Here is a 141,813-nt window from a genome sequence, read left to right as displayed (position 1 = left end):
TGAGATTTTAGGCACCTTGACGACCAAGCAGGAGAAGAGGAAAAATAAACCAATATGCTGGAAAGGGTTGTTCAGTATAGCTTCTGTCACTTCACACAGCACTTCGGTCATCAGCAGTTGGACTGCCAGCCTCTCAACTGAATAAATTACTGTTTTGCATAATTTGTAATTTTATTTAATTTAAGTCCTTTACTTTTTGTTACTAGGTTACCATAATTAATTTTCTTGCTAACAGATTTTAGAGAAATGTGTAAAAAATCCATTTCATGTCTATGTTTTACTTTTCAAAGAGTTTTGTGAACATTAGTTAACTCATGCATGCAGCTTTTTAACTCGGTGATTCTGCAGTTACTGTAGAAGCCACTGCAATTCTGCCCAGAATTATATATTACTTATAACTTCTGCTGTTTGGGGGGTTTGCTTTTAGTTCGTTTTTTGGGTTTGGTGGTGAGTTTTTTTTGTTATAAAAACATAAGAAGTTAGTCTCTACTCCTTGAACAGTTGTATTTCAGACCCTAAAATTATTCAAATAGGCAAAACCCAGGCTCTTAATTTTCCTAATTTTCTCAGATATAAGGAGGGGTCAGTCAGGTCTCTGTGTGGTTTACTTGTGCCATGTTTGTTCCCTGTCTTTTCCCCTTCATGTATAAACTTCTGTTTGCTAAGAAGAAAATAAACCACAAAGTACAGTCAAATTTTCCCTTAGTCCCAAATTCTCAGAGGAGATCTGCAGAGGACAGAGCCCCAGTATAAAACCAGAGCTCTTTTGAGGATCAGGTCATTGGTTTATGAAACAGAAAATGTTTTGATTAAGACTTTTCATACAAAACATAGTACATTGCGTAAATGAGCATCTCTGCAATGCTCTCTTGAGAAAATCTGTCTCTCCCATTTCAAGTCCTGCACCAACAATTAAAATGGTTTAATGGCTTCAACCACTCCCAGCAGACTTTGAACGTCTCTGAGGAGCCTCCCTGACAAGCAGCACAAGTTGCCTAGTTATTACAACACCTTCAGTGAAGGTTTGCTCCAATTCCCATGAAGACAAAGGAAAATGACCAGAAAGATTCAAAAGGCTGCTCTGCTGATTTAGGTGAGCAGGAGTTGCCTGTACTGTTGGTGTGATTCTCCATGTCAGAGCCAGGTTTATTGAAATGAAAGCATGAAGGAGGAAGAACAGCAGGACAGTATAGAGTTCTTCCTCTAGGAACAGGTCCTTGTAGGATGGCTGCTTGGAGGAGACAGGTGAGCTCAGGTCAGCAGCATCTGGGGAATGGGCTGCAGAGCATCTGAGCAATACTGGACCAGTAGAGGACAAGCAAGCCCCTGAGCACCTGGAACTGAACAGCACTAAGCTAATTAAAACCAAACTGAAGGACCCATTAAACCTAGCTTTGATCCCTGGAAAGACCCTGGCACAAATAAGGTTTTTAAGTTCTTGGAAGGTAATTAGATGTTCAAAAATCCCTACCAGCATGGCTATACCAAACTCACTTTTTTCTTTGATGGGATGACTGACTTGAAGGATAGGACAGAAACAGCTGATTAATGACAGAGGGTGTGGAAGAGCATATACCTACAAAGCTTGTGGGTGGAGTCAGAAAGCCTGCAAGGACTTGAGTGGGTAGGATCAAAATTCAAAACAGTCTGCACAGGTCAGAAGGACATTCCAAAACTGATGAGATGAATTTTGGTAGAGACCTAGGGAGGAGAAATCAACATCATCCATTCAAACTGAGAATACCTGAGCCACAGATGGGGCAGGAAAGGCTCAAAAATATAAATAAGAGTCAGTAGGGTGGCCCATTGAGTAGGAACAAAAGTCTGTTTCTAGCTTATCTCATGAATCCCAACACCATGATTAGGAAGATAGCTATGCATTGACACAGTTGCAGTCAAGAGCATGGTGCTTAGAGTCACCATGCCAAAGTATTGGTGAATTGCTGCCAGATGTTATACACATTGCAAAAGCCAAAGAGATCTTCCAAAACAAACCCCACAGCCCTGAAGTGCTTACTGTTTTAAGGCTAGATCCCAGTCCTTGCTTATGCCAAGTAATATATGCTCTAATAATTGGAAACACAGGAACTATGAAGTTCTGTTGGGCAGGAATGAAGCTTGCATAGTCTGGGGGGAAGAATTTGCTGCCTAAATAAGGGCTTAAAGTACATAAGATGTTGGAGTATTCTTTTTACTGTGTGTAAAGTTTTGTCTGAGGTCACATCCAGAGCTCCAAACCTTGTTCCAACCAAATAACATATGTTTTGGAGAGACTTTTCCAAAGTTTGAAGAGACATGAGGAAAAATAGCTGTTGCCACATTTCAAAAGCTTTGGCATTATGTCAGAGCATGAGTTCCCCACACTCTGCAGGCCGTTCATTCCTGCTCACCTGGTGTGTTCTCACCACCATGAGTCACCACAAAAACAACACAGCACATATTGGTTGGCTGTCATTTCTCTGCAAACCCTGTTCTGGGTATTGTGGAACGTCTGTTTTCCCTGTGATGGATTCTTAGACTTTGCTGTGGTTCAGGAATGGCTCCAGCACCTCCTGCTTCAAGGGTAATCTCGCTAGCTATCCTGAAATCTGGTTGTGATCCTTCTCCCAAGTGTTCTGAAGCATGCAGTTGATTAATTCTGATTTCACACCACATATAACCATGTCACACACACACATTCTTGCCAGCCAGTAAACAAGCCACATTCTTCCTGTGTTAGTCATGGAGTATGTCTCCTTTAACCTATGCAGCTACGGGACATGGGGTGCTCCTCCTGTGACTCAGGGGATGTTCTTGTCACCTGGCACTGCAAGGGGCTGAGCATCTCTATCCTGATACCTACCAAGTGACATCAGGGAATGCTGGCAACCCACCTGCATGACTCCTAATACAGGACAGAAGGAAGACGGGACGCTCAGTGGAGTCAAACTTGGAGACATCCATGACTCACTTAAGCTGACTAAGGCCCATCCCAGAAGTGCCTGTTGCTGACTCTGACTGTTTCTTACTGTGCATGCACACATGCAAACTGTGGCAATCAAACATCTTTGGGAAGACAACTGCTGCTTCTTCAGTTTATGTACCATATTGCCATCCCAAACTGGATGAGAACTCACTCCACACTTAGGATTAACACTTAGGGCTGACTCCATGGTGTTGTTCCATGGGCTAGTGTCTTGGGCTTCAGAGTGCCAGGTACCTACTTTGGATATGCCAATTCCCTTGGTCTGCCTGACATCCAGCATTGCCTTGGCAAAGTCGTGAAGCTGCCTGCACACAGTTCACCTCTTAGACCATTAGATTTGCCAGGTATGACTTACCTGTCATACAAGCAGTTGTTGTTACATACACTGTCACCTCCACACTGCACACAGGTGGGGAGACTAATTTTCACCAAACCAAGTCATTCACTCCTACTATTTATTTTTTCCCCTGCAGCTTTTTATATGGCATTTCACTGCTTGCCATTGTTACTTCTACTAGCGTGGGACAGTATGGTTTTAGAAAAGCAGGTTAAAAGAGAACCAGCAGTGGTCTCCATGTATTTTAGAGAACTTCAACACAGTAATTATCCATCATACCAATCAGGTTGCAGGTTTCTAATGGCTGCTGGTGATGCTCTGTGAGGTCTTTGGATCTGAGCCTGCTGTTTGCACAGCGTGCATGAGGATCTGCCATCTGCACTGCCCTTGTGGAGTCCAGCCCTCTCTAGTGTGATTATGACTAGCTGGAGAGTGGGGGATTGCCCGCCATGTGAAGGGGTATCAGCACGTGGCCTTCACAGGGGCTGTTGAGACAGGCAGCCATGCAAACTGAGAGCTGGCAAGGACACTAAACTGCATTCACATCGATCGATCCTGACACCATCTGGGTCTGAAAGAGCTGATTCTTCCAAAGACAAACACTCGAGGCTTCTTGCCACCTTTGCAATAGGTTGAAAGGAAATGGGGAAGGAGTTTTGCTCTGACTGTATTCTCTTGTTCTCGATACTTTTAGATAAGGTGACACAAACTTGCAGATTCCCTTTGGATTTAAGCTAGTCATTGTTTGAGGCACAATGATAACTCTGTATCACAAGAACAAGTCATGAAAGAAACATTGTTAGAGAAGAAATCCTTCGGATCAGGAAGGCACTGTGTTTGTCCTTCATTAAGCTCTGAATTTCATTTGGTGTTGCTGGGTGGAGGCTGTGGCAGGGACAATGTTGGGGGCACTGCCCAGGAAAAACATTCCACCAACTCACTGCAGGACCATAAGTCAAAATGGATACCAGAGACAAATTCTCTGCAATGTTTGCAAGTTCCTCAGCAGTGGTGGGGACATTCTCCCCCTTGGATTTCAGGAAGGGTTAGAGAGTCCCAGGAGATCAGACCAGGCATGGTGCATGAAAACAAAAAGGCAAGACAAGAATTGGTGTTAGTATAAACAAAAAAAACCCAAAACAAACAACCAAAACCAAAATAACAACCAGAAAAAACACAAAAAGCAAACCCCCCCCCCCAAAAAAAAACCACAAAAAGAAAGAACAACAAAAAAACCCAAACCAAAAAAAAAAGCCAAACCCACACGAACAGAAGATGATAAAAAACATCTGGTTATATAAAGGCCAAGACAGGTTTCTTTCACATGATTCAAGAATTTCACAGTGCTTCCTCTAACTCGTATTTTTAAATCAAAATTCTCAAAAACATTGCATCAAGTCATTTCAGATTCCAGAGCTGGAACATGCCATGAAAAGTCAACTATAATCTTGATTTTGAATGTTAAATTAAGCTTAAAAAAAAAGAACAGGAAATTGGAATATCCCAACAAAAATTCCTTGATTAATATAGTTGCTCTTGCTAAAAGTTTTGGACATCTGTGATATCAAACAATTGCTCTAAGCTCATTGTTAAAAAAATACAGAAACAAACCCCAAAATTCTAAGGAATTTTTTTTTCAAAACAGCATGAAAAACCTGTAATATTTGACTGATTTATGTTGTTAAAGGAACCAGCTGTAAGGGGCTTCACTCATTATAGTGTGTCACTTTGTATAGTCAGATATTTAATGCTCACATATTTTAATCTCTGGACAAAGCACAGAGGCTGCTCACAGATAAGAGATCCAACACTCTCCAAAATGTCTTCCCAGTTGCCTGTGTCTTCATCTTTCATCTCCTTGACTCCTATGATGTCACCACAAGAGACTTATACTCACGTCCATTTAATATCGAGTAGCAAATTGTCCAGGAGAAACCATTTGCTTTGCTTCCCACATTCTGTGCCACCAACTCACCTTTCTCTTGTCACCCACTCCTGGCCTTTGGAGCTGTTTATGACCTGGAGCTAGAAGTGGCAGAGGAGCAGCAGCAAAGCCTGAGCTGCATGAGGTAGCGTGGGATGGCACAAGGGTTTCTCTGGGCACCCCAGCATGCTCCTGCTTTTATCTCCTCTTCACAGCTCTGCTCATAAGGCTGTGCCAGCTCACTGCTGTAGCATTTTTGCTCTCCCAGGCAAACAAGAGACTCCTGCCTATGCCTCTGAAGCATTAAAGCTGTGTTCAAATTCAGTGCTGGGATTGCTGAGATGGAGGAGAGTCCCTTATGCCTGCATGCAAGAGGAGAAAATCAATTACTGCTAACCATGGCCTGGCTATTAAGAGTAATAGAACTAATTTAAATCACATTAAACTCTTGAAAGGTATTATATTTCAGCAGAAAATCTTGAGTGATCTTTCCCCTGCAAATATGCCCATGACAGTGGTGCAGCCCAAGGGCAAGGGTCCAGAGAACATGAGGAATCGCCGTCCTTGGAGATATTTGAAATGCAGCTCTATGTGGTCCCAAGTAACTTTGACCCGCAGGTCAGACTAGATGATCTCCCTTTCAACCTAAATTATTCTGCAGCTTTGTAGAAAATTGTGGTCTTGGACTTGTTGCCATGATAAATAGGAGCTGGGGAAGAATTTGGGAAGCTGCAGAGAGCACAGTTATTGAGAGAGAGAAAAGATATAGAATAGAGAATAGGGAATAGAGGAGGATTGTATGGCATTGATAATTTCACATCCAATCTTTGCAGATCCGTGGGGATAACTGTCCCATTTTAAACTACAAAGTAGCTTACAGCTGTATGGTTTGGGGGATTTTTTTAGTTAAAGAAGATATGTTATCTAAGCTGGATAAAAAAAAAAAAAAGAAACAAGCGAAAAATCCTCACCCATCTGCTCTCAAATAATTAAGATTTGTTTCTGATTCTGCAGGAATGGATACAGTGGTTTGTTAATACTGTAAGAATAAAATCCACAAGTTCTGAATCAAAGTTCTGTTGAAAAGGTCCAGCAGAGAGACTCCCTAGTCAAGGGAGTCAAGGCACCTTCTCTGGGAAAGGAGAGACAAGTCAGCTTGCAATCAGCAACATCACAGAGGTCTTATTCTGCTGTCACTCTGCATGTTATATGGGGTTAATTTTAAGAGAGAAAAAAAAACCTGCAGGGCTTCCTTAGCCAAATAGGGAGAAGTTCGATTGCTTCAGAACAATGGAAGCAAAGAGAACTCAAGGGAATTATTCATCTTGCAAATGGAATTTGATTTTCTAATGCAAAGAGCAGGCTTTAATTACAGCAAATTGAAACAATAGAACATTTCCTTACTAAAAAGTTGGAGGGCTTTTTGCTGCTATGATTACTGTGTGAAGGGGATGTTTGTGCTTAGAAGCCCTAGCAATAATAGGAAGGTTTAACTTCAGCCAACTACTTTGTAAAAGTTACCATAATTGACAACCAGAATGTTTTCCCGTAACTTCTCTTAAGGCCCAAACACAAATACCATGATGTGTGATGTACTACATTGGAACAGAAAGGGACAGGTATCTCTGAATCAGGAAAGAAACACTTTCTTCACTGGAGAGCATGGCCCAGAAGAGAACACCACAAAAGGATCTCCATCTGCCACGGCAAATGGGGTTTTCCATCCCTCAGAAGAAAGATATCAAACACTTAAGTCACATTATAGTTCTGCCCAGTACTGCATGAAGCAGTCCTTGTTAACTCATGGTCATTGTATTTGTTAGCATCTGAAAAAAATAATTCTGATTATTTTTTCATATTTATTATCACTAGTTGTATTATTAGGATAGCCCAGGGCTCAGTGCATATGATATGATATGATATGATATGATATGATATGATATGATATGATATGATATGATATATTATATGATATGATATAACACTCTGGTCAGGTGTTCAGGTTTAAAATGTTTATTTTAAAGTTTATTCTATAGCCACACTCCAGGCATGTGCTGAGGCCACATGTACTGGTCCCTGGCATCACTTTTGGAAACAGAGGTTCCAAAACTTGAGGAAACTGAAAGAAAAGAATAAACTCCCACAGTGCTGTGAGACTTTCTGAGTATGACAAAAATGCATGCTGTGTTTCTTAGAGGCTGCAGTCACATTAGAGCTTAATTACATTAACATTTAATGCTTTAAAATGTCAGGAAAGGACTAGGGGGAGGAAAAATATATCAGAACTCAGATGAGATATACACAAGTTTAAATGATGGATTTGGATTTCCAATGAGGAACTGTTACCATTATTTTTGCCTTATGCCAAACAGCAAACAAAAACTTAGTGTGTTTAATCTTAAGATGCCCCCACCTCCAGTTTGCTAAGCTAGTTGAAGCTAATCAAATTGAGCTATCACTTCAAAATAATTTTGTTCCCTGAAATGTTGTTTCATAATGAAAACTGTGATGGGGATGAAACAGATCATGCTCTTCTGAGGTCTCAGGGCTATCAGCCACGCTCCATTTAACCTTAGCAGTCATCTGAGCAGGAACTTCAATCTTTTTGCGGGGAGTAGTTGCGCTCAGAGCTGACTTGGCAACTGATGCTGTGCCTGCATAACCAGGAGTGAGTCTAGAGAGCAGCAGCTCATGCTCAGCACCTTGTTTCTTGAGCCACATAGCTCAGAACCTTGTGCCTTTGGGAGACTGGTGGCCTGTCAGACTGAGGGGAGACTAAACATACAGTCAGTGCATCCAGCTGAAAGAATACAGAAGCTCTACACAGGGACAGTCCCTGGTAATGGAAGAAGTTCTGTGCTGACATTCTTTTAGTCATGAGATTTCTCCTATCAGCAGCTGTACAGAAGACTGTTCCTGGTTATCTACTTCATAAAAGCCGGATGGAGAATTTTTCAAGCTCTTATTGAGGAATAATTTGGGATTTTTTGTTTGCTGTTGTTGTTTCAGTTTTTAAATTATCATCCCCTCAAATATTAATGAGAATTCCTACAAAGTATAAGTTGTGCAGTCCTAGAAAGTCCAGTAAAAGCCTGTGCTTCTGTGTTATTTGCTGAATGATACTCCAGAGGGATCACATTGCCAAGAACTTGGGGTTTCATAGCAAAGTGAAATTACACATTAGAAGAGAATGCTCATAAAATATGTTCATTTTTAATGGAGACATTAAAAAAACACTCAGAGCTTTGTCTCCTCACTTTTGTGCCCAGACTACTGCTACTGTAATGATCCCAAGGCTGGGAACCTTGAAGAAAAGAGATGCCTCAGTGTCTCTCTGTTCATGAGATTTCAGGATTTTGATCTCTTCATTTAAGAAATTATTTTACAGTAATGGATAATAATAATAGAAGTAAAGTGCCAGAAAGATTTGAGCATAGATGTTTTTTGAGTGGGGCTAAGAACATGAATCTACTCACCATACATAAAACCCTAAGAAGGTTCTCTCTCAGACTGTGGCAAGCAGGGCAGTGGCCAGAGGACTGGGGCAAATGAAGCAAAAAGATCATGAATCTCTGAATACAGCCAGAGACATGTGTAGAGCATCACACAGAGCATTACATCTCTCCTCTCTTCTAACAACAAGGTTCAGACATAATATGTGTGTATCCTGTATGTCCAGGATAGGACATGCAGGGAGAAACCCTTTGGAAAACTACCAATGAAGCTATTTTCCCGGAGGTTTCAGATGATCCCAATTCACATTAAGAAACTACTCAGAGGCTCTGCATGATCCAAAAGGAGCAGGTCTGAAAAATGAAAAACTAACCATGTGGGATTGGAAATCATTTGCTAAGGCCTTTTCCCCAATCTTTCTAATCTAAGTGCTTCAGGAACATTACAGTAATCTTTCCTCATGGCACCTTTTGTTACAATGGAAGTGCCATTAAGCTCTTTTTACAGCTGAAAAACTAGGGAATAAAATAAAATGCCTGAAGTCTCAGAGCTTGATCTGTCCCAGGCTTTCCTCTTGCCCCTGGAACATATGCAACATACAGACAATCCCGTGAAGTCAAGATGGGCAGGATAAAAAATTGGAACAGCAATTTGTTTTGAGAAACACCATTAAGGCACTGCATTTATCCTGCATGAGTCAAAGCAAATATTTTCTTCCTTCAGTACTCTCTCCTGCCAGCTCACCATAGAAAGGTATTTCTGTCTGCACGTGAAAATTAAATGTCACTATACTGTAAATGGCTTGTGGCATGGACATACATTGCATTTGAGTCCTTGCTCATGATGATTTCTGGACTGTGAAATCTTGGCCTCTTAGATTAATCTGACTCTTAGATTAATATATTAACAGGATAAAATTATATACCATAAGGCTTCTTAGATAAAAAGCTTAGCTATACAAGGGCTTCTTATTATCCCTTTTATACTTTGCTATGTCAGAATGATTTGTAGCATCTAACTTCAGCTAAACCCCCTATTCAATACTTAATGCTCAACAGAATGGATAACATTTATTTTATTTTGGAGTTTAACTTTAGATGAGGTGACATGCAACAGAATGGAGTAGACACTGCAAAACAGTCTCCTGCAGTGTGACAAATTACAGAGTACAAAGGAGTAATGCAGAGGCAATTAAAAATGGAATATACCCTGGAAGCTGGCATGCTGCAACCCATGATTAAGTAGCCAAGCTGAGTCTTCAGCAATGTTTGTGCTCACATCTAACCATTTTGCAGAGTGTGAGGGGAAGAAGTCCAAACAAGGAGAACTTTGGTCTGGTTCTGTGGCAGTGGCTATTTTTCTGTACAACAAAAAGGGTCACCCTATACAACACCCTTCCCTTCCTGTGCCATTATTCATGAAGTCATTCTAAATCATGCAGTATAGCTGAGTAAGTTGGAAGATCTTGCCTGTGGTGAAACCTCCCTCTCCATGCAATGAAGTTTCCAGGCAGCTGCTCGTCTTGCAGTGTGTGCATAACCCCACTGGCTTTACTGGCCTAATGGTCCTGTGTGCATGCTTGTGTTTCTCTGTCTGGAAGAGGGCCCCTTCACATGTCCCATTTGCCTGGCTTCTGAGAGGCTGCTTGACCTCAGCAGCACAATCTACAAGCTTACAGGAGCTGGGATTGTCAGCAGGGTCCTTTAAGCCAAGCAATGCATTCAGCAGTTGGCCCTGGCCTCTGGAAATGATGCTCTGTGCTGGAGCTACAAAAGGCAGCGGGTGCAGGGGGACAGGTGGATCGAAATATATAAATGAAAACTTTTAAATAGCTGTGATAATAGAGCAGGAAAAATGTTGCACCTCCTCCTGGCTTAGACTGCAGGGTGGAAAAGACATTTGGCAACATCCATTTCAAAAACATGCAAAGACAAAGAGTTGAGATGGGCCTAACTCCGTGTTTCATATCTGTTACCAAGGCGTTGTATAGTCTTAATTGTTACAGCAGCTAAGTTATCACACCAAGGCACTGAAATTAGTCACACAACAGAACACTGTAATTCACACTGTCAAAGCTATTTTTATTCACTTGGAGCTGTTTTTACAGACTGGCATAATTGGACAACAGGTATGACAAGCCTTTACTGTGATCTTATCTTCACTGAGCCAGAGATTTTGTTGTAGGAGAGGTTGAAACCCAAGGCTCTGACAAACAACCCAGCATAAAAGAAGTCTATCTCACCCAAGGAAATCAGGGGTCCACATTTTTCTTTCTCTGAAGCTAACACAAATCCCACCAGAGCTACCTTATTGTAAGACAAGAACTGCAGTGATGTTTCATACTGGACATTTCCAGAAAACCAGTTATAAACAAAAGACATGAGTAAAACGGAAGAAGAAAGAGGAGAGAAAAAAAAAAAAAAAAAAAAGAAGATAAAAAATAATACAATGTATTTTTTATCTAAATATTCACCTTTCTGCAAGCTCTTGACCCAGGCAGGTGGCTTTTGTTTCCACATGCACCTTCAAAGTCCAGCTGCAGACCTGACCATACACAGCCACAGATCTTCAGAGCACATGTCATGTCAGCACAATAGGATTTTTTCATTCCTTTACCTTACCACATGTATGAGGTTCTCCAGGGAAGCAGTGGATGCCCCAATCCTGGCCCTGTTCAAGGCCAGGTTGGATGGGATTTTGAGCAACCTGGTCTAGTGAAAGATGTCCCTGCCCTTAGCAGGGGATTGGAATTAGATGATCTTTTAGGTTGCTTCCAACACAAACCATTCTATGATTCTATGTTAGCCCACACAGCTCATCTTTACTGAGCCAAGCAATACCCCAAAAGAGCAAGAATTTGTCTGTGCTTCGTCACTGTTAGTATGGTTAAATAGTAACTTTTTCATGGTGCTTCCCAGCTTGCAGACAGACTGACTTCTTGTATTGGCTTCATCATGGAAATTGCTAAGATTTAGACTCTTTTTTTCATTCAATGAGGAATTCTAGCAGAGAAATTAAGTGAGAGTTCTGCAGCCACACAAGGCTACAAGCACTGCTTGTACACAATAGACTGTGCCTCAGCAAAGCAGCACCTACATGGCCATAAAGTAACCAAAATGAAATAAAATATTTACTTCCTCCTGATCTCACCCTGGTCTGAAAAAGCAGAAAAGGAAGCCTTTGCAAACCATTCCCAGCTTTGTTCTGAGAGGCTCTGCTCCAAAGCAGCTGGCAGCTGAGGCTTAAAACCCACATTGATTAGAGCTGACCTGTACTGAGTTAGAAAACCTGTCACTTAGAAAGGCAGCAAGTAGCTGCATCCCATGTCATTAGGAGATGTTTTCCCCATAGAGCACTAATGAGCTGGCACAGCTTTGGCTTTCAGTGGGGGCTCCTCATCTTCCTGAGACTGCCTGTCAAACTTCCCCAGGCACAGAGGCTACTTCTTTGTCATCCTTCCTGCGGTGTTTAGCCCTGGCTAGGAATAACACAGGCTGCTATAACATGAATAAGGAAAAAAAAAATCCCACTGTGCTGCTGACACTGGGAGAGCTCACTGCCTTGTGGCGAACAAAGCGATAATAATTCTACCAGTCCTGATGGAGATCACCGAAATGTCAAGGCTGATAGCTGCCCTTTCCCTTCTGACATGATCATTAGCCCCTGGAAAGGAAATAAATTACTGAGCCACTTAACACCTCATTAGGAGTTAAAACTATATATTCGGCATCTCCAAGTCAAGTTTTAAAGCAGCCTGGGTGTTTAACAGCCAGCTGTGAAGTAAGCTCTGACAGTATACAGCACTGTTTTCTTAAGGGAAGCTTTTCCTTTGAATGTCTCCAAATCCCAGGCAAATAATTTTTTCCATTCTCCCTGCTTAGCTGTACTGGTTTGGGATGTATAGTCTGTCTGTATTTATAAATAAACCACTTTGTTTACCAATTATTTTAAGTATTTTCAGGAGCGGGAAGGAAGAAAACTAGGAATATTGCAATTGCCTGTCTGCCCTCATTAACCCAGTAATTATTGCACTGTAATTCAATTATTTCTTGTATTCAGTTCCAGATAAGAAGACTGCAAAGGCAATAATAGCTTAAGAAGTTTCCTCTTCTTCTTGCTTTGTTCTCTGTTCTTCCCTGCCTCTGCATCATTCCGCCCTCCTTGTTATGATATACAGGGGACTTGCTGCTGTGCATTGAATCAGAGCTAAAAATAATTATCTTCCTTTCTTTCTTGTACCTTTAGATTGTTTTTAAACCCAGACAGTTGGCATTTGCATGGTGCATACACTCTAAAATCTAAATCAGTTTTATCTCATTTTGTCCAAGTTAATAAAACTGGCAAACATGTTGTGACCTGTTACTGGAAACTACGATGCTTTGATACCCAAATCTGTGATGACTCAAGACTGTGTCAAAGCAATGCTTTGAACTATAAACCAGCTTTGGAAGCTCTTTGCTGTAGCAATGGAAGTAGGGGGCACAAATGCAGGTCCCACGTATAGAACGCTTCCTATTAGAAGTATGAATGGTGCAAAGTAGTCATGTAAGGCTGGAGTTTCTAGATGGGAACAGGTTATTTTTTGCGCCTTCTGTCTGGGGTAAAAAATAACTGTCAATCTGGGCTGCTCTGTGGAGATGCAGTGTTTTAGGCTGAAAATCACCTGTCATCTTCATGGGTTTGTTGTGACCTGAGGTGCAACCACAGTGGCACCTCTGAGGGCGAGGGCGCAGAGCTCTTCCTCCCTGTGGTTTCACTGCAGTGTCTCATCTTCCCTCTCCTGTAACCCCAAGGCTTTGGCTTGGTTATGAAAACACAGTTGTCATCCACCACAGGGTGTTTTCCTGTCACCCACAGCATTCCCTGGCTCAAGAGGGTGTCATTTGTTCTCCATTCAACTTCACATGCACATTGGGTCATACCCAAAGACTGTCACCCAGTTCATTTGCTAAGAGGGGTCCTTTTTTTGCTGACAGATCCAAGGACAGATCTGAGTTGAAGAGAAGTGACTCTATCTTGTTACTAGAAAGGGGGGTGGGATGCAGTGTTTAAATGCAGCTCCTCCTTTTTAAAAAAGCAAGCCTCAGGCTTAACTTGGTTGATGTAATTTCCTCAGTCAGTGTACGTTGGACCAAACTGGTTTAGAATTGTATCTTGAGCCCAGCTGTAAAGCAAAAATGATGAATCCTTCCACTGCTTGACCTAGAACTGCATTTCAGAGCTTAAGAGCTTTCCTTACTTGGGGAAGAATGGTATATTCCTCCTCCTGACACACGCACTCCCACGTAGCTCATCAGAGCGACTGTGGAGCTGCTGCACCAGAATCCTGCTTTCTAAACCAAATGGCAGCCACCATCCTTCCTCTGCTTGGTGTTCAGGTCTCTGTCACTTAGATTTGGCAAGTTTCAGTGACATCTGTGTGTGCCTGATCCCACCACAGCAGCCAGGTGCTGAGATTGGACCTGTGAAGGGACATGCACCAGAGCAGATGGAGCATCATGCTCCACAGATCAGCTCCAAAATGGGGAAAATAGCTCTAGTTTCACCCAGAGGAGCTGCATGTTATGTCTATGCATTTATCTTTTTCATAAGCATGCCCCTTTTCAGGGAAGCCAGGATGTTTTGGGATCCGCATTAGAAGGGGGAAACTTCCTACCTGATCCCAGTGATGTCTCTTGGACAGGAACAACTTGCATTTGGATGGTCCATCAGGGCCTTTTGATCAGCCAAATGTCTACTGCCTTACCTCTCGTGAACACTCCAGATCCAAATGGGTGGAGGAAGAAAGAAAAAATGAAGAAAAAGATTTTTAAAATTGCCAAAAATAAGCCTGGGAGAACTCTCCAGCTCCCAAGAGTGATTAAGAACTGGTTTATAGCAACTGTTCTCAAAGCCAAATCTTCCATTAGCCTCCCCCTCCCCAGAGGCGTTTCTGGGGGATTATTTTTGAGTCCCAGCACAGTTATGAATGGATAACCCATGTCCTTGCAAGCAGTGCTACCTGCCCCAACAAGAGGGTATGGAGGAAGCATAACCCAGAAGAGGAAAAGGGGGTGGCAGATTCTGCTGAGCTTGGCTTAAGTCAGGCTTAAGTCACCAGAGTCACCAGAAGGGATGACCAAGAGCAGATGGAAATACCTTCTCCAGAAAGTTTTTGGAAACTACCAGGGTCCTCTGAGACAGCCTCAGGCCTAACTCTGTGTCTGAATCCAACATCAAGCTCTGTTTCAGCCAGTGCACATCTTCAATGTGGAGTTTTCCTCAGTGTCATGTTTTTCTTAAGGGACGCGCGGGACCATGTTAGCATGCTAATAAATGTCCTTGAACATCGCGTTTCTAGAAGGTTTTAACACCCACCATCAGGAACAGGAATGGCTTATCTTGCAAAGGAACAAGAGGGACAGACACCTCTCTGCCCTTGGGATGGGAAGGAGTCCATTCAGTTCCTTGCCTTCAATCCTGCCTTGGCAACAGAGAAGGAAATTATTCTTCATGTTCTGAAACAGCAAACGTTGACTTACTTTGCAGATTTTCCTTCATGCTTGGCAGCAAGCACCAAGGCACGGCATGAAGAAGAGAAACTAGCTCCGGTGGCAGCAGCCTTTTCCTTTGAAGTGGTGAGAGCTGCTTTTCTCAGACAGTCACTGCTGACTTTCTAAAGGACCTTGGCATGCAGCGGTGTGACAACCATTAAGACCCAGCTGACTGGTTTGCTACAGCGATGTCATTTCCAGATTTACTGCAAGGAAATCAGAGAAGTCCAACACCACATTCTTCCCAGAGAGAGGATGGCCAAACAGGACTCCTGCTGATTTTCCTGTGCATGGTCTGTCTCCATTTAATACACCCCCAGCTCTCTTATCAGTCCTGCAAATGTGTCTGTAGCATTTGCAGCACATCCAGCAATGCTGAAGAGCAGCAGGATTTTCCTGTAGGGATGGGTGAATTTCTCTGACCTCATTTCAGATCTCCTCAGGTATTATGGACTGGAAAGTTTGTCTTAGATTCGTGTGTTTCTAGGGGTGGAATAAAAAAAAGGTATATGGGAAGAAAATAATGCAGGGGGAGGGTAGTCAGCCTATGAAGCCAACAATATAAAAATTATTATGAAATTAGAAGCTGAGATGGGAAAGAGAAACAATTTAGTAACTCCCTAGCAGCCTGTGCCTTGTAGAAAATATATTGGCTCTCAGAAGAGGGAAGATTACTTTGTCCCTGGATCATCATCTGTTCCCTAGCTAGAGCACGTTTTCAATCTGGATTAATGGACCACCCTAGAAACCCTAATGTAATGTTTTGAAAGGTAGGTAGATTTGCAAACTATCCAAAAATCATACTGAGCAGTTTGTAAATATCTACTTTCGGGCCCTGAATTTTGGGAAACCACAGCAAATGACACCGTATTGTCACCATAGAAGACTCACTCCTTTTTTTCCTTTTTATTATTTTTAGAGAGTTTGAGACTATTGCTCACCAATATCTGCAGTTCTGGGCTTGCTTCCTTCAAGGTGTGCTGACCCATGGCAGTGCTGGCTGCCTACCTGCTCTAAGGCCACACATACTTTCTGGGCAGCTCTTCACCCTGACCAGGGAGTGCAAAATTCAGGAAGATAGGATTTTCAGGTGGAAAACTAAGTTGTGGGGAGCTGAAAGATCTTGCTTAAGGATACTCAGCTGGTCAGGACAGAAGTGGATGTCAAATCCCAGGCTTTTCAAGACCAGGTCAGTGTTTTCTGCTCCGAAATGGAACTTGCTTCAGGAGTGCCAGCTGTACTCATCCATCTGCTTGGGACCCTCCAGCAGCACAGGCTTTCCCATCTCACACTAATCCTATGGCCACAGAGAATGGAGAGGGACCTCAGACCTCTTTCTCCCAATCTGTCCTCCGGTGTGTCCCTGGCACAAAACCCTTCTCATCTACCAAAATAAGAAAAATGCTATTTTATGTTCCTGGATAGCAGGAAATGAGCATGCTGCCAAACTCACTGGTACAGTACAGCATCATCCCAGGAGGCAGCCAGCTCCTGTCAGGGGAAGTGCTCTGCAGACACAGAGGGATGTGCTGCCCAGGATTGCATGGTGGCTTTTGGCAAGGCTACCAATGATGGGCTTTCCAAAGTGATTTCCCAAAGCTCCTCCTCTGAGGAGTGAACTGAGAAAAAAAAACTCTCATTCTGTTCAAAGACATCCATTAAATTCCCATTTAAAATGTCTTTGGATGTAATTCAGCATTAACTGTAAACACGGATTCCTGACTATGTGAATATTTTATTATTTCGATTAGTCATCTATATTTTTAGATACAGAAGGCATAAAAGATTGAAGTAATTTTGCTTCGGTTCTTCCATGCCAGAGATCTTTTTCTTCAAAGTATGTTTTGTTAGAGCCTTGTGTTTCTGATGAAAAAAATTGAAGTCAAAAGGGAGATCTGTGCTCTAACACTTGCCTGAAATATGGGTCTGTCTGGGCAGATGGCAGTGTGTCAGTTTCATTTAGGCAGGTAGGAAATTCTCCTCTCCAGGTCTCTTCCCAGCACTGACTGTCCTAAATTCGTCCCTTATCACATAGTTCATTTCCCCAGGGCTTACCCCTTCCTAGATAAAAACATATCTTTTAATTTTAAGCCACACATCATTGTGCTCCACTATATTTAAAGACTAACGTGCTTTTCTAATGACACATGATGGTCTGATGGCTAAATCCTGCAGACACCCATATCATTATGCATGCCCAAGGGCTCCTGAGGCTGCTTCAACCCCAAGGATCCTACTCAAATAATTTTTCATGTTATAAAAGCGTCTTATTTACAGAGAGCTATAAAATTTGGTGTGTTTTTGCCATCTGCTCAGTGGGATTTTTTAATTCCTTTACCCCCCACCCCATAGCCATTCCTCTGTAACTAGTGTTTGGTAATGTATGGCTATACAATTACAGTACATCCTGCTAATTTCCAGCTTGTTTCTGGATTATAGATGAAATTTTGGAGCTGCTGTAATTCATACCATAGCTGTTCAAAAGCACAGTGCCACCACAGGCAGGCTGGAACCCATTAGGCCAGGTTTTTTTCCATATAATATTATTTCTCACAGCTGCTGGGGGAGCACACATACTCTGACTTCTAAATATAGAGAGCTGGGTATCTTCCACCTCACTCCCATTTTTCCACAACTTGTTTTATATCTTCCAGACATGCATTCTTCTTTCAGCTTTACATGAGTTTCTGAACCCATCTGAAAGAACCAGGAGGTCCATAATGGAATGTCACCACTTCTTAAGCTCAGCAAGTGCAAGGTAAAGGAAGACTCAAACTACTGCCAGTTATTCCCCTGCAGTGCTCCTATTCTTTTTGTTTGGCACTGGTATTCCAGGGAAAGCGGCTGAAAGGGAAAACATTTAACATAGGGACAAAAGGAAATAAATCTTTGCAGGCATTGCCCAACTCAGCAGATTCCCTCCTTTTTTAAACCCTTTACAGCTTACACTGTTTTAAAGAGAACCTGATCAACAAACTGTGGAATCACAGACCTTAACCTCAGGGTGCAGCACGAGGGGATGAAAGGCAGCCCAGAGATTTGCGTAGGTCAAGATTTCCAACCATCCATTTCTCCCTCCTGCAGCTCCAAGAGAACCAGACTCAGAAATTTGACAAAAGGTGGAAACCTCTACACTGCTGATGTCCCTATAACCCTTTTCATTACAAAGCCACATCAAGGGACCTCTCAAGGCAGCTACTGGTCCCTTTGTACTACCACAGCAGCCAGACAAGAAAGGGTAAAGTAATTTGGTCACTGATGTCAACACTATGGAACAGATACTTTGGGACCAACCTCACAGCCCTGGGTGCTTATTTCAACTCTCTCCCTGCTCTCCCATGCACATTTTTTAGTCACAAGATATACAGAACAAGAAAGTGACTTAATTTTTTATTTTTTTTTAATGTCCTGAGTACTTCCCCATGTATCTGTGAACTAGATTTTAAAAATTCCCTTACATCTGACAGAAGCTACACAAAAAATGTTCCAGTGCTTAATGAGATGCCTGAATGCTGCTTTGACATCAGAACTGCAAAGTACCTGCTGGCTTTGCTGCACTGAAGTTTACTCCCCTGATTGGTGCACAAAGTCTAATTTCAAGCCATTGTGGTTATCTGGTCAAAGTCATGGGGTCAGTTCTTGCAGCCTCTGTCACTCCAAATCTCTGCCAAGAAAGGTCAGTTTGATAATAGGGTTTCTCCATGTGATCCTTCTTTTCATCATAGTTTTGCTGTGTGTCAGCTTTGAATTAAAAAGAAAACACCACCAAAAAAAATCGCACACACCAAAACAAACAAAACTGAGGGACAGCCTTAGTGAAGAATTACAGCAAGGGCTCAGCTCTGTGAGTAAGTTTTGCCACTTCTATTAAATATGCTTAATTTTAATGATAAACATTTTATTCCTATTATTGTGAAAGAACACTTATGAGTTTCAGAACAGCCCATGATTTATGGACTATCATGTTTGAGCTGATGGAGTGATCCTTCTCCCCAAATGTTTTACTCCTTTAAACACTCTTTCTAAATTACTGGAGGCTAAGATAAAGTACCGAGCCTGTGACATGGCAAACTGCTGCTGTTCTGAGGCTGAAAACTCAAAGTTTTTTCCTCCAGATCTGTTCAATGGAATATTTTGGTGTATGCTGGATGTGTCCCATGCCCAGAGCCCCCATGCACTGCATGGCATCCTCTGTCCTACCTGGCATGAGGCTCAGGAGGGACCAGTAAGCCCTGCAACAATTGGCCCAAGGTTGTATTTTCCAGATGCATGTGATAGTCCTTTTTTTTCCTATAAGACTGTCCTTATTCTTACCCTTTCTTTCAATATCTCAGAAAGCTACAGAATGGAAGCAAGAAGGATCTAACAAAGCTGTAATTCATTGCTTTGTCCTGCTTAAAAGGAGAAAGTATCAGGGAAAACACCTGTTCCCAATTTCTGCATCTGCTCCATGACCTAAGCAAAGGCATTTCACCTTTTACTGCCTCTGTGTCCACGTCTGCAAAGAAAAATTGTGAAGAAACACATGGCATATGTACAGAAAGAGCTGTAGGAATCTGGAATATCCCATCAGGGAAGTACTAGTGATATCAATCAGCAAATGAAGGCTGAACAAGAACTGACTGTCTCTGCAGGACTGCTATATATTGCAATGCTGCTATGTTATTTTTCTTCTCTTTTCCCCTGCCTTTTCTCTCCCAGGCAGTTCCACTTCTACAAGGGAAATGTGCAGCCCTCCCCTTCCTCAGGGAGAAATTATACGTCTGCCACAGCAGCCCAGAGCTAGAACAGCTCATATTTCTAGCTAGGATATGCTCATATTTCACTCTGTGCCTATGTGACCTTTAAAAATATAACCTGCTGGTGATAGGAAAAAGGTAAAGAAGGAATGTGTTCAGCTTGAATCCCAGGTTCTCATAGCAGTACAGCCTTGTGGGGCATGCCTGGTGGTGGCCAAGCATGGAAGGGCTACCAAGGCAAGTGATAAGAACAGCTGATCTGTGTGCCCAGAGCTGGAGAGACACCCTGGCACAGTCCCTGCGGGTGCAGAGCAAACAGCCTCACTGTTCCCCATCGTGCAGCTCGCTGGCCAGATCCTCCGTGACTGACAGCGCCGTTATAAAACAGGATCAGCGACGGGTGGGGTGGCATTAGACAGAAATTACTGAGCGGGAAGAGGGAACATTCAATCATGTGCTGAAGTGGAGCCAGCCTGGGGACTGAGATTTACAGTTAATAACAACATGTACTATTAATCCCCTGGCTGCACGGGAGAGGTTTTAGCAGAGAAATCCACCATGTTGCAGGATTTTCATCCAATGGCTTCTCCTCTGTTTCCAGCAGCAGTGGATAAAAATAGGAAGGAGGTATAAGAGATAATTAGCACTGTTACCTTCAGCTAAAATCAGTTAGGATGAGCAACAACTGCTTCGTTCACTTGAAACATCATTTTTAGGAAAGGCACTTAACTCAAAGACTGCCCAAGAAAGGAAAATAGAATGTTAAGCAGACCTTGACAAGGCTTCTGATGTCCTGCAAGCCACACTCAGGGAATTGGGATAGGCAGCCACATGGCCCAGTGCACAATTCCTGTGGTATCACCTACTTCAGTAAAACCATTCATAATACTTTTGAAAATCCCAGCAGCCACTGGGGATTTTTGGTGAGTGAAAGATCCTCAAACCCTAGAGGAGCTGTCCTACAACTGGGAGCTCCTGGTTTTCCATTGTCACCATTGGGTGCCATAGGAATAAATTTGGGGAAGTATGTACCTGGACAGTGCTCAAGCTGCAAAGAGAAGGGCAGTTGGATATGGACTGCTAATTTTATTCCAATGCATCTGAGGAGAAGGATTTTAAGAAAAATTAATTCCATTTTGCTCTGGCTCAGTGCGTATCCATTTACACAGAAATGCTGGAAAAGTTTCATTTCAAGAAGAAAAACATTTTCCACATAACACAAAAATCCAATTTCACACTACAGGAAAAATTTTGGAAGAAAACTTAAAACAACTTGAGAATTTTCTCAAATTATTTTGAGAGTTTCGATTTGAAAGGAGACATTTTTAAGAAGCAAGACACTGCATGAAAAATTCAAATTGTCCACAATTGAATCCAGCAATGGACTGATATAAAACCCTGGAAAGAGCTTGCCAAACATGTTTATCCCATTCTTTCTTTCCAGTTTATTGCTAGCACATTTTAGAAATGGAAAGCAAGCAATTACAGTTGTATTTGACAAGCAACACTTGTAAGATGTAAATTAACAATGCCCGTTTCTGGGATTCTGCATCCTTCTTATGCCATTTTATAATGGAGGGGAAGTGCTGCTTGTGCAGTGCTGGCAATGAAATAGTAAGATGCACCCAGCAGAAAATTGACTTGTCTCATCTTTCAGCTTTGGCTCTGGATTAGACACTATCAAGAGAAGCTAATTTTCCCCACAGGGCCAGTCTGGAGAGCAAAACTTGGTCACTGACAGTAGAAGAAAGCATTGCTTTGAAACCTGTTGAGCCACAGGACCCTTGCAGCCCCTTCTGGGTGTTAAGTGAAGGTGGCAGGTTTAAAATGAAGAAAAAGGAGGAGCCCTTCATGCAAAGCCTCATTAAGCCATGTCACCTCATGGTGCCAACCCCATCAGTTCACAAGGTCTGCCAGGATGGCAGGATAGCCCATAAGACAGCACCTGAGAGCCAGGAACTACCCAGAAAACACCACTGAGTACCCCATCCTTATACTTGTTGGCAGGCACTCACAGCATGGTGGGGTGGAACAAAAACAGGGACACCACACTGGTAGCCAGCCACTGGTGTGGGCACAAGGAGAGCAAGGCAAGCCCATCCCCAAAATGAACAGAGCAAGATATAAAGGGTTAATCACGTGCTGAAAACAGTGTGCAGATCAGCTCTGAGCTTATCAGAGGACAAGGGCTTCCAGGCAGCTGTGGCTCCAAGGTCTGTCCGGGCCACAGTGACACTGGCTGAAAAAACACTTGATTGAATTTTGCCTTGCTGACCTGATTACCTGGCTGCAGCCCAGCTTTTGACATCAGTCTTTCAAGCCAGAAGGGAAATGCTGACCCATGGCCAAAAAGCAAAAGCAGGGGGAGAGATTGAGTCCGACAGGCATTAAAAACAATTTTTAAAAATAACATTATAAGTCTTTAAGTACAGGATTACAGAGAATGGGGCCTTTCATATTTATTTGAACCTCATATATATTTTCTTGTGATAAACAGACAGCTACTGGGTCAGGAGTACCCTGTGATTTCCAGTCTAATTTCAATGTTTTACTGCTGCCTTCAGCTAGTAGAGAGATAAAGGCATCAGCCAAGCACTGGGTTCCCTCTCTACAGAAGTGGGTGTTGAACTCACGTTTGAAACAAAACAAAACACAAACAGAAGGTTCTCAATCTGAGTGTTTCTTTGCAAAGAAAGCAAGCTGACAAAGCAAAAACAATACAATTTTTAGTGCAAATCCCACTGCAGATGATGCCTCTGTCCCCGTACTGGCTTCCCTCTCTGTAGCGGATCTTGATGTGGGACATGCCCCCAGCCCCAGTCCTTGCTTCAGGCACTGCTGTGAAACTGTTTGGCCAGAACCAAGAATCCACCAAGACATATTTTCTGTACTCCAGAAAGCAGTACTTAAGGAAAACTTATGGAAAATTTTCCATTTCCTAGAGCATTTACTCTGCACTCACTGGGATTAAACTTCTCGGGGGGGGTTCATAGCTCTCTGCAGGTGACATTGCATATACCAATAAATTTTTACTCCCAGATAAGATCTTGATATAAGGTATAAGCCATCTCTTTTTTTCTGCTTGCTGAGGGCCCTGGCACAGTTCTAACATCCTACTGTGACACATGTAATAAATAGTAAACCTTTGAATTTTTAAGGAGTAATTTATTACTGGCTTGGGAGTTTCCTCAGATCCTGTGAAAAGGACTCAAATCCTACTGAATTGGCAGTTGTTTGATGATGGATGGATGTCAGCTGCAGTGTAGCATGCCCATCCCATGAGGGATGGCTTTGCCTCTACTGGAGGGCCCTCTGCAAAGTCTGTGTCCCACACCAGTGTTGGGGCTCCTTGTTTCACCTGTTGCTAACATAACTCCTTGTCAGCAAACATCACAGAATATGTGAAAAGTGTGTTCAGCCTGGCTAGCACTTCCTTTTTTCCTTTTTTGCTATTTTTCCCCCCTCCAATGATTTTAATTTCTCTAATTCAAGGGTATGAGGGATGCTCAGGTGAACAAGGTATGCTGCTAGAGAACACTAAAGTGTCCAGCTAATGTCCCAATAGGTGCATTCCTCACAAAGTGTTCACTGCAATTAGAATCCTCATCCTCAGAATGTCCAGAGATAAGAAGAGTTGCACGTGCCAATTTTCTTCCAGCACATGCCCTGGAGGACACCATTTATCTCTTTCTATGCAATTCACTTCACTTAATGTACATTACATTTTGCCTCCTGATTTTTGCAGACCTTATGCAGACACAAAATAAGAGTCTATTTAGAGAACAATGGATCTGTTGTGCTGGATTTATAAATCAGTGACGACATGAGCAGTGAAGAGTACCAAATTCAGAAGTCAATTGTTAGATGATGTACACACACAGAGCTACATTTTGCTCAATTTATAAACTCTTAAGAGACATTTTTATCTGTGTGCATCTGCAGGTGTGTCAATATATAGCTCTCTGCCTTTTTTTGTGTACTAGGCACCTCCATTAGCCTCACCTTAGAAGCATGGTATGCAGCTACAGTTTCCCCATTTTTTTATCCTCCTACCCACACCTCCTTCCCTTTCACTTCACCTGCCTATCCTCACTCCCCAGATTCTCTCATTCCTCTCCTCCCTGCCCTAGGCATCTCTCATACCCCTCTGAATACTTCTCCCAGGGGTGCTGTGTGTCCCAAAGCATCTCTCTACACCTGTGGCACAGACAGCAGCCACAGAAGAAAGGGAAAATAAAGATATTTTTTTGCCAGCCAGCTGCAGCAGCTAACCCCGTCTCACTGCAAGGAACAAAACACAGGCTCTTCCACCTGATTTAGAATCCTTAGGGAAAACTACATTTTGTTATTATTTTTTTCTCCCTATCTACAAAGCACATATTCACAGAAAGGCCAACAAAAGCAGACCAGGCAAGCATGAAATTTCTAAGCCAAGCCAAAAATACAGTTGAGCCAAATAAACTCCCAAATATAACAACAACATAAGGAACAGTTTACTTTTTTTTTTTCAATCATTATAAGTTTGAAGTGCTTTCCATAAATTTTAATAAAAAACACAGATCAACCTGCGTGGGTGAAGAAAAGGGAAAGAACATGTCTATTATTGGCAGACAGCTTTGACTTCAACTATAGAAGAGCTTGTATCTTTTAACATCTCCCAAAACAGTCACCAAGAGTACAGAGAAGGAGGGAGGGCAGTGAAACAGCTCTGGATTTGCTTCCATGACTCACTTGCCATTGACTTTCCCCCCCTCCCTATCCTGCACCAGTGGTGGTGGGGATACATGGCCTCCCCTTCTGCCATCGCTTCCCTGTGATACTCTTTGAAGACACCCCAAAAGCCACAAGCCAGGAAGGAGCTGGGTGTGCAGGACACCGCAGCTTCAGCCTTTGCTTCTGAAACTAAAACTGGGCAACTAAAACTTTAAAGGTAACAGGCCCTTGCTGGCAGAGAGCAGCCAGAGCCAGCTGCGTGCTGGGATGAAGTCCTGGCACTAGATGGTAACAGATAGGGGTAAACCTTCCCTGCAGCTCGCTGGGAGGCCAGCACAGCCCAGCAGGGCAGGGGGAAAGGTCTGCCTCAGGGCTATAATTAGCAACCCTTTCAGCATGCTAGGAATGGATCAGTGGACCAAAACAGCTGGTGCCCTTGTGCTATAAGCAGTTCAAAGGTTTTATTTCAAGGGAGGTCTGGCTCCCCCAACAGCAAGGCGACTAAGTCCCTGTCACATGGACTTAGAATTGGTCTGTGCCACCCCAGATGGAGCCAGACCAGTTTTGATGTGCACATGAAGGCAGCTTCTGGTTTGGCTTCCTGCCCAGGCACCTGGTCAAGTAAAGCCAAAGTACCCTGCAGGTGCATCCAGCCCTCACATCCCAGCACACAGCTGTTCTGGGTGAGCAGGAGGCAAGCAGGCACAGACTCAGACTCTCCAGACTCACATCTCTCTGCTGGAGGAAAAGGAGACTCGAGTACAAAGACAGCAGGTCGGGCTCTGTACTGTTGCTAATATGCAGCTTGGGCAGAGAATGGCTCCTGCAGGCTTGGATCTGCCCTCTCCCAGGAGCTGGTCCCTCAGTCCCATCATCTCCCAGATAGAGCAGGTCTTGTTGGGATGATTCTGCAGCTCCTTTCATGCCTGAGACCAGCTGGTATCACTGGTACAGAGATGGGGGTTGCTACAGACCATCACATCCTTCAAACAAAAATGGGAGCAGGAAAAAGGAAAAGCAAGCAAACTGCACACCGTGCTACAAACTTGTGACTTGCTATTGGCTTTTACCAGGGAAATGTCACAGCTCTGGATAGCCTCACACCCAGGGTGATAAATGGACACATTCATCACAGCTTGTGTCTTGACCTTTGGGGGAGGCTTCAAGGAATTTTCTTTCCTTTTTATTTTTCCTTCTTGCTTGGGAAGCAAGCTATCTGCATGGGAAGGTTTTAATTAGCTCAAAAATGTCACTAAGAAATCAAGTAGGCCAAGTTTGTGAGGGGAGTTAAGTCTCATGAAGTCAGACGTATTGTACTCAAGGGCTCAGTATCCTTCCTGCATATTTTGTGACCGTGTTATGAAATATTCATATTTCATAACAAATAGATGTTTTGACTGGAAACAGATTTCCCCAAAGAAACATTTCTCCATTTTCACACCCGTTTCACCTAGGACTAAGCCAGCAGCAGTCACTGCTCCCCCTCAGCAGCAGAGCAAATTCTTGTAGCAGTTTGCATAGCTGAGGCCCCAGATAGCCACTGCCATCCATGAGCTATTAATAAGGACTGTTTTGGAACAAATTATCATTTCACAAGCAACCAGTCTATTTATTAGCCTCATTACTGCCAGCTGCAAGGTGTTTCGACTCTCATGCATTGCAGATGTGGCGTGACCAAGAGACACAATAGTGCCAGCGTGGGTGACGAGCTGGCCTCTGTGTGCGGCTTTGGCACTTGGAAAGCTGATGGCACCTGTCTGCCTGCTTGGTTCTTTACAGTGATGACCTGCAGCAGCCATTCTTTGCTGCTAGAAGCAAAAGAGACTGTGCTGTTCAAATTATCTGGGTTAGTCCCCTCAGGTATTGCTCCTTCCCTTCCTAGCACACACTCTGCAAACGGAGCTTGGTAACTCAGAGCGGCAGAGCTGCTCCCTGCTGAGTCAAGGCTCCAACTTACTTGTTGCTGTTTATAGATTGAGCTCTTCAAAATAATGTATTCTGCATGTTGAAGAATAAAACCACATGAAACAATAAAAAAAGAAGGGAAAGCAGGAATGTATGATGAGGCAGCATCAGCCCAATGTAGTAGCTCAAGGGGACCTCTGCTTGGAACCCATACTGAAACTTTTACTCTTTCAAATTCCTATCACATGTGAAGGCAGCAATGGATTAGGTGAGGTTTTTTGCTGTATGATTTTTGTTAAATGCTAATACCGTCTTTAACTTCTATTCCTCATTAAGTGTCTTCTACAAAAGGCTCTTTTGTCCCACCTGCCTCTCAATCCTCTTCAACAGCATTAGGAGGACAAAGGTAAGACAAAAAGGTTTGCTAGGACAAAGCCCAGTTTTCAGACAAGTGTTTCTGCCATCGTGGTTCTGCACAGCGAGGGGGGTAATGCAGGACAGGTAAAACCTGCCCTTTGCTGCAGTGACAACAAGCTCTTTTCCAAGCCAAGGTGGCCAACAGCAGCTGCTCCCCATTCCAGTGGCCACCAGGAGAGCACACAGTGGGGAGTGGTGCTCCCGATAGCCAGGCTGCTCCAGACAGCCCATCACAAAATTTGCTGGAGAAAGCAAAGCAACTCCCTTATATCTACCCCTTCATCCTAAAGGCTTCCTACCTATGGATTTTGCATCCTTATATGAAGTCTTTCACAGTGTGGGGGAGAGGCCAAAAAGCAGACTTATAATAGAAACTCAACCGCAGCCTTTGGCATAGTTTGGCAGTTCTAATCCTGTAATAAACTCAAAGCACACGTGAGTCTGAAAAACAGCGTGGTGAATTCTCTATTCCTGTCCTCAGTATTTTTAGCAAGCAGGGTAATTTTTAGCCTGTGCTTTTCTGTTGGTTTTTTTTCCCCCCCTCTCTTTCGGTGTAAAGATGTTGTCAAAATACAGGCATTGCTCGCAGTGCAAACTGCAGTCAGTTGATTCAGACAGACACGCCTGACATTTCAAAACACAAAATGCTCAGCAACCAAATTCCTGGCATGCTATGAAATGCAAAAATGTGAAACTTTTACCTATGGCAAACATTTCTCCATTTAATGTATCACAGGACAGCAGTGAGGAAATCAATGGAAGAAAAGAGAAAAAGTCAGAGTTTATGTTTTGCAGATAGCTTAAGGGAAAGGCATCCTAAATCTTGAGCAAATGTTTGGTTTTGCACTGTGGCAAAAATGCTTGTTTCCTTAACATGGGGTGATTACAATGCAATCTGCATTTTTGTTTAAAAATACTTCTCCTGCTGTCTGGGCTGCAGTGTAAACAGGATGCACTGAAATGTCAGCCCATCCGTGGGCTCTGCTGTGGCAGACGCACGCAGAGAACCAACGCACTCACACTCAAATCTGACCTGCTTCCCCAAAATAGAGCTTCATCACCCTTACAGAGCCATCATTGTCTAATTACAGTTCCCCAGTCACGGGGGAACGTGGGCATGGGTAACTCGATGGTTGCAGTTAGTGTGGCCAGAGGGAAAGGCTGGGGAATGAGGTAGGGGACACATCCATAGCCAAGATGTGCAGGAGGGAGTCCTCAGCAAGGAGCCCAAACCTTGCTCTGTCCATGCTACCACCTCTCATCATGCCATTGGAATAAATTCATCCTGGCTGGCTACTAACAGTTGCCCACCCCTGCAGGGTTAAGTGACATGGGGCTGGATTTGCTTCTTAAACTGAGTTCCTTGAACTCCCCACCACAGATGTCAGGAAGAGATCAAGATGTTTGTCTTAGACTGTTTTTTTCACATTGGTACAATCTTAAGAAATAGAGACTGTCTTGTTAGTAAATTTTTCTCCAAAACCAGGAATTCTGCAATCCCCTCACACACAGGTCCTGTCTTTGCCAGCCTCTAGGCAAGGCAAAGTTAAAGCACTAATAGTTTCCTAGAATCATGGACATTAATATTTGCACAGAGAAATGCTGCTAGTGCTGGAACCAGCCTTTCTTTTCTGCTTACATCTACTTTAAAAGACAGATGTGTGAGCTCAACAGGAAGCCTCAGCTAGAATAGGTCAGGCCATATCAAATCAATATTCAACAGACTGCCTATGACAAGGCCACTATCCCTTAGGTGACACCAGTGCCTGGCCTGCAAGAACCAACATTTTCCTTGCCATAACCATGATTTTCATATAATATACATTTCTCAGTGAAACCATCTTCCCCATAACAGCTCCTGCAACTGTCTTCAGTAATAAAAATGTTCTTTCCTTTGTGTTTTCCTGAGCCCTGATCCAAGACAACATCTCAAGACAAGGCTACCTCTAAGAATACCTCTGATCGAGAGACTGTAACCAAGAGGACTGCAAGTGGCCTCACTGTGACAGGGACTCTGACTTTCCAAAGCTCCATAATCAGGTTTCTTAGAAATAAATGTTTCTTGGAGCCTTGACTCTAAACACAACAATTTTGACTAATAATACTCTGATCAATGAGTATGCTCAGATGCTTCAGTACTCCAAGACCTTATCCAGTGCAAGAGTTACATTCAGGTTGAAAAACCCCAAATATTTTCCTGCATTTCAAAGTTCTGACAAGAATAGCAATAGGTAGTTCTGATAGGTGCAACCATGTTAAACTGACTCATTATCCCACAAGCTCATGTCTGCAGGGATTCTTAAAACCACAGTGACCAAGCTTCTGGTCTCCAGCAGTCGTGTCCAACCAAGCTAAAGCTGGAAAAAGGGTTTGGGGAAGTCCATTTCACTCAACTGTTGCCTCTTCTCAAAACAAAGTTCCCAGAAGACCAGCTGAGTTTTTATGGAAAAGTCATTTGCAGTTTCCTTGGCTGTGGAAAAATATTTGTCAGCATATCACAACTACAAGGGGTAAGGATGAAACTAATTGCTTAGAAAATTACTTCACCAAATTAAATAAGGACATTTGTTTCAACTCAGTGAGCATAAACTGCCTCTTGAATGTACCATCTTCTGTTTTCTACTTTCTGGTTAATGACTGACCAAATAGGCTTGTTTTTCAGTATGTAGCCAATAACTGTAATCATCACGGTCCCTTGAACCAAGCCTTTGCTCTCTGTATTTCAGCCCAGAAATCGATGACAAATGTAAGGCTGTCACTGATTTTCTTACAGGTGACTGCAAATCCTTTGAAAAGAGATTTATCACTGAGATATTCTTGGTCTGCCTCTAAAGCTGCCTTAGACTCTGGTGGTATGAGGGTCTGCTTAACAGATCTGTTTTATTGTGTGCTGCTTGGTTCCATATGCAAAAGTGGTTTGTAACATGCAAATGCATCTGCTAAAATACAGCACACATTGAAGGAGGCAAAAAGACCCACATAGAAACAGTTTTAACATCGAAAAAGTTTTACATGCAAGTGGGACGCATTCCATTTGAGGGTTGAGAGCCCTTCTGGCTTGTCTCTGCTGGCAGGGAGTGGGAAATGGTGATGACAGGCATTGTTAACAACCCTGTGCTGGGGTCACAAATTTGACCATTCATGTCTCTTCCAAATGGGGAGTCCTGCAATGCTAGATTGTTTCTGAAATTACCAAGAAGCCCTTTTCTCCCAGTGGCCAACATGGGTTTATGGGTTTTTCCTAATAGCTTTAAGGTGTGCACAGATGACCCATACAGACATAGGCACCTTGTCATCAACAGGAAAAGATTTATCTGATCCGCTGAGCACTGTGTCAAAGTCAAGGAAAGCCAGCTGGGATGGCTAGGATGTTTTGGGTGGGCTGGCAAGTCAGGAAGTGCACTTGGACTTCTGCTGACAGATTTTGGCTGAGCTGACAGGTGTTAGCAACATAAGATGAGGAGGTGGCAGCAGTCAGGAACAGTTAATCAAGTAGTGTTTACTGCTTAGAAACAAAACACAATAGGGTAGGCAGGCCTAAACACATGAAAGCCCCAATCCTCTTTAACTTTCATTGAGAACAAAGATAAATTTTAATATGATAACAAACTCACAACCCAGCAGAACTTGTGTTGGTGTTAATAACACCCAAGTGAGGCCACGTTTGTCCCACTCAATCCCTGCTTGGAGTACATCTATACATGAAAGGAGCTTTACCATGCCAGACTTTTGGGTTGGGGCCATCCAAACCCAAAATATCCATACAAAGAGGGATCTGGACACTGATGGAACACTGCCTGAAATTGCTGCTGCCTCCACAGCTGACAGGCAGCATCCCAGCAGTGGCAGCTCAGTCTCCATGACCACTGTGGGAGGGCATCAGGTCTCACCCATCACCCCCGTGTTTCTGGTCCTCCTGCTTGCAAAAAACATGCCCTTACCCCCACCCCAAAAAGAGCCAGGCATTTAGTGTTGCTTTCTTGCTGAGGAGATTAGGATGTTTTTATGGTGTAACAACTCATAGTTTCAGGCAAAGGATGGGCTGCCTCACGACTTTGAACTCCGGGAGCTGGCAAGGTGGCGAGGGTGAAGAAGCTGGCATCTAACTCTGAGAAATCAGGCTGCCTTTTCCCCTCCTCCCCTCCCACTCATTCCCTGCACCAGATGTCAACTGCTACATGCCGAAATGCCTGCCATCCTCCCAACTCCCTGCCTGCTGGCTTATGGCACAGCCTTACCAGCTTCCCAGCACTACCTGCCAGCAGGTCTTCTCCAGAGACAGCGCTCAGTGCATGCTGAAAAGGCATCTGTGCTCGTTCCTCTCCATCCTCCTCCACCTGCCTGTTATATATTGCAGAGGTGACTTTCAGATGTGATAGCAGATATGCAAAGAGTGCATTAAAAACATGCTAAATGAAAATTCTGACAGGGAGGAAGAGCCCCAGAGGAGCTATAGCAACACGGGAATATTAATCATTTCCAATTAAATAAAGCCCAGCAAAAGTCTGCCTTCCTTGCAAAGCAGCAGGGTTTCCCCTTTTCTCCTTCCTGCTTTAAACATTGCACAGTTGGGTTGCTTTCCTACCAATAGACGTGCCATGCTCAAGGACACTTTCAAACCATCCCCAGCCCACATGAAGGAGGGCACGTTCAACAACTTTATAGGACAACCCGTGACAGCCTGATGTTAATTGAAAATATTTCAGCCAAACAGCGAGCCTTCCACGCTCTTTTGGACACAAAGAGCCTCAGCAGCAGCTTTGTGCTGTGCCCATTCAGCCCCACCAGCCTTGCAGCACCCAGGGCTGAGCTCTTGCCGTGGTGCATGGAGAGGAGCACATAACCCACCAGCCTCCAGCAGTCCCATGACCATGGGGACCACAGGTTACTCAATGCTCTTAGACTGCAAGGCTTGAAGGATTTTCTAGGATGAACACAGGTGCCCACAACTGAGACAGTTTTAAAGGATTGGGATTTTTCAAAAGTGCTGGCCACTGGCCAAACACTGTCCCCAGAAAGGTCAGCTGGAGTTATGCATCTGAGTCTGGTGGAACCAGCCAATGGTTTGTGCTTTCCAAACAAACTCTTTCCTTGAAGGTAGAAACATGCTATCCTCTCCTGCCTTAACACCCCAAATATGGGGAACTCCACTGAGGATGGCTCTCTGAGCATGGAATTTATTCCCTCCCTCCAAGGCAGGGAGAAATTAAACCACTGAATTCCTCTGGGACCAAAGCCTAGATTGAGCTTTGGCTTGTGAACCAGCCCAAACCCAGTATTAGAAATACCAGCAAGGGAAAAGCTGAGTTTGACAGACACTGTACGTGGTCTGTGGCTGAGGAACTTAAGTTCCTTTGTCCTTTAATCTTAAAGGAACAAGTCAGACTTAGTGCACAGCTCTGAAGAGACAAGGAAAGGAAGCAACCTGAGAATGCTTCATAATGGTGTTCTGCACAAATGGAGTGCAAAAAAAAAAAACCCAGTAAACAGAGCAGGGAAATAAAGTCCATCTCTGAGCTTACCTGAGATGGGGGTTATGCTAAGGCACCTCTCAGCACTTTGTCTGGGTTTCCTACTTGCTCTGAACTAAGCTGGAAGTCCAAGCCTGGATAGCAACAGAGAATGAAGAAATAGCTTCCCCTCCAGATGTCAGAGGGTGACAGAACTGCAGAGAAGAGCAGTCCAACACTTTCTCTCCAGCTGTCATCACTGGTGCCTAAAAACAAAACTTCCCTGCACTCTACAAACAGATTTTGGAGTTTACTGCCATACAACCTGCATCTCCACCTCCAGCTTCTTCAGCCTTTCTCACCATGCAGTTTTATCTGTACAGCAGCATCTCTGCCACCCCATACCAAAGGAGCCAAGTGGCTCCATTCTATTCCAAAGCCTCTGCTGCAATGACTTCCCACCAGCACGTCACCAGGATGGAATTACCAAGGGGAACCTCCTGACTACATGGAGGCTGAATTTAGCCAAGGAGACCAAGGCAATGATTTAATCGTTCTTGTTAGAGATTGGTTTTAATCATTATATTTACTAAGGATAATCATTTCTGAAGAGAAAATAGACAAGAATGTGATTTTGAGCAGGAATCATGTTCACTAGGAACATTTCTCCATCAGCTACTGAGGTCACCTCAGTATGCCCTGTACCTGAAGGCAGCCTGAGACAAAATAATTTGTCTGGTAAATGCTTGCAAAAAATGAGGAACAGCTCAATTCACCCACACATCTAAGGGATCAAGATCTGCCAGCCACAAAATGCCATCACACTGAAGGAATACCATATATGCTCTTGGTTGTCTAAATCCCTCACAAGGGAAAAATAACAGAGAGGGAGGTAGAAGACCTCTCTGTGTTTTTCCATTCTGTCCAGAAAGATATAGCACAGACTTTCTGGGGCTGCTTTTTTTTTCACAAGCAGCAGCTTGTGCCCAGCAAAAGCCCAGTTCCAACCATGCTGGGACAGGATGCAGGGGTGTGGGACAGGGGAAGTGGTGCATGGACAGAAAGGCTCTGCGTTGCACAGCTTTCCTTTTGCCAGGAGCAAATTGCCACATCAGAGAGTCACTCTGAGCAAGAGCAAAATATTAAATGGATCACATCCAATTCTGCCTGCCTCCACCCCACCCTGCAGCAGCTGGTGGAAAAGAGTGAGGAGAAAGTGGAAGAAGCAGAGGGGCTCTGGAGGAAGGATGGTACTGTTTACTGTGCCTGCTGTCTCTGCCAACCACCACAGCTTGGCCGTCATGTTTCAAAGAGAGCTGTGATTTAAGATGATGCCATTTTGGGGGGTGCCCAGCATAAACACTGCAAAAAGATCAAAGTTTCAGGGGGTTCTCAATGTTTTGAGAAAGCCTCCAGATGGCTGCCCAAATGAGAAACTGCAGTGTTTTCTCTTTCCTTACTTCGTCTTCACTCCTGGCTACCCAGCAAGATCATGCAAGGAACAGATGCACAGAAAAATGAAAAACAGTTGGGAAAACACATATAAAAATAGCAGCAGTGTCCATTTTGCAATGCAGAGAGCACAGCTATGTGAGGAATACATTTTGATGCCAGCAAAGAAATTCAGACAATCCTGTTAATTAAGAAGCATCAATACCCAACCCCACTCTCTTGCTCCCATGACAGGCAGCAGCTGCTTTGGCTCTAGAGCAGCAGCTAGCAGAGAAGCCCATCCAGCCGAGTAGAGAGACATGGGAGAGATGAGTTTAGTGGCCCTTGAGCACCAGCAATCCTGCCTGCTTCAGCTTTCCCATCTGTGAAACGCTCCTCTGAGCTCTGCTGCTGCAGAGCTACACACAGCCTGTAACTCTGGAGGATCACCACAGTAGCAGCGACAATACAAGGAACTCTGGTGAGTTCCTAACTTATTTTTTGAAATAAAGATTCCTGAAGCACAATCTTGCTAAACTTTGCCAAGGCATCTGGCTTCTCTCATAGGTTTAAGTCAGCTTAGAAGGGCCTTTGCTCCCCCATATCATGTTTGCAAATCCAGTATCTCACTGCTTCTGATCCAGATTGTTGGGAAGCACAAGCTGTCCAAGCTCTGCCAGCTGCGCTCAGAAAGAAACCTCCTACAGGCAAAGCCAGCAGCTCTGCCTTTTGGGTCTGGCTGTCTCTGCACTTTTGGTTATGCTAATCATACACTACCTTGTGTGGGGCTGAGCTTTCCCAACATAAATGGTAAATAACGCTCTGGGCAGTCACCAAATGGCACATTTATCTCCCCAGCAGCTCATTCAGCAGCTGCAGCCAAACACCAGCAATGCTCCAGACCAAGGACAACAACCTCCAAGCAGGAGTTACTGCAAGAGCACTGGTTTTCTGTTCACTGTAGGGTACATCAAGTGTGGTTATGTAGGAGTTAGGAAGTACATCCCTGGCAAGTCCTGGGATGCTAATGATGGCCTGAGCAACCACCTCCATGCTCCCTGCCTCAGCCATTGATGGGGAGCAAGGCCCAGCACCTGGAGCTTTTGGTCCTGGAGAGAGGGGACAGCATAGGCTGGCTCTTGCTGCTGTCTCTGCAGGAACCAGAGACCCCTCCAGATGAATCATTGCACTTCACTGTCACCCTGAGAATCAGATCTTTCAATATTGTTTTCATTATTTCTAGCCACTTTCCCAGGAAAGTAACTATAAACATAGGTGTTTATGCATGCCATTAAAGATATGCCTTTTGATGGATGTCTCTCACAGCCAGTGCAGTTGGGAAGGTGTTACCCTGGCTATCCAATCCCTAGTCATGATCAGAAACCTATAAGTACTGAAAGAAAAAATAAAGGTTTCTTCTTCTTTCACCACACCTCGAGCTGTGTCTGTGTGAATCATTTAATGTCTGACAGTGACACTTAACTTCTTTTATTATTCTCTTACAATCATGCAAGTTTTTCCTCTTTGAAGCAGCACTTTGGTATCCTTTCCCACTCTGCAGAGGTAGTAAACCACACTATGGTGCTGGCTGGACACGAGCAGCTCTGCTCATGAAGAGGGGTTGAAATACTCCCTTGAGAAATGCTTCATTCCTCTTCCCAAATCACATCACAGCTTGGGTTTGCCATATCCTTACACACAGGAAAATTTGAAGGATGAAATGACAGTTCATTTCTCCACCACAGCCACAGAGGAGGAGACAAAGAGGGCAGGTGGAAGCAAAAATAGCAAATTTTCCTCAGCACAGCAAGCCTGGTGATGGTTGCTACTAAGCCCCACATGATCAAAGCAGCCTTGCTGAGAGCCCTGCCAGTGCATCCTACCATACAACTTCCCACCCTCCCTGCCAGGACTGCCTGGGGGTGTGTGCGCCCCTATGTGAGGCTGGAGGGGGACAGGTGCATTCCAGATCCCTCTCTCTTTCCCTACAAAGGTTTTTAGAAGCGCCCAAATTCGGTTTTATCTGGAATGATTGAGAGCATAACGCAAGTCAACAAGAATGAAACAAGTAAATGAGATTTGTCAAGAAAAAGACAAACCAGGAAGACAGGAACAAAGGGCTTGGTGGGAATAAAGAGAAAGCCTCAGATCAGGCAATAAATTGGTAAATGAGGCACAAAGGACAGGGGAGAACAACAACTAGCCTGTTGCTGCTAATCCAGTCATCGTTTTCAAAGCAGGATCATGAGTCACCAGCCCTGTCAAGGCTAGAACAGAAACCCCAGCTTACCACATGCAAGAGCAGAACATCCTTTCTTTGGCAAAGCCAAGGGCTCCTGTTTGTGGCATGTGGGAGGTTGAAGGTCTGGAGTCGAGTGCTGCAGGTACATGCACATGCTAAGGAGACAGCAGGAAAGCTGGCTGGACTCCCTTGCAGTACCCTCACTGCATGGAGGGATGCTTTGGAGGGCACAGTGCTGGGCAATGTGCCAGGCTGGGGCTGTGCTGTGCATGTTAGGGTTTCAGTCTTGCTAGAAAAAAAATCCGGGACTTTTTTTGGGGTTTTCAATGAGGTGAGTGCTCATGTCGCTTCCTTCTTGCCCCAGCAAGACTCACTTCAGCCCAAGCCCCCACCCAGCCAGTGGTTTGGACTCTTTCCACAGCCCCAAGTCATGGTGGAGGCTCTGATCCTGCTACTGGTGGCATGGGGAGATCTGTGCACACACCAGCACTGTCAGCACAAGAGGAGCCAGTGGCATCTCCCAAATTCTTCTTTGCCCATTACAGGCATCTTACAGGCACTTCCAGGGAACAGAGGGGCATATGAAGCTTCTGTCCTGTTTTGACCCTTCCTTAAAGAAGTTTTACCCCTGCTTTTGTGTTGCACCATGTGGAAAACCTAAAAACACATAGGCCATAAGACTGCAGATGGCACAAAGAGGTGCCTACAAAGATGCTGTCATTCCATTGCTTCATGAACCCACAAGGAAGCTGTGAGCAAAGGGTGTTGGCCAGCCAGGAGGTTTTTACAGGCTTTGAGTTTGTTTCTCTCCTGCTGTGGACTGCAGATTTTGGGTCCTCGAGTGGGCCAGGGGAGCAGTGCTACCTGACACAGTGCAAAGCAGAAATTTTGGTTGCTCCAACAAAAGCAGAGGTCTGGCTCCAGGTCTCAGGAGCCCAGGCTGCTGGGGTGCACACTGTTGCAGCAGGAGATGCGTTTGCATGCATGTGGAAGTGTAGGCGTCTAAGAAAGCAGCCACCACAAGGAAATGAAACCTTTGAGATGCGCTGAAGATAATTTTGGGAAGCCAAACATTCTCTTGTCATGCAAATCAGTTGAGCAGCCTGGCAATGGTTAGGGCAGGTAGTCTTTCACTTTTCAGCCACAGAGCAGAACTCCCCATTTAAGCTCTGCAGTGTGGCTGGGGTACACAGGGGCTGCCAGCCTGGCAAACGCCTCCTGCCAGGCAGCAAGTTGTACAGACAGCAAAGCTGTGGGGATGGCTGCCCAGCAGAACCTGCTAGCTTCAGGTGGATCCCGCTTATTTTAAGCCCAGGAGTCATCATCATCATCATCAGGGCTCCGCTAGCTATAAATTGGAAGCAAACAGGAGGCTTGACTGTGTGCTCTGAGAGATGCCATTGTGCTGGTTTTGGGGTGAAAAAGCAGGACACCTCACCAGTCCTAAAGCTGCCTGACCTTTAGGGAGTAGTGAGAGTGCTCAGCAACATTATACATCTATAAAGAGTGAACACCCCCCTGTGCTAGTTAGTGATATTTCTGTTGTGTGGATAAAGATGTTTCATCTGGTGTCTCACCCTATGTCTCAGAAAAAGCCCTGAACTGAGCATCCCTACATAATTGGCAGAGGTTTTATTTCTGTCCTGAAGGATGGGATAAGAGAGACTTCCTCCACATTTTAAAGACTGCTAGAGACAAGGAGAGCCACAGAGGGAATCAGTCTTAGCTGGGAACCAAGGAGGGAGATCCTCAGGTCATGGCTCTGGCATGAGCCTCCCCTGCAAGCAATGGTGCTGTTTGTCACCACCTCTAAAGCACCTTTCTTTAGGATAAAAACACCCAGCTGTTACAGAGCCTCTGGAGACAGGTCACCACCACAAAACCTTGTCTTCCCCTGGCACCCCAGGGCCAAAGTCTCTGCCCTGCTGCTGCAGGGTGGGTGTGGAGGCACAGCTCCTGCTGCCTGGGGAATGGGCAGGCCAGGGAGACCAGCTCTCTTTTCAGAAGTCACCCCATATGTCAGGAGAGATACAGGGTTCATTGACTCATTAAACAGGGTGAAGCTAAGCTCATCTTGCATCACTCACAGCTGGCCAATACCTGGTGGAGGCAAGAGTGGGGAGGCTGATGTTTATTCTCCAACCCCGCAGCTATTCTGCTTTGAACAAATGACCCCTCTGAGCAACTCGGCAATAAATTGCTTAAACAAATGCAAAGTTCAGATAGCTGCAAAGAACTTGTCTCAGTTGCCAAAAAATTACAAAACACCAGTGTTTTCTGAAAAGCATGGCTGTAGCTTGCTCATGAGAGAGGCAACAGAATGCCAGGAGCCAGTGAGCAGGGCAGATGTGGAAGGACTCTGGTTCTTGTCCAGACAAGACCTTTAGGAGCAGCAGCTGGTTTTGCTGTTGTTGGTCCTACAAACAGATGCAAGGCACCCTGGAGCCCTGCACATGTTTGTAGGGAGCAGAGGCAGCAGGAGTCCCGTGGGCACAGCAGGTGAGGCAATGTTTGATCAGAGCCTCCCTGAAGAGATTTGAGGGCAGCTCATTTCATCACCCTCAGTCAGGAAGTGACTCACCTCAGCACAGGGTCTCTCAAAGTCTTTGTCCTGAAATCAGTAGCAACTTTCCACACAGTGATCCCAAACCACTTGAAGGGAAGGGCCAATAACCTGGCCAGCATCTCTAAACTGTATGAAACAACCTTTATGTGCCCTTGTTCCCCAGTGGGCAGGCACACAAACATTGCCTGCCACAGCACCGAGCTTTGCCATTGCAATCTTTGAATAGATACAAACTGCTGCTTCCTTTTCTTTTCATGAAGACTGGGAAAGGGGGATTCTTTTTTCCCCCCTCTGCACAACACTCCAGGCAGCAACAGCTATTGCTGATCCAAAAGCAGCTTAAAATCATCACCCTAAACCAGAGTCTAGGAGCTGTGCTGTGCACAAGCTTAGTAAGCAAAAACTTTGGTATCAACAGCCATCAACACCATCACAACTGCTTGTGTTCAAAGGCTCAAATCAGTAAGAGAATTTCACCCCAAAATTTCACCCACCCTTCACCATTCAAACTACTGTGCTGGAAACTGTTCTTTTACTGGTTGAATTGCAAGGAAAGAAATAAAGAAAGGAATAATGAAGCCTCCAAAGGCCAGAAGGAAACCAAGAGTTAGCACAGCTGCATGAATCAGCTGGGCCAGATTCAGGTGAGGAGGTGACCTCCTAAGTTCAGCTGCACAGAATTAAGCATCCAGGTACACAGCTCTTGCACAGCCCTCACTCAGGAGGGCTGCCAAACCCTCTTCAAGTGCTCCTTCAGTCAAACTGCATTCCTAGGGTTCCATACATCTCCCAAGACCTTTTTCTGAAAAATTATTTTCAGCCCCTTTTGCATGCAGAAAATTTTTACCCTTTATATCTTTCTGAAATGGTTTCCAGGTGAGCCACAAAGCATCTCATCACACCATCCTGCCCTCCCTCTCAATATCTGCCCAGACAAACCATTCTAACCACGTGTCAGCTAACCCACAGCAGGGGGCATTTAAAACCTAAACCCTCACTGTTTCATTTTACCACCAGACTTCATAATCTGCTCCTTTTTTGGTTTCCACTGCAGGGATAACAACACACAAGCATATTTAGAAGGTAAAGCATGTTGTGAGAGGAGCTTTAACACAACAGCTTACAGCCCAAATATTTCACAAATAAGCACTGACAGTAAGAACGTGAGCATCTAAAATTTTAAGGTTTGATCGACAGGAAATAAAAAAAAAAATAGGAAACAGTATTCTTTGTTTAAAACCTTACTTTTCTTTCCTCTCTGGAGCATGACTTACCTGCCATTCCTGCCCTCAGATGCTGAAATGTCTTCCAAGGTCCCTGGTACAATGGCATGTGGAACAGACCAGAAGCACACCCACAGCAACAAAACCATCTCAAACACCTTACCAGTGAAAGGACCTTCAGGTCCCTATATAACTTGGCCCCACAACTGGCAGCTGCTGGGGATCAAGCCCTAGCTGATGGAAATCAGCACTAACTCACTATTACCACTCCAGGAATGTGCTGGGATCTCTGTGCCAGGAAAGGATGGATACACTGAGCCAGGAAGCAGCAGGGGAACACCCTGGCCGCACCAGGACAGGATGGGGTTGGGTTTCTCTGTGCCCTAAGTCTGTAGCTCCCTCTGTAGCCCCTGGAGCAAAGCCCATCAGGAGGCAAGGTCTGCTTGTGTTACCTGAGCAGTAAAACCAGTGAGATGGTAAATAGCAAATCATGACTGGCACCATGACACTCTGAAAGATCTGTGTGTGACACTGGGAGCCCAGCTGCCCTACTGCTGCCCTCATGGTTTGAGGAGGGATTTGAATGGCCTGTTGTGCCAGGAATGGCAGGAATGGGTGTACATGGGTTTTCTAAGTCCTGCCAGAAAGGGAGAGGGGAAGAAGAAAGGGCTGGTAGAGGGAGAAGGCAAGGCTTGCTATTGCCTGCCAGTGTAGGCAAAGCAGGAACATCATCCTGCTGCCTGGTGTGCTCCCCTGCAAGCTCTCGGGCCTAAAGGCTTTGTGGAGCCCAGGAAAGGTGATGTACAAGGCTTGTGAATGCCATCCCTTTCCCATTGCTGAGCAGGTGGGCTAATTAAACAGGCTGGCTGCTAAATGCTACTGAAATTGCATGATCTGGATCAGTGTGACAAACTCCCAGCAGGGCCCAATATATCATAAAATTGCGATTGCTTTTCTGCTCCTGCCTGGAGAGAGCATCTTCATGGAGCATCCCCTGCGGCCAGGCAAGGGCTTGTTGACTGCTTTGCATCTGCTTGTAGGTCATGCTGACTGAAGCTGTAACATCACCCAGAAGGAAGTCAACAGGAACACAGAGGAAGAGGAGGAAATTCCCATAAACACCACTGGATACTGCTGCTAAAAATAAACGGGAAGGGTGCTGGTTCCTGATTTACTATTCCTTCCTGCGCCTTCCCATCCGCCAGGCTCATGCCTGCACTGTGAGAGCTGTTATGGGACAAGTTTCCTCAGCAGCTGTGCCAAGACAGCAGCCAACTGACAGTGCACATGCAGATGGATATTTTTTAAGTTATTTGGCTTGCCCTGTCCATGCATGCTAGTTAAGATAACCAGGGTGAGCACTGCCGAGAAACCTCATACCTAAGCACAGAGCAAGGCTGTGGTGCCCTCTCCCCCTCATCCATTATGGGTATCTCAGCTGCCTCCACTGGGCAAAGAGATCTTTTTCCCTGCATGAAGAGCAGGAAGCTGGGCTCCTGAGGAGGTGATGGAGAGCAGCAGCAGCAGCACTGCGGGGTGCTGGACATCCCACAGCATTGCCAGCTATGCCCCCAGCTCATTGGAAGGGGAGCTGTGCACCTGCTGGGTGAGGATGAGCAGTGGAGAGCAGCTCTGGTACTCAGCCCAAAGGCAGGTAACTCCAGCTACATCATGCTTCACCCGATGATTATCTAGCAACTGGTTTCCAAAGACATTTTTCATGGGCTGTTTCCTCCCTAAGGTAGCAATTCAACATCCAGAGTTGCCAAGAATATGGCATTCACCACATTATTCCCTTGGCTGCAGCCCTGCTGGCTGGGGAGTGGGACACACTCCTTTTCCAGGAGTTGAGGAGAAGCTGCCTACTAAAAGCTCAGCCTTCCCGTACTTGTCACTGCTCTATGCTCCCTGCCAAGGAAGTGACCACAGCAGGGGTTCAACAGCCACCACTGGTGTGGGGCAGCACTGCCAAGAGGCACCTCTTGCCCATATCCCAGCCACTGAGGTCTCAGCACAACCCAGCTGCTTCAGGGCTTATTTGGCTGACCTACCAAATCTGCTTGCATTTATTCTGCGGGGACGCCTGGCTGCAGGGCTCTGAGCAGCCACAGGCAGGGTTTGCAGGGCTGTGGAGAAAAACCCCAGCTTTTTCCCCATTATGTTATGTCCTTGGGAATTTCCCTTTGCCACATGCATGGGGCAGATCTGTTCAGCCCATGTCTGACCATTACAATGCCTTTTCTCATATGATGCTCACTGATGCTCTAAACTGGTATAGGGTGGTCCAGCCCTGCCTCTGCTCTGCTCCAGCCAGCCTCATGATTTCAGAGCATTGTTTTTTTGGCCATGAAGGTCTTCTACCAGGATATATTAAAGCAGAAAGAAAGTTGGGGAAAGGCTGCATCCTCCAGCACACAACCCCAGGGCAAAGCTGCTTTCTCCCAGCCCTAATCCCCATACCTCCATTTCGGTGCAAAGCCAGGAGGAAGACAATTGCTGACAGCATTGCCAAGAAACCCAACATGCCCAAAACCATTGTGCTGTTTTTAGCATCTTCCATCCAGGAATCTCACAAGCGTGTGACTGAGGAGGTATTTTTACCTTCCTCCCTCAGCATTCCAGGCAGGACAGCTGTTGTCTCTGCAGTGTGAGCTGCACTGGTGGCTGCTGTGAGCCAGGACCAGCAGCTGGGCCCGCTGCCAGGGTTGCAGACTTCCAGCTCCCAGCAGCCCAGGACCCCACAGCTGAACCAACCACCCCATTTCCCCAGGGGGTTTAGTCTTTGGGGTCAGAGCCACAGCAGTGTGCTTGAAATCCTCCCCCAGTGCTTCTGTAAACAGCAGAGAAGATTAGGAGGAACAGCAAATGTGAATTAAGGACAAAAATAGTGCAAATTTGTGTTGGGTTTTTTTCAGATAATATGTGAAGGCTGGCCACAGCTCTCCTGCTGCGCAGAGCACTTTCCCATACATGCCCGACCTCCTATACCCAGAGCTGGGCTCTTATGGACCCATCCAGATGCAGAATTGGCCAATAAAACAGCAAATGAGAGGCAGGGGATCAGACCTCAGCCAGCACTCAGCACTCCAAATCCTCCAAATCCAGCCTCCCTGTCCCCATGCTGCTTCCCTTGGTGTGACAGAGAAAACCATGCATTGCAAGGGTCCTTGCAAGGCTAATTTCTCATAGAAAAATTGGAATAGTGGGGCCATAAGGGCCAGGGCAGTGATCACCACCTGTACTTGGCACTGGTGAGGCCACACCTTGAGTGCTGTATCCATTTCTAGGCCTTTAAAAAGTGCACTGAAGTGCTGGAGCATGTCCAGCGAAGGGCAATGAGGCTAAGGAAGGTTTAGAAAACATGTCTGTGGGGAACAGCTGAGGGAGCTGGGCTTCTTTAGTCTCAAGAAGAAGAAGCTCAGAAGCGATCATGGCTCTCTGAGTACCTGAAAGGAGGCCGTGGCCAGGTGGGGTCGGTCTCCTCTACCGAGCCTGCAGTGAGAGGGCAAGAGGAAATGGCCTTAAAATGAGACAGGGGAGATCCAGATTACATATTAGAAAAAAAAAAAAAAAAATCAGTGTTAGTGTGGTCAGGCATTGGAATAGGCTGCCCAGGGAGGTGGTGGAGTCACCACCCCGGGGTGTTTAGGAGGCCTCTGGCTCTGGATGATGTGGGTTATGTGTTACAGTGGCAGTGCCGGATGGACACATGGACTGGATGATCCTAAAGGTCTCTTCCAACTTTGATGATGATTCTGTGATTCTGTAAGTCTCTCTGCACACCTATTCCTTGGTAGGTACTGCCCAGCCCACGCTGGACGCTAGTTCATCCAGACTGATGTGTGGGGAACAGAGGGATGTAACTCATTGGCTATCTTGAGAGGCATCAAAATAAAGCCAAGGTCTGTGAAAACCCCCGGGGTTTCAATCAGCCCAAACCCTTTTTTGACAAAGCAATGATCCTGAGGAAAAGGATGCAGCCTTCTGACCCTCGTCTGGATAAAGCCAAATGCCAGCAAGGCTGTGGCAGGAGGGATAATGCTTGGTGCAAGAGCGACTGCATATTTTGCTGGAGAACAAGAACCTTTTCCATCTTTGGGAGATATTAATAAGGATATCTCTATTTTTAAGACATCAGTGAGAGCCACTCGAAGCACTCAGCTTGAACCAGCAGGGAGCTAATATCCCTGACAGAAATCCCTCCTGTGGGAAATCAGCCCTCAATGAGAGCCCAGCACGCCATCCTTTCACAGCGCGCAGCAAATCGGCTCAGGGCGCTGAGAAGCGAGGCGTGTGCCCGTCCTCCGGGGCCGGGGCACATTCAAGGGCACAGCAGCGGTGCCCCGGGACAAGGTGCTCTGCAGGGGCCTCAAGCCGCCGTGATTGCCGCTGTTCTGGCAGCAGATGTGGCAGGAATGCCGGGCGCCAGCCCCCCGATCCCGAATTAGGTCAGTGGAGTTGTAACATCTGGCCCCGTATCTGCCTTTCTGCGGGGATTAGGCACAGGCGCCGCTCGGGCACTGCGACATAAATTGCCCGAGATGCAGCCTGTGGGGGTCTGGAGATGTGTGCTCTGGCACAGGAGGGAGGGAGGGACACTCTGTGCCACGGTCCCGTCCCGGCCAGGCTGCCCGGAGGGCTCTGCCCTCCCCGGGCCGGCGGGGCTCGGACAGCTGTGAGCCGCTGCAGCACGGCGGGAGGAGCGGCCAGCGGGAACAAGGATGCCCGGGAAACCGGGAGAAACTGCCAGAAAGGAGGCAGCATCCAAAAGACTTACACGGGAACTCAGGAAACCCGGCTTAGTCATGGGACAAGGCCATGGGCAGGGGGGACAGCAGCTGCTGGGGGACATTCCCATTCACCGTGCAAAACCAGAGCCAACTTTTCACATCCCCCATATAAACAAAGTGTCTCTATATAAACTCACATAAATAAAGACATACAGGACATTGCTCTTAATTAACATTTTAAGCAGCATCAAATGTCCTTGTTTCTCAGTCATGAGAAGGCAATTAGGTTTTCTGTGTGTTTTTTCAGTTTTTTGTTTGTTTGTTTTGAGTGCAGAGCAGCAGCAAGCAGCATTGTCGGGTGGTCCCTTCTTGCCATTTTGCAATGCTCTTGCCAGCCTGGGCTGCTCTGTGTCTGTGGATTTCAGGCCAGTTTAGTTCAGGGTTTTGTCTTTGCCACTCCCAGGGGAGCAACCTGAGGGGCACAGTTAGAAAGGCAGAAGGGTCATGATGGGTTTGTATTTCAACCCTCTGATCAAAGCTCAGAGCAGGGTACTTGGGATGTTCTATCCAGCTGGGCTGTAAAACCTCCGGGGATGGAGCCCTCCCAACCTCCTGGGCAGCTGCACAACCAGCCTGGGGCCTCCCTGAACTCGCTGCAGTTCATTGACATCCATCAGGTGTCAGCAGGAATGATACCTGTGGCATCCACATGTGGTTTGATAAGCACCAGGTGGAGGCAGAGAACTCCTTCCCTCGACTTACGGGCCCCACTTCTGCCCACAGGGGTTGGAGGAGCTGCTCTACATCGCTGCCAGGGCACGCTGGGAGCTCACACTCAGCTCCTGTCCCACCCCCAGAACTTTCCACAGCGCTGCTCCCCCCCAGGTTTGCTCTCAGGAGTCAGTCCTTCCCCTTTGCAGCAAGTAAGAAGGAGCAGGTTTAAAACCTGCTCCCGCCTCTTCAGAAAGTGAAAAATAAATTTCTAAGTACGTAAGACCATTTTTTTTGCATGCTTTCTCCATGTAACTGCTTTTCTCTAGCTTCACATGGCTAGGGATTGTCCCTGTAAATGGAAAGACAGGAAGACATATAAACCTGGAATTCAGGAAGAACAGTGGTTAGAGGAGATTTCAAAAAGGAAAAGTTTAAGCAAATGGAAAAGAGCAGTATGAATCATACACCAGAAATACAACCACAACAAGAGCAGAGGGTGAAATAGAAAGTGGAAGCAGGTCTATTGCCAATGCCCATAGCAATCCTCACTTACAATCACTTTGTGGCCTCATAAGTTGGCCTCCTCACCCAGATCAAATGAAATCCCCTGAGCTTCCAGGCATCTATTGTTGATTATCTGTCTTTACAGACAGAAATATTTTAGTATCGCTTAAATCAGTGTCATGTGTGTGTCTTCCACAATTTCCAGGAATTTCTGGGCTGCCTTTACTGTCTGCACAGTTACCGACATAATCATTGTTGTACCACGATCTTGTGATCTGACATAATTTTCTGGCTGCTTCTTTCTCCATAACAGACTCACTTCATTTGTTAGTTCCTCTGTGTTTAAAACAATATATAACCTTACCTCTGGCCCTCAAGATTGTCCATCAATTAAATGAGTCTGAGAGTAGAGACTGAATATGTTTCATAAGAGCACAGATGTAAGATGAAGACACCACATAGAAGAAATTACTGGGGTTCTCTTTGATTTATTGGAAATCATACAATTAAACCACTTTGTCTGTACTCTGTGCCCTCCTATGCCAGAAATATCATCATTTCAGGCTTCTTCAAGCAGCTTTCATTTAAAAATTAGCTCTAGCCTTCCCCACTTGGAGATCAACCCCCAATGTTTTTCCCCATCCCACCAGACTGAGACTGAGCAAGGTGGTGGATGAAGCACACAGAAACAACAGTGAATTGGGTCAGTGGGTCCTACAGAAGCTTTTTTGAGAAGCTGAGGTTCAAAGATGCCTGAGTTAGGCTGTGGACTATTTATGAGTTTGTGGTCCCAAGGATTGCAATAAAGCCATGATTTCTCAGGCCTAAGCACTGTGATATTGGAGTAGTGCCAGGATATTTCGTGTTAGGGTTTGAATTCATATTTACAAGCGTTTTGTTTGTGTCCCACTAAGGCCAACACAAAACTCCAGGAGCATACTGAGATTTAGCAGTGGGAGCAGAAGGAACAGCAGCACCAACACCCTTTAAACAAGAGACTTGATGCTTCATTAAAGGCAGTATGAACAAGACACACGGAGTCATGCTTGAAAATGTCATCCAGGATGGGTGCCCAGCTTGCAATCACATGCATCCCAAACACATGGGACTACAGCTCTGCTGCCTCCCATGTCAGCTTCACGACACCTCTCCCTGCAGGCCAGAGCCAGCCTTGGGACAGCTGAGCAATCCCTGTGCTCAGCAGCTGGAAAGAGAAGGTGGAGAGCTGGAGCACACGAGGAGCCACGAACGGGAGCACATGAGGGCTGAGCGCTGCTTGCCCAGCCTAGCAGACCATTCCCAAGTGGCTTCCCCTCATTATCCCCTTGCTTACAGGAGCAACAAAACCCTCAGGATAAGGAGCTGTTGCAGGCACAGTGAGGAGAGGAAAAATGAGGTAGTGGCAGGAGAGGACAGCTGGAAGGTGGAGGAGAGGAGCAGGATGGGTGGGGAGGATGCAGCTCTGTGAGATCCTTTTCCACAGACACATCAGTAGGAGCAGGAGAAGAAGAGGCTGGGGCAGGACGATCGGGGTATGACCACAGGGAAGGCAAGCAGGAGGCTGGGCAAACAAGGGCAGATGAAGACAGCTCTGGGGGTCACAAAGCTGCTCTGCAGGGAAGTGCTGGGAATAGGAAAGCAGAGAAGTTTTCCTCAACTGCTGATTCGAGACACCATTAAAACACACACCTGCGCACATCCTTGTATTTAGGGAAATCTTTTTTCTGCGTCTTTCCCAAACCTACTAAAAGGAAAGCATTCCTACAAAAGGGAAAGCATTTGCCAGTACACATGGAAGCATTCCTGTGTGCCCTTGCACACACACCACTGATTGACTTCAGGTTATGCTCAGTGAAGGCCATTCAACCTACAGGGGAAGAAACACCTTCTCTAAACAGGAATTATAGCCCAAAAGTCAAGACACTTTCCTGCTGTGCTTCTGCAGACTTTCCTTTGGAGGCACTGGCAAGGTACTCCCAGGAAAGGCAGAGATTGCAAACAGAGCCTGAGGTTTCTCTTGTTCCAAAAGAAGGAAAAAAATAAACCCTTCATAGAAACCTAAGATGAATTTCATCAGGCAGAGGAGGTTGCCACCTGCTGCTTAAATAAGGGCAGACATTAGTTCCCTGTGGTTTGGGTCGTTCCTGGGATTTGAATTTTTGTGCATGTTCCAGGGACTGACAGATTATTTTTTTCTGATCCTAACTCGGGTGCCAGCAACTCCTCTTCCACTGTACTGCTGGCAAATACAACAAACCACAAAATACTCTTTTCTCTGCACTCTTCACTGTAATCAGATTTGCACATAGGTGGGCTACCACAGCAAGCACACATCACCTGAAAAGACTTCAGATGAGCCCAGCTGCTACCTAGCATGAGGTGCAAACCTTCGGAGAGAGCCAAATCTTGAGCACCCAAAAGCAAATTTAAGACAGAAGGGACTTTTAAAATTGTTTTCAACGAACTATTAAAAAGTGTATGGCTTACACACACTAGGAATAGAAGTGAAACTGCTGCCCTTATTTGCAATTCAAAGAATTAGGTTGTAATGTTGAGAATTAGAGCATATGTTCTTTGTGCAGGATTAAATAAAAATGCTGATGTTTCTGTGAGACAGTAGCTTGGCAGACAATGAGAAATGAAATAAAATGAGCCTGGATTGCTCTGCAGTCAGAGCTGATGAAACAGCAGCATTGGATTGCTATTCCCCCTGGTAAAATACCTCTGGGGAAAAAAAAATCTGTTAATCACAACCATCTGGAAGGGAGCCTCAGCTGCAGATGCAGTTGGGATACTGGGGGACACAGGGCTGAACAGCCAGACCAGTGGCTGTGGACAGGAAGGAACAGCAGGGACTATGCTACACCATCTGTGGGGACAGGGGAGAAACCCCACCAGGGTCCAGTGCACAGGAATGGACATGCAAAGCCTTGGGAATCACGCTGATTTAATCTGAATTTAATTTCTGTAAAGTTTCCAGACCTGATGAAATTACTCTGCAACTGGTTAGTTTTCTGGGAACTCAACCAGGTCCATGAAGGGTCCAAAATCACCAACACAGCAGCAGAAAGGGAACTCAAGCCATGCCAGGTGGCAGGACAGTCAGTCACTGGAGCTGGCCAAATTAACTTCATCTACTTTGCCAAGACCCATTGCCCTGCCTACATCTCCTGCAAGTAAAGAAAATTTTGCTTCTGCAGGGAGAAACAGATTTGTTTCCATAGGGAAAACTGAGGAAAACTACCATTTTAGGTGACTTTCCAAACCTCTTAAGAGGTCTTTTCTAGTCATGTGATGCTGCCAACAGAGTTTTCAGGCATGGCACATACAAAGTAAGTCTTCCTCTTCACCAAGAATCATAGGATGGTTTGGGTTGGAAGGAAATTTAAAGTCCTTCTAGCTCCAACCCCCTTTCCCTTCCTGAGGAAGGGCCATCTTCCACTAAGCCAGGGTGCTCAGAGCCCCATCCAGTCTGGCCTTGAACTCTTCCAGAGATGGGGAACTCACTACTTCTGTGGACAATCTGTTCCAGTGCCTCAACACCCTCACTGTAAAGAATTTCTTCCTAATATCTAATCTGAATTTACTGTCAGTTAAAAACCATTATGTCCCCTTGTCCTATCACTCCATACCCTTGTTAAAAGTCCCTCTCCAGCTCTCTTGTAGGGCCCCTATGGGTACTGAAGGTGCTCTAAGGTCTCCCTGGAACCTTTTCTTCTCCCGGTTGAACATCCCCAAGTCCCTCAATCTGTCTTCACAGGAGAGGTGCTCCATCCCTCTGATTGTTTTTGTGGCATCCTCTGGACTTCCTCCAACAGGTTCATTTCCTTCCTGTGCTGAGATCCCAGAACTGGATGCAGCACTGCAGGTGGGGTCTCACCTGTGCAAAGGGTCAGAATCCTCTCCCTCTCCCTGCTGGCCACACTGCTTTGGATGCAGCCTAGGACACGTTTGTTCTCTGGGTTGCAAAGGCACATTGCTGGATCACAGCCAGCTTCTCATCCATCAACACCCCCAAATCCTTCTCCTTAGCACTGCTCCTTTTCCCAGTCTGTCTTTTGCTCAGGACTGCCCCAATACATGCAGGATCTCAGATGACTCAAGTCTGGGGAGAAGTGATTCAGCAGCTTCCAAAGGAGAGAAGGAAATCATTAAGGTTACCAGATGAGAAGGTCTTGAGAGCAGAAAAGGTATTCCTCTTGCCTATCTGTAATTTTGCTACACTACAAAAATCTGGTCACTGTGACATAGCTGTTTTTTCCATTTCCTTTCATTGTGAAGATTATTGTGGGCAGACTAGGGCAGAGTATCTGAGAAGTCAGAGGAATTATATTCCCTTAGTAAAGCAAAAGCACAAGTTTTATCTCGACCTACATGTCTTGCTGTCCCAGGGCAAGCTGAAATATGATCGCCTTCATTAAAAAACTGCCCTCTCGGCACAAAGCAAGCATCTTGGCTGCCTCAGAAACCTCTCCAGATGACAGTGCAGAGGTGATGTATTACAGAACCAGAGCTGCTCTTTCAAGCAGAAGGGGAAAGGATAAAAATTTTTACTTGTTTTTCTGTCAGACAGCAGTTCCCTATGATACTGCTCAAAAATCTGTTCCACTCGTCATCCCCTTTTAATAGTGCAAGGGAAGAGAACAGGGAGCATGCAGGAATTATTTGCAGCTGCAGCCTCCACAGCAGCACTGCCTGGCACCCCAGGCCACTTGCAGGTCCCCCAGTGCTGCTGCTGGGTCCCAACCTGTAGTCTCAGATGCCCTCCTGCATCCCCTCCTGCCCATGCAGAGACACCCCAGGCAGCTGTGGATTCCCAATGAATGGATCAAACTCTCCAGTGCCACAGCTGCATATTCCTGGGATCAAGCAAGGGAAGCCTTTCTGCTCTCTGGGCTGCTTCTCCATTGCCCAGAGCCAAAGGCAGCCAATAACCTCCATCAAGCCAAGAGGATGGGAGCAGTGCTCTATTCCAGCACCAGCAGGCGTTTAGATCTGGGTGTGGGGGAGGAATCCCACTGGCATCCCCTGAAGGTGACCTGTACCATTTTCACCATGATAGAACATACACTTCTAATGCTGAACACTTGTGACTAGTTAGAAGCAAGGGAAGCTGCCAAGAGGAACAAGCTGAGTAGCTCCTGGGAGAAGTAACCAGGTGGCAACAGGAAGGCAGAGGTGGGCAGACCCACAGCATGGGCAAAGCTCCAGAAACACTCCATTCCTGAAGGTGCTGGCAGGGGCAGCCCATTTTCAGGAAGCAGAACCTGGAGTGAGGAGCAGGCTATCCTGATAGCTGGCCACCAAACCCACCAGCCACCCAGCACAACAGGATACTCACCAGAATGTGGCATGAGGCAGGTGCGCGTTGTGGAGAAGGGAACAACTGCCTTTGCTGAGCCTTAAACAGCGCAAGGTCAGGAAACAGATGTTAGCAGTGGAGAAACATCAACTGCATTGAGAAGCTTGTAAACACTAAGGGTTGGAAACCCAAGAACTGTACACAAAAACAACCTCATCAGGTAATCTGCAGGGAAAGTACATCCTTACCTTGGGCACTAACACAGCCTGCCCTCACTACCAACACACAAATTGGCCTGACAATGCTGCACAAACAGGAAGATGAACCCTCCATGCATTGGCTTGTTCCACAACTTCAGCTACACTTTCTGCTTATTGTCAAAGTGTGAACCAGTGATCCAGCCCAATCCTTGACTTCCATATTGATTTATCTGTATTGAAACCTTTAAAAGCATTATTTTTAGCCATTTGTATTTCAATCAGATCCAGGAGTTTCTTGAATCAATGAAGACAAAAGCAATCCCTAAACCATTAAGAATCTCTTACTGTGGAGATTCTGAAGGAGAAATGTAGATTTGCTTCATTCTCTGAGGTGCCCAATTAGGAATGGTTTTGGCAGGCTGACCACAAGAGTACGGTGGTGACACAGTGTCACCTGAACCAAAGAGGTCCAACATGTGGCCTTTCGAGGAGTCAGTGCATCAGCAGCTCTCTGCCTATCAGATGAGAAAACTGCAGTGAAAGCCAAAAGAACTACATCACTCTCTTAAAATTTTGTATTTCATGCTGGAAGCAGCAATTTCAGCATTCTGATACTCAGAATGTTGAACCTCCATTGCGGTCAGCCAGATAAGCTACCCAATGTGGGAATGTATTTTGTATCAGAAGAAAATCCCAAGTTTGCACTCTCTACTCACTTCTTCATATATAAAAATACAGATGCATTTTCATACCTATCTCTATCTAAAATGAAATATACCTACTGCCCACGTTTAAAAGCAATTGCACACTCAACAGAGCTGTTTGCACTGCCATACTTAGCAGGAGCAAGATTCTTTTCTCTCCCTCACTGTCTCTTTCGCAGAACATACACTAAGCTGAGTGGAGATCTTCATTCTCATACGAAAGCAGCAACATTTCCAGCCCCACAACTACCTGGGACTTTGTCACTGGAGCAAATCCTGATACAGAAATGCCCAGCAGATGAACAGAACTGCTCCTTAACAGCTCTTGTTCTGTGCCTCTGCAGAGCAGGTGGTGTTTCCCTGAACACTTTAAAAGAAACAGGAGATGAATCCAGTACTATCCAGTGACACCTGGGTGCAACAGGTTTCTGGCTGATCAGCATACACACCACAAAACCTCTGCTGCATGTGCTCAGAGTTGTGACACTAATTCAGGGAAATTTTAGTATCCAAATATTAGCAAGTAAAATGAGTTTTGGCTTTGCAGAAATAACATATTTCAATTACATTTTATTCAGTGGAAGAAAAAAAATACAAATGTGGGCTGTCTCACAGTGCTTCCTTAGGTTGCAGATTTTGTACTGGCTACACAGCTACTGTATTGCAGAGGTTCACACATCATTCTAAATTTTACTTTTTTAATACAAAAGCCCTGGTGCAGCCCAAACTCAACATGAAAAGCCAAAGCATTTAAAAAAAAAAAAAAGTTGAGGTGACAGAAGTCTTCCCCAAAAGGGCAATGCTGTATTTCAGAAGAGAACTCCAAACACATGCTCTGCATTTTCATTCAAATACAAATGCCATGTAATAGATTATATTGCCCAGAGAAGCTGTGGATGCTCTATCACTGGCAGTGTTCAAGGCCAGCCTGGATGGGCCTTTGAGCAACCTGGTCTAGCACAAGGTATCTCTATCCATGATGTGGGGGCTGGAACTAAACTTAAAGAACCCTTCCAACCCAAACCATTCCATGATTCTATGAGTAATACAAAAGGCTGTACAGAGCTTATACGAGTTTCTGATCATCCTGAGTGTGACAGGCTAGAGAGTAACAGTGGGGAGAATGAAGACAAGCATGGTGAAACCAAGTTTCCTAATAAATGATATCTCTATTTCAGAGCAAACAGGGATGCTAAATTACCAGCATATACCCACATAGAGTGCATCCTCAGTTTTGATGAGTCCAAAAAGCAGTTCAGAATTCTGTAACTGTTACCTGTTATTGAATTATTCAATTTATTGAATTAAACTGAACCTTGAGGGGCAGATGCAGGCAGTGTACATCCTCTGAGATGTACCACAGATAAGATTTTGCAATTCTATTTACTTGCAAGGAAAAGCGATGTCCACTTACTGATATTCAGTGTCTTCTCTGAAAAAGAGGCAGAATATTTGAAATGAGTTACAAGGAAGCCTTTATGCATACTGAAAATGCAGTTTCTTTGAGAAGCTAGTTCAATAAATCATATTTCTGTAATCATAACTCATGTAAAAGAAAAATGAGCAGAAACAGAGTGATAATACAGGGAACATCTGCAAAAAATGAGATATTCTTCATTACTCCATAGGCAAATAGACATAAGAAATCCCCATAAATTTTTAACAACTTACAAACGTGTTGTTTCCCACCCATCCACCAGATCCTCCTAAAAGCTTTCAGAAGGCAGTAAGAACAGGAGGAAAAGCAGGACTACCAGAAAGGGAGCTGGTGGGACACAGCACAGGGTGTGCAGGCACTTGGTGCCCTCTCCTGGGCATAACAGAAAGAGCCTTGTTTAGCCAATTCAGAGCACAGCCATGGAAATGGGGTCTTCTACATGCTAAACTGATTCCTCAGATGAATCAAAGACACAGGTCAATCAGAGAGGATATTCACACATTTCCAGAGAAGTACTCAGCTGTTCAACTCCATTACAAATCCTGACACAGCAGCGTGTTACATCACAACATTGTTTATTATGTAACTTTTTACAATACAAACAAAAATACAGAAATGCAGTATATGAATACAGCTAAATGCAAAATGGTGATGTTTTTCTCGAGGCCATATTCCCATTTCTAGTAAAATAAAGAAAGACTGCACACAGGTAGAAACAGGTTGGTAGTTAACTCCACAATTTTGCCTAGAAATGACCTATAAATGCATTTTCCTGCTACTTACCATAAAACGTAAAAAGGGAGTTAAAGGAAAGTTTTACTCACTGGTTCCTACCATATGAAAGAAGCTATATTCTATTTAGGAGGGCCAATATATGGAAAAATATCTAAATTAAATGTTATTACAAAAAATGAAGCAGTAATGAGATCCTCCTGGCTAAAGGAGTTACTAAATGAGAATAGCATATATTTAAAGAATCCAAAACATAAAAGGGTTGTTATAAAAAGCTTAGGTGCACTGTAAGCTTACAACTTTTTTTTTTTTTCCATGTGTCCTTTTAAACAATGGAAGTGTCAAAAATAGGGTCAACTGTGTTAGACTAAATTACATTATTGTATATGCTGCACTGAATGGAGTTCTTGTATTATAATAATAGAGAAGCATTGTTTGCATCATATTATGGCAATTTATCCTCACTAAAAACCGTCTAGAGTCCTCATTTTTTGATATCCTGTAAACCGTCAAACCACCAGAACATGATTGTACAACAGTAAAATGTTTTCTTTTGCATTAAAATGACACCTGTTTAAAAAAAAAAAGAATGAAAAAAGGTACTTAGAGCTGTTATTTTTCCAAGTACACAACACCCTAGACAATTCAAGGCATCTCATTCTCCATCAAAATTAACAAAAATTTGTCATGCTGTTAAATCCATTACTATGGATACGACTGGTGCAAAATTGGTCAAACGGATCCAACAAACACTGATGTCCAGGCTGGCATATTGGCAATTAATACATAACTGGTGGTCAAAATGATGCATTTAAAATATCTTCCCTTTCTTCTTATTCTTTTCCAAGGTTCTAAATTGACATTAAAAAAAGAAAGTTTGTTAAATAATGCATACGTGGTCTGATTTTTTTAAAAAATGATACATTTTAAAACAGGCATTTTAATAAGGCTTTACTGGTTACAACACAATGGATGAAACCTACTAAGCACACAGTATTTGTACTGTGTGAATCAAGCAATGCAGCTATCACCAGATTTCCCCTCCCAAGGACATGGGGAATTAAACATTTTAATTCTCAAAGCTTTAATTCTTCATCCCCCAGAAGTCTGATGCAATCTATTAATATAAACATTTCCTTTTTTACATAGGTATATTTATGTGTGAGTATCATATTTTAAAGGCTAAATTCTGCTTTAGAAGCTAATAATCTTGTCACTATTGCTGAAATACAATCATTTTTAACTAAAAGCAGTCCAAGACTTTTCTTGGCTTTTAAATGACACCTGCATAGTGGTCAGTGACCATGGATGGACCATTACTGTCTCAGAAATCACCTTTGAGCAGAAAGCTACAGAACTTCTACCATGAACGGCAGGACAAGACTCCAATTTACCTGGAAGAATTCTGTTGTTCCAAAATACGTTGTTGAGCCTCCCAGTTTGCTTTCTCATCCTCAAACTGACGACGCTTTTCCTCCAATTCTTTGTGTTGTGCCTCCAAATTCTTCTTCATTTGCTCATGGCGTCGCTGCAGCTGTAAAAGATTACAAACGGAGTCAGTAGGTGCAGAAAACACAGCAACTTTTAACAAACATCAGCAACTAAACTTACTAATGCAACAAAATCATGTATTCTATTTTCCTCCAGAGAAAGTAGTTCAGACTAAAAACACCATGGTCATAGGTATTGCCAGTAACAGAAAACGAAAGCTTCATTTTACAGTTAACAGAAAATGCCCCAAATGCTGCCCAATTTACAAACAGTATTTGTATGCAGCTACATTTGGCAAATAAAAGGAAATTAAAAAATACTTTGGTATTTGACACAAGCATTAAGCAGCAAATTGAAGAGCATCTGAGTATCACTAATGCATGAAAGAGCAGCATCTTTGACTTTCTGTGGGGGAAAAAACCCAAAATATTGATTTCATCCTATAGTGTTAACTATTGTGGATTTATTTGGGAAAAAAAAAAAAAAGTGGATTAATTTATTTGCTAATCAGATGAATCTGTATTATTCAGGAAGTGAATTGTCTACATTCCAAAACAGAGTAAGAATTCTCTCTTGCAAGTTGATGGGACAGACTGACAATCAAATGTGTTGTATGTGAGGATGGAAACACTTGTCAGAAGAAGCGATTCCTTCTGTGTGATAGAATGTTTTTTTGTATTGAGTTAAATCATAGAATGGATTGGGTTGGAAGGGACCTTAAGGATCATTTAATTCCAACCCTCCCACCAAGGGCAGGGACCTGGATGGTCAGTGTCCCATCCAGCCTGACCTTGAACATCTCCAGGGTTAGGGTACCCACAACTTCTCTGGACAACCTGTTCCAGTGCGCCTCATAATAAAAACTTTCTCCTATTATCTGATCTAAACCTACTTTCTTTCGGTTAAGAGCCACTCCCTTTGTCCTGTCACTCCACAACCCTGTAAATAGTCCCTCTCCATCTTTCTTGTTGGTCCCTTCAATACTGGAAGGACACAATTAGGCCACCACAAGGTCTCCTCTTTTCCAGGCTAAGTAATTCCAATTGTCTCAGCCTTCACTTATAGAAGAGGTGCTCCATCCCTCCAGTTGTGTTGGTGGCCTCCTCTGGACTTGCTCCAGCACATCAACATCCTTCCTGTGCTGGGATGCCACTGCAGGTGGGGGTCTCACCACAGCAGAGCAGAGGGGCAGAATCCCCTCCCTCGACCAGATGTCCACACATCAGAGAAAGTGATATAAAACTTCCTCTTTCTTTACTCATTTGCAAGACCCTGTTTTACACAAACCCTTGAAAACCTATTTCCTTTTACACATTTTTATACATCAATGTCTGTTGCCTACTTCTCTACATCTAGATAAATAACATCAGAAGTTTAAAAAGCCATGAATGGTGAAGTAAAAAGAAGAATGAATTGCATGAACATGAATGAATTGCATAAAAAATTGGTATGACAGGATACACTCAGTCAGAAAGTCATGAGATAGTACATGAAATCCAGAAATATTTTTGGTTTTCATATAACAAGGAGAATGTGGAGACCAGAAGTATAAAAGGGTTCAAAAATATTCAAGACAGAAATCGAAGAAAGCATAAATCAAGTGACTACAAACACCATGATCCAGATAAAACACAGCTTTAAAATCCTCAAATTGCTGACTGGCGTATCTTACTATTCACATCCTTATCTATTCAGTTTGCAAAAAAAAACCCCAAACCAAACCAAAACAAAAAAACACCACCAAAAAAAAAAAAATCTAGATTGATTTTTTTCCTCTTATCCAGTATGCCTTGGCACCTCTTACAGTGCCTAGGCTGCCAAGTATTTCAACTACACTTCCAAGTTTCCTCATTTTTCCTCAAATTTGGAGACAAACTTCTTCAGGAACTTTGACAGTTCTGAACTTCTCTATTAGGCTTCTTGTGAGAAACTGCTTTTCCAAAACTTAAAAAGTTACTCAATTTTTTAACTTAAAAAATTATTTAATTTTTTACTTTTACTTAAACTTTGTAATAGTCCCTTATATAAAGATCACTTTCAGAGCCCCTTGAAGCCTATAAAAAAACAGATTCACTGTGAGGACTTCACCCGGAGATAACAGAAATTAGAATTAAGTATCCATAAAATTTGTTCAAATGATACCAGGACACTGACAAAATCAAATCCCTGATTCTTCCTTAGCCTAGTAATTCTCATTTAGGTGATGTCCTATAGGCATTGTGTCCAATTCCTGAAATGCTTTTCCAAAACACACAACAAATAATCATTACTGCATTAGCTTATATAAGCCATAAAAGTCTCAAGAACTTTTAAAATCACAGTGAAAAATAAACACAAAATGATCCAAAGAAAAGGGAGAAGAAAAGGGTAAGGAAGTTAAGGAGCATTTTAACATGCTATGACTATAAATAAAAATAGAATGCTCGTGAACATTAAAATTACATTTTAAGTTCATGCTTCTACCATTTCAGCAAAGGCAACAAGCTGAGAAAGAAGACCGGTGTTGTCTTGACACATAAAAACCAGCTATGGAATCAATTATGTTGCAAAGTCTTGGCAAAATGTCGCATCTCTACACTTGTTCAGCCTCAAGTTATATTGGTGTTTAAAATATTTTGATTACCTCAGCTTCAGAGTCCTTCAGTTTCTGAACTTTTTCTTTGACTTTCATTTCAAACACCTGTTCCATTTCCATTTCCATTTTTTTCATTTTGGCTACATGTTCCCTCCTTTCCTCCTCCATCTGTGCCAATGGGCTCCTGCCATAAATCCAGAAGAAGCAGTTAGCTAGTAAGAACTTTTTTCCCTGTCTGTTACATTAGGGCATCTGGAAAAAGCAAGATAAAAGTGCTGAAGCAGTAAGATAAACACACATCGCTGTAGGCACTGCTAGCTTAAATTCAATTTGCATTATTATATTAACTGTTTCGATAAGTTTTACTTAAAAAGATATTTCATACAATGTCTTTTCCTCCCCCACAATTGATTTACACTACATTTAGGTTAACAGAAACTCTTGAAATTTCTATCTGTAGAACCACCTGGTCATGGGAAGAGAGGAAATCAACGTTATAACAAGAAAATTAGCATCTTCCAAGTGATCTTCAGGCATCTCTTTCTTCCCCATAATTCAAATATATAAAAAAATTAATGAATATAGTAAGAAAATTAAGAGGGCTGCAGACTAAAGTCCTATTTTCTCTCTAAATCTTCATTGCTCCCAAGTTCCAAGACCAAGAGACATTTAACATTACAACTGTGTTGAATGCTCTGGTGGTAGTATTAAAGTGAGATCAGCTTTGAAAAAACAGATTTGGCAACTGTACATCAATATTTCAATGTGTTAGTTGGAAGGTTCTCCTTTAGAAAGCTATTAGTAAGTGTAATGTATAAAAATGTACATAATTTTTAATTTTTCCATATAATTTATGGCTTACTTTCCTGGATTGGACTTAATTTTTAAAGCTGTATAAGCCTGCTATCCATGTTATGGTGATATGGGTTTTAAATAGTAAGTTCCACTGTAAATATCTAATAAAACAGGATGATTGAGATCTAGTGATGATTGATACAGAGTTTTGTTAAGACTCTGTTGTTCCACATAGAGCAAGCAAACCAAATCACTGGCCTCTTATTTCAGTTTTGGTATCTATGGCTTAAAAGGACGAAGTTTTAACTATTGTGTTGGCAAAAATGAAGAACTAATTACATTTGGAATCATTACAATCAATCAGCAGAGGATATCTAAAATATATATTAAACTGAATCTGAATTAATAGTTGCAATGTTTGGACATGTGAGTAAAATCCTGTATAATATACAGAACTGAAATTAATCTTCAGTTTAATTTTTACTATAGTCCTTCAAAAGGCCAACTGCTAGCAATCTTTTACAAGGAAAAAATTAATGGTTAAACACAGGTGAGGTACAATAATGCACAAAAATAACAAGGAAGTAAAAGAAGAGGTGAGTAGCAGTACTTGTGGAAGCTAAGCAGCTGTCAAAACAAGACTATTTTCTTCTAGAGATGTAAAGTTCTCAAATGCATCTGCTCTTCAAAAATTAATCTACAAAGTAGAATAAATATTGAGGAATCATTGCTGCAGTTTTAACTTGAAAGGAGTGCACGACTGTCCTTTGACTGAAAATTTTGTAATCCAATGGGGATATCATGCAAGCTGTGTTTGATAAAGTGCTAAAAATCAGTCTGCACAGAAGATCTGATTAACTGACAAGTGAGCATTTACAGCTGAGAGCTTTACAACACAGGTCACAACTGGTTTTGTTAGGTCCTAAATATGTGACACAGGTAAAAGCACATCGCCCTGTATTTCAGGACAAAATTATACAAGGGATTTAAACAAAAACAAACAGAAAAACCACACACACACACAAAAAAAAAAATAAAAAGAGCTGAAGGGAAAAAAGCCCACAAACCACTAAACAAAGATGTAAAACATTTAACTGATTTCAGAGGACATGTGTTCTAATAACAGTCCTTTAAGTTATTCTGCAAAACTGAAAAAATATTCTAGATACGTGCAAAGTACAACCTCTGCAAGCAGGTAATAAGATAAAATCATGGTCAGAAATCATTAAAGTTACTAAATCCCCAATTCAATGAAAAATTGTAAATTAACAGGTAAGAATAAAGATTTCAATAATTCTTTATAAGCATCTATATAAAGATGTCTGAGCTATGGATAGAAACTGAGGAAATTCCATAATTTATGCACTTCTACTGCTTTTTGAAATTTGACCAAATTTGACTTGAATCTTAGCCAAAAGGTTTCAAAAGAGGATGGGTTTTTACAGAGGTATTTGTCACTGTATGCATTTATAAAATCCTGAAGTTTACAGTAGCACAGCTTTAGGAAAAAAAACAAACCAACTGCTAGTGGAAAAAACAGTGCCAAGAGCAGGATACCAGGAAACTGTTTTAAATTTGAAACATCAAACAGTGAAATCCTTTTTGTGTTTAGAGAATTTTTGTCTTAAGTTTTTTGGAAAAATTTAAATGACCACTTACATGCCTTCAACTGTGTCAAATCTAAAAAACAAAAAATACAGAGGCTTAGCTTAGCATGCTTAAATAAAACCACGAAACCAAAAAGCAATAATTAAAAAAAGTAAATTCAATATTATTAGATTCCTAAAGCTAATTATGTGCTCCCCCAAAAGCAAATTTTTCATACTAAAAGGAAAAATTGTTAGTTAAAGCTTGTTATATTTATTTCAAATTCTGTTAGTCCATCACTACATCATGTCAATATTAACACAGGTTTGATGTGCAGATGCTTTCAGGAATAGTTTTCCTACAATATCTATGCTTTTAAAAAGATTTAAAATATTTTAGTGACATGAATCATCACTTGCTCTAACCAAGTTTTTGGAAACCAATGCCACCTGGAGGCTTATCTCCTCGTTTAGAATGTGTCAGCTAGCAGAGGCCAGAGTCTGAACGCCCGGGAATGTTCTGAAGCTGCAGGAAGAGCACTTGGCTCCCGCGGCCGGCAGAGGTCTCAGCGGCGGCTCGGCTGCAGCATCACCTCCCCCGGGCACCGGGATGCTGCAGCCAGCGTGTCTCGGCTCAGCGAAAAACGGGCTGAAAACAAGCTCTGATCTCACCATCCTCTCATATGGGCTTCATGGCATTAGAGCTGCTTCACAGAACTCGCCAAGAATACAGGCAAAAGGAGCTGGAAGTGCTTTGGGCTCAGCAGTCAGAGGGGCTCGAGCACTGTGTATTTTGTTACCCTGGATTGATGATGGGTAAGACCCGTCTTTATGACATACAATATGACTTCAAGTAAAAATAAGATTTTACTTTTAATTTCACTGAATATAGCAGCTTCATATAGCAAACCAAAAAGATTTCTCAAATTATAACTTCTGAATTTCAGAGCAAATGCCAATTTTCTCACATCACATAGTACACGTGTGAAATTACAATTACCACGCAATTTAAAGAGACAATTACCTACATATGTGAAGACTACCTCGACATTTTATTTTTTTAATGATTAGGAATGTATTGAAATTTTGAAAAATCAGACTAAACCTAAAATACAGGAAAAAAAGCTCCACAGTAATGGAAAATACATGTTTTGGTTTGCTCCTAAGTTAACAAGTTACTTGCAGAAAATGCAAGTTTCACCAAATCAAAGGAAGCAAATCAGAGTTAAGATTATTAACTAGATACAAAAATGTTTCAATTCATCTGCACAGTATTATTAAAATTTGTAGTACATACTTCTATTTGTTTTCACATTAGCATTTTTGTCTAAAGAAATATGTTAACAGCTGCATGAAAAACTGAGATCTGCTAGAATCATAAAAATACAGCTGTTTTAAAGGTACAAAAGGTCAATCCAGCCTCCAACAGCTGCCAGCAGGAGATACTGTTGGAAAAGTACAAGCACCACTGCATGTCTCCTGGTATGTCTGCCCTCCCAGTCTCTCAAAACCCTGCAGCTTAGGAGTTTCCAGAGCCAGAAGGTGTATCTGTCTTTAACCTTATGCTTATAATACCACCAGACAGTATCAGAGCACGTCTCCATTCTCACACAGAGACACAGGAGCTGTCTCTCATGCAAGAATTGATATTGCCCCAGTTTGAGATACAGATAATTCTTTCAAAAGGCCAGCAGGCAAGCATAAAATTTCTAAGGGGAGGCACAGATAAACTGTTAATATCTGCTCTTCCCCCTCAGTTTCCAGGAGGCACATGGTTATCAGGAAGATTCCATCTATACGGCTTCAACTATACTAGGTTAAAAACCCAAAAGCTACAAAAACACACTGAAGCCAAAAAAGCAAGTTAAAGCTTTAAAAAAAAAAAAAAAAAAGAAAAAAAAAAAAGAAAAAAAAGCTGCAACTCAACATATGGTTAAGGTAAAAATAGAAAAATAGCATCAGCTGCTTCATAACCAGCACATGCATTCAAGAATTTCATATATTTACTTATTAAGTCACCCTATTTTCCAGGGAACAAACTCTTACAAAACATTCAAGATAGTCTTTGTAACTTTGCAATAGACTTTGCCATCTTTCATCAAACTGCAAATATTTACTCATCTTCTTGAACAAAAAAAGCCCTGATAGCAAAGAGCACCAATTGTATTTATTCATCTCTGAGCTGCAGTACTGCAGTGCTTCCAGCAACAAACTTTTAATGGAGAAAATACTTCCAGAAGGCATATTCATTCACCAGGAAATATTCAGGTGGGACAGCACAGTGATCTGAATTGATAAGAGATGCAAAGTGAGCATACTTAGAAAGCAAAGTAATTCCAGACCCTTGCAGTATAGGTTCTGGATCAAAAAGAAGTATCAGGAATGCTATCAGAAACTGAGTGGGGTGGAGTGGTGAATGAAGGTCACAAGGAGTTCTGAAACCTACTCATGGATATATTTTTGTATAAAATGACATCTTATTGTGTCTGCAATGTGGGAATAAAAAAATAGTTTTGAACAGTCACACTGTTATTTTTAAGAATGCAGAATAACCAGTCCTTATACAGATGAGGTAACAGACTGAGTTTGTAGGTGCAGACTAACACAAATTTAAGCAAGCACAAAACAAAAATGGTCAAAGTGTTGTCACTAAAATTCAGATTTTCCAAAATCTAAGGAAAACATACTAAGATTTTGAAAGGTATAGAAGAAACCCCAGTATTTAACAACACACACAGAAAAATGTAAACAACTTTCTTTGATATCCCAAATAACAATGGGGGGGAAAGTTTCACTTTCAGTACAGTAATAGCAAATAATAGTACAGTAAAAAGCATAGTAATAAAAGTCCTGGAGAAAATGTTTCATTTTCTCTTCTGCACTCCTGTTATTACATTTTCACCTGACATACTTGCTATGTGCACTCAGAAGCCTTGGAGATGTGAGTTAGGGATAACATGATGGCAAGAAACATGACAGTGAGAAGAAGTAACCACAGTGTTACAGACACATATATTTGGAAACTAGTATTCTTAAGACTTGACCTAATTAGAAACTCTACTTGTATAAATACAAGTACACTTCTGAAGAGTTGCTATAACTGACATAAACTTTTACATTTTTTGTCAGTGCTGAGCAGGGAAGTCTCATGTAGACTCACACTAGATGAAACTAAATCATGTCCACTTAAATCACTTTGTCACAACTTTTAGTGCATTAAGGGAGTGTAGAATAGACATTTCTTTAGTGAAAAATGGCTTTGCAGCTGCCATATGGGTGCAAATAGCAGGTATTTCCAACTGATTTCAGGGATCTTTTTCAGGAAGAACAGCTGTAACTTTGCATACCATTAGCTGAAAAGAATAGTACCCTATATTTTGATTGAGAAATTTGCACTTAAATATAGTACAAAATAAGAGTGCCATTAATTATTAATTTAATCACTAATTACTGTTGATGCAGTTACTACATGCAGAGCAGGATGTTTGAGTGTAGCTATTCTCAAACAGCATTATACAATTCAGAATACAGTAGAGCCTACTTTTGAATCTTCTGATAGCTTCATCAGGTTGGCAAATAACTTCTTGTCAGATATAATAACGATGACATATCAGAGTTTGAAAAAGACAGCTACAAAAGCCCCCAAACACTGCATTGCAACTCCCTTCTCACAAAAGAGAATGATGTTGCAATAATTCCCCTAGCATGATAAGCCGCCACATGAATAGCCAGAGCAGCATTTCAAAGATGACAGTAGCAGGTCTGCTTTTTTGGAGTTTCTATACAAATATTAACCCATTCTTCTCAAAAATATCCCCGACAGAGTATTGATCACTGACCAGTAATTCCACATGCAACATATAAACCAAAACAGAAAATTAATAATAATAAGAGATAATAAATAAATAGAAATTAATGCACAAAAACTTTGTAGTAACAGTGAAATGAAATTCTGAGTAAATCTAACAATTCTCTTCAAAACCTAATCTACTATTTAACATGTTCAGTGAAACTAGTGTAAACCTTAGTGAAAGGAAAAAAATCCAAATTACAAATAAACAAGAGGTATATCGTTTCAGACACAGCAAAGAGACAACTAACTGAAGGCTATATACATACAAACCCACTGGCACCTCTCCCCAAAAAACCCAGACCACCACCACACATTCACAAAACCAGTCAACCAAAAAAAAAGAGTAAAAAGATTAATGTGCACTACAGCCTTAGCAGGAACTTACTTTGTTAGCTGCCCTTTATTTTTGTTGTTGTCAACACCGTTGTATGTAACAGCTGCGAGTTTTCTGCTTCTGTAGTTCTCATAATGTACATTGTTAGTGACATCCTTCAGGTCCTGCATATGAGTTCTGTCAATAAGGGTAATTTATCAGCTTAATGCACAAATACAAAATACAATCTGAAAAATCAGTCCCTGTTCATTTTGCAGATTGACTTGAATTCAATTATATCCCCCCATTAATGTCCCATTCCCCATAATGTTATTACTCTACCATTTAAATCAGTACTGTCAAGACAGCACAGGCACAGAAATACCAGATTATTTTGCACCAAACTATCTAAAACTCTCAATATTGCAAACACTAACTTACACAACCAGTCTTTGGAACATTTGAGTTCTGTGGATAAACTTGCAGGTATTTGATAGGCAGATAAGAAAATTGTGTATCACTACTGTAGTAGGTGAGGAAAAGCATGTCAGGCAAGAAACAACAAGCCAAAACTTCCTAATTTCTATTTTTTAATTCTACAAAAGCTAAGCGTAAAGTTCAAGACTAAGCTAAAAGCATTCACTTCACAATTTTCCACTGTCAGTCTGGAGAAAAGCAAAGCTTAGGAATCAAACTAACAGCTTTTACAGCAGATGTCACCTAGTGGACTGCTGGGAGCACAGGACTCAGCAGCTAACACAACAAAGCAGAGGCAGTCTTGCTTTAGGCAAATTTTCGCTGCTAAAGTTTTTAGAAAATGCCTACAACTAAGTACACATCAGCACTAACAAGTAACTGAGGTTCCTATGGACTAGTAACAAGTAATCACAAAAAATTCACTATCAACACCACTGCTTGCTAAATATGTGGTAAACCAAGTTGTCATAAAATAAGGTAACTGTTTACAATTAAAAATATGGGAATTCATATGAACTCACTATCTCAAGTTCTTTTTTCTCCAATATATGACTTCCCAATCTCTCAGACATATCAGAAAACTTAATGTAACCTGTTAGTTACTTACCTTATCAACATGTTCCTCAGAATTGTGAAGTCACAGTGTTCACCATTTTCAACTGCAAGAAGAAGTAAGCTTTTGTTGAGATAGCAACCAAAATCTGTGCCTTACACAGAGGTAAGATGTCACCCATCTACATTCATTCCAACAACAAATTACTCCCACAGCCTTTACTTACTCAAACAACATGTGTGTTAACAGAAGGAAAGCATTAACATAACTGTATTAATGTGTCTTGCTAGCAGAGTTCCTATGCTCCCCTAAGACATATTGGCAAACTGTACTCTGAGTCAGTGCAGCAGAATAAGCCACCACAACAGAAGCACAGTTTTGCCAGTTTAACCAACTGTTTGATCCTTTGGCTGCCTGCTAGCACAGTTGTGTAAGGATCAGACACTAACTGAAGACCTCAGTCTAGATCCAGCTATATCCAAAAACCTTTAAAAGACACACTCAACCTTTCTGTCCCTGAGCAGTAAGTTCCAAAAGTCTTCATTTTAATTTTAATATGGACTGAGCTCTTTATTAATGAAACAAAGGAAGGCTGTGTACTGAACTTGATGCACCCACCCACAGACCAAGAGAGAACTGGCAGCTGTCATTAGATGCCACCTATTCCACTGTGCCTATCACGCCACTAAAGTAGAAGAGACTGATGCTGTAAGTGGTATTTCCCTGAGAGATCATGAAATGACACTGGAGAAAAATGCACACTCCAGAACTACCTGATGTGCAGACAGAGAAGGCAACACACAAAGCTCTTAGAGCACACAAAAGAAAGGTACAGGGCAGGTTCCAATGTGCCTCTGATGTAAAGACAGACATGGCAAGGATGGGAAAAAAAAAAAAAAATAAGGATGAAGGTATTAAAATAGCCCAAGTAAATTCAGTGAATCCTACAGAAAAATGCAGAACATTCGTGTGTTCATTCTTGTATCTGCACTCCTGCATTATTTTATTCCATGGTTTTACACAGACTGGTAAATTCCGCTCAGACGGTACATGAAATCATACTCTCAAAAAAGCATCATCCCTCTGTCCTTAGCTGACAGACTGATAGCCACTCCAAGAGGTTCCTTTTAGTTAGGCTAGCTCTTCCCTTCCAAAAGTCACACAATCACGAACATGAAACCTTTCAGAAATTGGTTTTAAAATAAAGAAAAGCAGCACTATTTTGCACATCTCCAAATGCCAACAGAAGAGCCTGAAATAAAGCTTGATCTTCTCTGATGCAGCTGGTTTTTACTTTCTGCCAAACCTCATTTCCTGCCAGACATGCACTTCAAAGTGTTACAGCATTCCTTTTTAAAGTATTGGTCCATACACTGCTTGTTGGCTGGGGTTTTTTTGTCTGTTTTACACTGCATCCAATTTATAGTCCATTGCCCTTGGAAGGCAGAAATAGTGAGAGGGAAAAAAATATTCTTTTTATTCAATACATGCACACCAAAGGAAAAGACTCAATGATCATGGAAAAACAGTCTAATAGTGATTGTTTTACTACAGAGTGCAGTGCAAGTCATGCCATGTGGCATTTGAAATATATGAATGGCATTAAAGCACAAGAAATGGCTGTCAGAAGAACATGCAGTTACCTTCTAATCTCTATAGCAGTATAAAGTAAGTTTTAAACAAATTTAAAAAGGAAAAATGAAAAGAAGAAAAAAAAGAAAAAAAAGTACTCTCTTCATTACCAGGTACCTATCCTTTGCTACACCCCAGCACTTGAAACTCAGATGTTCTGAGAAAAACTGTATTTGTGACAATTTAGCTGATCAAATTAATACTTATAACATGAATGCTCTAGAAAGAAGAATTTAATGCACAAGTTTTAAATAAAGATAAATAAGGTAAAAAAGCTAGAAAACAACTGTAATTTAAATCACATCATTACCTGCAATAAATTACTACAGGTTTTACAATTTCTCACTGAGGCTTCAACAGAAATCTGCTTGCAAATTTACATGTTTCCAAAACCTTTACCTTGTTCCAATATTATCAGAATAACAAAACAGTATATTCAATTAATTTCCATACCAAAGACCATTCAAATTAAGCATTTCAAACATTTCAAATACAGGCTCATATCCAGTAAGTTTTAAATGGATTAAAAAAAAAAAAATCATAAGAAAGCCTTACCTTCTGCAACACCCCATGGGTACTGCCTTCCTCTAACTCTCTTGCCATTGACTTCAATGATCGTATTACTACCTACCACAGCAAGAGGTAAACGGTCCTACAAGATAAAGTATGACTTTAAAAATCAAAATCTGCTGCCAAAAGACACTGAAAGCATGCCCATGTATCAACTGGATGTAAGCTAGGTCAGTGCTGTAACACTGCAATGCAGATAACACAAAAGTGCAAGAATACTGATGTTTATTGACCTCTGCCCAGTTTAATGACAGATATATATACACACACTCCTTCTGAAGTCTTTATGCTTCTGGATTCTGTAAATCTAGTTAAGGAACAGACATTACTGCTACTTAGTAAGCTAAGCAAGAGGCAAACCATTTCCTATTTACTCAACTGCACAATTATTTACCAAGTCATATACCCACTGGCTACCAGAGCAGTTACTTTGACTGGATTTTGTACCCAGTTTTCAAAGGTTTGGCAAAGAACTACGTCAAAGTCTTGTTCTCAGCTGAACCAAGAATGCCTCCAGTGTAACAAGCAACAAAGGAGCCAAAAGCAGCTTCAAGGGGCAGAAAGGGACAGAGTACAAAGCTCAGTATTTTGCACTTTTGTCTTCGCTTTTTTTCTGCTCTTCTCTAGGCTTAGTCCCAGAATATCTTCCATTTTTTGTCCTATTTGTGTTTATCTATCCTAGGAGATTTCCCCAGTAGCAAAAAAATTTAAAAGCTCTTACAAGCTGTTACAGCTACTGAACAAACAGAAGCAAGGCTCAAGAAACGTACACAACATGGACTCCAACATGAAAGAACAAACTGAAAACATGAGGAAACTAAGAAAAAGCCTTTCAACAGTCTGACAGTCCTTCTGATTTTCTTTAGTCATTTATCTCCATTAAGGTTTCAGCGTATCAGTCAGCCAGAGAGATATTAGCCGTAATGCACACACTTCATGCCACTGCACACCTCTGTCTGAAAGACAACCCGTGCCTCCTTCAAAGCTCAGAAACAAATAAGTGGTAGGCTGTGAAGGGTGGACAGAAGTCAAATAAGGATGAATTTTTAAAAGCGGTCTTTAAGAGTTCATTAGTAAACATGAGATCTAGTGCTCTCATTCTGAATTTTAGCAATTGAAGGACTTAATAATGTCATTCATTGCTTCTGATAAGGAACACTGACCCTTAGGACAGCTTTACATCTGATTTCTATCTTCTAAACATTTTGGTGGGCTCTTTCTTCATTATTGACAGAATGCTTTTCAAACTCAACCCCCCCGTTCCTCCGTAAGCACTTTTTCAAAAGAAAAATTGTTTACCTTTATCTTTTTAACAATCTTATTTTCTTCTTCATCATCTGTTTCTGGAAATTCATATATTTTAATTTTGTGTTCTTGGATTTCTTTCATTATCTAGAAACAAAATTATTTGTTTGAGGATTTCATAGTTCATAACAGTTTGATGTTCCTGCTGCAGTCTGATTCTCCTTTTGTTAGATATATAAAACCCTTTAGATTAAGGTGACTTAAATTACAACATAAAACTTGCACATGTTTAACACCCTGAGGTGACCCCCAAGGGGTTCAGTGTAACCATCTCTCCTTAGTCAAGGGAAGACACAATCAGAGCAAGGGTCTCCCAGCTACCAGAATATTATCCACCAACACAAGGCAGCAAAAATTGATACCAGTTTTCTCCAGCAGGACAAACAAGAGGTTTACTCTAATGGGAATTCTACCTGCATAGAATTAGGTGCAAAACCTAATACAACAAATTGTCAGAGCAGTCTCACAATTGGGTCCCTCAGAAAAAACAGATACTCAAATAGATAATCGCAGGCACACTTTATCCCTCTGAATTTCCACAATGGCTACAGCTGTCACTCCTATTCTTTTCTGTTTCTAGCATACCTGTTTCTAGCATCAGTTGCTTGAAGCAGGATCACCTGCCTATTTTAACAGAGCCTGTGACTGATGGATCAACTCAAGCAGTTAGTAATGTTGAAAAACATTTGCAAGCAATAATGAAAATTTAAGAATAACTGAGAGCGTCATCAGAAAAGTAACTGTGCTGTTTTGATGCTCTATTTGTCTGAAGGGTATTTTTAAAAACAAGCTGATTAGTTTTGCAGAATTTCAGGATGGAAAAATATTAGACCATTTAGCTGACAGCTGCACTGCAGAGCCCTGGGGAATATTTCTGGCTCATGGGTTTGCAATTTTAAGAGAAGTTACATTTCCTAATCATGCGAAGACTTATTTTCCAAGTTTGGTTTGGAAAAGTCTCCCCTGTTTAACATCCACTCATTGATAAAGCTGCATATGTATTTAGAAATATTCTGTGTTCTACCATTTTTTCATTCTGTAATATAATTTTTGATCTTATCTAATGAAATCAAGAGTTTTACACACAACATCTCTTAATGCCACCTTCTTTTCAGAACTCTGTGTTCTTCTAAACTAGGACTGGACAGAGTTTGATAAATCAAACTTTATGTCTTGTCTTGCTCCGAGTCCTCCTTGTACTCTTCATACAATACTACAAAGCTTAACTGTTCTACTCTTATCATGTAGCTGAAAATAAAACATAAACCACCTGTAGACACTCACAGCAAATACATTTTACAAATACAAAGACATTTTATCAGTTGTATCAATGTTAGAATTATCTCACCATCTTTAAAATGCATTACCACACCCAAGAGTGAACAGGTTTATTGATTCTCATCTAATAGCTGAGGTATCTTTAATAATTACAGTGCATCAACATGCAAGTGAATACCCCAATGCAATCAGTAATACTGGGATACTGTTGAATACCTTATTTTTTTTTTTAACATGCTTCTGTTAGGCACCTAAATCTTGAAAGCTTCTTTCCTTCCTTACTGATTTTTATCTCAGCAGTGAATTATTTCACTTGCCAAGAAACATACTATACTTGAAACCTCTTCCCCTGAGGACAGAAACAAGATTATTTCACCAAGAATTATAATTAAATCTAGATATATAAATTATTTAGCTTTGCTGTCTCAAGTTATTGCTTCAGGGTTTAAACTTTGCATGTAAGTTAAATCTCACCATTTCCATAGGGATCAACTTACTAAATTACCCTGTGTTGTAAATATTAATTTTTCAACTCACCTGTTTTTTAAATTGTTGGCATTCCTCGGGTGTAAGTGTGTCTGCTTTGGCAATAAGTGGAATGATATTCACTTTTTCATGCAGGCGCTTCATAAACTCTATATCCAAAGGCTTAAGTCTGAAATACAGCATTAGAGCTTTGCAATTTATATTAATTAAACAAGATTGTACAAATGATGAGATTTGTCCTGACAACTACTTTTAAGACACTGATTTATGAGTGACAGACAACTGAAAATGAGAAGGCTACCTGCAGTTATTACAGGAAATCCCCTAAATTGTATAATACAAGAGGAAGACGTGCTAAGTTAATATTACTAGCAGTCATGAGCCTTCTGCTAGCTAAAAGTACCCTCATTTTAGCAAGTGATAAGAGCTGTCCTACCAAGGTAGTAAAGTTTGTGTTATTAGCTGAGAAGATAATCCCACTTAAAGCCTGACTGATAAAAGTTCACAGTTGTGAATTATGCTCTGTTCACACATACAGGTTCAGGTTCTGAAAACCATGTCTCAGTATGCTTCTTCTTGATAGTGGGCTAGGAGACTTTTGTTTTTTTTAGGACCTTAAGATTGCTGAGGATGGTAACCTCTGTGGCCTACATACAAATCAATTAGAAATATCTCATCTCTAAATTGGTATGTAAAACAAAAAGACAGTTGTGAAAGTGGATGACAGTGACAAAAAACTAAACCATCATATGGGTATAAGGTGGCTGTGTGGTAGTATATTCACTGTCTATGAGGATCAAAGTGGTCAGTATTTCCTGTTTCCTGAAGTAAAACTAGAGAGGTTTTGATGCATTAATGACAGCAAGTTTAGTCAGGCTTAAAGGTTTCAATTAGAGGATTTAACAAGATTATTCCTCATCTAAAACAAATTAGGATTAGGAACATTAAAACCAGATTCATTTGGTACTGAAATTTCCAAAAACCATACATAAAAGAATGAGAAAATGCTCGAGAACACATACTTAACTTCATTTTAACATTTTCTACCTGTCAGTGATTTCACTAATTCTAAACATGTGTCCATTAAATAGCTATTATATTAAAGCACATCTATATTATAAACACTCTTCTGGTTAACCATTCACCTTAATATGCTTTCCCTCTACTTGCCTCAAAAAGGCGAAGTAGAGTTGCTGCCCTTCACCTAGGGTTGAAGGGTTGCTGTCAAAGCAGAGTTGTTCAAAAGGTCTGCTCATCTAAGGATTTGAGAGTTTACATCAGAGACTGAAGCAGGAAAGCTTTATATTAAGATACCAAAATTGCAGAAATATAGTAAATTCCATCATCACCCCACTCACTTACCTGGAAGGGTCCTCCTACCCCTCCAATCTCTCCCCCTGCTTCCACAGAAACCCATTCAATCATTTCAGGTGTTTATGGGAATATTATTAGCTAAAAACGGTGGGATGCAGTAAATGGAAGGACTTTAACTGTTGTGTTTTGTTTTTTTTAACTTCTAGATTTCTAAAGCAGTCTTTTACAAATGTATTAAAAGGACAGGTAGAAATAAATTCACTTACAAATGCTTTAATTCAACGTAAATATAATCATGCATTGAGAGTGAAGAGGACACTACTTGGTGAGTTAGATGTGCTGCTGGCTGCACAGGAAACAGAAGCAAAGACTGCATCACCACAAAAACCAGGTAGGAAGTGAACTCTGTATTTCAGAGAGGTCAGCATCTTAAAAGAGGAAATGCATGCCAAAAGCAGTACCAATTTTCTTCATTAACTTCCTTACTTAGATGACAATTCTAAGCATTTATTCCAGAAACTGAAAAACTGTATGCAAACCTAGCATAATTTTACACCTTTTTGTCCCCTAATATTAACATGAAATACCTGTACAAGGAATATACTTTTACAGCTTTTAGCCTCACAAATTTAGCAACCAAGTCTTAATCCACTGGAAACATTACTTTTGCCTTATGAATAATTTGTACCACCCACTGATTTAGGAAGTTCTATCGGACATAGAGGTGTGGAGGAAAGACATGTTTTTTCAAGAATCTGAAAATCAGCTCAGAAACAATTGAATAACACAAGGAATCATCTTCCCTTTATTTAAATTACACTTTGGGTTTTGCATACTAGTAAAACAGTATGTCAAGAATTCAAGTGTTTGTTTGCATTTAAAACTGACATGCTTGTTGAGCAAAACTGGCATTACAGATGTGCCTGTTGTTCAACAACAAAACACTTAATAAAGGCAAGTCTACATAAGAAAAACTCCACCCTCTGACATATCTTTCCATATTTGGAAGTATCTGTACAGTTCAAAATTATTAGACCCATTCCAATGCTACCTACAGAAGCTAAGTGTAATAGCTGGCATTTTCTACTGCCTGAGGAATACTCTTTAAATTCCTTCATCACTCCCTTCAACAAGTTTTACTACTTTTGACCTACACAATAGAATAGGCTGATACTTATCTTCATCTCCTCCTGGTTCTGAAGGTATAACTCAAGAGTCTCTGACAAATTTAAACACGATTCCATGACAAAAAGATAGGCAACTAGTTTCAGATAGATAATTTGTCCCTAATATACCCTGGAAATGCAGTTCTCTCTGTCTACCACTAGATAGAAGTCTGATCAAGTGAAAAATAAGCAGGGGTGGGAGATAATAACTGAAAAAAAATCTGCACTGCCTACACTGGAATTGCCACTAGACAAAATACTATACACCAAGTGAAGTATGGCATGCTTACAAGGATGCATGAAACTTCCAGTCTTCAGTTTACATTAATGGGAGGGAGGAAAAATGGAACGGAAAAATCCTGTTGCTTAACATGTGAACCAGTTTCTCCTAATGTGATCTAAAGACATCTAGATTACAAACAGACCTGGCACTTGTGAATTTCTTTTTATTTTTCATTGCTAGCATTTTATTTCTCTTGCTATGCAATTAACGTGCAGTCATATTTTCTGGTGTTTAGCTTGCTAATGTTTGACAAGCCAAAGTAAACTCATCTTTGAAATTAAGTATGATCTGCAGGCCACTAAGAAAATCTGATTTGGAACTTAGATTGACAAATTTGGATATTTATCTGAGATAAGAGAGAATGAAAACATAAAGTACACTGATACAAACCCATGTCCTGAAGGAGCAATGAAGTATAAACAACACTGCACTCTATTATCTGGCATCTGGCGTCTGTTCACTCGAGATTCTGCATTCAGGTAGTCCTCAAATTTACTGTCAATGTAGTCAATAACTGGCTGCCAGCTGCAGAGATTACATGAATAAAAAACTGTAAGTTACATTATGTACACAAAGAAACCTTGTTTTGCTAAGAAATAAATGTTCACAATTTCCCCACAGCTTGGGGTGGGTTTTTTTTGCTTTTCATTTGCTTTTTTTTAATTACAATACTTCAACACTGCAGTTGACCAACTCCTCAACCTAAAATTGAGTTACATAGTTCTGAAGATACAGTGTGAGTCCACTGAAAAAACCTTTCAAACACAATCACCTTTACTGTAAAAGCATTAAACAGAATACTTAAGAAGTGTAGCTAAAGGAGTATGCTTCACTGATCACCATCTCGTGACAGCACAGAAGATGGTTCTGCACACTGCATGTGCAGATAAAGAGCCAAATGCACCATTCAGTTTAAGGGGAAAGGCTAACAGCACTTCAGTAAAATTGGAATTACAGTAGTTAGTTTTCAGCTAAATGGAAAGTTTAGAAGTGTTAATATTTTAGCTGAATATTGAAGCCTTCATTTTAAAATATGTCACAAAGTATTATATCTCACACACACACAAAACACAATGCAGAATTATCATGGGAGAACATACAAAGAACATCTTACCAATTACTATTATCCACAGCATCTCCAAATCCTGGTGTGTCAACTATTGTAAGTAGTAACTGAACACCACCCTCTTTGATTAAAACTTTTGACTGCTCAACCTGTAAAATGAATACAGTAAGATTAAATTTTTAGCAGTTTAGTCACCTATCTTAAACACTGGGAAAAGTATTCAATGAGTAAGAAGCCTGACAAAGAATTGCTAACTTTTCTGCTTCAAAGGTACTTCTGCCTATGTGTTTTGCTTATAAAATCACAATAATTTTACAATAATTAGTTTTTTTTTAAAGAAAAAAGGTCATTATTTAAATAAAGTCAGTGAGAAAAGAACCCTCTAAGCATATGGGATATCTTAATATTTCAATTCCTGATTAAACAGGAAAAACCTTAGCCAGGCTTTAAACCTGGTAAAGTTGCAAACTTCGGTCACTTCAAAGAAAATGATGCTTTGCAAAACTAGTCCGGCCCGCAAGCACCTTCGAAACTTCCAGTCCTGTTAATCTATTTTTAAGAATACATTTATTCTTCAGCCAACATAATGGTTGGGAATGGAATCACAAAGTGATGGTTTCCTATTACAAACAGAATTATATTGGAAAGTAATACAATCTGGCTGCAGTCTGCTGAGCTAGACCTCATGTGACTGTAATGGATTGGGTTCCTGTTAGCTAAAGTCACTGATGGAAACCCGCCTCAGAAGGCAACTGCATCAGCACAAGGAATGATGCAAGATGTGGGTGTGGGAGCTCATGCCTCCAGTTGTGACCACCCATCCGCAGCACAGCTCAGTCAGCTTGCAGTGAACATGTCACCAGATTCAGCATGTCATCACAGAGAAGATCTAGGCTAGGCAGCACATGGCCTGCTACCCCCTCTGTCCTGCTAATGTTTCAGTAATTACTGATATTGCCGATGTCAGGTCCATCTGCCTAAGAAAGTGCTGTATACCACTGACCTATCAGTGAGATGCACAGCAGTATGAAATGACAAACTCATGTTGGCTTCTTCCCAACTGCTTAGCTATTTAATCATCCTTTTTTCCCTGATATTAAAACAATTCCTATTAAATCACTAGTGACACTGTTTTCTAGATATAGATTCAAGAAATCAGCCATGTAAGCCATTTATCCAGAACCACACAAGAGCTGGCAGATTCAATGTGATGCCACCTTGTTGCTCATTGCCTAAGACTCCTTAAGTCTCACAAACCCTAACTGGGGAGAGAAAACGAAGTTCTATTTATAATAAACCCTATCTGGATGGTCTCTTGACCAGTTCAAGATTTGAGAAATATCATATTAATGCTTCTTAAGCTCTTGCACATCCCTAATTGTTCTATAAGTGACACAGACTCTCTCACAGCCACACCTGAATGTAGTTGCACTCTGCAATCACCACTTATGTGATGCAATGTAAATCCATGAGATAAACTAACACTGCAGAAAGTCAAACTAAATCCCTCTTGCACAAGCGAAACACTGATTCCAATTCAAAAGAGAATATCCAGAATCACAGAAAACAGTAACTACCTAGAAAGAGAGCATGTTCATATTTAAACTCTGAGAATGCAGGATGCTGTTTTTATCTACTCAGCAGAGATCCTACTCAAGTTGGATCAGTCCCTTTTGCTGCTACTTGTGAAAGAGTTAATGGCTAGCAGGACACTAGTCACAGAAGTATCCAGGTTGGATTGGACTTCAAGACCACACAATTCAAACTCCAACATGAGCAGGCCTTACTGCAAGGTCAGGAAGATGTAAAAAACCAGGAATTAAAACCAAATAAACAGGACTGAACACAAAACATCCTAAGTTACTCCTTCGCAAACTATACAGCTCTCATCCTTACAAAAGTCTGCAGCTGAAAGCCATGAGAACCTAGGAATACATGGATTGCTTTAGAAATGTACGTTTTAATTATGGTGAGTTTATCTCCCCCATTCCCAGGAGTTCTATAAAGAAATTTTATTGTACACAATTGATACCAGAACTCAAGACAGTAATCTCCTGCCACAGTCAACTCAGCCTAGAGTTTACTACTCACAAGCTTTAGCACACAAGAGATTAACTTCTGATTCCTAGCATTCTTTTGGCTATCTTGCATATAGTAACCACACAGCCCTCCTATTACCATACACTCTGCAAGTATAAGAAATCCACAATACTTGCAAAATACTAGAGATGATAATGTTAAGAGATGCACTCTTGCCAAAAGCTACAAGGTATCAGCTTTATTCTCTAGCACAAAAATTTCCAGCAAGCACCATTAAATTATTAAGGGCTCACGGTGGAATGCTTTTACAAAATAAGTAATTAATAAAGAATTATCTTGAACGTATGTTTATAACAAAGAAAAAGAATGGTCAGGAGATCTCAGAAATGTCATGCCAAGCACCTTCCCTGATTCTGCATGTTTGTAAAATCTAAGTGTGGCTGAATTTGTGATACCACCTTCTAACAAATGGTCTGCAGCAACTGAATCTCTGCAGACAGTGCTAAGACATTACTGGGTGGTGAGGATTTAAATTTTTTTCTTATGTTTCATAAATTAATGTGGGTTTCTTGCTATCAGAGCAGGGTTTTCACAAACCTACAGAAAAAGAAACATTAGCTGATGAATTCAATGTCCTGTGCTTGTGCTGTGAACAATCAGACCACATCGAGGATATATTGTAAGCAGTAGATTCTACTGGTAGGAAATAGTAGACGAAGACCCTGCCACAAAGCTTCTGCAAAGTTGCATTTTTCTAATCTAAATTGATGTGTCCATATATGGTCAAAGGCACAGAAAGCAGCAACATCTGGAAAAGATCCAGAAAATCACTGTAAACTAGTGTCATTCACAGTTAAGCATCCAACTGCATCCCATCATCTGATTTACAAGTATTCCCAAGGGACTCATGGAAAACATTAGTTCAAGTCTTGGAATTTAAGACTTTTTAAGAAAAGTCTCCTCCAAACAGCCATTTTCCCATGCACTCCGGTCAGCTGGGTCACACGGGTCTCCTTGGCAGTTCCTACACAGTGTTCATCACTTGGTGCTTGTTACAGCTCGACTGCTTTTTATTGCATGAAACACACCTCTGCCATCCTGCATATAAGGCAGTCAGATAATGATCAGAGAAAACACGTTTAATACCCTCTCATTTCTGAGTATGTTTCCTTTGGATTCATCAGACACCAAATCACTTACTCTTAACCATTTCTCTGCATTTTCTCATTTTTCGCATGAGATTAATGCAAAGGACCTGCTTCACAAAACAACTCCAAATCGCAATGGTTTTCAAGCCCAAATCAGTTTGTGTTTATCTATGTGAGAGCCTCTTAAACAAGTTTTCATCAATAAGTTGCTCCCACCATTTAAGAACAGGTGATTATTGCAACCAAGATTTGAGGATGCTCAAGTAAGGTAGTTTCTCATCCCTACAAAACAGTTTTATTAATCCTCAACTCAAAAAGGTTTTCACTGACAAAGAATACAAATCCAGTGAATCCAAACAGAAACTCTCACAGCTTAGTCTTTAATATTTGACAGGGAACAACTCCACATGATACACATTGCTACCACACATGATTTTCAAGCTTGTAGGGGAAACAATTTTATCCTCACTTACACTGACAATGAAATAAGATACTTGCAGTTTCTTTCTTAAAATGTTACACTTAGTTTTCATTCATCCCAAGGAACCGAAAGCAAAGTTGCATTACAAGTATACTTAAAAAAAAAAAAGACAAAGTACTTATTAGATAATGTCAAAATTAGTTTCTAGAGGGGAAGATGGTCTTTAAACCTATTTCATTCCTGACATATAATTTCCTAAGTCATGTCAAACCCCAATCCACTATTGAAAATAATTTTGGCAAGATCTTGGCCTCAAGCCTTAGCCCGCACAGTGGAAGTAAGAAGAAAATGCAATGGCTTTTCAGCCTGAGCTCTGTTCAAGCCCTTTTTTTCCCCTCTCTAGCTTTATATAACAAAAAAAAAAAAAAAAATCATTAAGTGAGGCTTTCTGAAAAGTATGTGTCTTTTTCTAAAACCAGTAAATCCATATAAATCAAACCACCCCTGATGGTCAGAATGAACAACAGATTATCTAATCTCGCCACCTAACAGATGAAAGTACTTAACTCAAATTCCAGAAATTCCACACAGAGTTTCATATTATTTTTTCTTACACTGATGCACCTTTAAGTAGCATGGAAGTGAGTTATCTTTGAAATATGTCTTGGTTTGGGATTTTTTCTTGTTAGCTTGTGTACAAATTCTCCAAAGCTTTTTTTCCAATTTAAAAAGCCAGTAATCTCCCAATGACAGGGAATCCATCCCACAGTTATTTAAACTAAAATTCAATGAACATAACCTGAACAGGTTTAGCTTCTGCTAAACTAAAATGTAATCATCAGTAATGAAATCATGCTACATCTCTCTTCCAATAAAAAAAAAGTCACCCATCTATTTGGTTTTCCAACAATCACTGATTGGCTCAGCTCTAAGTATATTATATGAGAGTTTAACTCTCTGCGCACCTCTTCCATCCCACTTAACATCTCTTTGAAACAGGTAAGCTCAACCCTTACTCAAATAAATAATGGTCTGATGCCCCTGATAACAAGCTTTTGAGTCCATTTTGTCAGTCACTATGGTTTTACATTAAACTGATAAAACTGCCTAACAGATGGGAACAAAGCTTAGAAGCTATTAATACATTGTTAATCAAACTTAGGATGTTTAAAAGTTTTCCTCTAAATAAGAAAAAATTACATTCTGCAATGAATTAATTTTGTAATAGTATTCAAGCTTTAATGTTGAGCTAACTGATAAGCAATGCAATTTAAACTTCTCAATATGGACATAATAATTAACTTTTTCCTAATTATTCTGTGTTCTGACATTGGATGAAAAAATGTCTTACCCAAAAGCCCAAAAAAAAAAAAAAACCACCCCCCAGGTCGCACAAAGCCGTAAGGACAGTGGTTCATGGCATTGGAGCTTAATTACTTCATTCCAATGAGTTAAAAAGCACTCTATTTTACAACTTCTGGTTAGCACCTTGCATATCCTCCTAACTCAACACAGGGCTTAGTCACTTTATGACAACTCTGCAATTGCCCAGTCACTTCAGCCACAGCTGAATTTTGCAGCTGGAGGAACATTGTGGGACAACAGCAGCAAAGGTGAGCATCCTTGGTCCTCACCTGTACAAAGTTAGATTATCACACGCTATCTTCACCAAAGTTTTAAGCAAATGCACATCAAGAGAGATAAGCAGAGCTCATTGCATCCTTATTCAGCTGCTCAGCTGTGGAGTCAGAAAGCACCTCCCAAGCACAATGATTTCCTAAACTATCCGTAATCTTACAATTTCTTAGCATTAGGTTATTTTTAATAATCCTATCTAATAATAATCTGTTGTTTTTAAAAATCTTTTTATAACACAGAAAACATTCTCCTTTTCTTGAGAGAAAATATTGATCAGTAGCAAGTTATTACACTAAACAAATGGATCAGCTTCAGTTTTCCAGTCTCTGACTAAATATTTCAGTTGCATCATGCACTTGCAGGAACATCACATCTTTGCCTAAGTCTAGTGCTTAAAGTAAGGCAGGTTCACCTTAGTCCCTTGATGTTTCAGAGTAACATATTGTAACAGGTAAACAAGGTACCACTAAGGATACAGTCTGCAGAAGACTCACAGATACTTTTATACCCAGGTTCCTGCACTTCTGTGAAATCCTTTAATATTTGGTCTTTAAAAGCCTGCCTTAAACAGACAGGTTTTGCTGCACATCTATGTATTTCTACAGATTTACTATTTTAATTGATAATAAAGACTATATTTTCAAATAGTTCTGCACGTATATGTGCTTTTTAATCTACAGGCAAAACACAAAACACTTCAGGGCTCACACACTTCTACAGGCTACAGGCTTGAGAATCTGAAAATTTTGTTGTTCAGATACACTGAAAGACACACTGAATATTTCTTAGTGGTTCACATCATGACTGAATGTATCTTGAAACTCATGTGCTTATGTGACAACTGTATACATCATCTTACATTACTAAATTGCAAGTTGCAATATTCAGGCTGTACCTTTTTTCCCCCAGACATACCTGTACGGTCTTTTTAATTCTGTGTGAAGGACCTGGATACTCTGGGGAATACAATTCTGTTAAGAATAATGAGTTGATTAATGTTGATTTTCCCAGTCCAGATTCACCTAGAAGAAAACAGAACAGTTGCAGTAAAACCAGGAGTATCACATCAAATACAAACACTTTGATCTACATTTTAAACGCCCTTTAAACATAGTACCTGAAAACATGCACTGCACTCTAAAACTTTGAGAATCTATCTTCTTTTCCAGTTTAAAGGAAAATCTTTCAAATCCAGCTGTCACTGCTGAGCTCTATTAATTTTTCTGATCACATTAAGTATTGAGTGCATTCAGCACTTTTGTCCATTGCTCCCATTACAACACACAAAGATGATATTACATTAAATTGTATATACAAGCTATCTTCCTGGTATAACTCATAATGCCAAAGTAGATTAAGTTGTCTCCTTTATTTCAAGTATTATTTATTTGAGAATCTTTATTATCAGGGAGGGATAAAAGAAGTGGGGGGGTGGGGAGTAAGACTGACATTAGTTTGCTATAACTATTGAAGCCACAAGAGATAAAATGAAATTTCAAACTACACGGTTCGCCTGGGAATTTTGTTGTCATTGGGGCACAGGAAGGGTCTGGACTTTATTTGGGGTTTTTTTGGTAATTTGTTCATGAGCAACAATAAGTCAGCCTTGCTAAAGAATCTGAAGACACTACTGCCATGACAATCCAAGCAAATACAGCTAAACACCCCACAGCAAAGATTATCCTCCATTTACAGCTCTACAGAGACAAGGTTAAGAATTTCAGATCAACTACTTACTATAATATTTTAAAAGAAGTCTTTTACTTGGGTATTTTTTTTTTGGTTAAGAAATTACTTCAACACAACAATTCACACTGGCAAGAGAGCTAAGGAAAAAGGTATGAAAAAAATGCTGCTTTCTTTCTGTTTAAGCTTCATGTGCAGTCTGTCAGTACATTGACCTAAACAGAAACAGATACAGAGAAATCTGCTCTCAAGCTAACAAATATGAGGACAAGCTAAGTACTTTCACTGAGGGAGGAAAATGAGCTGAACTGGGCCCATAATTGAAAGGTAAAACTTAACTAAAGCACTAATCACTCCAGCCTCAACAAATACTGTGTTGATTTAGAGACTGAACTGAGAAAACCTCCAACCGTGTCTTGAGATAAATGCCCTGGGTTAATGCAAGGGAGCTATATAACAGAAAGCAGTTAGGAACTGTCTCCCCTGTACAGATATCTGGGTTTCCTACACGAGCTGGCTCATACACAGCAGCCATCTCGATTACAGTGGTGTAGCTCAGGGTGTCTGCAGCACCGAGCAGAGCAATCTCATTAGCTACACGGTAAACGGATTAGCAGCTGATGAAACACTGCAAGCAGAGCTCCTGCCGGCTGTCTGCGCTCTCAGCAGTGCTTGTTCTTCAAACCGCACCCTCTTGGACAGATGAGCTAAGCGTGCTGCGAGCAGCGGCTGTCCACAGCCAGGCTGATGGGCTGCGGCAGCCAAGGAAAAGGGAGCTACTTAAGGTATGGTGTCAGGATAGCAATGAACACTAACCCCACCAGGGCAGGTTTATTCAAGCCAGCAGGGACATGCTTGCTGATGAGATTTCATCACTGCCCTGCAGACTTTGCCATTTTCTGTGGTCAGATGCATGAGACACTTCAGAACTATGCAGTAAACACAGTGCCTCTGAGTCTGGTTATAAAGGACACAGCTTTTCTACTCTTCTTTTGCAAGATTTTAAGGGAAGGGTCAGCTGCATATGACAGGCCTCCCCACCAATTCTACAACAGAAAGAAGCTTCTGAAATGCACAACTTTCCAATCTCATTGATACATCCCGGTTAAAGCTTAAGCTCCCTCTCACAACCCTACTCAAGAGATACCATTCCAATTAAACTGAAGGTTTTTATCCACCCTACCGCAGTCCTCAAGAGGGGGGCTATGCTTTTGAAATGTACAATTCACACCCTTTCAGTGACCTTCGCTTTTTAACTTGACCATAATCTAGCAAAAGGCAGCTACTACAGTACTGAAAAAAGACTTCAGCATCAGATTCTACTCGAGTACACAGAAAGGGTTGCCCCTTCTTCTCCCTTCTATTAGGGTTACTGCTGGTCTTAACATACAAAATAATTTCAGGTGAAAAACACTGAGAACAACCACTTCTCCTGAAAATGAGTGCCTGTCAAGTTGTCATTGAAATTCAACATATGGAAATAAGAGTTTCAGCTTCAAAAGAATGTGATGGAAAACCAGCAGTTTGCCCCAGATGGCTTGGGCAGCTGTGGCACTCCATACCCTGAGCTGCTGAAGCATTACAGCCTGAGAGATCTGAGGTTTGTTCCCCTCCTCACCCTTCACCTCCCTCACAGCTGCAAGAAGATGTGAAGACAATTTTGAGCTGAAATTAGTGAAAAGAAAGTATGCTTAGAATATTTATGCTCAATCTTGTTCCCAAAGGTGCCCAGCATCCTAGATATCTATGCTAACTTTAATCAGCCAGTGCAGATTATAACAGTTTAAACTGCTTAACTGCTACCAGTAATTGAGGTATTACATGTAAGAGTCTGCATCAGTGTGCCAATCCTGGATGCAGTTGTGCCTTAGACCATGTAAGGGTCAACATCTGCAACAGCAGTAAGAGGCTCATCATATCAAAGAAAACTATTGCACTGAAACTGTAGGTAAAAACTCTAATTGAAACATTTGATACTGTACTAAAGGAAGTCATGCTGCTGCCACTATAAGAAAACAAGAGTTTCTCTGGTGACTACAGGGAAAGGAGAATTAGAGAGATCAACTGTAACTGAACATTAAAGCAACTTTTATGGACACACTAAGATATTCTGATCTTTATTAGAAATATGGTAAGAAGCAAAGAAAGAAAAAAAAAAAAATTCAACCCCCAACCAAAACAACCCTCCAAATCTCACAGACAAATACACACAAAATACCCTTAACTCCACAGCCAAACAAAGCCCTCTGTCCTTCCCAAAATTACCTAAAAGGATTGCCTACTGGAAAGCCTGGGAAATCAGCTTCCACAGGTGCAACAGGCTATGAATATGACTAACAAAACCACAAGGGAGAAGGGAAAACAAGTGAAATTTAATTTGCCTTTACAGAATAAAAAAGATATATCCCAAATAAAATCCATCTTCCCTCTTTCAGTAGTCAGGACTCTTGATAAGATTCTGCCCTTTGATCATTGCGTGAATGGGCAAACAGATGCAATGCAATAGAACCTTCTCAACAGCAATAACTTCCAGTCACTTAATAAATTATGATGCTGTTAGAGCTAGGTGCCTAATTTAGAGTAAGCAATTTTCAGAAATTTGTTTTAAAAATAAGAAAAAAAGGAAAACATTTATTTTGCAGGGTAATTTTGAATCCAAAAAGTTAATTATTTCTGGTATTCAGGTACTGCTTTTTCCTTGCTCTCATTTTACCACTAAATATTTCACATAGGCTTCAAGTTCTTCTGAATATTGTTCTTTTTCTTCATTATTTTGTGTCTCATGTTTAGCAGCAACATAGTGTTTCCAAATGTTTATCAAGCTTTGTTATCAAGATTGTTTTATCAACCTTTTTTTATAGTCACATTCAAATACACAGAGCTGACCACTCTTGTTGGTAGAAATAAGTACTTTTACTAACATACTTTTGTGAAGGAAGACCTTTTGTAAGCCCTTACAGGACTAGCCAAAGTTCCAATTCGTCCCAAGTCCACCAACTTCTAAATGGCTTCTAAAAATAGTAGAACTTTTCTTATACACTTGGGTTAACAATTACCTCTTGACCATTAGCATCTTTATAAAGATGGCCCATAGCACATCACTTTAAATTAGCCTTGGATAGCAAATTTTTTTCTTCTGTGAACAAAACAGTGATCAAGTACTTTCCTTTTTTTCCTACACATATGAGACTACCTGTAATATGAGAAGGGACACCAAGGGAAAAAAAACCAAAAAAACAACACATTCAGTCTCCTCTTTTAGATCTCAAGCATATATATCTGGGTGTCAGAGAAGACCACTGGCAACTACTGGGATGTTTTTGCAAACCCTGTAAATAGTGTCCAGAATAGTAGAAAAGCAAGTAAAGGATATGAACTATTAAAAAGTGGAACAATGGTGTGCAATCTATGTGAATGGGAGAAAGTAGTGCTCAGGTAAAAAAAATAAGTAACCAGCTCAACTGAACTACATAAATCTTTCACCTTCATTTCCAAATCCCTCCCCATAAATGAACCAGAAATCTGAATCTCTGATAATCCGTTAGAAAATCTACTCACAGCTAACTTGCTTCCATCAGCTCTTGCTATGACTTTTATTACTACAAAAAGCCTCAAACTGCCAGCATCTGCTCCCTGTGATAACAGAAGTGAACTGTTACCCTTAATGATGCTTTTTCACCGTTCATTGCTGTGGCACATTGAGAAAGTGGCATATTTCCAACCTCCTCTAACTTTCAGCCTCTGCCATTCATTCTCAAATATCTATGAGAAAAATGGACCAGAAGTCCAGTCCAACCTAGCTTTCTTCCAGTTTTATTTGTAACTTCTGGTGGAGACTGCATTTTTCTCTTTCATATATTGCCCCTCTTAACAACGCATCACACCACATCTTCTAGATACAGCATCATTCTGAAAATCCAGGATCCATTTTTCTAGAACTCAAGCCCTGAAAAATGCATGACTTGCATTCTTAGATGTATTACCTCATGTGAGAGCTTATTAAACATATCAAGTGATCAAGGTGAGTAACCAATCTTGAACATTCTCAGCATGCTCTCTGCATGACTTCCTACCTCTTCATTTTAAGTTACCCTTGCAGAAATAACCAGAAGTTTTCTACTCTTCACGAACAATTACTTGGCTACCTACCAGTGTAACAGTATTTCATGCTTTTGCCCTGTGACACTCAACTGCACCACTGGGAACATGGCCACAAGTGCTACTAAGGCATTTCAAGTTGCTTTCCCAAGCTTCAGGTGGGACTACAAGACTGCCAAGGAACCACACACCAGCAAGAAAAATGCTTTGCAGCACTGGAAACCAAGACTTCAGTTAAATTGCTCAAAGTGATTTGCTTCATGTATCATCACCAAGAAGATGGCCCAGTCTCTCTGTCACTGTTTCTATAAACCAGACACATCAAGAACTACAGATTCAAAAGATGCTTTAACTGCTAATTCTGATGGCTGAGAGAAGGTAACTCATTCCAGTGGCATTGTTGCTCATTAGAAACAAGCCACCAGTAAGTCCTGTGGTAACCAGGTTTCTACAAATTGCACAGGGTTTTTGGAAAGTTCCACTGCGTTTTAATCAGACATCTGTATTTAGAGTTCCTTGATACAGGCAAGCATAAGATGCAGTTGCTTCACTGCTTTTTCAGAATGAAGATATCCAACAGTACGCTCCTCCTGTGATGAAGCACATTTGATAGCCACAAGAAGTTATTACAAGAGGATCAAATTCAACAGAAAATTGCTGTACTTCTCCACAACCTACTTGTACAGAATGTTTACATCAAAGCATATTTTATTTTTAGCTGGTAAGCAAGTTTTTTCATGAATTTTCCCATTTTATAATTTCTAATTATTGTGACAGTTTTTGCTTAAAATATAATCCCATTAGTTTGATGTTGGTGACTCAAGGAAGAGCAAAAAGCTTGTCAGAAGGTATAAAAAATAATGCATTTCATCTTCTTTCATCCTTGTACAAGTCACAGTTTATGTGCACGACAGCACCTGCAGCTTTATGCAAATGTGCAATGGCTTTGATGGCACTGTAACATGCAGGTTTTTACTTTGATACAGAAGGGAAGATACATGAATAATCAGAGAGCCTGAACTACGGGGAGTGGTATGATGGAACCATCCTCTTGCCGAAGGGGAACGATGCTCTGCCATGTCATTACAGGCAACCACAAAAACGGAGACTACAAGATGCTTTTAATTTCAAGTCTGATTTTAGAAGCTTTCATAAAGGCTAGTTCCTGTCTTCAGTGGTCTAAAAAATACAAACCAACATTCCAATAAACATATAAGAACAAACAAATGAAACCCATCAGGAGGGGGATGGGAGCAGGACCATGCTGTTGCCACCTAGCTGCTTTTCCATGTAGGATAGTGCCATGTGAAATTTTGCAGATGATCAACTTTGTCTTTTATAGATATTTATAAGCAGATGAAAACCAAAGCTCCACCATTTCACAACTTGAATGTGAGGCACAAATTATATAAGCAACATATGTTAGAGCCACAAAGATGCTCCTAGCGAAACAGAGGAACAGGGAAGTCTAGCAGCAATAAATTAATTTCTGCCTGTCAGCAACTGCATCAACAGCAACATAATTTCAGCATTCAGGATACAGTAAGACAATTTAATCAATTTTCTTTGAGCAGAATTTAAAGTGCAGTAACTGAGGGAAGACTCTTGGCATATCATTCTTGTCACTGATGACATCTAAATAATTCAGAAAATCCATTAGCAGGGATGGGAAATACCTCAGAAGAATATTGCAACAGATTCTACAAAGCATTTTCCAAGTAATGTTGTTTCCTCTCAAAGCAGAGCAGGTCTAGCTTTCTGCAACTGACAGACTAGAACTACCATGAAACAATGGCTTAACTTCACAGGTGAAATTTTGGCTACTGCCTAGAGAAATGGTCCCCTTCTCCCAGTCCACCTTTTGCACTAGAATTCACAATGCAGCGTGTGAAGCTAGAAGCATTCCAGCAAATTAGGGCGCATAGGGCTTTAGGATGGGAAAATTAGGGGGAAATGACACCAGACAAATGATCTATGTCAAATACTTTCCTCTCTTTTTGGAAACTAGGGTAAGTGTAAAAATCTGCATTTAAAACTAGACCTCTGTCACAAAGAATCACCAGCAATTCACAAGTCAAAGAATTTTGGGCACTTCCTGAAGAAAGTCGTATTTCCTCTAATTGCATATACAGGCCTTGCTCCTGATAAAGTGTGTCTGTGAAGTAGCCATTTAAAATAGGACATGTTACCTAATTTAACACGAGGCACGGGAAGCAATCTTTCAGCATTTTGGACAATAACTGGCAGCCCAGTAAAACCAAAGAACCAAAATCACAAGTTTCTTTTCACTTTTAGTTCTTCAACAATACTGCAGATGACAAAAACTCTATATGGCATTGGTCCATTCTTATCTAGTACCAAGAATAGCTGAAATACAACAATCTGAGTTTCAGAATTACAAGCCCAACATTAGCAGCTGCAGTCCAGGCTTCCGAAGCTTACCTTGCTTTGTTTTCTGTATTAGGTGAAAGAAAACTCCTATATCTGATTAAGCTGTAGTCATACTGCAATGCAGCTTTAGAGACATTACAAGCAACAACAAGTTGCCAAAACTGACCTACATGGAAAATCTGAATGAACAAGCTCTCTGTGAATAAACTGGGTTAAAGAATTCAACTGGAAATGACAGAAGCTGCAGAGTTCCAGGAAAATTTTCTATGGTGAAACCTCATAACCAGGATATACCTTCAATCTTCACAGGCTTTGACAAAGCCAAAATAAAGAGCCTTCACAAGAGAATAAAAAAAACATTATTGCTACAGAAATCAAAGCAAGAGGAACAATAAACCGTTGTGAAAAATGATAAAGCAGGATGCTCTCTTTAATCCAAGAAAGCAAACATCTGAGACCACCACTGCTTGGTCTGAAACAGTTAGACATCCAGAGAAAGCTGCAGAACTGGACTTATTCTCTGGAAGCAAATACAGGGATAAACAGAATTGAATTCCCTGATTATATGAATTATTAAAAAAAAAAAACAAAAACAAAAACAAAAAAAACAGGGAAAGATTATAGGAACATGAAATTTGTCATCTCTAGATTACAGCTGACAACCAATTGTACATCACTTCCAGTACACAACTGCTAACATTTGCTGGCTGATGAATGAAAGGTATATTAATTAACAGAGATTGCAGATTAGTCACAGTGGGATCTTTCATTACTTGGACAGAAACAAAACTGACACAGCTACCAAAATGCTAAAGAAAAAAATAAGGAGTAACGGGGTTTATTTAATCTTTAAGATTAAAACACTCAGTACAGATACAAGTCAACATCTCAGATAGTGTGGCATACATGCAACTCAAGAACAAGAAGCTCTACGCACCAACTTGAGCAAAAGGAGAGAAAGGCGAAGCACCTTAGGCATTATCCTCCTCAAAATGCCACCCAATTGATACATCTAAGGCATGAGTATCACAGAAAATTTCAGAAGCACAAAACACAAAATTATTTTTATTTACATGGATTCTAATGAGTCTTTACAGAAGAGTACCAACAAACAGCACTTGGACTGACTTACTCAACATTTCATCAGCTCTTCCTAAGAAAATTTACACTAGAACAGAACAAAAACTACTGAAAGTATATTGAGCGCTCTCAAAATATCCCAGATGGGACACTACTATTAAGCAAATCCACAAAAACTTTCTCAGAGGACTTAATTTAGAACATTTATTGTGATAGTAAAAATTTCTTTCAGTACCTTATACCTTCCATCTTGATGCCTTCTCTCTGTAATATCCTTGGAAGAACTTTTTATAGCAGGAAACTATGTTATGACAAATCCCTTAACTGGCATAAGTGACAAGAGGAAGAAATATCTAGACAAATCCTGAAAATTCACCCCAATGACATGATTTTTGTGGCAATAAGAAATGAGGAATTAGGGCAATGTTGTTTGCAAGTTAGGATAATTCTGGTTCTTTGGTCTGGTGTTAGTCAACCAAGGAGTAAGAGGATCACATTGATGTGCTCTCCTGAATACACTGCTGCCACTTTTAAGCAACTCTTTGCAAAACATGCTTTTGTTTCCATGACAGCCTCTGCCCCTATTGTAAAAATGGGTATTTTAGCTCTAAAAAATGGTGAGAAAGGTTGGAATAAGCTTGTGTTGTCAAGACTACACCGTTTTTAATATGGTAACAACTGTTTTGCTTAAGTGCTAAGCCACTGTTTCCAAACTGCTGCCACCACTGTTCAGTTTTCTAATAATGGCTTAGAAGAAAACTGAGCTGCTTTTGCAGCCAACAGAAGCATCAGTTTACAAAGTGGAAAGGAAAATGGACAGGTCTGATAAGGTCATATCCTAGGACCTGTCTAGAATGCTTGTTATGTTTTGCAGTGGATAAGTCTGAAGGACAAACACGGGAGGTGGGACCAGGACTCCTGGAATTCCTGCCAGCTACAGAGGACACAGCCCAGAGCCAAGGACACTGAATCTGGTAAGTCACAGGCTTGTCCTTTACAGAAGGTGAGAATGATACACAATGAGTTGAGTCAAAAGAGATACAAGATGCAATTCTTGAAATAGTTTTTTACATAAATACTTAAATCATTCAGTCAAATACAATGCAAAACAAAAAACTCTAACATGTAAGTAAGTGAAAAACTGACATGCTCTTTTCTGTCTCGATGCCTGCTGAGTTGCAGCTATTGTTTTCTGCTCCGCCTGGCACTGACTTAGCAGAAAAGTGGTGAACAAATACTTGTCAGTAGTCAATTTCCTTCAAGCTAGCAACTTCATATATATCCACACATTTACTGGCAGTACATGTCTCCAAGACGTAAAAAAGAAAGACATCTTGCCATTTCTTCTCCACTACAATGTAATGGTATCCCTCTAAATTAACCTTTCTAATATAAAAGGTCGCAGCTTCATCTCATCTTTTATTTCAGTATTTACAATACGCTAAGGCTGAGTTTCACTGTAGATTTCAAAAAGTTATTTTTGCCTCTATAAGGCCAGAAGGACATGAAACAGTCTAGTAATTTCTATATTCCTTAAATTAGAATACAAGGATACCACCTTTGCAGTACTATGCATTTTTGTTTTATTCAAACTTCAAAATCTGAATTGAAATCTAATGTTGCTTTCCAATAGCAAAAATATTCCCACACCTCACGTGCCATCTTTAAAAATTCATGAGCAATTATCATATTCCTGTTCAAGTCTGTCATCCGAAATGATGTATCAGATAGACATTTCTCCTGAAACAAGAAATTTTAGTAATGAGGCTTAAAAAAAAAAAAAAAAAAGGGAAAATTAAGTTAAACTTCTGAGAGGCATGTAAGTTTAAGTGGGATAGACCTGATTAACATGATGTAGTTATTTATTTACAGTTTATATGTGAAAGCTCCCCATTTGGGGAGCCATCTGAAAATGCATACTACTAAGATTTCCATACTCCACAAATGTTTCATTTGGAAACACACATCCTGATTTGGAAACACGCAACTAATTTAAAGCCAAGACTGCACTATACTAAAGGATGTGTCATTCACAAACATTTAAGCTGCACTTTTAAAACCAAGAACAAATATTTGCCTCCATCCTACATCACACCAAGCAGCAGCTGCAACAACCAGTGCTTAAATGAAGTGTCAACTCAAAAGCATGCTGCCAAAGTAGAGTTATGTACATCCACTAATATCAGCTGATCTGATGCATGACTTAAGCTGAGCATGCTACAGATTGTGCTCCTCCCCTGAGCTCTTAAAAATTTCAGATGCATACAGAATTCATCAAAGACAGCTTTTAAACATATATCTAGGAATATTTTTCAATACCATCCCACAAGACTCATGTATGCATAGCCTCATTCAGTATTTTAAGTAGGAAGTTATCCATAGGATAAGCTGTTCTTCTAATTAGAGAAATCAAAATTCTTCAAGGAAAAATATCTCAGACATAAACACAGATCCCTTCTTATAACCACATTACATACTAAAGATTCTTAGTCAAAACATTAGTTCAATGCAACCAAGGCTCAGTTTGAGCCTTCAATTTCTTCAAATTCAAACTTCAATTTCTGAAACAAATGCCTCACGACTGTCATATCAGCCAATACTGCCACCAAAAACAAATTAAATCCCAGCCTCCAAGCCATTCCTCCTTTGTGCTGACACAAGATTTTCCTTTGCTGTGCTGCAAGCAGACTGAAGACTAACCTTCCTTGCATTGCCCAGAAAACACTCCAGCTGGATTTGCACACTAATCCAATTTGGGCCAAGTGCTATTAGTTCTTTCAGCAGCAGCACAGACTTAGGCCAGGTTAAAATCTGAACTTCAGCCTAGAGGGACAGCTGCTATTGCTGGATCACAGTTTTTCTAATTAAACCAGAAGGACAGTTTACAAATGCCACTGAGGATATTATGATTTTTCAAGTACTTAAAAATTATGAAGAATCATTTCCATTCTCTTACTCATGCTACTGATACCCTCTACATCACCAAAATCTTCTCATCCAAGCATCTTTAAAGGGTTGTCCACAACATTGATGAACAGCATGAAAAGAGAATTCCAGCATCTGTAAAAGACATCAGGGACTCAGGAAAAAAAAGCTCTACAGTAAAACTGGTCAAAAATAGGTTGACCACATATGGAATGCACAGTCTAATTTTTTCCCTCCTCACTTTGTTCTGTTTTTCATTAAAAAAGCAAGCCTTTTATGTCTTTTAATGCAAAAGTTTGGGTGGGTTTTTTGTGTTTGTTTGTTTGTGTTTTGTGTGTGTTTGGGGCATTGTTTGTGTTCTGGGTTTTTTTTTTTGCAATGGAAAGTACTTAAGTCTCATTTTCCTAAAAGCCACCATAACCTGGTCTAGGAAAAGCAGCTGACAATCATGTGATACTTAAATGAAAATATGCATTCAGATTTTATAATTTTTAAAGATGTGCCATTATTGAAAAGCTAGTAGAAAACGAGAACACGGACCTTAAAATAAAGAAGTCTAATAGCGAGCCCATTGCCACAATAAAAAAGTAGTTTTCTTTCTGTTTTATCCATTAATACCGGTGATGCTCGTCATCCTTGCCATGTTCTGAAGGAAAACCTCTCAAAGGACCCAGAGGTCTTGGAGACAGCAGCTCTGATTATTTTTCAAAGTGGTAACATTATGCTGGTTATGTTACAGATCTACCAACATTAAAGTGATTGAAGAAAGCCTAGAAAAAGACAGTTTGCTACCATCATACTGGTTAGTGGGGAAAAACAGCCACATCAAAGAAATCCACTGGTATGGATATGAAAAAAAAGCAAAAAAAAAAGGCAGCCAGATGACATCTAGAACTCCAGAACAGAATTCTACCTAAGGCACTGACTGACAAAGAATTTCCACTGATTCTACTATTTTTGAAAAGAAAGATCCAAGTCTGGGTTTTTTCTAGCCATTTCCAAATGCTATGACTAGTACTGTAACAGCTTTACAAAAAGAGGGGGGAATAGGGGGACTTTTACCACTTCAGTTACATCAGTTATTGTTCAGACTTACTATGATAAAAAAAACAGGGTGCTTTTTTTGTACTTGAATACCTATAGCATTATTGGGAACTCTTCTTAAAAGTACAGGCAAAGCAACAGCCAAGTCAGCATCACAAAAATGAAGATGTAATTAAGCAACCTAAAGGACTGGGAATTAAAAGCCAGAAGTTTTAGTCATTATACTGCAATGTACGGTGTCTCAAACATGAATACCCATCCAAAGGTAAACCAGCATTCAGGCAAACACCAGATTCAACAGAAAACCTGGGGCTGGAATGAGGAGAACTGTGAGAAAAAGAAGTTGGTAGGTGCTCAAAAAGTACAAGACAATTTGAATAAAACTGAAAAATAAGCTGCTAATTATATCTGAAAACAGCAGTTACCCATAGGCAGTCCAAATCTATGCTGCTTCTGAACAAGACCTCTCAACAGTGAAGCACCTAAGTCATGCACAGTGGTCAGAGAAAAAAACAAGGTCAGAGTCCCAAATCGAGTATAATATCAGGAGATCAGCACCAGTCAGCCTAGCATCCAGTTATATGCTGCAGTGAAACAGTCCTGCAGAAAAACCAATTGGAAAGCTGTGGAAAATGGTTTTAGGCAAGATTCACACTTCAGCAAAAATGTGTTGCCCTGAGCTGTGTTACAGTGGACATCAATAAGCCCTCTGCTCCCAGTAGCATTCTTTCCAAAAATAAACTCATCATAAATAACCACAACAAACTTCCTCTTTCTAAAATGTGTTTCAGGTAACTATTTTTTACATTTGATCTTAATTCTTCTGTTCTGTAAAATAAAGACCAAGGTTGGCACTACCCCCCCCTGCAAAACATCATTTTTTCTTCCAAATTTCCATTAGGATTTATGTTTTCCTCCCCATTCATCTATAATAATGCTTCATTTGAATTGTAAGCTGAAATTGCTCCAGAAGTAATTCAGGTACTGAAGGGACCAGAAATGACATGTAATTGGACCCAAGTTGCTATTTGTACACCAGAGTTACATTACACAACAAGTTACAGCCCCTCAATTGGAGATGCAGGGCTGTAGTATCTATCAGGATGCTGTAACTGTTTCTTTCAACCATACCAGTAAATTCAAGAAGTAAAAATCATCCTTCTCTGTTACTTGACTGCTCAATTACTAGAAATGGAGTATCCAGGGGGTCCCTAGTCCCCTACAAAAAGAATATGAAATGTGTATTCTTGTCCTCCCCATCCGTGCCTATTCTCCTTTTCAGCTGCTTGAAATAATCCTGACGGACTGGATGCAAAGTTGGCATATTTCTGCATCAAATTTTTTCCTAAAACCTACTCACCTCTGATTCTGAAAGAAGCCATTTGAAAGATAAACAATGAAGATTTAAACAGAAATGTTTCTTGAAAAATAAGGCACTTCAACTACCACTCCTGAAGTTCTTGAAGCAAGTGTACCAAAGGTACTCCAACAAAATACATATTCCCAGGTTGGTATGTTGGGTTTGCTGTTTTTTTTTTTTTTTGGTGGGAGGGGTCCGCAGTGGTTTTTAACTTGAAAAGCTTCATTTCAATGATTAAAAGAGGTAATTGCCATGACTAGGGGAAACCACAAAGTGACCTGAATGGCATCTTTCAGTCCCAAAGTATGTCTTTTCTAGATTTCTTATTTAAGTATAAATAGCCCACAAAGAGCTACATTAAGGTCTCTAATGTGATAAACATCAGTGATGTCTGCAGCACAGGAAGAATTAGAGAATCCATTTTCTGCTATAGTGACTCTGATACAAGATACTCTTCTAGAATTAAATTTTTTATTTCAAATCAGGTCAGATCTGCTCCAAGCTACATTCATTTCACAGCATTTGTACAGTAGCACAAAAAAAACCTAGTCACCTTTTTAATACCAACTACATTTTTAAGAGCTTTTCACTAGCTTGTATTTGCTGTCAGAATCAATTTCCTCATTTTAAAGATCATTATGACTATAGGCAGTTACTTAAATATTTGTAAGCTCCTCAAGTCTACTACAGACACACCACACCTGTTGGTTCCTGCATCCATCTCCATGCTTACTCAACTGTCTTGAAACGTCACAAATGGGAACAAACAACGGGGGAATCATTAAAATTCCACCATCCACTGGAGAGGAAACAACTATCGGTTAATTTCCTCATTAGGAAAAGCAAATGCAGCAAACCCACAGCAAACCTTGAAGTGTTACCTGTTTATGCTAAGCACCTTGACATTTATTGAATTAAAATGAACAAGCTTGAAAGCTTTTACTACTGAGAAGTTTGCAACACTTGACAAAGTAATCTATCAGTAAAATGCAGCAAGAACTACTTTGGCTAATTCAATCTAACTTGAAATGTTCCAGTTATAGCTTATACCTTGCATGTTAAACATGTCGTGTATTTTTACAGTTTCTCAGAGTTTTTACACATAAAAATCCCCCAGACCTCTAAAGCTTGTACTAGACACCCTGCTTCCTTTCATCCTTTCAAAGAAATCAGCCTCACCTAACAGAAAATATGAACTACTTCCTACATACAAGAAAAGCCAAACACTGCAAAATTTGCATAAAAAGTTGTACTACAGGAACTGAGACTTTACTACTACACCTAAGGCCACACTTAGGCTTTTTTACTGGAAACAGCTATCCTCAGAAAAATTGCCCTCATTTGTAAGCAGTTATTATGGGCTTAATTATAAGCAAAGACTTGTAAAAAGGTTTATAAATTATATTATTGCACACATTGTTCCACAGCTGGCAAAACCAAGTTTGGTTTTCTAGACATCCATGGCCATCCCTTCTTACCAGACAGTTAGCACAAGTTCCTCTTTTAGCTGTCTTGACTCTTTCTCTTCCCGGATGAAAGCCTCAACGCAGATGGACTGAATGCTAATCAGCAAATGGGCCCTATTACCTCTAATCCTTGACAGGACCTTCTGATTTAGTATTTTTTCTGAAAGACAAAGTTCACATTCTGCCAGACTGCCCCATGATATGAATGAAAACCCAGTAAGTGGGAACTGGGAGATCTACTTAAAAAATAAATTTAAATCATAGCTAAAACTGAATTGCACATGCAACCATCTATCACACAAGTGAGACTTGCAAGCCAGTAACACTTGTGCTAACTAGTTGTCCACCTAACACTAAATGTAGAATAGAAAAGCTTACTTATATTATCTCCCAGGGAGAGAGCCACACAATTCTACAAAAATCTTCAAATCATCTAATCTTTAGCACCTTTTTAAATACTCTGAGAGTCATCAAGAGGTGGTAGAACAGAAGGGATCTGAGAACAGGCAGCTCGACTTCCATCCACAAAGAGTAACAATTATTCTGGTACCAAAGAAAATGTATGGGGAGAAAACAGCTCCAATATTTCATACAAATATATAATCCTGAATTAGGCTATCAAAGCAGTAATTTTAAAACCTAAATGCAGAACACTTCCCCAGTCTCAAGGAGCTGTTTTACATGACCACTGTTGCTGGCTTTCATTATCTCAAAGCTTTTTTTGTAAAGTATCTAATTATAGGGGTATAATTTATATTCAATCCTGAAAGGAAACAAGCCTCCCTTCTCCCCTTTTCCTCAAAACTTTAGGAGCTGTCTTCCCACACCCAGAACTGGCAGTGAGGAAGTAAGCCTTATTCAACCAAACAGGAACACACCCAAAACAGTTTTTTCCTTATATTCTATTTCATATATATCTGTATTAACGCTTTTGACTACAGCTTCCTTAGATGGAGTCTCGCTGTTGCTGTTTACTCCTTCTCCCTTCAGGTGCAGAAGCATTGTTTCATCTACAGCAGAACAGCACTTTTTAGTCCAAGACAGCCTAAAGCAGCCACCAGTGAGTCGAGATACTTCACTGACCCCACCAAAACACACAGTGCAACCTAAACAGCAGCATTCACACAAAATAGCAGAGATGCTCCCCCTTCCAGAGCCTAAGTTAAGAACTCTAATATTAGTGCTTTGGAATATAATTACTGGGAGCAACCCATTGACTCTGGTATTAGGGAGGCACAAGTTCTCTTTGATTCTATTACTGAATCTCATTCAAGAAAATAAACCTGAGAGAGTCTACATAAAATTACGCAGTTTTTGCAACTGCACTTCTACCCGCGGAGATTTCATGGCCCACTGAATACATTTTATTTACAATTTTAGCATTGGTCCATAGACCTAGGCAGCAACATGCTGCAGAATATGGTTAGGCTATTTTGGGTAGTATTTTGGCAAGTATTCATGAATGTGTTAAAAGAAACTGTATTTAGTATCTCTGTATCTTAAAATTCTGAAAATGAAGGATGACACAGTATATAGCAAACATACTCCTACGTGAAATGCGTCATTATATAACAGATCTCATGAGACTTCATAAAAAACAACGTATTTGAGCATCCTTTTGCATACAAGTTTTATATAAAAGTAAATATATCAGTACTACTGAAAAAAAAATAATTCCACAACATTGCAGCTTTTAAGTCACCTTTATGTTTTTCACTTGCTTCTTTCCATAATCACTGTTGGACCTAAAGCATAGGAGAAACACTGTTTTACAACTTCAGTGCATTTAACTGAGAAGGATCAACATTAGACAACTACATTTCATATATCCTCAAACAAGAAGTGCCAAGAAAAACATGCCTGTGACAAGGCAGAAAGCTTTTTTAATTCATCCTGTTCAGAGCATACACAATAGTGCTTAGTTTTTATTTATGGTCAATGCTGACTACTAATTAGCAGGATTAGAACTGAGATATTAAGAAGCCGGTTCTGAAAGGCAAACTAGAGTAGTTTCGACAAGCTTGAGGAGTTAAATTATCAACCTAGTACAAGTCATAGTCATTATGCATAAACTCAAATATGGCCAAGAGCAAATAGACATGCAGAAAAAAACCCTAAAAAACACCCAAAAACCTTTCAAAAACAGCATTACACAACAACTTATATAAGCAAATGAAAAGGGAACGTTTTCCTGCATTTTAGCAAAACTTATACTTTATATTAAAAAGGTTACCAACAAAGTATTCAAAATTTTCTTTGCTACTTTGTAAGACTCTTAGAAAACAGCAAAAACACAGAACCATAATTTCTGTGTGCAGGTTTTGTTTATTAAAAAAATACGAAATTCAGCTCCTATTCTCAAGGTCTCTATAACTAAATGAGATTGGGGTTACATGTTTCAAAAGAGCTAATGAGGGCAAAGAACTTCAGAGTAGCTTCCAGATATTTTTGAGTTCTTTTCAGCATCTGTAGTTTTAGACAGACATCAGATTCAAGCACCCTTTGAAAGCAGGAAACTGAACCAACTTCTCAATGAGTTACAAGGCAAAAAGGGAGAAAACCCTTCAGAACAGCAGCAGTCAACACATCCATAGAGGGACCATGAGCCAATAGATCACCTGTGTGCAAGGACCAATTCCATACTTAACCTTCTACAATGCCCTTCTTTGAAACCCACGAGTCAGACTGAGAGCTACCCCAAGGAGTATTGCATGGATTTAGTGGTATTTGACAACAGAAAGGGCAGGACCAAAACACATTTAAGACAAAAAACACTTCAACAGCAAACACCCAGTGAGCTCCCACATAACAAAAGCCGCAAAATAAGCTCCTGATGAACGAGGTAGAGAATTCATGCTTTCAAAAAGTCCCCATGATACAATATTCAGAGCATTTCCAGAAAGCTTAAGTAGAATATAGGGAATTGCATTCATTCTAACCTGTGTCTATGCACAGCATCCCAGGCACATCTCACTCAAGACAAGCAACAAGTCTCCCCTAACAAACCTGCTTTGTAACAACTTGTTAGGTGGCAACTCATTTACCCTAATCTTTTAGGGAAACATGGAACATACCACCTCTACTTCATATAATTTCTCTATTCCAAAGTGATCTCACAGTTTGCTGAAAAAATGCTGTGGTATTCAGCAGATCCAAAATAAAAGAAATCCTTGTGGGGTGTGGGGTACCATCTGACAACCTCTTTTGGCATATTGCAAGAGGCTGAACAGAAATATATCTGTTAGCAGACCCAACCAAGGACGAAGGTTCACCATGAGCCTCAGCTCTCTGCTGTTCCTCCCCACCTCATCACCAGCCAGTCACATGGTTCCCAGTTCTTCAGTAGCACTCAATGCTAAATTTGAATCATGGGATTCAAACCAACAGGACAGCACACAGCAGGTCTATCTGTCCCAGTCACATTTTTCCACCTTTTTATTCATGGAAATTCAACTACTAATTATTTTTGCAAATCAAAATTTACATCTCAACACTAAGAACAATACAAGAAGTTTCCTTTGTCTCCTGTTTTCACCTTCCCCTTCGGTACTTTCCCACCTTTACACCCAGCATATATATCAAGTCCTCATATTCTCCAAGAATAGCTCAAAGAACCACAGCTTTCGTTTGCTGCTAGAAACAGATAACTCTGAAGCTATCCATATGTTTTGACAAATGCAGTCACTTTGTCAGAATATACGGAGAGAGCTAAAAATGGTTTTCAAACAGTAAGTAATAAAAAGCCTTCCGGAAAAGGTTCAGAGTGCATCAACAAAAAAGCCACAGCCAGAAACATCAGAAACAAGAGCACTATAATTTACTGGGCATGAAACAACGCTGAATATGCTCAACAGTACTACTATGACACAGCAGCTTGAACTAAACAGGTAGAAAGGCATGCAAGAGACAGACCTTGATCTTCCAGTCTCAGAAGCATAAACATATTCAAGATACAATTTAACCAAGTCACATGTGAACATCTACAGACCAAAAATAGTCTTTTCAGTTATCTTAGTCACAGCTGGAAAATAGAGATTCTTCAGGTTTTGGGTTTTTTAATGTTTATTTATAATAATTATTTTAATGACACTTCATTTAAAACCTTCTCAATGTATCAAGAAAACTCAGCTGAGTTTACATCTTTTTGCATCTCGATGTAACAGAATTTACCATAAAACTTCATCTACAAAGAGGCTTTATACAAAAAACAAAAAAGAGATATTAGCAAATTGAGGCTACAGAGTAAGAGAAAATGCACATTTATGCTTCTTTGTAATAAATAGGTAACGTTAACTGCGCTGTCCAGGGCACTCAGATAATACTATTCGTATATGTGACAGTAATATCTGACATAAAAAACCCCAGGTGTTTTAACAGGATAGATACTTTATGCAGAAATACTTACTTCCAATCTAAATTGGGCATATACACCCACTTCTCTAAAGGACACTGCAATATGCAGTATTTCTGTGTCAGAGTTGATATTTTATCTTTCTGTGGAGTTAAAAATGCTAAGAGGCTCTCCTTACCCAAGAAGAGCCAGCCTCAAGCTTCACCTAAAGTGCATGAATAGCAGGTTTGTTAGAACAGAAGGTTTGAGGTTTTTTGCATGAACAGAAGCAGCTTACAATGTGACACTTCTCTAGGATGTGACTTCTCTACTTAACTTGCAAATGTGTAGTTCTCAGCAGCTGGAGAACTAGAAAGCAGTATCCTGCTCCATATTAAAAACCTACAAATAACAACATGAAAAAAGCAAAGCAAAAAAAATCCCATCCCTTTATTAATGTTGGGATATGGGCACTTTCTCAAGAAGGAGCAAAATTTGTACAAGTGCTCTCTAAAGCACAAATATGAAGAGCATATAGAAGTTATGAGAAGTCTCACAAAAACAATCAAATGCAGTAAGAAAAGAATCATCTTCATTGAGGCTAGAGCTCTAACCTGAGTGCATATTTTACATTTGGTGAGTTGAGGATATCCTAACCCTAGTGTGATGTAGCTCCACTAAACTACTTAGAAATATGCAAAAAAAGTAAAAACCACATGTTTAGTGAAGTAGTGAAGCATGGGCTATTCTTTATTATTATTATTTCTTTGTAATAATTTACTTATTTAAATATTAATCATGTTTTACTTAAATGCATTAAATTGATTTGTTTTTTTTAAGCTGACAGCAGGAGTTTTAAGGAAACTGCTAAGTACACATATCGACAAACACAGCCTTATCCGAGTAAGCAGAATAAGTTCTCTGTGTCTGCTCGCAGTTCATCTTGCTAGTAACAGTGAAGCATTTGTCTCCTTGCTTTTCAGTGACACAAAAAAAATCAAAAAAAAGATGCAATAACATGTCTGTTTTAAGATGGTAGAGGAATAAGATAATCAACTATGGATTTACCCATTAATTTTATTATCTTTTCTGTAGAAGTTTATTAAAAAGACAAATACCAAAAAAGGTCTTCACATTCTGTATATTCTAATTAGTGTAATTCAAATAAGAATGGTCATTTTATGCCCTTTAATCAAATGCTAGTTTCTACTAATTTCCATCTATTTTGAGGCAACTCAATTTCATCTTTGGCTAAAAAAACCCTACTTTTGGGTAAAATATTTTCACTTTCTCACTATACTGAGTGGCCTAACTTCACCTGATTAGGAACTGCAAAGCATGTCAGGATAGAGATTTAACCACAGATTCTAAAAGGTATTAGATTCACAAAGATTTCAGAGTCCTATCAAACTGTCAACATCTTCCATCTTCCTACTCTGCTGCTGGTTGAAATGATATAAAAGCATTTCTGCAGTTCAGCCTTTTTTGAAGCAAAACAAACCACCTAAATGGTAAAAGAAGAAAGCTGAATAGCAGATACCTTTGCAGTATGTCATCCATATGATGAATCCCTACATGACAATGCTATCTCAGGAAAGGTGTGGACTGAGTCCTTAAATTGATTTGACAGAAACATCTGACAGACTGGAGAGCCTATTGTTTCACCGCAAGTCCAAAAACACAACTGACACCAGACCACTGTCATCAAGTGTGACTCCAAAATGGGACCTTGCTTAATTTATCTAACCCAGCATCCTCCTCCTGAGAGAGGACAAAAGCAGATGTTCAAGAGAAACCACATGAAAGTGCTTTGAAGAGGGGCTGGACCAGATGGCTTTTGAGAGATTCCATCCGAACAAACTACTCCCTGATTCAGTAAAAAGGCATGCAAACAGTGATGCTTCCTTGAAATATCACTTACCTCCCAAAGTTTATGGTGATATTTGACAGTAATCTTTATTTTGACCTCTTTACAACGTGAGTTTTTGAAAACAGTAAACAAGAAACTATCAACAGCCAGTCCTACACATTATAAAACTCTAAATTTATTTCTCAAAAACCAAAGGCACAGACTTTAGTGAGGCACAAAGTTCAAGCAAGAAATGACTGCTTAAAATTTATTTGTAGAAGGCCTATTTTGAAGCCCTCTAAAAGAGCTCTATAGGTGCAGCATCAAGAAACTGTGGGAGGCACGTAACTGGAGACCTCTTCATCCATCTTTACAGAGAGCTGTTTTCTACAAATTAGTACCATGACATGATTTCAGCTACTGTCATTATGATGATCCTCCTGATTTCCTACTTATCCTGCTGTCAGTATCTTTGCCTGGTCTTAGTCAGCCACTCAACACCATTTATTAGGCAATAGAAATACAATTAGAGCACTCCACACTGTGCAGTAAGAGCAAATTACTTCTTATAAATGAAGTTTATTTATAGAAAAAAGACCAAATAGAAAAGTTCAGATGAGTGCCAAAATAGGGAACAAGACTGAATACATATACACACACACACAGTGCCTAGAAGTTTGTCTGTTGATTACACAGCACAGCTGCTGCTTTGAATGGTAGGTCTCAACTCCTTTCTAATTAGACAGGTATATAAAAATGTTATGCAACTACTTCTAGAATAAATGCATTTACTGTTACTTAAAGCAGAAACTGTTTTTGAGTAGAATCTCTAAGAGTCCAAGTATCTGCAAAGCTCATAAAAACACTTCCTCTGAGTCAGTTTTATTTTATTCAGCTTTCTGAATGTTTGCCATTTGACATAAATCAACCAAAGCAGATAAATTCACAGTCAAATAAAATTTTGGACACTGTCCTCAGTTCAAACCACAGCCAAACAGCGTATAAAAATCACATCCTTTTACTTAATGTAGACTGAAATAGCTGTGATAATTTCAAGCCAAACTTTTTCAATTTAACAAATATTTAAAGCTGAAATCTGGCCCAATCATCCAGGTCTCAACTAGTTTCTCTGCATTTAGTCACCAAAAAGTATCTGATTATATAAGGACTTCACTATTAAACAACAGTGGCTAAAAGGATCAAATTGCACAGAGCAAGCACAGTATTTCAGAAACACAACATGTTTTTCTTCTTAAGAACATGGATTCAGTTTTTCAACCACTAGACAGTGTTAGTCTATTAAGTGGATTAGTAAGCACCATGCATTATTGGATTAAGGTCTACCTGTATTGTAGCAGAAGTGGGTATTGATCTTGCAAAATCACTGAAAAAGGACACTGCCCTGCAGTGGTAATTGGTTTAGTTTTTTAGTTTCAGTTACTCAGGAAGAAATACGAGACAATATATATCCTTGAAATAATAATTCAAATAAAAATTTTACATAAATAGTAGTAATACAAAAATTGAAAAATTCCAGCACAACTTTACAGAAGAAGCAAATGTAAAAAACTATTTTTATTCATACAGTAACCTACGTATAGGAGGAGTTTTGACAGAGCAACCATGATCACACTCTTCAAGGTTTGACTTTGCTGAAGTTTCATTCAAGTCAATCAATGCACCACAAATGGTGCTGCCATGGAACATAGATGGGGTGTGGGAAAAGTGGCTTCTTTTGTCCTGCTCAAACCAACCTCTGCACCAGCTCCCTCAAAGGCTTCAGAATACATGGAAAGAAGGTGGCTATGATTTTGTTTCCAGTTACTTCTTTCTGCATCAGAAGATTCGTACTAACAAGGTTACTTCTGGATTTTTCAGAGCTGGAAGTGTCATACATTGGATCTATATAGAGAGATTATATGACTTCTTTTCATAACTACCATTGCTGAGAGCACTGAAGAGTGGTTAGTCACAAACCTGTGCGAACATCAAAAAGGTTTCTACATTCCCCAAGTCTTTGGTCAGACATCTGGAGATACAAGGTTAGAATCTGGGGTCCAAAAGGTTAAGAAGGAACATCCTCTTAAAAATAATTATAATAAACTTGAACATTACTTTATGTTGCTAAACCTATCAAGTTAAGCACCTTGATCCAAGAGCCAAGAAAACTCATCTTCAGGTCCTTAAAAATCCCCTTGTGTTATTTTTGTTATTCAGTCCTACGTGAAGAGAGGGTATTTTTACTGCAGGGTATTATATTAATTGCTCAAATGCCTCTTTGACAGACTGTGCCAATGTCACATAAAGCATTTTCTGGGATGACAGAAAGAAAACCAATCATCTTCATCAATGTCAGATTAAAATAGATAATAAGGAAAACAGCAGAGCGAAAAATAACCGGAAACTGAAAATAAACTGTCTCATCCATCAAATCAAGGAGGAACAGATGGTGAAAGAGAATTGCTGATTTTTGAGACAAAGAAGTTTACTCTCAGAAATCCTACAGCTCCCTTTAAACTCTGCAGCGTGGGACAGAAACTTTAATATCCTTCATCAGAAAAATCATGTAGATGTGAAGGCAAATTAATGGATCACAGTTTAACACAGAGAGAAAGTAAATGTTTCACAGATTTACATCACAGGTTCCAAGAAGACAGTTGTAGATGAAATATCAACTACCTCTTTATCAGATTATTATATCACAAGTGAATCACTCATATCTTGCATGAGCCAAACCTGGAATACCCCCGAGATTGCTCTCTACCATGTTTGTGAATACAACACATAATATTTCCATCTTGCAAGATAAACAACACAGGCAATGTGCATGAAGGCAAGAACAACCAATGGATGTGTGCAGTGAATGCCCTTTGTTACTCCATGCCATTCAATCTTACCACGCATCAGCAGCTGCAGATCTGATAATTATATACTTCAGCAATGGTTTGTTTCACAGTCGTTCATCTTAACACAATGCTCATGAGCCTGTGCTGAAAAGTGTTCCACACATATCCAACAACTTCTTTCCACTTCAGACCACTGAATTACTATTTTTTCACTATCTGAGAAACAGAAAATGAACCCACAATTCTGGATTAGTCCATAAATTCAAAATACAACATATAATGACCTCAGATGGCAAAACTGCTATTTTAAAAGGCGCTGCTGTTTGCAGTTTGAGATGTCAGCTGGGAATACTCCAGGATTCTTTTCAAAAACGTGAACTCTCACCTTATACAGAAAGCAACACCACTTGACATATCCCAAGCAGTAAAACAGCATAGCCAGATGCTGTTAGAACTGACACTTGATGTTTTTTATCCAGCTCACATTTATCTGTGTCCTTCCATTGCATTGCTTCTCATTCCACAGAAGGCTGAGTTTAATTCCCTTGAATCACAAACCATTTTTACCCTTCTGGGGAAGCCTCTGTCCAATGAAACACATTTGTTTATCCTTTACAGGAGAAGTTGCAGAATGATTCATTTTGCATTAACTTTGACAGACACGTGGTTCCAGTCGTAAGATATCAGTGCTATTCTGGCTTACCGTTCCATCTTTGACCAAAACCAAAATTTCACTGATAAAAAGCTAGAAGTAACTGTGAAATTAGGAAACCAGGACCCCTGAAAATAACTTCAAGTTTAACAGAGGGAAGGAACTACACCAAATGGCATTATTACAAACTTAACATAGCTTAAATCAACACTGAAAGAAACTTAGCACTATTACAAAATAGAATGCAAGAGTTCTCAAATTTGTGCTCTTGGTAAACTACCTACAGAGAAAAATCAGGATGAAAGTAACAGATGACAAGAACTCAAACAGAAAAAAGTAATTTGATGGAACAGCAAGCTTCAGCAGCCTTTCTCCCCTCCAACAACAGATAAATCTAAATAGTCTGTCTTACATATTGTATTATGGTAAAAATTACTGGAAAATACTATCAGATACACCATAAGAAGTAAGAAAAAACATTATCAGAAGATGCTCATTCTCTTTAATACGAGAAATTCAAGACAAGAGTATGGTATAAACTCTATCAGTAAATATGCTCAGAACCTCAACAGAAAAATATCCAAAACCCAAAATAAAGCAGTTGCATATAACAGCCATACTACACATAAAGAAAAACACAGGAAAAGGAAGAAAAACTGTTAAAAATGGATTGACAAAGAAGATCTGAACTGACTGCTGTAAAATCAGCCAGAGGGAAAACAATCATATTGAATCACATTTAATGGGTCACATGGGCTTTACTACAACTGTATACTTAGACCACAACTACTCCATCTAAGAATATCACTTTGGTTACAATATGAACCTGTTCCTTAAAAAAGTTGCCAGCATTTCAAGATACAGCAGGCAAGACTAACATTTCAGCCAACAAGAAATAAGCAACAGTTTTAAACTTATACAGCATATTTACCTCTACAAGAAACTGGCTCCTACTTTGAATCTCACTCTGGGCTCGTAGCAATGATGGCTTCAAAAACCAGTGCTGCAGTATCCTGACACCTGATTATCACAGGCTAAGGAACTAGAAACAGTATAAATGTGACTTCTAACAGGTCACTGCTTACAAGATGCACAACATTTAGTTCACACCCTGCTCATGCACATGACAGCTCAGGACAATCTGTTGAGTAGCAACAAAACAAGTGCTGGCCACCTTATAATCAATTTAAGAAATAAAACATCCATTAGTCTGGTACCTTCTCTAAGATACGTTCAAGTTCCACACATTACTAATTATCCTTATTCTAATATTAAAAAGCCAGATGCACGCATTTCAGCTAAATTGTGACCTACAAACCTGTCATCAATGGGAACAAGGACCAGGTTCAAATGCTGATCTCACCATAATGAACAAGCTTACTACAAAAAATTAAGTATCAACAGAGTAACTGTGTGTTTGTGTGCATGTGCACACATATCTGGATGTGTAAAATCAGTAAGCACATTTTTATTTAGAAGTGCAACAAAAAAATGGGAAGGTAGGAGAAGAAAAAAACACCTGGAAAAAATATTTATGCAGCTAGGAACACAGCAAGGACAGCCTGAAGACAGCTAGTACTGTGACAGGATTGATTATGTAGGGAACCACCAAAAAAATTCACAAAGCATCAAAAGTGAAGATGATACCTACACAATGCAGAGCACAGTCTCTCATTAAATCATTTTTATGAAATTTCCTGAATTAATCTATTAGAGATCCAATAAAATAATTCACAGCATTTGTTATGAGACTGACAAGAAAACAATATACGGAATAGAAAAAAAAAAATTGTTTGCAACAGAATCATCACTTTTTTTAAAAAAAAGTAAAAGCCATTTAGATTACAGGCAGATTTTTGCCAAATTATGGGCTCATATCCACACACTTAGAAATATAAATCTCTTCCCATAAAAACCTTTGCCAATAAACAAAGAATTTTAATAGATAAATTAGGATCTGACCAAAATACTGCCACATGAGAAACAGATCAATTACATCTACAGTCACCAAAGCTTTACAAAAATATTTTCTTTATTTTTCCATTCAATATTTTAACACATTAATACTTGGTACTTAAGGTTAGTTGTCAAAACTTGAGTCATGTAACAGCAAGCATCCAATAAGAACTACCTTACTGTAGTTGGCTTTCATATAATCTACTCAAGAAGCTTTGCATCCAAACACTTAATAAGAAAACAAAAATCCAAAGGCTCTTTAGAAGTTATCCAGTAAGCACTACAATTCCAATTAATGTTTTAATTGCAAACAATTTAAAAATGAGAATTCAAGATCAATCCTATTAAATGCCAACTTTAGCTCTGTTCATTAGAACCTTTAAGCTGCAGAGAGGAAAATGTTTAAAATGAGTTTAACAAAAACTGAGATCCAATTTTTTTTCCTATTGAGTAATTAAAAGCCACTATGCTATAAGCAACTTGTGAAAGTATTTGAAAAAGTATGGTTTCTAGATAAACTCAAGTAGGTAGATTAACTGAATTTCCCTTACAATAAGTTTCAACAATAACCCACTGTAAAAAGTTTCTCTTTTCCATCAGGTTTTAGACTTTGTGCACATTTCTTTCCCCAGCAGTAGAAAAAAAGGAACAGCAAAACACTACAAAAGAGGCAACAGCAGCAAGTATGCTGCCAACTGTAGTTCACTGCATTACAAAAGAAAGAGAACAGGGAAAAATAAGAAAAAAATCCATCCATAAACCAACAAAAAAATAAGAGAGCTTTTCTAACGGAAGTCAAGTACTCAGATGAATATGTACTTCAAACTCCTGTCTGAAAAGTAACTCACTGGAAAATCACGCAGGCCAGTAAACTCACTGTTAAGTGACTGATCTTTCACATCTTGGAAAGACACTTATTTCTTCATTAAAGACTTTCAGAATTCATCCTATTCTGCTGTCTCAAAAATTTCTGATCAACCTCTTTCCATAAAAAGCAGTGACAGGCTATTGATGAGGCATTACTCCAGAGAAGCATGTAATCTGTTGGCACACACTGGCTCCATTCTGAGTTCTACCAGTTTCAATTACCTTTGGTTTTACCTCTGCCAGTTCTAGTGCATTCAACCTATTTTGCTTTGGCATCCCCATCAGGTACATGCTAAAGTATTCAGCTATCAATTTTTATACTTCGTAGACATCATTAGTGGAATACAATAAGTTATTTCTTTAAAGAATTCTGTAACCTTAACAACAACCTCTTCTAAAGCTATACTTCATGGAAACCTCATAATCCTGTGAACAGAATCCCTGCAACTTAATTTTTTATCTAGTTTTCTGAAGGAGCTATTTCTGTTATACCACAACAGTTGAACCCAGACTTCAACATTTCTTTACAGAAAAAGTACCCTGAGAACTGTACGAGTGCTATCTAACCCAGCCCCCTGGCACAGCAGTACCAGACAAGCAGTTGCCATGCAAGTAGCCCAAAACAGGCTGCAGCCAGACTTACAATGGCCACAGGTCAGTTTTCAGAGGATGAGAGATCTTGAGGAATTCAGGTATTCTGAAGAAGTTAACTTACAGGGAAATGGATGCAGGGTACCTGGAAGAAATCTTGCTAGTTCTTTTCCACCACATGCTTTTTCTTTGTAAAAACAAGAGGATGCTACTCCAGTCCTGTACACAAGACTGTACTCTCCTGACTGCATGCACAAGGCACTGCACACTCAGCAATGGCAGTGTAGGATCCTAAGCAGCCAGATAATGAAGGTGGAACCAAAGCCCAAACACCTACTCAGATACTGTGGTAGTAGAGACATGACGGAAACCTTAACTAGGAGCATTTCATTAACAGCAGACCAACAAGAACTGGCAACATCCCAAAACTATTCCTACTTAGTTGTACTGGTTACTTTTCACTTAATTACTCTTCCTATCCTGTGATAAATGATTTTGTTCCTGGCATTGAAATTGATGACAAGTAAAGAGTAAGTATCTGTGAGTAGCTGAGTGTCTTGGTACCACTGGTTGGCTTGATAAATAAATTGATTCAGAAAGGGAACAAGTGAAGAGGGTAATTCTAATCAGAACATGATCCATCACCAGAAGATGCAAGTACTAAACCAGTCCAAGCTTTCTTCAGTGAACAATAAAAGCATTTTAAAATCAGGGTGTGCTGCTTCTTTAATGTAACTTCAAGTCTTGCAAAATACAGTCCTTTTCTTTGCATCCATGCCAAAAAAGCCATGTTTAAACCAAAACACTTGAGTACGCATATAATTACAAATGAAGCACTCCAACAATATTGCATGGCATTCTCCTTTTAGTTGTAATCTACAGGTGATCTACAAGGCTAAGGCAACAATTTGGAAACAAAACAGGCAATTTACTATAGGAGAGGTTTCAAAACAGCTTTCAAAGTCAAAGCTAGCGAACAGTTGCTCAAGAACTAGGACCTGCGTAGATAGGTCCTCTGGAAAGCCACTCAAGTGTAAGTGTTCTGTACTTTGGAAATAAGATTACATTAAAATAAAAACCCCAAACTTAGAAGTTCAGCTTCTAAGGCAACTCATGAAGCCTGAACACTTTGAAATACACAGCTCTAGGAAAAGTCACCACAAACACATATTCTTAAGTACATAAGGTCTATAGGAGAAAGGAATTTTTGAGAATTATGACTTTGCATCTTCTTGGGTGTTGGTTCAAATCCCATTAGCAGCGTCATTTCAATACATGAACAACAAAAGAGGGATTTCCTGACTCAGTGTTTAGAAGGAAGACACACTGAAAAATAACTATTTGTTCCACACCTCAAATACACTAAAGCAAAAACACCACCCACTACTTAAGCAAGTGTAATTATATTAACAAACAGAACTACAATTCCACAATTAAGACTTTAATTGTGAGTTACTAACCACAGTGGTATTACTTCTGTAAGTTTTCTTTTCTTAAGCATCTGATTTAAACATGTACTTTCCTCCAAAAAACCTGAGCAGCAGAGAAATACAGAGAATACTCTTTGGATTTCAGACAGACTAAATATTTATGTCGGGTTCTCAAGTGTTTCAACAATCATTTTATACTTGAAGAGATTACACAAGATTATGAAGGAAGCAGGCTACCAAGGCAAACTTAACATTTTTTCCACTGCTGAGCTTTAATCCTGCAGATGTAGAATTAGTTGCTTTAAATCATTACTTAAATGTCTTACTTTGAAAGCATCAAGAATGGAGCTCAGTTAAATGTACATTTCTGCTCACTTTATATAATATCCTCAGAGGAGGTGCTCGTGAGTTTTCATTCTGCAAAACCAACTTGTTGTAAAAGCAGCATGATGAAAACTACTGCTCAGCCTTTGAGATTATTACTAATATGAAATTGTCTCATGAAGATTGAAGACAAATCAATGAAAACTGATTAATAAGGAAAACGAAGGGCTATTTCAGTCTTCAGTTTCTCAAGAAAAGTTTATGAACACTAACAAAAGAATCAATAAAATTTAGAGAAAACAAACTGAGATAGAAATGTCAAAATGTTTATTATAACTAGATATTATAGAGTAACACCAGTTTCTATTAAGGTTTATTTTTTAATGATTCTTAGAACATTTGATATAAGAAAGGTATTTTGACATCCTCTTATACTTGTATGTGTGTAGTTCATAATCACTTCACCCCTTAATTATATTTAATGTAAACATCATAGCACCTGGAAATCAGCAACTCTATTCACAGAAAAGAGCTTATTAACATTACAAGCCTCAAATATATCAATCCTACCAAGTCCTGACTCAAAAGAGCGACTTACAAGACCGAACACTGTCCACATGGGTCCAAAACAATGCCACCAACCAACTTAGCTCAGATAGGGAAGAGAAAATTTGCTTCAGAAACCACTCTCTAGGCTGTTCAACAACTACTCAGCCTTATGCGTGACCACATTGAAAAGCCCACTCTCCAACTTCACTGGCACAAAGAACAGCAGGAAGCCACCACACAATGCCATGAGCAGCTCCATCAATTCCAGGGCAATGACAGTAGCTGGGGAAAGATGTCTTTTATGGAGTACATTCACACTTCAGGCACAGGAAATGTTTTGCAAAACTGATCTACCTCCCTGAAAAAATTCTTACTGGAAGCACCAGATCTGTTTGATGCTGTACTTACTACTTGTTCAGTCACAAAAATCTTAAACTAATCTTAACTAATCTTAAACTAAACTGTTAAACTAAAACCAGAATTGTTTCTACAGCAGTAGAAACACACACAACAGTACAATCATACTGGCAAATCCCCTCCAAACACTGCTCTAGTGAATTTTCACACTACACACTCCAAAAAAGCCAGATATAATGCTATGCACATCTATTAAGTTTAACTGATAATTCCAGACTAAATTTGCAACAGGAAAACAGCTTCTATACAAATGTATTAGCTGCAATATCAAACCTCATGGACACCTGAAAATAGCTGGACACAGTTCCCAGATCCCAAACATTATTTGTTTTCTTTGTTGTACCCGTTTAGCAACACAAATACTATTTTTCTTTTTTTTTTTCCTTTCAGAACAAATGTGTAACACACTGACACCGAGTACCTCCAACAGCAGATCAGTAGTTGTGCAATCTGCACTACATTTTAACTTTGAAACTTTACCAAGTAGTTTATGTATAATTCGATTTACTATTACAGATTAGTATTATTATGTCAGCTAAAGACCTCAAACCAAGTTAGAGTACACTACATCACAGGATGAATATAGCAACAAATAATTATAATCTTCACAATCTACTTGCAGATTACATTACAGTGTTTACCAACACAAGTGATCAGTAATACACAAACTATTTCATCTTCGTATTTAAAAACAAACACATTTTTTCAGGGCATACTATTACCAGGTACTTAACTTCAAAACAAAATAATTTCTCTACCCCATCCCTCACCAAATGTCCGCAGGGTACTAGAAGATCAGACATCGTTTTGTTTAAGCACTCCCTTTCAAGTTGCTGATTTCTATACTTGGGGGTCGTAAGAAGAGAACTAGTGGCATTTTTAATTTTGGAAAATACTAACACCTCCCTTAGTAAGCCAGACAGTGGCACAAATTTCCATGTAAACAAATGAAGACTTAGTAGCAAACACAAAAATAGTAAAACTAGTAATTTTCAGTCTAGTTTTGGACCAATTTTTCTTCTTGAGGCTCACAGTCGTCTACAGCTTTCCTAAATGTAATTGCTTTAAAACTATACTACAAGGAAATGAGAACATCAAGGTAATTTTGCAGACTTTCTCCAGTTCTAGCACATCCCTACATCTACAACTTACAAGGACAGTTTCATCCCTTCCTCCTTTTTATTACCTGTAGATAGCAGAAAACCAAATTTTACTTTAGACTTAACAATTTTGGGACAAATAATGAATTATGTACTTGAATGCCAGACTATAAAGGAACCTGTCATCAAGTTCCAAAAGAAAAAAGCAACCCTCAAATTTTAAAATTCTAGCTCACTTTTGTAATCAAAAGAAAAATATACATGATCTATACAATGAGTTTGCACCAATTTGCCCTTGATTTCTAACTCTGTCCATAGTACTATTATGTTACATGCTACTTGCACATAAAGTCTGCACAAGATATCCATTGTGCCAATTACAAAACAAAGCACTATCAAGCTAGCCAAATTACAAAAGATAAAGCTAGATAACAAAGTGACAGATGGCTATTATAAAACATTCTAAACTATTATTATTATTTTGCTGATTACCGTGTCAAAACAAGGTCACATATCCAGTAGCATCAGTTACATACAAATGTACACAACTTTACTAGCAGTCTATTAACATAAAAGGACTCTAAAGAGCAAGAAAAAATAAATGAGATTTCCTAGGAGGAAAGATGACAAATTTGGGTCATCACTGAAGCCTAAATAAACTGTTCTGAATTGTATTATTCATTCAAACTAGCTATAATTTCCCATTTTCTGTAGTCCATAGGGAACAAACTGTTTACATTTGGTTTTCTTTGCAACCATACAAACTAGAAAGGTTTGTTTAAATTAATGCTTTGATTTTGTAGCATAGTTTTGTGGCCACAGAAGTGCAGGATAGACAGGATCCTACTGCCTGGTTATGTACATGGTTTGCCATGTTGCGCTCAACCATAAAAACATTCTTTTTTTATTCAAATGAAAATCAAGTTCAAATTACTTCTGTCATACTTGCAAGCAGCATTTGAGGCCAGATCCACACCAAACTGTTTTAAGACTGTATGAATAGTCTTAAGTTCTCATAATTTATTCATCATTTATTCATCAGTTCTCATCATTTGTTGGCCTCCTCATCAACTTGCAGACCAGACATGCACTTTTTAACGAACCTAGATTTATCAGTCTAGCAGGGGAAAATCCGTATTTCCTCCTGAGATCATGCAAAACATACTTACATCATCATCATCACAGATTTTAAGAATTATGTCAAAATAGTTCTATCGATCAACACTCAAAACAAAGAAAGAAACTTACCTACTACCATGAGAGTGAATTCAAATCCTCTCTTCACAGACTTTCGGTAAACTTGATTTGGAAGATTTGCAAACCCCACATATCCTTCAAGGTTCTTCTGTTGCTAAAGCAAGAGATATTTAGGAAAAAAAAAAGTTAAAAGGAAATGTAATTTCCTTTTGATTTTTAAATTAAATTTAATTTTTAAAATTTAATTTTAATTTAATGTATTTTATATATTTAATGCATTTTAATTTAATTAATTTAATTTTAATTTAATGTAATTTCTCTGTTGGCTTGTATTCTTAGTTATTGAAATATTCACTTCATTTTCATGTTAGTAGAAAAGTGCTATCTACTAAACTTCTCAACAACGCAAGCTGTCTACATTAAGACAGTGCAATGAACTGCAGCAAAAAATATACAAAAAAGTTTTTTTCTTTTACTGGATAGCCAAAAAACTGGCACAACAACTCAGCTATACTAGGAGTATTTTGATCAAATACAATTGCCATATTATGACTGTTTGTACAAGCACAAGAGTGTGCAAGTGCAAACAAATTAAAACATAATCAACCTGGTACCAATGTCCCTTTGAAATACAGGCCAGCAGCATGAATGCACCTTTCCTATACTTCCACATCATGGTGGTACCGCCTCAACATTTTGGGAACCAACCTGACACCTCTGCTTCTGTGTCACTCAACTGGAGGCCTTCATGTTAAACCCAGACTTACACTAATGTAGCATGCCTTGCAACAAACACTCCGTACAGGCAAAACTTCAGTTGCCTCATACTCTGAAAAACTTACCCAAAATAGTGCCTACTGGGAAACAAGAGAATTCTGGATGTTAGCCATCACTTATTCTCACCACATTAATGAAAACGCTGGAGATGCTTAAAATGCCTCCTCTTCACTGTACTAGACGCAGCCATCTCTTAAAGCCCAACTGTGCTACCTTTACACTACACTTCCAGCACAATACTACAACTGCTGGTTTATTAATGAAACAGCTCTTATCAAACAAGGGATTGTTTTATGAGACTGGACAGTTTAGTTATTTTACAAATATATCTGAAAAACTTAAAACGCTGTCTTGAGACAACTGTGTACTTAATGCAACACAAGGCACTGTTTGCCATGGAGCAACGATTTCAGCCTTTAGGCATTATGTCCATGCAAAGCTGAGAGGATGTCATGCGATGGTGGTATCCCCCCAGTTTCAGAGTTTAAGAGAGCTGTACATATCCACATATCTGAAGTGCTGTGTACAAGTTTAAATCCCACTCTCTAAAATTATCTTCATGAGCATAGAGGAATTCTGAAAAATAATTTGTAAAAAAAAGCTTTCTACTACAGGCACTGTTGCCTCAGAGCTTCTCTGTATGGGATACAGTATGGTTAATTTAAGTTTGGTATGTGGTTGGCTCATTTATCTTGAAAATTTTCTTTCTAAAACTGAAAATAATTCCACTTCATAGAATATTTAAATTAGCATATAATTTTTAAATTAAAAATATTTTTTAATTAAAGCAAGCATATAAACCCACTATCACCTTTAAAGTACTGACTGCAAGAACTAACCTCTTGGCAGTCCAACAGCAATAGTCAATAAATGGACTCTCTTCTTTAAGTCAAACAACTGATTTCTCCATTTGGCAAATAAACTATTAACCTCAAACAAATCTACATCATTGCAAAGACTAAATTAAAGGTTCAAGTTTAAATACTCATAATGCAACAAATGTTATTACTTCTCTATATGCAGGAATCTTTGCATCATGTCATCACGGAACTTTTTAAAAGAACCTTTTTGTTTCAGTATAGCTTTTGGTGCAGCTATAATCTCATCTGAAAGGTTTTAAAATATTTTAAATATCAGCCAGGAATTTAAAATCCAAATATTTGTTATAATTTTCCAATCTGTTACTTCATGTAAAGAATGGAATTTATCACAATCTAAAACCCTGAGCAGGAGCAAATACTTCAGAGATAATACATGACATGCGGGTCAGTGCTTTTTAAGATATTAAAGAGCTCCTTAACAGTGCATGTCCTTAGTAACCACTAAGGATATGGATGTGCTATTCATCCAACCAGATATGAAATATCTAATCACAGTCAGACACTCCTAATAGTTCTACTAGTCAACCAACTGCATTTTTTAGTATCTACATAGCTTTTAACGTGTGTCATGCTCACCAGAAACAGCTCACCCTCTCATTAACTAATTCTTCTTTTGCTTAAAAGAATGGGTTTCCATATACTTCTTGTTTTGAACCAAAGTTATTTCTCTTCCCTTCCCATTTATATAGAGCTCCACACTTAGGACAGTTCTATTCCTAAGAACTTTTAGATCACTGAGTATGAAATGCTAAAAAAGAATGAATGGCAATTTTTGGGTTGCTTGCTCTGTTAAGTGGGTCTACAGTTATTACACCCACAATTCCAGATAATGAAATATAAATGGTAGTAACAAGAAAGATGAAGATGTATCAAATGTTACACTGGGCATTAATGCTGTGTTTAATATGAGCATTTGCTGTCGATAGGAAAAAGTCTTTAAACAACTGCAACTGCATTCCAGATTCAGATTTCTAGTACACCAATTAAAACTAAAGATTTCAGTGTACTGTTTTTCAAATGGTTGCCTTTGTTCATAACTTGCTACTTTCAGTAAGACCAAAACAAATTAGGAATTGAGTTTGCAACAGCTTTTAAAAGAACTTACTACCTTTTATTGCAAAAGAATTGACTTCCACTGTCTTGAACATGGTGCCAAATGAGATCTCCTGTTTCTAATACTTACAATACCTTCCCCTTAACTTTTATTCCTTCCTGATTTTCAACCAGCTTCTACCTAAACTCAATTTTATTTCCTCACTCCTTCTATTCCCACATAAACTGTAAAACATCTGCATCAAAGTAATACTTACAGCTACTTTGTAAACAACACGTTTCCATCATTTTCAGGATTGAAGATATCAAGAGAATACATCCAGAAGTAGTCCGGTAAAACGATGAATTTGAACCATTGCAGCAATGAGTCCATACAGGTACAGCCACAATACAGAGAGAGGAACAGGGGCAGTGTGAGGAAAAAAAAAGAAAAGAAGGAAAAGTTACTTACATTTGATCAAAATAACCCACAGTATTTTCCACCTCGTATGCTCAGTATGTAGAATTTTAAGCAGAATCACAGAATGGTTTGGGATGGAAGGAATCTTGAGGAGTATCTACTTCTAAATCCTGTCATGGGCACGGACACTTTCTACTAGGTCAGTCTGGTCTAAGCCCCATCGAACCTGACCTTGAACACATACAAGGATGGGGCATCCACAACTTCTCTGGACAATCAGTTCCAGTGCCTCACCACCCTCACAATAACGAATTTCTTCCTAATACCTAATCTGAACCTGTCCTCTGTCAGTTTAAGACCATTTCCCCTTGTCCTCTCACTTCATACCCTTGTTAAAATTCCCTCTTCAGCTTTCTTGCAGGCCTCCTTAATTTACTTTGTTAGTAACCTTAATTTAGTTTGGATTATACATAAAACAACCTAATTTCATGATAATATACTACATGAACTCCAGCCATTTAATGATCAATACAGGTACTTATACAATAGCTCTTTTCTTCAGTTATTCAGCATGTTTTTTGTTTGCCATATGCTAGCTGAACCTGTAATCAGCTCAGGAATGTTTCTTCTTTATGCAATCTCATTTCACCACACTACTACACAGTATCTTTATTTTAGTGTGGAAAAGGTACAAAGATGAAAACCATCATCACAGCATCCCAAGATTCTGTATTTCTAAGTCACTTTATATATTCAGTGAACAGTGTCAATTCACTTCATTTGCAACACTGAGCATTAGAGCACTGCTACAACCTTGGGCACAACTGTCATGGTTCAACAGCCAGAAAATGAACAAAGTAGGGAGCACAAGTTAAGTGTCTGTTCCACAACATCTAACTCCATGCATGACAAGAGGTCTACAACAGTTCTCCAACATGCCACTTAAAATACCTGAACTACAAAGCTGTATCACCAAGATCCTTGAAGTTTCTTTTTGTCACTAAACATTTTCTTATACTTATGTACTTCAAGACATTGATACCAAGAGTAAAAAAAAAAAAAAAAAAAAAAAAAAATTTAAAAAATCTTAATAGCAAATTCTAGGCCAGCAGTTAAGATGCTTCTGCACCTTACTATCTAATTTTTAATCAATCCTATAGTCCCCAGAGTCTGAATCAGTTTTTGGAAATTTTACACTGTGATGGAAACAGCAGTTCAAAGTGGCACTGAAGTATCCTTCTGCTTTTCTACCTAATGCAATATAAACTGTTTTTATGGCCCTCTTCATGTTCCTTCAGCAGCCAGAGCCATAACAGCCCAGCACATCAGGTACACTGCTACTTAACTCTTCTGAGAGAACAAAAGAGCAAAGCACTGCTTATTAATGCCAGTCCTTCTCTGTGCCTCGCAGAAAGGTGACGCGAGACGCTCTGGGAGGAAGCTCCCTTTGCTTTGGGAGGAAGACAGATGCACACAAGGGCCTCCTTCCATGAACAAAAGCATTCTATTTCAAAACCTATCATCCAGCAAGAGCAGCCACATAGGTCACACAAAAGTTCCTGCCTTCAACAGTGGCCAGAAACATACATCTAAGGTAGCACATACAGCAGAATAAACAGAGCAGTTTACGTTTCTCTTAACACCTCCACAGTCACCAAAGATCTACCTCACAAGCATTTGGGATGAGGGTATTTCGTCACTTAAATAGCATTTGACCAACTTCTCTTCCACACGCATTCCTCTTCTAATCACAAAGCCAGCATCCACCATAACAATGACTTCCTCTGTACATTATTAAGAGGATGACTTTATCATTTCAAAATTACCTCCTGTTAGCTTAACTGCTGCACAGTAGTATCTTCATTGAAAAACAGCCCTAATCATCTAATGTACTGCATTCAAAAGAAGCCATTTCATGTCTCTCGTTATTCCTGCTGCTCTTACATAACTCTACTCTAGCTCTGTATTCTTCTGAAGAGGCCAGGGCAAAAGCTACACACAGTATCCAAGGGGCAAAACACAGATCCAATGTCTGATCATGGGCTATCTCTTACTGTCTGATGCTTTTACCAATTCCAACATGTAACTTATTTGACTCCTTCCAAGCACTGAGCTGAAGACACTGTGAACTGTACACAAGACCTCACTCCTGAGCTTTAAAAAATGTTCACAGCTTGCCACTGAGCATACAGCACACAACAGCCCATGTATATCACTTCACATTCACCCATGACACATTCCAGCTACCATTTTATATCAAGTCTTCTAATATTTTCATGTTCTTCCAGTTGTCACCCATCTCCAATCCAACTTAGCATAAATAAAGGCAAGACATACAATTATAAATTTGGCCTCAGATGACTTTCAGTGCATCCACTCCGTGGATGTCAATGTTTAATGTACATCTCCCTCAAGCGAAATGTCACAGCCCACATAAACCAGCTGCAGAGCTGGTGTTTTTGGATCCATCATCTGAATCAATGAATTAATAGCCAGCAGCAAATTGCTCTAACAATGCAAATGAGTGAAAAGAGAAACAAGGAATCAGTGGCTTCCCAAGCAGATCTAAGGGAGATCACTGATTAAAAAAGACAAAAACTCCTTTCTTTTCATAGAAGTCTATCGTCTTTGTTATTGCCCAGACACTGTAATTTACATTTCTCCTTTATTCTGGGATGACTGTGTTAGGAATGATACATTTAAAGTCATTCTTCAGGTATTACCATTTGGGCCAAAAGATGAGAGTCTCTGGCCCAAGGTCCAGTGCCTGACAAAAGAGTGTGCCTTATCCCTCTGGTCAAAAGAAGATGCAAGTCCAAGGCAAGCTAAAGTAATTTTTTACCTCTATGACATGTAACCTGGGAGTTCAGTTCACACTGAGCATGGGTAAGCGCAGCTGCTGTGCACTGGCAGCAACCAACAGCCTGTAATACAATGTTATGAAAGCTCTTTGAGGATTTATGACATAGCCAAACCAGCAGCAAATATTAATGAAGACAGCTAGAGAGAAAATAGAACATCAAACAGAAAAGCAGTATGACAGTGGGAAGTCACTGTCCTTTCCAATCAAAGCTGGCTTTAGCACTTCTCAATCAAACTTACACTAAGAGAAAGAAATACTTATTTTTCCTCTGGTCACCTTCCTAGGAAATACTGCTTTTAAAAGTACCCGGCAACATCAGAGAAAACCCAAAAATTGTTGAAATCTGACCACAACACAAAGTTATATTAGAAAAGGCAGATACCCTCCGCATTCAGCATATGATAGCAATGTTTGTTGTCATCAACAATGAAAAGAAAAGCTGATCATTCCTCATGCATTTCACACAGCTGGAACCCTCTGAGCACAATAGTTTTTTCTACAATTTATATCTGCCATGGTGTTAATTTGTTTCGGTAAGGTAACTAGATGTAGGGCAAGTTTTCTTCATACACAATCTTTGAAAATATGTCAATGCTGCTAAAACACAAGAATTTGCATTTGCTCTAACAATTATTTCAATAATTAAAATCGTATTTTTAGAACTTTTAGTCGAATTTCTGCAAACATGCGCAAGTTGCACATCTTGCAACTTGCAGGTTTTTTTACTACATTCTTAAAATGCAGGTTTCAGGTAGCAGCATTTAGTGTAATAATGCTTCTACAATCCATGAGCACTTGTTAAGATACTATGTAGTACCTCAGCATTGACTTTTTTTCTCTGCAAAAACCTTTAAGATAAACACAATCCATATTAAAATAAAAACAAAACAGAAAAATCCAAACAACAAAAGAAGTATGGAAATAAAAATATAAAAGGTAAACTCATCAGATCTATTTGCAAAGTTAAACTTGCGCTCAACATCTATGAACACGTTTGTCATTTCACTATTCAAAGTAAAGTGAAAATATTTGCTGGGTCAGTAACATCTGCTGTAATCTGCATGGCAGAAGTCTAGCACTGATGGAAAGGAAATGAGCACTTCCATTCCCTCAAAGAGACATCAGCTGCAGCCTTTCTTTGCAAGACAACAACTTGATATCCAAATGCGAACCGAGGGTATGGCCTACATTAGAAAAAATAAAAGATATTTTCATAAAGGATTGAAAAAAAGAAAATCCTTACAATGCATAACCACAACTAAGAAATGAGCATCTCTTGCAGTCTTTAGCAGCAAGCTGAGTAAGTCAATAAGCAATAATTTCAAGCACTGATCCACTGAATGCACTAATTCAACTGTTCCTCAAAATCTCACTAGGGACAGTGAGCGAGTATAGGTGAAGAACGAGCTTTAGGCTTCCCTCTTTTTTCCCATACCAGACACTCTCATCTGGCTTATTAAAAATAGTGCTGAAATATGTGTGATGTCTAAGAGCAAAAGGACTCTGTACTATAAAAACCAGAAAGAGTAGACAGCATAATCTGTCTGTTGAGCTACAGGCAGCATATCCAGGAGGAAAGCAGAAAACTCCGAAGAAGAACAAACAGGATGTAGTAGGCACACTAATAAACATTAAGTTGTCTAGTAAAAAGAGATCTGAGAGACTTCAGAGCCAGAGTAAAATAAATATGCACAGCAGCTATAGCCAACATAGCCAGAGCTGCACTTCTCTGAGCAGCCAAAGTGCAAAAAGGCAGCCAACTACAGGAAAATGAAACCAGTTAGGTATTTAGAAAAACAAAACTAATTATAGATAAATAGGGGGAGTAAAGGGGCAGAGAGGGAGGAAGGCTGTCAAACTATAAAAGCAGGCCTGTATAACTAAAAAATACAATATTAAAAAGTTCTACCAATGATGATTCTATAGAAAAATTCAGGCCAGCCACACAAATTGACCATTTTCTTGCAATAGTTCAACCTCCACTAGAATTAGCTAGGTAATTAATTCCTTGAAAATAAAGTAAACCTTTTCTGCATTTTAGATGAAATTGTGAAGTAAAAGAATACTATTTTAAAGCTTCTTGAGTGTTGGTGCATTTTTCCTTTTATTCTGGATTTAAAAAACCTTAGTCTGCCTGCAGAGAGCAGCACACAAACCACCATCACACAGCAACTTGCATCCAGCTGAAATGACCAACTCAGAATCACATCTGACAGTGAAGTGACCAATTATCTTCCACTCTATAAAGTCAGGGTCGAAATGAAATGGCAGCTGGGGACTTCGTGTCAAAAATGGCATCAGATCACGCAGCATCAACCACACATCACTTGGTGCATCAATCACCACTGTTAACCTCTCTAACTCCTCCTCCTCAGTTTTGCTGTCCTCAAATGTTTATTCCAATAAAAACACTGAACCAAGGGCTGAAAATTAAAGATACAAAAAAAAATAAAAAATAAAAATATAAAAAAAAAACAAAACAAAAAAACAAAAAAACCAAACCCAACTATGGAAGATCCCTGGATACAAAGCCTCCAAGGAAAAGAAAGCCCACTAAATACAAACAAACAACTCCAACAAGAATGAAAACAAACTATCTGTTATTGCACTTCATATTTAACATGTCTCATGTCTATTTAGCTTGAGAATGTTTCCCAAAAGACATGTAAATAAAAGATTTTAATTAAAAAAAAAAAATTAGTAATTTTTAAAACCCCTACCAACCAATACCAAAATGGTGGCATCTTTCAGACAGTTTTATCTCGCATTATTTTCATCTCCTATGACATCAACTACACTATGGTTTTGAAAACAGCCATTTTTAATGAAATGGAAATTCTCCCCTGAGTAGGTCAGTGCCTCTACACGGAGACCATTTCAAGAATCTCGCTTAGCACTGGAAGCACAGAAGGAAAAAAGCAACGAAGCACAGTATTAAGAAACAAACTAATAAGCTGCAATGCATCATTTTGTTCCTTTGTCATATCCTTTTTCAGTTCCTTCAGGTTCACCCTCACATTGCATTTTCCCTTCAAAATTTGCATAAAGATGGATCAGTTAACTGAAAGATTCAGCAGGTGACAATCAAAAAAACAAAATGGAAAAAAAAAATAAACAACCCAAGAACAAACCCAAACCAACTGATTCCCACACAAAATCTCTGGGTGAAGCAGCAGCAACAGCACAGGCATCTCACATAAGCCCAAGCAGAGACATGAGTTTCCCAGGAAGAGTAGATTGTTGCAATCCAACTGGCAGTACTTCAACCAAGGGACTCTGAAAAAGGCATTTGCAGGTGTGCACTTTGTACTTCCTTCAGTTCAATGCCTGGAATCCCCACAGAAGTGAACTCCCCAGCAGCACATCCTATTCTCCCTCCTCATCAAGCAGCTGTAACAATGGCAGGACAAGAAATAGCATTATTACAGTTCTAGCCCAAAGGGTTACTATCAGATCTAGTAAAATTTCTTGAACGTGTAGGTGCAGAAATGCTAATGAGAGGTGAATCATTCATGCAAAAATACTCAAGTACATTCAGCATAGTCTAAATGAAGTGTATTCCCCTAAAAGAGAAAAATTACTGTATTTCATCCTGATTTTTTGCTTAACATGGACAATTCTCATCTGAGAAGTAACTAGGGTGAAGGGCTTTCACTACACATTTCTGTATGGTGGCAGCAACTCATTCAAATATGGAAGTCATCTGTTTCTGTATATTCATATTTTCCTATACTAGCTTCTATGCTGAACTCCTTACCCTCTGCCATAGAGAAGCTTTCAAATGTCCTGCTGGTTTCACCACAACAGACATTTTGAGATAAAATTTTAAGGCACATGTCCCTGTTCCCCCTATAAGAGCATATTTCAATGATACCAAAACACAGAACTGAGGCTTTTTAATTATAATTTTCATGACACGCTGAAATATTTTTCTGTTTCAATACTTCTGCTACAAGGTTCATCAAACCTTGAGAAAGGTCTGTAGGGATATTACTACATTACTAATACTTAGAGAATTTTACCTTTTAACTATTTCCACACTGAGTTCTCTATTTAGACTATAAAGAATTCTAATGAGATCAAGATGATTAAAAAAAAGACCCAGGTGTTATTTCAAAAAATTATGCCAAGTCAAGTATTAAAAACCACTCCATGTGTTAAATTTAGATGTTATGAAACACAGCTGGCTGGTTGCATTGTTTTAAATTATCTTTATTTTTAAGCTAGGGAGATACCACAGAAAGATAGCTCCCATTATAATTACTGTGTAAGGAAGATAGGTAAGATTGTTTCCCTGTGAGTTGCAATGGCAACGGATACAAAGAACCGTCCATATCTACAGTAAAATTTACCATCTAGGTTGAATACTAAGACTATTACAATATGGAGTTGGGAAAACTACCATTCACCAGTAAAATAGTTTGGCATTTAGAAACTGTACAGTTTTACTTCATTTACTCCATGTGAAAGATTTAATTTTTAACTTGGTGTTTACTGCACGTTTTTCAAAGAGGAAGGCAACACATCTGAGAGCAACCAAATCACCAGCAGTCAAAATGCTTTGGATGATGAAACTGTAAGGAGTGAAGCCACAGCTGGATTACAAACCACCCAGTGATTAACAGCACCAAAACTGTTGGTTTCTCAACTTCCCAAATCCTTTTGGTTTTGGCTTTAGTAAGGAAGCTGGCTGTGAAGAGCATGCATTACATGGTCCAATGAGTAAACCAGATGAACAGCTACCCTGCATGATCAGCCCTGCCAAATTTTGAAGTGGGAGTTACATCCTCTCCACACCTTGCTGCCACACCAGAGTACTCAGCAGGCAAGATTCACAACCAGAAACACAATTCAAAGCAACAGAAAATCCAGGATCATTGTTGATGCCCACAACTCACACTCACGTTTATCTGGGGGGATACTGCATGCCTTGCAGGCAGATCACAAGGCTACAGGCAAGTGAAAATCATTCAACCAGGTCAATCAGTCAGGTTAGAGGTCCTCCATTAACACTTCTTTGCAGAAGCTGTGTCTTAATCACTATCAAAACCTTCACCAAATCAACTCTTGCGTGTGTTTGGACAAACAAGCCAGTGACTCTTCACTACTAACATACTGACTTCAAATAACTTAACTTGGTCTGCATAAAATATTAATATAATTTCGAACTCCCCAGCTGAAAATTTCAACTGTTCAAGAATTCTGAACACAAGAAACCTCAAAAGATCTTCTAGAGTCCCTATTCTTAAAGACACGAAAAGAAATACCACCACCCAGCTCAAAAATTAACTTGCGACATTTGCAACTGCTGGCAAGGAAAAACTCCCTGCTGAAATTCCCAGCTTTCCTTGCCAAACTTTTATGGGATAAGGGCTCATTACCCCTACCTTGTTCTCCCTTCAAGCATGTAGTCTTTAGCATTGTTTTGAACTTGTAATATTTAGCCATTTTTTCTTAAACTGATTGAAAAGGAGATAGATTCCTTTTATTTATAATCCTCAACTGTACAACAAAACAAACAACTACATGCTATGGTTTTTGCCCCAGTCTCTTTAAGGTCCAGTTCCTCACTGTTTCAATCTCTCACATAGGAACTGCAGGTTCTTTCCACTGCTCTGAGAACTTACTGGTTTGCAGATGCCCACAGAATTGCAAATAAGAGCACTGAAGGTCAATACTTGGCACAGCTGAACAGTAGGATAGGTGGCTGCAGATTTCAGTACCATAATGCAGCAGTTTGCAGTCTATTCTCCTCTAAATTCTCCCTCAACTAAGTTTGATAGAAATAAAGAACACAGAAGGCAACAGGATGGCTTCCCTTTACCCATGATCAAGGGATTACTAAGACCTTGATTTCACACCATCTGGCAAAGCTTCCCAAAACTACATTAAGATAATCTTGAATCTCTTGGTTTGTCAATACACCTTTACTAACTACAATTAGGACATGTCTGCTCTCAGAAGCAAAGGATGGGGAGAAATAAGAGGATGGGTTTCTTGGCATCAGTCTACTTTGGAAATTTTCACTCTCCCAAATGTGAAATCATTAAATTATATTTAAGCCAGCATCTGGAATTTTACTAAGGCGCATATTGGTAAAATCACACATTCAGAAAAGCCTCTCCTATCAGAAAGGTTCCAGAGAATTACATTTCTCCAGCAACAGCTTTTAAGGCCATGAAACTGCCTTTTTTTTTTTCCTTTTATAAAAAGAAGTCAGCTAAAACTGGTATCTCAAGATATCACTGCAGTCATGACTACAAGACCCTCTGCACTGTGAGATTTCTGCAGCCATCATTAATGAGTGCCTTAGTTTTGCAAATCGCTCTAGAAAAGTCCTAATGCTAATATAATATTACCATAAATGTCATAGGCAATGATTCAACAGCCTGTAATAAAAAGCCTCACCTCACCCATTCAGTGATCAAGGAGAACGCAATAGGAGCTAAAACAAAAGCCATTAAACTTTGCCCACTTGTGTTTATCCTCAGATAAGTCACCAGCTCTCACCGAGGGGAGAGTACTACATTCTCAACCACTAGCACTAATTCCTCCAACAGGATGCAGTCTTCCTCCTTCCCTATCTCAACCACTGGCAGAGTGGAAATAAACAAGCTGTACACCTAGACCAACTAACATGTATCTCTGCTGCCTTGGGCACACTAACACAGCAACTGCCAGCCCACATTAAGATTCAGGGTTTGGGTGGGAACAGAAAATCAAGCTTCCTTCTCTTTGCAGCAGTGCAGTGCTACACCAGTCTAAAGCACACGCTAAAACAAGGCTGCACGTATCTCTCTACTGCCCAAGTGGTCAGCTGAAGTTCCATTTCTTGCCTTGAGCCCACTTGCATTTCTTTTTCCACATCAACACTTCCATGATGACGTGGAAGGAAAGGCTCAGAGAGCTCAAGTAATAGAAAGAAAAGTCATCTTGAGGAAGAAAGAGCAGGCAGACCCTGTGAGCTGAGCTCCATGAATTGACTCACTATTGGGTTGAAGAGGCATCAGGGTGGGTAGAGCAGCAGAATTGCCTCCTTTCAAGCAGCTGGCCAACAGATTCACCCAGGAACTGCACCAGCAGGGTGAGCTCAGGCTCCCCTCCTATCAGTTCTGATAACTACACATCGAACAAGTGAGATTAGCTCACACACCCAGCTGAAAACAACTCTACTGTAAGGTTAACTTTCCATTACATCAGCAAGCTCATCTAATCACACCACTCTATGAACACGAAGTTTTTCTACACTGTGCATAGAAAAAACATACAATCAAGACAGAATTTTTCACCTGCAGTCCAGTTACATATCAGTCTAAGCTATAAAATCACATGGTAAGGTTCTTACAAAAGAAGAAATAGGAAAGCAGAGGACACTGCTGGACACAATAGAATTTCCTGCACACTATGACAGAATTACACACAAATGAAATTAAAACATTGCAATTGGCCAACTTTGGAAAAGGTCTGACTTAAGATTTATGTTAATGTTAACTTAAGTATTCTTGGCAATTTTGACTACCTCACTAGGTCAAGTTTCATTTTATTCAAAGTTCAATATGAATCATGACATGAATGGTTTTTTAAATGCACAAGATATAAAAATAGACAGTATTCAATGCATTACTCTTCTAAGAATCTACCTGCCCATAATTCAATAGTAATCACTGGCAGCAGTACCAACCTTCATGCCATCTCACAGTTTTCTCAGCATCAACTCCAATGACCTACAATGCTTTTTCAGACAAATGTAACTCCAGAAATTCAGCCATCAAGGACTTTGGCTGCCTTTACAAAGGGTTTCTTTGTAATAACAGCACTGTATGATAGTGATGTATATGATAATATATGATTTCTGCATATATTGAGACTGTTTTAATTGGAATTTGAGAAACTACTCCTTTGTAGCTCAACATTCACCAACAATGTTGAAGAGCACATCTCATATACCTAGTTTATATTTCTATTTTTCTGGTCATTCTCCGGTCATGCTTTACCCCACAGCACAGGAAAGAAGTCTCATATGGGGTGCTCTCTGCTTTAAGACCACTGTCATCCTTTGATCTCTTTCATCAAACAAAAGAGCAGTCTAAAGTAATTTTTCTTTTCTTCACGTCTCACTTCTTTTGAGAGTATGATGCAATCTTTCAAGCTAAAAAGATCTATTTTAAAAGTGTCAGACCAAAACCATGTGCTGTATCTTTATATTGATCCCACTAGAGCTACAATGGGTCATGGGAGGAAGCAATCTACCTAATGTTTTAACCAATCCTCCTCCTGGTTTTAAGTCAACACCTTAAGTAATGAGATTAAAAAATATAAAATTAAGAAAAGCTGTATCTGAAGGTGTAATTTTCAATGCTGACCAAAAAAATTTCTAAATCTTCTGTGCCACTAAGAAATAAGTCAGTTCTATTTTAGTTTAAGTGCTTCTGGATGTAACACCCAGAGTGATATTGCTCAGCAATAGTGCTTCCAAAATTATTTTCAAATGTGTACTGAACTATCACTGTGTTAAATGACAGAAATGTGGCGTGAAAATAGCCACACAAAGAGCCATTTGAAAATAAGATAGAGAAGTATTCTGTTCCCCATGAGTGGCTTTAAGAAGGGCTGCCGGGCAGTGACTCTGAGCAGCAGCCCTGCCAGCCTGTGTGACCAGCAGGTTCCTGTAAGGCACATCAGAAGCATGGAATAGCACTGATGCACAAAAAGCAGAAGATTAAGTGGCTTTTGGGGGAAGGAAGTCCAGGACACACATCAGAACAAGGTTTAGTCAGGCATGTGTTTTACACTGCTCTAACTCAAACTCTGTCAAAAGGAAAGTGGATGCATATTAGCTTCTGAAGTGCTTATGAACCTACTGGCTACTTTTAGATTTTTAATGTAAAGTAAGGATACTATGGCTTACAGAATTTTCACAGCCATGTCCATGCAGTGAAACCAATACCTGGTTTTACAGGGCTGCTGCATTAAACTAAAGTTATGAAAGTAAATATTGACTTGATTCTTTCCTATTTAAAAATCTCACAGAAAATAAAAGAGCTACCTGATGACATTACAGAGTTATCAGTGTGCAGCCATTAGACCAGGGCTGGAAAAAAATTTGACTCATCCCTGACATACATGAAACCCACTCTGGCAAGGTGAACAGGAAATCACTGGTTTCTGTGACCTGAGTTCCTGGCCCTTGCAGTTGAGAAATGCCTTTACCTCGGGTGTGCCACCATCCCACCTCTGCAAGACGTCTATTCCACAAACATCAGCTCAAGACGTTCAAACCCTCCCAGGGAATAGTTTGTGACCGCCTACAGTTTAACACTACCCCAAATTTGAATTACTAATTTAAACGAGGCTTAACAAAACTACTTAAATGGTGACTAAATGCCATTCTAATTACAGAGCACAATTTGCAATTAACTAGCTCATTTCAGGAGCTGGAGCACCAACTTACAGAAAACAGAATGTCGCTCATACATACACATCTCCGGTCTAGACAGGTTAAGTGAATAGTCTGGCAATAAACTGAAGCTAAAAATGTGTGTCATACTACAGTCCTCTCTCCTACACCTCCTCTGAGGCAATTTTTCCTTCACTGACTTTATGTTTAAAATGAGGTTTTGAATCTGCAGCCATTGTATTTTGTAACTATTTGTTGTCTTAATGGGTATTTGAAAGTAGTAATGAAAACACCACTGCAGCAGCACTGAGCTACTAGAATGGAAGAAAATAAAACACACAAAGTATGAGCCTGCCCCATGGAAGAGACTAAATACCACTAAGTTGACAGACAGTTAAAGAAAAAAAAATGTCTGTGCTCTTCACGTTTAGACGTTCCCAGGCAAGAAAAAAAGCAAAACCTCGTGTATTTTAGCTTACAAAGCAGACAAATCTGAGCTTTCATTTCTGCACAAGATAAACAATCAAGTTTTTATCCATATACACAAAAACACACATGCACTGAGTATGTATCTGAAGCACTGTTTTAACTGAGACCAGTTACTTGCCCTTATGGGTAAACAGAAGGAAATGCTGTGAGTTTTTATCAGCGCATGGATGATATGCACAGCTCTTATATGTACTTCGATTTCAAAATGACTTAAGTAACAACACTTTCTTCATAGTAGCAAACACAGAACAGATGACGGTCTTAGATTCCAATTCGGGTTTCAACACAGACTAGGCAGTAATTAACCTTTAAAGCAATGGCTTCTTGAAACCCACTCTCCTAAGGTAAAGATTTATATTTATTGTTTTTTATTATTCACGAGTCAGCTTAAAAAAAATGCAGTCATCCAAAGTCAGACTGAATTACTGTTCTTATGTCCACAAATCACTAGCTAAAGATGCTAGTAATCCCACAAACTAAGCAAGTCTCAAGTGAAAGATGCTAAACACTACACAAAAATACATCTTCCCTTATCCCGTAACACTTCAGCAGGTAAAATCTTTATTATATATACAGAATTATAAAGAAGAAATAATATTAGTTTGGTATCTCAGTGAAAGTTCCAGCCATAAATTAAATCATTTAGCACTGAGAAGCTTTTACTACAAAAAACCTCACTTCCATAAGAAGGTATGGTCTACCTTTTAAACCCATAAATACAGCAGTGGCCCATCTAACTTTCATGGGAACTAAACCTGCACATTTTACATAAACTGACTTTTTTTTGGTCATGATAAGTAATGGTTATGATAAGACCATAAGTATTTCTGCATATAGAAGCATTTTTTTCACTGAGCACAACCTGAAGCCACTGTCAGTCAGGAGGAGATTACAATGGCCAGGAAAAAACATTCAGTGAATGGGTAGTTCTGACAGCCTTCTGTTCAGCGACATTTCATCTGCAGGAGGCGGCACACAACTGCACGCAGAAGATTCCTGAACGCTGTCTTTTCTTGGAATTATATTTGCACATAACTGGTTCAGCATGAAGCCAACAACTTCACGCTAAAATAAGTTTAGCTGTTTTTCCTTAAGTCACCCATTAAAAAAAAATCTTCGTGCATAATCGCCCCTTTTCCCAGCCACCCTCCTGAAACACTAAGCACCCCTCCAATTTATTCTGCAAGACTGGTTCGCTAGGAGAGCGGATCAAACGGAAACTGCTCAAAAAAGGCATTTCATACAGACTCCCGGGGCAGCTGTTCGAAAATTGTAATTTCTACTTTCTCCCTTTTACAAACGCCCGGCCGAGGCCCCCTCGGGCCGCAGGGGCAAGGGCTGGGTCAGCGCCCGTGCAGGGGCCAATAAAAGCCAGACCCAAGCGAGGTATACCCCTCCAAAAATGCCCTAGAGAGGAAAGGAAAAAAAAAAAAATAGAAAAAAAAAAAAAAAAAAAAAAAAAAGGCAGAAGGCAGCAAGCGAGGCGGGCAGGCGGCTGGCGGGCTCCCGCTGCCACACACGCTCCCACCCGCGCACGGGCGCCCCCTTCCTTCCTTCCCCCTCCTCCCGCGATTCCAGTCCCACCCGCTCCTCTCCCGCATATTTGAAAGGCTGCTTTAATTCCTGCAGCAGCAAATTCCTCCCTCCCAAATTTGGGCGCAAAAGCAGAAAAAGGGGAGGAGGGACCGGGATGAAGGGGGAAGGGGAGAAAAGCGAGGGAGAAGAAATATCTCCGGCATTCTCGCCGCCCGGCTCCCCAAGCCCCGCGAAGGCATTATACAATTTCGGCGAGGCAGGAAGTGACTGAGGGGGGGTAGGGGGGAGAGGCGGCGGCGAGGGGGGCTGGAGCCGCATCTAAGGAGGAGGACGAGGAAGGCGAGGGGCGGCCAAAGGGATGGGGGGCCCCGCGGCGGGGCCGCCGGGACGGGAGCTTCGGCGGTGCCCGCTGTATCTCCCCCCCACCCCGCGCCGCCTCTCAGCCCACCCATCGCGGAGACCCCACGGCCGCGGGCTCGCACTGTCACGGCCCCCCCGCCGCGCCTCGGCCCCGGGCTGGAGACTCACCCATGGCGCTGGCCGGCGGCGGTGCGGCTGCCGCTGCTGACGCTGGGCTCCGGCTGGCTGCTCGTCCTCCCGCCCTGCCTCCCTCAGCCGCGGCGGCACCGAGCGGGCCGCCCCCTCCTCCCCGAGCGCCTCCCGCCAGCCAACCCGGCGGCGATTCTCCAACGCCCCCTACGCCGATTCCGCCGAGGGGCCGCGGCCCTTCCGCACACAGCGCCTACGCGCTCCCGCGGCCGGACGGACTTAGCGGCTCCGCTCCCGCCGCCGCCTCCGCCTGCTCCTCCTCCTTCTCCCTCGCCGCCTCCGCCCAGCTCCTCACACGCTCTCCGCCCGCCTCTCCGAGCACGCAGCAGCTTCCGGCTCAGCCCCTCCGCCCGGCGCGGTCCCCACGTCTCTCCCCCGCCCCTCCCAGCCCGGCGTCGGTCTCGCTGTTATTTCCTCCCGCGCCGCGCCGGAGAACAGAGGGACCGCTCGGAGGCCATTTTGGAACCGGGCGCACGCTGCGGGACCGCCAAGGCCGCACGGAGGGCTCTGCCCGGAACAAAGATGTCCGCCCGGCTTGACGCGCGGGGCGAGGCGGTCGCGCCGCCCCCGCCTTGCGCTGGGGCCGTGCTCGGAGCGGCGCTGCTCCGTGTGCGCCTGCCGGGGCCGGGGCCGGGCCGGGGCCCCTGCGGCTGCTCGCCCGCCCGCCCACGCAGGCGGCGTGGGGGAAGGCCGGCGGGAGAGCGGCACCGGGACGGGCAGAGCGAGCGAGGCCCTCAGCCGCCCTTACCCCCGGGGAGCCTCGGGCTGCGGCACTGCGGCGCTCGACTCGCTGTTCACCCCACATAGTCACTATCGGGTGCCCAAGTCCCCTGTAATGAATGAGGACTCAGTGAAAAAAAAAAACAATCGACCAAAACACAACCAAACCATTTGAAGGCAGGCAGGCGCTAGGTAAAATCCTTCTAGGGGGCCGAAGGGATGCTTGGGTGCCCTGGGAATCCCACTGCCAAGACCTACCGCCTGGGCTGGTCTAGCACGTCCCGGAGACCCTGAACTGGCTCCTCGGAAAAGTTGTTGCCAGCCGACCTAAACGTCCACTGAAGTACAGAAGTGACTTGGGAAAATATAGAGCTCTCAATGTTGTATTTCCGTTTTACGTTTTGGATATGTATCTGTCCAAAGGCTCCAAGAGCCTTTTAAAATCTGGGATATTTTATACCTGAGCTGGAATACTGGAGACCTGTATTTATGATGTGTGATTTGAAATTTAGCATACTTTCTTTTGTGTCAGGGATTTTCAAGTATGCTCCTTTCCTGGCCTTTTCTTTCACATAAAGCACAGCGCACTTCTCCAGTAGGGAAAGGTGGTTAGCAAAAAGGTAAAAATAGATCAATTTACTGTTTATTATATCATTTGTTGCTGTCATTATTGAAAGTACATCTTAACATCATGCCCTGGTACCGGAAGGATGAAAATAGCAATTTTCATTTCAGCAGCAAAAGGAAATATTTCAATAATGCAATATTTCTGTAGGCAGTCATAGCCAGGTAGGCTGGAGAAACAAAGAAGACACTAAGTTTGCCTTTGTTTCTCACAGGGTTCCATCCAGTTCTTTCCTGCCTAATGTACTACATTTTTTTTCTTCTTTTTTTTTTTTTGTGCATTTGATAAACAAATACTTTTTATGACAACAAGGAAAATGCATAATCTTTTCAGAAAGGTATGCAGCCCTTTACAATGCGGTTCAGCGCTGTTTAAGAACTGGAAGTGTTACAATATACTGCGGTTCTTGGGTGCCCAAGGGAAAGAGATTTTTATTATCGTTGGTCACAGGACTGCCAAATGTTATCTCGTAAATCCTTGTCTTTCACAATGGATGAGGTAAGAAATAACTTTTTTCCATTCTGGTTGGTTTAGGTGGTAATGTCCATGGCAATGAGATAGAGCTACATTGCTTTTGTGGTTATTTGAATACCAAAGAGAGACATTTTACACCACAGAAGCTGTTCACTGAATGCAAAATATGGTCCCCACAGCCCAAATACACTGTGGGAAGACAAACAATACGAATAATACTTGTTTTCTCTCTTGTAGTAAGGGCTTCACATTGCTTAAAAATATTTATCTTGGTTTTCAGGTATATAATGTTGAGAAAATAGCATGTAACTGATGGGGATATCTTCAAGTACGAAATCATGATTTTGGGGAATTCCCTTTGAAGTAAAACATTACTTTGTGGATTGATAGTTGGAAAAGCAAAAGTGAGCTTGCACCTTTGAAACCTACTGCAAAAACTGGTACAAGCTTAATGAGGAAGCAAGATGCAATCCAATGGGTTTTATGTGAGGTTAATGTCCCGTTTTTCTGGGTTGTGAATAGCAGTGTGGAGGGGTGTCTCTTTTCATACAGCAATTCACAGGCTTCAGAAGATTCTGCAAAACTGTGTTCATTTTGAAAAATAAAGTGAATGCAAATGGGTCCCTGGGGTTTCAAAAATACCATGCTCTGTGTACAATATAATAAATCCAATCTTTTTTCATTCCTGTAGCGATCTGCTGCTCCTCTTCAAAAGCAAAGGTTCCATTAAATATGTCATTGAACTTTAAAAAACTGAACTCAACAAGTAAATTTCAGGATTCTGTGGATTCTGTTTATTTGATTCAAATATGGAAGATACAATTTTGTGACTCCTTTTTGTGAAATTAATAAAAAGCTTGCAAACTTAAATTTAGGACACTACCTGACATAGCCCCCATCTCTAACCATCTTGTCTTCTGATAGAGAAACAAAAACCACTCACTTTAATTTAGAAAATCTGCTAAGGTTGCCTCCAGGTTGGTTCCCAACAAGCCTAGCCAGTTTCAGTCTCTCACTGCCAGTGAGACATAGGAAGACTATTTTGTTTTTGTATTTCTTTTAATGTAAGCAGATGTGAGTCACTAGGTGAATTTGCACACAGCATTAGTTCTAGCATGAGATGTGGTGGAATTACTGCACTTGTAGTCTGCTGACTTGGTCCTGCATGGCAACTCCAATCCCTCCTGGGTCTGTAGGGCACATGGTGCATCTCCAGACTGAATCATGCTTGCTCAGTCAGTCCAAAGTATGCAGCATCCTTTGGAACTTCTGTGCAAGTGTGACAGATGTTTGTGTACCGAGCAATGTCTTGCTGAAACAACCAGGTTTTTTATACCAACTGGGTGAAGTCCTAAGCTCTTGCTCCTGTCCACAGTCTAATTCTTGCAAGATAGGAGGCTGAGGAATGTGCCTCCCAATGGGGAATAATGAGCACAGCATCCTCCTTCAAACCCATCCTTAAATTTCAGATTTGTAATCTACTAGCATTGTGGCTACTCTTTGACCCCTGACCAGAAGTGTCTTTTGTCCTTGTACTGTGTTGCCTCTTGAACATCTACTGTCCCTTACATTGGATCATCTCTTTGTAAATGCTGCCATTTTGCTTTTTTCTCTTGCACAAGAAACTGCAGTAATACAAATGGTAGCAGTAATGTGAGGCATCAGGTGTCACATCTGCCTTGTCCATCGATCCTGTCCTTTGGGGACATACCAAGTCAGTACAGTTATTTGCCCGAATAAACGTTTCCAGAGCCAAGACTGTATTTATGGCACTCTTCTGTTCTCAGAGGAGGAGGGCTGTCATGAAACAACCCTTGCAAACTTATAAGCAGCACAGTAACAGCTAGAGGGGTGGAGCACCTCTCCTACAAGAAGACGCTGAGAGAATTTGGTTTTTTCAGCCTGGAGAAGGCTTCAGGGTCACCTGATTGCAGTCTTCAGTACCTGAAAGGAGCCTACAAGGAAGAAGAGGGACTGGAGCATGTAGTTACAGGACAAGGGGGAATGGCTTCAGACTGAAAGTAGGTTTAAATTAGATATATAAAAAAAAATTATTTACTGTGAGGGTGGTGAGGTACTTGAACAGGCTGCCCAGGGAAGTTGTGGCTGCCCCATCCCTGCAAGTGTTCAAAGCCAGATTGGATGGGGTTCTGAGCAACCCAGTCTAGTGGAAGATGTCCCTGCTCATGGCAGGCTGTTTAGAACAAGATGACCTTTAAAAGCCTCTTTTAACCCTGGCCATTCTGTTATTCTGTCCCAACTATCACTACTGCTGCATCATGACTGTCGTCTCTGGCTGCCACCTACAAGATTATTCTGCAGACACGCAAATGAAGCAAGATAAAATGTTCACCTCTTGGCCCCCTGTTAAGTTTTGCCATTTGCCTTTTTTTAAAAAGTGCTCTGCAGCAATAAGAAAGAGCCGCATTCACCAGCAAGTGAATGCTGTGAAAGTTATGAACACAGGCTTCTATTGAACAATTGCTACAGGAAAAATACAGCATCTCTTGTTTTGTAGTGTGTTTACTGTATCGTCCTGGTATACATCCATTACTTCAATTATCTAAAGAAAGAGGCTTTGATAGATTACGACCCAATGATGTGATCCTTGTGAGAGGCACACACATGCACTTATTGTTTAAGGTAGAAAATGGTTGCTTTGTGCAGTTATAGTGGTGTAGCAGAGAGTATAGCTCAGTAGAAGCAGGAAGGCAACGTAACCCTTAGCCCAACACTCACATCTACAATTACTTCCCTAAGTGAGCTCAGATACCTTCATGGCAGTTTCCTTCATCCATGTGAAAGACTCGTGTCTTGGGAGATGTAGGGGGTTTCCAGTAGTATTACGCCATTTGAAAAATGCAGCATCTAATGCCTTGTTTGTACAAGAATCACAGATGCAAGCTGGTAAACTGACAGATTGAAAAAATACATTTCTTACACCAGGGAATCAGAGCCTTGAGCAAAGGCCCCTCTCGCCCTTCCAGCCCTCCGCTTGCCGGCAGTATCAGCAGCTGCTGGTATGACCAGGAGCAAGGTAATCACATGTGCCACGTGTCCTGTAATTCCAGTTCTCCGTTTGATTACTTGTTAATAAGTAAACCCCACTGGGGCTGGGCAGGTCTTGGTAGATCCTTACGAGCCTGTCCCTATAGCCAGATGTGTAATTGTTAATGAGTGATGCTGCGGCTGAGCACACTGATGGGCCCTGGTGTCTGAGCAGGGCACGAAGGGGCTGCTCAGGCTGCCACTGCTGCCAGACTGAGGCCTTTGGGCAGCTGGGCTCGCTGCCTATTTACATTAGCAAGTGCTTCCTAGCCTAGAATAAAGTACGGCTGTCATACTTTGCATATTAGATTAGGGAAAAAAATACTTAGACATGTAATGCAATGTGACATTTTATTGCCTTTTTTTTTTTTTTTAAATTTCAGGAAGGGAGTTATGCTTTCCCAAAGAAAGTGTTTTTTCTTAAAATGAATTAATAAGCTAAAAATTAATTTCCTGCATAAACATTGGACAGTGGGTTTTTTTAAATTCCAGAAGGAAAATAAAAGAGAATAAATCAAATATTACAAAATTAATTAAAACATCAATCCTGTATGTACAGTAGTCAGCTCTTTATTCTCTTTACTCATATCAGGACGTTGTTTCTATAAAAGGTAAAGTGAATGACACGTTCTGATGAGAAACAAGTACTGTGTACCCTGTGCCACTGTGGCCCCAGCAGTCTGCCTTTGTATTTTGCAATTTCCCCTTTTGATTAAAAGACATCTACATCAGCCTAGGACCATTGAATTGGGCTTTGTCTTTGCACATACTAAAGCAGCAGTACATCTAGTACTTGACATTAGAATTGAGGTAGCAGTATGCACATCAAGGCCTTGGGTACAAATGCTGAACAGCTGAAGCCAAGTGTTGCAGATTGTGCCACTTACTGGCATTTTAATCACTTTGTCACTTCGTTCTGCTTCCTTTACCTGTAAAAATGTGACTGTAGCTTCTGTTATAGTTACTGGCATGCCTACAATCTGGAATCCTCTCCAAATTCATTCCAAAGTGACAAGTCTCTCCCTTTGTGCATCAAGTTGGAGCAGCTTGGACTCTGCTCCCTCTGGGTAGGCAGGTCCTGAGTCCACCACTGCCCTTACCTTTGTGCCACTGTGCTTACTCAGCACGTGACTTGGCTCCCAGATCTGCCTTTGGAGGCTGCACCTGGCACTTAAATTAATTAATTAAGCAAAAATAATTGTTTGGCACAACCTTTAGGAGCAGAGGATTTTACATGGAGAAGGACTTGTACCACCACTCCTGTCTAATCTACCACACAAACACATGTCATTTGTCCAAGGTAGTCAGACCACCCTTCCTGGTTTTTCTGAGTAGCTGCTCTCTATGAACAAAATTATTGGTGTCTTGGCACCAGAGCATCAACCCTACAAAACCTCCTGAAAGTCACTTTACAGACACTCAGTTGGAAATTTCAATTTCAGGTGCTCCTTATGCATTTGATCTCTAGGTTCCAGCCTAAACCCAGTCATTGAACCCCTGGGCTAGAATCAATGAATAGAAGCTTTTATAGTTCACTACTTGGTTTTGTCTCCTGCTTTTGTCAGGGGATGACTTGTTTGTCCCCGTCTTTTGGGCTTTGCTGATGGTTTATCTAGTGGCAGTCATTAAGCTGAACACACCTATGCCTATAGCTCCAGTTAATCCAGTACAGCTACTCACTTGTCTTTTGCAACAAAAGGTGATATGAAATACCTATCAGTAAGTATAAAGCAAACTCTTTTTATTTTTAACTTAAACCATGTGTGACAGCTTGCATCTGATTACACATAGGTCTGACTGAATGCTATTGCCTTTGGTGAGAGTGGGAATTTTGCAATTTAAGGGTTATACAGTCTTGAACAGTCAAAGCTCTCTATTAACGAAAAAAGAAATCTCAAAACTATAATTTGTAAGAAAACCACAAACTGCTAAAATATAAATATAACGGTATAGAAATACTCAAAATACATTAGGGCTCAATCCACTTAGTTAAATTATTGGTGCATAATGTGGAAAAAACCCTAGAAACATAGAACAAGGAAAATGCTGAAACTTAATTCAGATTACTTCTTTGTATTTATATTCTGAATTGCAACATTCTGAATTTCTATTTTACATAAGGAGAAAAGCACTTAGTGATTTTGCTGTGATGACTGAGCAATACTAGAAATAGAGCACAGTTCTGAAAGAATCAGTTATATAGACATTTGGGATTCATAATGGGAGATAATGGTCTTTTTGATGATGAATCTACTATATAAGCCAAGAATATTTCAAGAGCTGTTTCAAAGTAGATCCATTAGCACAACCCAAAATTTATCCTTAGTCTTCCAGATAAGGAAAGTTCTTGTGTTTTTGTAATAACAGAAAGTTAGAGTGTTAGAGAGTCTTTGAAAAAATTATGTGCTTGTTACAGAGCCAGACTTCAGACACACTCCTTGCAGTGTGTAAATTTTAATGCAAAACACAGAATCTGCATGAAAGTGTGGGAAAATAAGGTTTGGGGTTATTTGCATAATATCATTAATATATTTTTTGAAACAACTTCTGGGTCATGAGCTCATAAAGTGTCATTCTTGGATAAACTGGCAGCATGGATTCTTCCTGCACAGGATGTTTCTAAACTCCTTGCCAACATGTTTTGTTTTTGGCTTTTTTTTCCCTTAATGGTCAAATGCTATACCCAAAGTCCTGTAAACACCATGGTGAAAAACTGTGGTCAAATACATGGGAAGCATGTACTGTTTGGTTTTACATTGATAGCACTTTTTGATAGTTAATCTTGTCCTCATGGAGTGTATGGGAACACCTCTGTTATATAATATAGAAGATAAAAGCTAGCTAGATAGATAGATGATAGATAGACTGACCTGAAATGCTTTGATGTCTGACTTTGTGTTTCATGAATTTGTAGTATTTGCAACAGCCATGCATGTCTTCAGGTATTACTCATCTTCACCAAAGATACTGTGATAGAAATAATCTATTGTACATGACACATGCCAGTTCCTGTGTGCTCTTTATTTCCTTGAAACACCTAGCTGGAAAATTGGTTGTTATGGAAAGAGGGTTCAGTTGTGTAGGAAGCAAATACTTGTCCATATTATCTTTCTTTTAAAAGTGTTTTGGCTACTATATTGCAGAGAGAATGTAGTATTGTTCTACCTGTAGTGTACTATTAAGCAATTGGTGCAGTTACTGTTGAGTTGGCTAGGTGGTTCAAAAATGCAGTGTATTTCATTCCAGTTCGTGAGCCAGTGATCTCCCATTTTATATCAGTTTATTTATTGGAGGTTTTTTCTAGTTTATTGTATTTATCTCAACTATTTAAAATGTCTGCAAATGTCCCCATGGTAATGGAATTCACTTGGCAGCACTATATAGCTGTATGAATCATTACAAGACAATAAATAAATAATTGAAGGCACAACTAAATACCAAATGGAAGTTGATAGGTTTGGTAACAGCAGGAAGAGTTCATTGTGAAGATACCTCAATACCATTAATCTTTTTTTCCTGGAAACTCCTACTTCTAGAAAAGGTTGGTTTGGACAGACTTGAAAGTTTGGTCCTGATGTTTTGTGGGATGTCCTCCAAAAGAAAACCTTTCTCTGCAGATGGGTGGATCACCCCATAAATCCATTGTGCCTGAGTCCACACACCAAAGGTGGCTGTTGGAGCCTGTATGAAAGAATGGGGATCACTTCATTTTGGGGTCATGCAGCTATTAGTGCTATGGTCCGTCTGTAGTGGACAAATGGACAAGTAATTCTTTAGAAAGGTTCTTAGCTTGAGCCTGTGCCTTTGACAGAAAGCAGGCCAAAGCAGTATTTATGGACTGTCAAAAGATGTAGTGTATGTGCATGAACTTCCAATGAATAAACAAGTCACTGTTTTTTGTAATGGCATGTAATGGAATAAGATGGCTGAATACTTGCAGAGCATTTTCTGCAAGAGAACAGTATTCAATTTTCTTGGGCTACAACTGGCAAAGCAGCCTTTTTCACAGTATTCATAATTACCACAGCTATGAAAAAATTGTCCATTCAACTCAATGTCTTAGATGGACCCATTAGCTACTGTTGTCTTCTTGCATAAATGCAGTTGCAAAAGTGACAGGGTTTTAATGTAGGCTGTCTTAATCCATTGTGATAGCTACATGGCTTAATCTTTGAATATAGAGGAGAAGACTGTGCAGTCAAGCGTATTTTAATTCCATGTCTAAAGTTCAGCAAATGGAAGAGAGAGCATTGAAAGCCTTAAATAAACCACAATGTGATAAATCATAACAAAGTATAAAATGAAAACGTTCCGTTTATTTAGAGAATGTTCTCAAAGAATGGCATACATTGGTCTTGAACCCAAGCATACATTTATGTAGACCCTTGTTAATTCACAGTTTATTTATAAAATGATTCCATTTTTGATAACATCTGTATATGGCAAGGTGCCTAACCTCTGGGGCACAATGGGGAGAAGTTATAAAGTTAGCATCCTCTTTCCTCTTGATGTACAAGCAAAGAAGCTGGAAGGAATCACAGTGTTACTCAGGCAGCAGCATCTGCTGGGTCTTACTAACTTCCACTCATCAGAGAAAAGACAGAACTGCTCTAAAATGGAGGCAACAGGAA

The 141,813-nt window shown here is 40.5% G+C and overlaps 1 protein-coding gene across 1 annotated transcript; it reads right to left on the bottom strand.

Moving 5' to 3' along the window:
- Positions 1 to 54,048: 54,048 nt before the first annotated feature.
- Positions 54,049 to 117,362, bottom strand: SEPTIN7 (septin 7; the record flags this gene model as incomplete). Its single annotated transcript, XM_058831073.1, has 14 exons — positions 54,049 to 55,073; positions 55,617 to 55,756; positions 58,337 to 58,472; positions 60,743 to 60,763; positions 64,908 to 65,033; positions 65,920 to 65,971; positions 68,053 to 68,149; positions 69,367 to 69,459; positions 71,188 to 71,305; positions 74,290 to 74,424; positions 75,014 to 75,114; positions 81,128 to 81,234; positions 114,422 to 114,524; positions 117,339 to 117,362. Coding segments are annotated over 14 exons (1,293 nt in total), but the record flags the coding sequence as incomplete, so codon positions are not given.
- Between the last annotated feature and the right edge of the window lie 24,451 nt (positions 117,363 to 141,813).

Source organism: Poecile atricapillus, chromosome 2 (genome assembly GCF_030490865.1).
Source record: "Poecile atricapillus isolate bPoeAtr1 chromosome 2, bPoeAtr1.hap1, whole genome shotgun sequence".
NCBI classification, from domain to species: Eukaryota; Metazoa; Chordata; class Aves; order Passeriformes; family Paridae; genus Poecile; species Poecile atricapillus.
This window is presented reverse-complemented; position numbering and strand designations above follow the sequence as displayed.